Source organism: Hermetia illucens, chromosome 3 (genome assembly GCF_905115235.1).
Source record: "Hermetia illucens chromosome 3, iHerIll2.2.curated.20191125, whole genome shotgun sequence".
Classification (NCBI taxonomy): domain Eukaryota; kingdom Metazoa; phylum Arthropoda; class Insecta; order Diptera; family Stratiomyidae; genus Hermetia; species Hermetia illucens.
Window position 1 is genome coordinate 100,974,013 of NC_051851.1, and position 129,440 is coordinate 101,103,452.

Genomic DNA, 129,440 nt, shown 5'->3' on the forward strand with positions numbered 1-129,440 from the left:
TGCTTGTAAAGTCGCTGTAGAGCGTATACACATTGCTTTCTCTTTTTACAAGTAGATTTTATTTAGCAAATGAGTATTTATTTCGGGAGCTACTTACTATATTCCCTTCTTCAATGTTTAACTACTTGTAACAAGTCGGGAAACCGGAAGCTATTTTTTTTATTTCTTTTATAAAGAGATTTGAGTGTGCATTTGTCACATTAGTATGTAACACGTACTATATGCATATATCCACTTTCAAGTGATATTGACATTCATAATCTTTAATCTGCACAGAAGCGACAACTTTGACCTAGTATAACGATTTTCACCAAATTCGGCCGAACCATGCTATATGCTATAGCCTACATTGCTGCAACCTAGAGTGAACTTAAGGAAGGTTTTCCTGTCAATTACTAAAAATTATAGTAATGTGCTATTATTAACTTTATTTGAAGAGGTACTGGTATGGAGGGTATTTCGGAGCCTAGGCACCATATAATGGCCGCCCCCGGATTTTTTTCAGATTTTTCGGTTGAGTAGTTTCTGAGAATGGGTTCGTTAAAAAAATGATCACTTTCAACCCCCGCACACCCCACCTTTCCAGCAAATATCAAAACCAAGACCGGCTCCGAAAAGTACTAACCAAGACCTTTAATTTGATACCCCAGATGACTATATTTGATGAAAAAAAATTTACAACCCGTTTTTACATGAATGGGGACCCGCCTCCTCCCTTAAATTCGACGTAAACGGATGTAACTCACTGTATGCGTAAGCGTTCACAGTTCCCAACTTTCTACCAAATTTGGTGTCAATCGCTGCAACTGTCTCCGAGAAAAATGCGTGTGACAGACAGACAGATAGACAGACAGGAAACCGATTTTAATAAGGTTTTGTGTTTACATAAAACCTTAAAAAGGAGAAGCAATATGTATAAGTTCAAGGACAGTGCTATTCCGTCGCGACTTTTGTAATGCAAACTACGGTATTTGTCAAATAAAAACCAACACTAGTGACGGAGACTGTGTTACGTTTCAATCCCTTAACAATATGTTTCTTAGAACAATCGTCGTTCTTCATGAACATTTTGCAGCAGATTGTGAAACATAACGCGTCAATCAGACTTGTCGGTTTCTACATGCTCTATGCAGTTCTGTAATGCGCTATGCAGTTCTAGAGCGACTTACTCTTTTGGACACTGGATTTCAGTGCATTCAGCCACATTTCGCCATCCGGTGTCGTAGAAACAATCTTACCCTGTTCGACGCCTTCGATGTTCAGCCCATTAATGCAAATAGGAAAATTTCGATAACAAGTCAGACTGAGAACCTTAGTTTTGTTGGTGTTTGAATGCAACACTGATGGTCTCGATACAGCATGTAACATTTCGCGCCGTCACACATAGAGGTATTTCGCCGATCTATCTTATTTATTTAGTTTACACTTTTTTAATCTTTGACTTGATAATTATTTTCTCCGACTTATAGTTTATATAGGTTTCTCCCAATGGGAACAACATCCATATCACACTTAACCTTTAAGAATTTTCTTGCGAAATTCTGGCCGTAGGGCCAGAAATGATTGTTTCGTGCGTCAGCGGCTTCTTCCTATAGTCCCAATACCCCATGGGCAACAATGCCTTATCTAAGACAGTCGCGTCATGCACTAGAATGGGCCTTGTAAGTGGCATTTGTTGGAAAGGCGGGGAGTGCGAGGGGTCGAAAGTGATTTCTGGACCCATTCTCTCTCCCGCAGTCTACATAACGACGAAATCTATGAGCGATACCACGACCGTCTTGTTGCGGATAAAATCCGGCTCAACGGGCTGCGGTGGGCGGGTCACCTAATCCGTATGGATAGTAGAAGAGAAGACGGGGCAAACCCTACAGAGATGGAGCGATGGTGTTCTGCACTGGTCGTTCTCCACCCGTTCTTTCATGATGAGCTTTTTATAAGCTCGGGTAGCGACCACACCATCCTGAATGGCGCACATGAACCACTCCGTCTCAGCAAAGAGCTCCCCAGCACACAGCCATCTGTTCGACAGATGCAAATCGACAAATGGCTGCCAAAGACAATTCACGTGTTTACCGTGCATTGCCTTCGATTTCCATTCATCGATCGGCTCCTGGTCCGACTTCACCCCACTCAGAAGATTGAAAGATCGATCCTTCAAGTTAAGTGGAGTCAGTCCACAGTCTGCCTTACAGACAGCCGCATGCAAGGGGCTCGCCTGCTCTTTGTAAAAATGCTGCTCTGCTCTGTAAAAATAAGCGCTCTGCTCTGTAAAAATAAGCGCGCAGCGAGTCGACTTGGCGATGATGTTGTGCCGCCACGTCAACCACGCCCCTACCTCCGATGTCACGAGGCAGGTTCATCTGCTCCACGGCAGACTTTGGGTGATGCATTCAGAATTTGGACATAGTTGTTCGTATCCGCCGCTGGAGGTTTTCCAGGTCGGTCTTCGTCCACGGCAATATTCCGAATGCATAGGCCTGTGAAGGGATAGCGAATACATTCAACGCGCTTATTTTATTCTTCCCCGAGAGATGCGATTTCAGCACCAACTTCACACCTCGTAGGAATTCGGACAGCAGAGCTTCCTTCAGATCACCAACTCGAGCATGGGTTCCTTGCAGAATTCCTAGGTATTTGTAGAAGTCTGTCTCGGTCATAGCTTCGATGTGGAGGTCACCAATGCTATGTCCAGCATGCGGCTCGTGATGACCTTTGCGGATGGCTTGGATTCGACATTTGTCTAATCCAAACTCCATCCGAATATCACGGTTGAACATGTCTATTATTCGCAACAGACTTCTAAGATGGTTGTTAGTACCAGCATACAGCTTGATGTCATCTAGGTACATCAAGTGTGTCAGTTCGCACTTAGCACGTAGGCCATATTTTATTGCAAAACCATGCCCTCTAGCATCATTCAGTAGCCATGGTTCAGTGCCATACAAAACCAAAAAGGACTCAATGAATCCCCTTGGAAGATGCCCCTCCGTATACGGATTTGCTCTGAGGTATTAGCACCCTCAGATGTACGCACCGATAAGGTGGTATGCCACCCTTCCATGACTGTCGCCAAAAACTTTATTAGTTTCGGATCCATGCGATACAGATGTAGGATGTCGATTAGCCAGGTATGCGGAACTCTATCAAAACCCTTGGCATAATCGATATAGCAACTGAAGAGATTTCTTTGGCCTCTAGTTGCTTGTCCTACACCTACCGAGTCGATACGATTCTTTATTATTATTATTTTTATTGAGACTGTTCTTTAATTTCATTATTATCACCCTTAATACTGTACAAATGATAAGCTCAGAGCAGCGTATTTTAACTCTTTAATACTACATTTACTGGATAGGTTCCGAGAGCAAGATCGGCTACGCTTGTCCTTCATAATTTTCAAATCGATATCGAAAGTAAACCTTGCCTCAGAAAGTTCTTACTACCTCTCTTGTCGGGTGTAGGGGAATTGATAATACCTTAACAAAAAACACGCTGTACACACTACTCTATTACAAAAGAAAATCATAGTTTCAGCAAAATATAGGCAGGCATATTAGATTATGCTTCCGAGATCAATCAATCAAAACCTCTTCTTCTTCTTTAGACTTCGTCCGTTGGCTAGCGAGATTTTCCGGTTTGTCAAAATCAGTATCGCCTTTTCTCTACATCGAAACCTTTGTCTGAGTAAGATTGAGAGACTCTCAAATCATCATCTAGCGTATCAAGTAATTGCTGTCTCGTTCGGCCTCTACTCATGCAATTGGATGTTCAGATCAATCTTAGTTAGGAAGCTATCATTAACGCGGATTATATGAGCATCCATCGTTACTTCGTTACAATATATGGAGAGTCATGTCGATACTCCATTTTCGTCGTGATCATTGGATATTTAGATCCAACGCAATACCTTCGTCTCTATTGCCACAAAAAAAACGTTCATTGTCTTTGATGGCCCACCAGCACTGGAAACCATAGAGAACGACAGGGTGAACGGCACTGGGGTAGAATTTGGATTTAAGCCCATCGTCAATCGGAGGGAGCGCCAGTTGTCAAGTGAAACTTCATCCAGGTTACGTCAAGCAATTTGATCCAACTTTTGTATTTAATTTTCGGGACCAGGGAAATTCTTTTAGAATTTATAGGGTACGGGATTTGGAGTATGGGGGACCCGGGTTTCAAGTAAAATTATACCAAGCCAGGTAAGCGGTACATCAACCGAGATACTTGGCTTTGGAATGATGATGTTGAAATGAAGGTCCGTGAAACGAAACGCCTCTACCACAAATTTCTCGACGATAAAACGCCTGCTAATTGGCAAATTTATAAGAATGCCAACCGGGAAGCAAAGAAAGCGGTCGCTGTCACCCCAGCGAACCAGTTCAAAAATCTTTACGATAAACTGGACACTCGGGATGGCGAGAGAGATCTGATCGACTTGCTAAAAGCCGTGATGAACGCACACAGGATATCGAACATTTCTATTGTGTTAATGACAAGAACGGTACTTTGCTTACCAACCGTCGAGCCGCAACGGATAGATGGCGAGAATACTTCGAGCAGATTTCAACTGAAGAATTTGCTCATCCTACACTTCCACAATCATTGCCGACATTTACAGCAGTTCCACCAGTCAGCGCAACTGAAGTCGAGGAGGCAATAAAACAAATGAAATCGGGGAAAGCAACAGGACCTGACGACATCGCATCTGAGCTCAGTGAATTCTTTAACCGGGTTATTCAGGAAGGAAGAACACCATCTGACTGGCAAGAAAGTACCACTGTTCCAATATGGAAGAAGAAAGGTAGTCCAGCAGAATGTTCAAATCACCGTCCGATCCGGTTACTTTCCCATACCATGAAGATTTTTGAACGCATTCTTGACAACCGTATTCGCCAAATCGTTGAAATAACCGTGAATCAAGCCGGATTTGTCAAGAACTGCGGAACTACTGACGCAATACACGCTGCGCGGTTACTCATGGAGAAACGCCGTGAGAAGCATCGCCCTCTTTACATTGCCTTTCTGGATCTAGAGAAAGCGTTTGCCCGTGTACCACACGAACTCATCTGGTATGCTTTACGACAACACTTCGTGCCAGAAGAACTCGTGCGCTGGGTTCAATTGCTCTACCACGATCCGAAAAGTAAAGTTCGAAGAATGGCGGGTGTATCAAAACCGCTTCGTGTCTCTGTTGGTGTTCATCAAGGAAGTGCCCTCTCACCACTCCTCTTTGTCCTTGTTATGGACACCGTCACACGGGATATCCAACGTCCAGCGCCCTACACACTGCTTTATGCAGATGATGTTTTCTTAACATCTGATAGCAAAAATGATCTCGAGCAACTGGTTCAAAAATTCCGCCTCATGCAACACGGTCTCAGATTGAATTTAAACAAAACTGAATTTTTGACCACTGATCCCCATGAAACAGGCACAATCACTGTCAGCGGTAGTGATCTGCCCAGAACTGAGCGATTTAAATACCTCGGGTCAACGCTATCAGCCAATGGAGAACTGTGTTATGAAATTGCTTCACGCATTAACGCAACCTGGATGAAGTGGCGTTCCACAACTGGAGTTCTTTGTGATCGACGTATCAACGAACGTCTCAAATCTAAAATTTACCGCAATGTCGTCCATCCAGTCGCTCTCTATGGTTCTGAGTGTTGGCCGACCATAAAAGACAATGAATGGCGGCTTGCGGTAATGGAGACGAAGATGCTACGTTGGACTAGTGGCGTCACACGTTTAGATCAACTCCGAAATGAGGATATCCGCGATCGATATGGGGTTGCACCGATCGTGAAAAAGTTGCGAGAGAGGCGTCTTCGATGGTATGGTCACGAAATTCGTGCAAACGAGAATTCACTTGCCAAGATTGGTCTGAACATCGAAGTCGATGGTAAACGACCAAAAGGCAGACCTAAGCAATGGTGGCTTGATACGTTGGATGGGGATTTGAAAGCCTCGAGATTACACCCAGATCAGGCATTCGATAGAGCCAACTGGCGAAGCTGATCGCGACGAGCCGACCCCGCTTGTGAATGGGACAAAGGCTGAAGAAAAAAAAAATTTATCACCAAAGAGCAAGATTTGACTGATAAAAAATAGGTAGAGTTTCCCTCCTTCATTTTTCCCTTGTTTTATGTTTATGTTTTTGCAAAGATGTAAAACTTTTTACAAAAGAGAAAAGCTACCTGTTTTTTCATCAATTAAAAATATTTCAAGCATCAGAATCCATCTCTAATTTAATATATTACAATACCGAAATTTAAAAGGCAAAAAAAAAACTGGTTTTCGTTATCTTGTTCTATGTTACGAAAGTAAATAACTCTAATCTTTCTTAAAGCTCTCATTTCTAAATGTCTTAAAACTAGAGAATTTTAACTAATAAAGAAAATCAAATACAAAATCCCACTTAGGACCTATATTCCACCAAAACCAAAGACCTCTTTTTCAACTTCACCACTCTTTAAAAGAGATTTTAAAATCAGAGAAAATAACTAAAAAGTTCTCAGTGTTAATGGATAATGACCAACCTTGACACTCCCCATTTTCTTGGAATATGAGAAACTCTTAGGGCACTGAAGTTAGGGGTGGTTAGACAGTGGCGGTATTGAAAACTTGAGTTTATAAGAAGATTGATCATTCGCTTGTTGACAATTGAAGGAAATAGTGATTTATTCGAAAATTAGTCGTATTGTGAGTGTTTCAAATTTAAGGTGATAATAACAAATTTCGAAGTTCGTAAGCAGCTCTAAAGTTTTTCTGAGTTTTAAGTGCATAGTGGGTTTTAAATATCTCTATCAATAACACGTGAAGCAAGTGAGGATCACCCATACAATATTAAAGGACGCCAAATCTGCTAGGCCGCATTAAAGCAATATACGGAAAATGGATTTCTTCAGACTGTTGTTCCTAACATATCAACTGGAGTATCTTTTTATGATGGCTGTTCTAAGTGTAGTCCTTGCTTTTCTCTGCTATATGGCTGTACACGATTAAAATAAATTTGATGTAGAAATTTCCTGGGTATAGGAAAAGTGATATACAATCACAGCATGAAAAGTTGAAAATAAACTAAAATTAAAAATGTAGCTTTGTATTTTTTATTATTTCAATAGCAGTTTCCATCGGCAAAAATATCAAAGCAAATTCGAAAAAAAGAATTGCGAAATTAAGAGTAAAAGTCAAGGCAGCTCCAGCCATACTGTGCACCCCAAACTGGCAACGCTGACATTCCATTTCCGATATGTCCCTATGCAGATAAAGTTCGACCATAATCTGACTATAATGCTGCTGCTGCTACTATTTCCACCGTAACAATAAAATGTGACTATTTCTTTCTATGCTATCGTCCCGTTTACTCAAACTTTCAGACTTTAGCGATTTTTTTCTGTAACAAAATACTGGGAATAATCACCGATTCCCAAAAGGTCTTTTGGAGAAGGAAGACATCAGACATCCCATTTTCTGGGAAATAATTGACGCAATACCAATTTCTAACTTCAAGGAGATAAGAATACTGTGGTGTCCAGCTAAAAGTGAAATTATGTTAAACAAGATGGCGTACTCAGCAGCAGAGACTATGAACCCATTTTATCTTCCTGGTTGAGATCAATGTGGATGAGTAATGCAAAATAGTACATACTGTGTTCATATAAAGCAAATAAAGTAACTCTGCGTGTTATTATCACAAAAACTAATATAAGCTGACATAGTGACAAAACGTTGAGAAATGATTTTAATACCAAACACATCATTGATATTCCGAGCTGGTGTCGGGCGCTATGCTTTACAGTGGAATTTCCAAATTATGAATTTTTCACTAAATCCGTTATAAAAAACAGCAAACATCAATATTTGTAAGAAACTTTCGAACAAAACACAATTAGCAATTGAACGCAATGTCAGTATGAAGTTATGTTCTATTGCTGCTTCCGTTACAAGCCGTTGTTTATTTCATAAGAAATGACCCAATGTATCAATAATCTGCAACTTGCGCGAAGAAAATATACCTTCACGCAAGACTGTCTCAAACCCAATTGAAAGAGGGGAAGGGAAGAGTCACTACAGTCTGACTGGCAGCCCAAGGGTTTGACGTCTGAAGGAGTAGCTAGGTCCGAGCCCACCCGGACTTGTACAATTCATTCAAAGTATTTCCTGCTTGTCTAAATAGTATAAAGATTATTAATCCAGCTTCAGGGAGAATTTCAGCGATGCATTCTGCGGTTAAGGGGGTCATCCCGTGTGTCGGATCTGCGGAATCGATTTTTTGACATCAATTGTATCTAGATATAGTGGAGAATATATGGGCAAAGTGATTTTTTGATATTCGGAGTCGTTCGGAAATTATAGTGTTAAACACGTGATAAATCACATGCCAGATTTATGTCGATCGCCATAATAAAGCGCGTATTTATCAGTCCGAATGATGTTCGCATGACTTCGCTAAAAGGACAAGAATTGAAGCCAAGGCTGTACATGTGTTTTTTGAAGGAACCTAAGGTTTATGAGCTAGGTATAGCAGATTAATGGTCTATTCAGGTTTTATGGCTAAAAATCGCATTCTACTTTTTAAATGCGTTTTCCTCGAAACTGTTAGCAAAATCGGCTGCCACCATAGCCAAAAATCTATCCAACGAAATGCTTTGAAATTTTTACGACTTATTAAGAACATTTTTACGGTCCGCAAACTAAGATAATTGCGATTCGTTCAGTAGTTTTTTTTATTCATTAAAGAAGCCGTAAAAGAACACTAAAATTCACAAAAAAAAGTTTAACAAGGCACCAAAGATTTAGCTTTTAATATTTTTTAATAATCCTAGTTTGCGGACTGTAGTTAAGCCTGTACGTTAAAACGCCGTTTACTTTTTTCTCTAAAATGATTATAGCGCTCTCTAGCGTGGCAGCAGAAAAATACCTTTCTTTGGAGGTGGGTGTATAAATTGCTCTGTATTTCAATAACCAGTTATGCCATCGAGCTGGAAAAACTACTATGCCCGCTCAAGATATTAATAAATCTATAGTGAAAAATTCGTATTTGCATCCATATCCAGTTCTTCACAAAAAATTTCTAAAAAAAGCCAAAAAACGGCCTTTACACGGGATGACCCCCTTAAGAGTGGTAAGGTGGTGGGATTGTGAGGAGCACTTCATTCCCACATCTGCGCTATTGTATTTTGTCAAACCTGTCGGAAGTAAGCGTTAATCCATTGTCGGATTAATACTTACCGCATCTGCTAATCGCGTCCTCACGTCCTGAGAACGTTTTCGCGTAACAAACAGAATTCTAAATGCGGCATTCAAGTTCAAAATGAGAAACATCTCAATAGTGCAGTATTATGCAAAAACGGAAACTTCCAATACAGTGGAGAAGGAAGCTATCTATGAGAAACTCACCGCTGTCCAGAAGAGGCGTCTTAAGAATGAAGTTGCGAGCTTGATGGGTGTTCTGAATGACAGGGTGGGCTAACACAGAGTTGGGCAAAATCATAATCAATGATTGTATGATTACGATTACGAATTTCTTAATTACATGATTGTAATTCCTCGTAATTTGACACTTTTGAAATGGAGTTACTGCGGCTGATGCTTTGTAGATCACTTTTGGTATCTGAAAAGTTTTTAGGATGATCTAATTTGGAACATTTAAGACTAGTGCTCCTTCTGAATGGCATTAAATGCATATTAAAAACCCTATTATGAACTTATGTCTACCTCGACTTCGGATAAATGTCCGTTTCAGATATATCTCTGTGTCAAAGAAACGTCTGTGGGCGTATCAAACAAAAGAACTCGTCTACCTGAAATGGAACGATGGCGTAGGCCAGGACGCCAGGCAGCATTTAGGAATATCGAATTGGTGGATCTCGTCGCAAAACTGGGATGCCAGCAGTTCCTTATTAAGGCAGGCCTAGACTGGATACCAGTTATTGTGCCGTTGATGATAATGAAGGGACTGACATTTGGTACGAAATATAGAGATTACGAATTATCGGGAAGGCCAAATAAAGAACATTAACTCTGGGGATCGGGAAATTTGTACGAATTAGTCAGAAATACGAACATTCTATGTACGTATTATTGGGATTCCACTGTATTACAAAGTAATATCAAAAACGTTGCCTTTCATTATCCTAACCCAACATATGATGTTATATCAACAACGTGAAATATTAAGACTCGGATTCCGGTAGTACCAAATATTACTTATTACTAAAATGATTTGCCCTGCATTTATTACATTCATAGAATAGTGTCTAATAGGTACATTAAGCTGTGCGGCTGTTGATCGGTATCTTGCAAAAGTGTGTAGAAATATACAACGTGCCGACATGGACTTTAATTTAATCCAAACTATTAGGTTGTTGCATATGATATGACCGTTTTGGCAATCAAGTGAAGTTAGTTGCGATTTTGCTGTATTAAACCACCACCAGTTGGATGTGCTCAAGGTATGGGACAGCGAATCAATGCCTGACGATTGGCAACGAGGCATAATCTGTCTCATACATAAAAAGGGAGATATCACACAGTGCAGCAATTATAGAGATATCACGTTGCTGAGTACCATCTATAAGATATTCTCCACTATCTTGCTAGGCCGGATAGCCCCATACGCCCAGAACATCATTGGCCCATACCAAAGAGGCTTCACTCCAGGCAAATCAGCAACAGATCAGATTTTCTCTCTGCGGCAGGCGATGGAAAAACTGTTGGAATATGGACAACAGTTGCACCACCTGTTCATCGACTTTAAAGCCGCCTATGATAGCATAGCCAGGGTAAAACTGTACACGGCCATGAGAGAATTCGGTATCCCGACGAAATTAATAAGACTGACTAGGCTGACCCTGACCAATGTGCGAGGCCAGATAAAAGCAGCAGGATCACTCTCAAGACCATTCGACATCAACAACGGTCTACGACAAGGGGTTGCGCTATCATGCGTCCTCTTTAACCTGGCCCTCGAGAAAGTGATCCGTGATGCTGAGGTGAATGCAAGAGGTACGATCCTCTTCAAGTCCACCCAACTACTGGCCTATGCTGACGATATCGACATCATGGGAAGAACCACCCGAGACGTACAAACTGCCTTCATCCAGATCAAGCAGGCGGCGCAAGATCTTGGGCTGCACATCAATGAAGGCAAGACAAAATATATGGTGGCAACGTCCGCACCGAAGACGAATCAACCAACAACATCAAACCGCACTGGTCAAACACGAACAAGAATAAGGATAGGAGAATACAACTTTGAGACCGTTGACAATTTCTCCTATCTAGGGTCGAAAGTCACAACCGATAACAACTACGATGATGAAATCCGCGCACGGTTGTTGTCAGCCAACAGAGCCTATTTCAGCTTACAAAGACTGTTCCGCTCGAAACGTCTCACCATAAGGTCAAAGCTCTTACTGTACAAGACTATGATCTTGCCAGTCCTCATGTATTCCTCGGAAACTTGGGTTCTTAGCAACAAAAATTGCGAACTCTTGGCCGCGTTCGAGAGAAGAATCCTCCGAAGAATTTTTGGCCCCCTACATGAGGATGGACGATTCCGTAGTCTACACAATGACGAAATCTATGAGCGATACCATGACCGTCCGGTTGTGGATAAAATCCGGCTCAATAGGTTACGGTGGGCGGGTCACTTAATCCGTATGGATGAAGATGATCCCACCCGGAAAGTCTATAAGGGCAATATCTATGGTAGAAAAAGAAGACGAGGCAGACCCTGCCTAAGATGGAGCGATGGCGTGGGCCAGGACGCCAGACAGCTTTTAGGGATATCGAATTGGTGGACCTCGGCGCAAAACCTGGATGTCTGGAGTTCCTTATTAAGGCAGGCCTAGACCGGATACCGGTTGTTGCGCCGTTGATGATGATGAGTTGGATAATGAAGTATAAATACTCCTACATTTAATCAAGGAGTCATTTCAGTTTTGACCATCGTTGGGATAACAGGGAATAGAAAGGAAAAATGGCTAGATGCTGTTGGGCCACCGAAGCATATGCCGAAACCGAGCCTCCATCCGAAGAAAGTATTGGTGACTGTTTGGTGGTCTTCAGTTGGAGTTATCCACTATTCTTTTTTGGCTCCTGGAGAAACGATAAATGCACAGAAATACTGTAGCCAATTCGAGGAAATGCACCAAACATTGAGTATTCAACAGCCGAGATTGGTCAACAGAGAGGGTGTGATACTCCTTCACGGCAATACACTACCTCATGTTTCCAGAACAACGGTTCAAAAGTTGAACGAATGACAGTATGAGACTCTGCCTCATCCACCATATTCACCGGACCTTTCGCCAAACGACTACCACTTTTTTAAGCATTTTTTCAGATTTTTTGTTTTGGTAATTTCTGAGAATGGCCCCCTTAAAGAAATGATTTTCAACGTTCCGCACTCCCCACCTTTCCAACAAATTTCTAAACTAAGACCGGCTTTGAGTACTAACCGAGACCTTTAATTTGATACCCCACATGACTATATTTGATGAAAAAAATTGTACACCCGCCTTTTGCATGCATGGGGACTCCCTCCCTTAAATTCAACGTAACAGGATGTAACTCACTGCATGCGTGAGCGTTCACTATTCCCACATTTCTACCAAATTTGGTGTCAATCACTATAACCGTCTCCGAGAAAAATGCGTGTGTCGGAAATACAGTAAACCGATTTTAATAAGATTTTGTGTTTACACAAAACCTTAAAAAAGGGAGAAAACTGAGTGGATTTTGCCTCCCAGAGATAAAAGGGTACAACCTTTCAACTTTCTGAAGAAATGAAATATCTGGGAGTCAGTCTAGATAAAAAGCTTCTTTGAAGCAAGCAAGTAGAGGTAAAGTTGAAGCGAGCTCTCACAGGTTATGGGCTGTGCAGACGACACCGTCGTTCCTTTGCCTAAACTCAAACCTCATGTGGTAATATAGATATACGTTGGTATCATTAGGCCGATTCTCGCTTATCCATCTGTAGTGTGCTAGGTTAAAGTAAGACAAAAAGTTTTTCACCGTAAACTAGTCGCACTGCAAGGAACTGTGTGTCTGGCTATCATCGGTGCCATGAGCACGACATCCGGCGCAGCTGTACCTTGCACATCTCAATTGGCAGCCCCTGGATATATTTGTTCAAAGCACTGCAATGAGAGCAGCTCCTCGACTAATTCGATTAGATCTATGGGGAAAAATGAACGTGGGGACACAGAGCATTGGGAGTACTGAATTCAGTTCTTACAATGCCTTCTGATTCTCCGACGACCGATGGCTCGAAAAAGAAACAGGGATTTGGAGCCGGAGTCTAACTCTCCAATCAAAACGAGAAATGGGGTTTTCCTTTGGGACAATAGGCAACGATGTTTCAAGCCGAAGTATATGCGATCCTATGGGCAACAAACTGGGTGTTTGACGAGCGGTTAAAGGGCAGACGCATCGCAATCTGTAGTGATAGCCAGGTTGCATTGATGACTTTGAGTAGTTTACTTTGATCACCTCGAAAATCGTTCAGGAATGCAGAAACCGTTTGAACTCCATCTTTAGATTCAATATGGTGGAAATACTCTGGGTAGCTGGCCACTGTGGCGTAGACGGAACTAAAATCTCGGATGCTTTGACAAAGGAGGGTTCAATCTCCCCCATGCCAGGACCGAAACCAGCAATTGAAGTATCCGTAACTTTAGCTAAGGCTGTCTTCAAAATCTAGGAACATGCTCCCAACAATGACAGGTGGCAAAGCCCTAATGCTGCTAGACACACCAAACTTTTCCTGTCAGAACCCAACATGCGTACCGCAAATTTTATCCTGTCGAAAAGCAGGGGGACTTGCAGGAATACTGTAGGCATTCTGACAATTCATAATTCACTAACTGGACATGTGTTCAGAATAGGAATTATTCCTCCTGTAATAAGGAAGCGGAATACACGAATCATTTTCTATGTGAAGCAATATCATCAGCTGATGGTCGCTTGCTTTCGCTTACGGATTGCGTTCGCATCTCACAGCCTCCACCCGCGAGATTTAATAAGGCTCGCTTTCTCCGGCGGAAGTAAAGTGGCTGACTGTCGAGCTGAAGGTGCTTATTTTCGGTGTGAGATACGATTGAGCGCCAGTATACACATAATCTGCACCGTAAAAGGGAATTTGCTGTTCCACTAGTCAGAGAGGTAGAAGCTGCCGCAAACAATAACGGTTTCGTATGATACATCACGAAAGAACTTACAAGCAAGTACAAGTCGTCTCCTTTTCCACGACGACGAGAAGCTTAAGAAGAGGAGGGAACATTTCCCCATGGTTCTCAATCCTATGACATCTGATGAAATTCCACGGATATTATTACTTTTGCAATCAATCCATCAATTCAATCGAGTGGGGAAGGCGTGACGGTCTCCCTACGGAACTATTCATCGCAACGCCTGCTGTCGCTGCAGAAGTACTTCTTCCATTCGTACGTAAATCCTGGTAATCTGAGATTTCAAAGAATGGCACCCGTGTTGAGTGCATCAATTTGAGGGGTGTTTGCGAGAAGACAGTAGTTAAAATTATCCTGAAATACACAATACAAACAATATTCTGAAAACTTAATCGACATAAATCAGGCTGAGCTCCACTTCAGATCCCCCTCCACTTCCTACATTAACACCTTTCGGATCATTCTAAAACCATGTGCGGAGATCAGAACATCGAGTTCGTCCTATCTGAATGGACGGAATCTATAGCCTATATATCCCGAAAACATCATCTCCGCCTATGGCTTTTATCGCTTCAAGCATCAACAGCGCTCGATCCGCCTTCTTTTCTTTGTCCAATATCATGAAATGCATTTATTTCAACAACAACATCAAGCTGAGACTGTTCTGTGCTAACGTTCTCTCTGCGTTGTTATTTAGGAGCAGTGAGTAATTGCCACCACTGTTAGTCGAAAACTTCAAACCTTCAGCAAATAATCTGGCCTGGTTCAACTTCGAACCAAGAACGTCCACGCACAGACCAATTTCCCGTAGATGTGTTGATCAGAAGGCAGAAGTGGCAGTGGAAAAGTAAAGGTTAAGAATGGGTTTCAACTCTTTTTCTGGTTGCGCGACGGATTAGAATCCACCACCCCAAGATGTCCCCAGGAACACATCACATTGAACAGAGGAAGAGCAGTGCAAGAGACTCAGGAAGTCCTAGAAGGGGTGCAAACACGTTTCAACGAACTATGAATGATGGTGCGTAGGCATGGTTGACCGCTACGCTCTGTTCAGAGGTTAGATTGCCACCATATAACGAGTGCAAGAAACCACTACTGCCCAACAGGTAGAGGCTGAGTCTCCCCCACACCCTCTACACATACACACACACAATTGGAGAAAACGATCGCGGAATGGAGACAGAAGAAAAAGACCTTACTTAATGCCAGACCTGGTTTGGGCTATTCCGCTCTTAATGTTTATGATATGGAGTGAACGCTTCCACTATTACGTAATTTCCTAATCCATATTGTGAAAATAGTCGTTTGAAAAGCCCCCACAACTCCTTCAGCTGTTGACTTCGCTTATACGACCATCCGGTATGCATCTTTGACAGTGTTTTGATATCTGCTTAAGGATTCTACAAGCCTCTGTAACATTTTTAGGAAACTACAGGAAGCACCACTCGCTGTACGCTGAGTATGATCAGAAATAGGTGATCCAAGCATTCCGTTGGCGAAATTTAACCACGTTACTCCTGAAGACGTGTATCCATACATACTGTCTTTCGGGTTTTCAAGGAAACAAATTTTCAACGAGCACGAGTCGCTCTCTATGGTACGGAATGTTGGCCGATTATAAAAGACAATGAACGGCGCCTTGCGGTACTGGAGACGAAGATGTCGCGTTGGACTGGTGGCGTGATACGTTTTGATTCACTAGAAAAATTGCGGTATAGCAGTCTTTGGTGGTGTTGTCATGCAATGAGAATTAACTTGCCATGACTGGTTGCACTTCGAAATCGACGGTAAGCGACCAAAAAGCCAGATCAGGCATTTAATAGAAAAAATGGTGAAACCGACCACGACGAGCCGACCCCGCTTGTGGAAGAGACAAAGGCTAAAGAAAATGAAGAAGGAAAACCTCTCATTAGGGACACTACATCAAATTAGAAGAAAAACTTCCAAAAGAAATGATGCAAGTGATTCACACCGTCCTAGGCTTAGTCCACCAAAAATAGCAGCGAAAAACGACTTTTATGTTATGATACCTGGAAACATATTCAAGTCGCATTGGAGAAATGGAGTTGACATTGCGAAGCGATCTGCGCTTCATCCACGGCTGCCTGAAATAATCGACTCGCGCATCTGGGCCCTCTAAGCAACCCTGAAGCGATTGACCTGAAAAGGTGGCAAACGATGCACGCCAGCTCCGCGCTATCTAGGCTGGGTTCTCCTCTTGCAACCTTTTGTTGACAGCGAAGTGATAGCAATCTGCAGGGAAAGTTGAGGTTGGTTATGACACTGATGACACACACCCTCCCCACCTCGGGGTGACACTGAGGCTGGAGCCGAAGGCAATCGGCAGGACCCAAGGGTGTACTTACGTGACCGTCCAATTCACTAGGAAGTCTCGTGTGGAACTTCACGGAGGTTCCCTCGCTGTAATCTCGCTGGACAAATATTTTCGTGCAATTCGACTGAAGGGCAGTGGTGGCTGGCGTTCCTGTCTGCGACATTTTACTCCCTGGTGCTGGGTGTTCACGCCCGTAACTTGTCACTGTGGATTTTGGAAGCAGCCCGGCGGAAGTCTGAGTTACGGAAGGCTTCGCTTGCCACCAGTTGGGAGGACTTTGAGGATGCCAATTTCAAGAAAAGCAACTACGCTAGCGACATTTACACTGACAAAGGTGACAGCTACTGTCAGAGATGTTGACACATACACATATACATGAGGTAAACTTACGTTCAGAAGCTAGATGGCGCACAAATGCACGAACACAGGTGTGGACATTCGCTTTGGGACAAATCGACTGCACGAACCATTTCTAATTATTCTATGTTTAGCATGGACAATTTCATTTCACCGAAACTACTTATTAAGGTCACTGAAGGAGCTGAGCATGATTATTACATTTGTAATGCAATTGGCAAATGGGCACATACATATATAGAGGATTATGTCCGGAGGCAGTTCTGGTCAAATTTCAAGCTACATTGAGATACGGCCCGAACGACTGGACAACAATGATAAGAATTTCCGGTGGAACTGATAAGAAAGGTATCGATAAGCAATCTGGAAGACAAAACGACATTCTTCTGGTCCGTACCCGGAGTTTGAAAATTCAAGTTTGATACTTCGAATTTGAGCCTTTGTCGCCAACCTTTTAGCGGTCATATCTGGCGCGGATATCGATATGTGCCACAGTAGCGCCTTGATTGGTTGTGGCGAGCAGTAAGGAAGCGGTAGCAGTGCAATATGAGGATGCTGCAATGTCAGCGGTAGCAACATCATCCATCAAATCCAACGGAACTCTAACCATTATGGAGAGTGAAAGCACCGATAAATGGAACGACTTGATTATTTTACGCTAAGTGTAACCCTTACTGAATAAATGCGCCGTGGTGCGTGGATTTAGAGATGAGTTTACTAATAATTATTATGTGTAGTTGTGTAGTTTATTATTATAATTACTTTTGTATATTTTAGAATTTAGGCTTAAAGAATGGAACTATGTCCCTTATTTATTTACTTCTCCTATTGCCGCGAAAGAGCTGATCGCGTTGATTTCCATTCTTCAGTTTTCTGACCGTGTCGACATCTATTAATTAGATCTGTTGAATTGGACGCAAGACATTAGGTTTAAGTACAGTAGAATTTTCCTATTGACAACAATTCATATTTTGGAAGCATAGAAGAGTCGTAAATTATTAATATTAAAATAAATCACAAAAACATATATATATATCCGTGTATATACACGGATGTGTTAGAAATCTTAGCAAGTCACATCCATTTCAGCGCTGCCGTGTGAGCGTCAAAGCTGGCATGGAAGTAGTGTGGGATTCGCACCCACTAAAAAAGCACCCCCACCTCTCTCCTGCCCTTGCCCCACGGAACCACCATTCAGGGATTACTTCGCGGGGCAGGCTTGCCTTCCGTAGGCCTTCAAGTTTCCAACTCTGCAGTCTTCCACTTCTTTGCTTCCTTCACCAGGTCCATTCTGTCTTTAGGGTACTGCCTCTCCATTTCTTTGCGCTCTTCTTGCGCGTGCCTCTCTCAGGAGCTGGGTTTGCATCCACACAATTGTGTGGATGTGTGAAGTCCAGTTTGCTTCCGACCTTAGCATTTCCGGGATTAAGTTTTGGGGTCTCACTCCGACTTCCAGGGCCTCGCTCAGCCATTTTCTCTCCTCCCGAAATCTCGGGCACTCAAACGGCACATGCTCCGGGTCTTCTGGTATCCCACGACATCTGTAATAGTCCACACCGATACGATGCAGATAGGTTCGGTAGCAACCACCGTGTCCAATGAGGAACTGCGTGAGATGATAGTTCACCTTCCCCCGGTCAAGCCATTCCCTAATATTAGGAATAAGCTTGTATGTCTATCGACCCTTCGACGACTCGTCCCACCGTCGTTGCCAGAGTCCACGCGACTCCACTCTTGCCGTTCGCCGGTGATCTGCTTCCATTCCTGATGGACCCGCCTGCTTCCGTCTATACAGGCATCAAATCTCTCTCGCTAGCAGGTCAATAGGGACCATCCCTGCGATTACAATCACCGCATCATTCGTACTAATTCGAAATGCGCTGCATACCCTCAGTGCAATGCGACGATAGGCAGAATTTATCTTCCTCCAGTTCTGTAAGTTGTCCAAAGCCACCGCTCACATAGGCGACGCGTACAACAATATGAACCGTACGACACCAGCTATCAGCAGCCTGCTACACTGTTTTGATCCACCTACGTTCGGCATCATCCTGGCAAGGGCCGTGGTGGCCTTTGCAGCTTTTTCACAGGCATAAGATATATGCCCCTTGACATCAAGAGTCACACCAAGGTGTTTGATGGTCGGCTTTGAGACGATCATACGGTTTCTAACCTGCAGACTGATCGTATTTCTTTTCCGGCGATTTATAATGATGATTGAATCCATCTTTTCCTCCGCCAGGCTCAGTCCGGCCCCTCAAGCCAGGACCTTACAGCCATGACGCTGGATGGCGTAAACCTCCACATCCTCCGGGAGTTTTGCAACTATGGCCAGGTCATCTGCAAAATCGACCAACGTGGCCTCTTCTGCTACGAGAAGCAAGGGCACCCCGTTATACACCACGTTCCAGAGCAGAGGGCCCAACCCCCACCCTTGTGGTATCCCCGCTGTAATGATGTATTCATTGGGCCCGTTATCCGTACCGTACCAGAGAGTTCTGTCCGACAGGTAACTCCCAATTAGCTTAGCTAAGTAACCAGGTGCATTAATTTTGGTCAATGACTCCTTAATGCGACCCCAGTTGGCGGAGTTGAATGTATTTTTTATATCCACTTGCCAGAAAGTATTGCCTCTCGTCTGGTCCAAACCCGGAGCCTTGACATCGCCGATCCTTCCGCAGACCTCGCAAAGCTCCTCCTCGGCGAGGTGTTACCTCCACCTCGAATTGAGTCTGCATGCCGATCTTAGCTCCGCGATTTCGCTACTCCACCAATAGTTTGGCTTTTTGCTTGCAAACTCTCGCCTCCGGGGCATATCAGCATCGCGTGCCTCGGTCATCCATCGCATGATTCTCGATGCCATTTCGGTCGCCGTGCCATTTAGGTCGTCATGGCCCGCCAGAGCTTCAGAGAACGTATCTTGCTCGAAAGCTTTCGTCGTCCAGCCCGGCATCCCCACTCGCTTTCCACAAGCATTCAACCTGCCACTTAGCCCACCAGCAACTTTAATAAAGATCGCCTGGTGGTCGCTGTGGGTGTAATGCGCACTGGCATACCAGCTAGTTCCCCTTGCCAATGCGATGCTCACGTACGTGAGGTATAGATAGAGCCCAAGCCTCTCCTTCTGAGCGTAGATGAGTTCCGAACATTGGCAAGTACAACATCCAACTCGGCAAATATCTCGAGGAGGATACGTCCTCTCTCGTTTGTCCTTCGGCTACACCACTCACAGGCCCAGGCATTGAAGTCACCAGCTATGATTTTCGGGGTATGAGTCCTTGCGTCTAGCACCAAATGGTGTAGGATCTCCTTGTACTGCGCACGTGTTGCGCTAGAAGGAACGTAGCAGCTGTAGAGATAAATCCCGCCCATCTTTGCTCTCACGAAACCAGCTTCCGGATGTTGCATAACTTCCTGAATCCGGTCCCTGGTCCAGACACCATCACCGTAGTTGCTTGCGATTCTCTTCTCTCGGATGATCTGCTACTGCTAGTAATACGGCGATTGTCGATGTCCTCCTCTCCTTCGCGCAGCATAAATTTCGGGTCAGCTGTGCCCTCCTTGGCGATATGTCCATCTCCTCCGCACTTTCTGCACCGCTTTGATCTATCGTGGGCGCTGGTGAATGCTGCGGCTATGTGCCCAAAGTCGAGGCACCTGAAGCATCTTTTCATGTCCACACGCTCTCTGAGTTGGCAGTTGACCCAACCTATCTTGACTCTGCCCGCCGCTAGTAATTTGGACGCTGTCTCTGCAGGCAGGCTGATAACTGCAGTCTGCGTCCCCCCATAAGCCTTTCGCATCGATTTGACTGCCGATTCCTGTAGTCCCGGAAGCTCGAACACTTATTCCAGTGCTGCACGGACATCCTCCCTCGTGGTGACCTCATCGATGTCCTTGCACTCGGGAGTTACCTCCTGCCGTCTGGCCCTTACTTCAGCCTACTGGCCAAGGGATTTTTCCACCTGACCGAGGAATTTCTCCGCTGTTTTATCATTCGACTTCCTTAGCTATAGCATGAGGTCTCTCTTCTGCGAGCGTCTAATTTGGTTGACACTATTTCCTACATCCCTAAGCTCCGAATTCGACTTAAATTTCTTAAGAATGTCGGCATAAGTTGCTTCCCCCGCTTTGGAAATGACTATCACTTCTGGCCGTATCCTCCTTCTCTCCTTCCTCTTCTTCAAGATAACCTTGCTCCATGCCTCCGTGCCTCGCATTTCATGCTCTCCCTCATTTGTAGGCATCACTGCTACCGTCTTTCCTTTGGCATCTTTGGTTGTTTTCAATGCCTGCTCCGGTTTCTTTGGAGAAGGGCGTTTCATCATTTTGGGGATCTGTTGGGGTCCACCTATTTCACTCATCTCCTCGCGGCTTCTTTTTCCAGCGTTCTCGCCGACTAACCTTTGTAGAGGTGGTGTCACCTGTGTCGCCTGGGTGACTTCCTTCGCTGGTTTACACTCTCCTTTCTTCTCCTGGACTCTGCCATACGCCATTCTGATACCTCTGATCATAGCCCTAATATTTTGGTGGATGTTCTTCCTATCCTTAATGAACTCACAGACCCCGAATATCTTCTCACCCGGGTGGTCGTTTCCTCGCTGACGTTCTTCACAACCACCATCTGGTATCAGAATTACATCGTTGGGCTTGGCTTCCTTAAATTTTTCCGTCATTGTCTGACAAACTCCTCGCCCTTCTAGCGATCTCACTCTATTAGGTGACGATATAAGCAACAATGAACTCCTTCTGAAAGGATCCGGTATGGAGTTAGGTGTTTCCTCCTGGACACCTGCAACAGAGGCAATACGATCGCCGGTCATCGAGCGTTGGGCTTTTCAAGCCTTCTGTTGTTTGTGCTGCTATTTTGTTGTTCGCATCCATTTACTTTGGACCATAGCCGTGGCAAATGCCAGCATTTTGCTTCCCGCTATCCCCGTGCTCCATAGGAAGCTATCCCTCCAGCCGTCCTTTCCCCTCTTTAAATTGCCTCATCAGCAGGCAGCCACCGAAGGTTCTATAGACCTTCAGGAGTAGGCCAACCTGCGTGTCTTCTGAGTTAACTTAAACTCCGTCTGTCTGTCCGGCCGTCCTTTTAGCCGCACTAGCTCAGGTGACGCGCTACCTCCCTAAACCTCGGTTCATCCGTGTCAGGAATGCAGCAAAGTGGCGTGTTGGATTCCGAATCCCGCAGGAACCGTTCACCTCAACCGACCAGCTACAACCTTACCCGGGTCGCCGTATCGCCCATGCGGAGAGAAACATAGACGTCCCACTGACACGTACGGCTGAGAAGACCGCTTACAAGATGATACAGCTGATTACCGTACCATTTTGCGCTAGTAACCAGTAGCCAATTTTTATCCACGGGTGGGCGTTTACTTCCCAACTACCCGGCCTGCGCGTAAGCATGCGATGACACATTCGCCGAGCATTCCCTTATCCGCACGAAGGGACGCGCATGATGAGAGATTTGGCAATTCCACACATATATTATTATTATTCTGTTAAGGGAAAATCGCACCGCGCCTTTAAAGAACTATTGTGCCCCTTTTACTGATTATAGTGTACCTATTGATCATAGTATCTCAAGCAGGCCTATAACAGTCAGGAACGTTTTCTACTTCCAGATCTTTCAGCTTTGCATCTGGTATTAAGTTGTGGCGTTGCAGGATTCGCGGCATTCGAAATTTATTTTTACCACCTAAAATAAAATTTCAAATAAATTATAAATAATAAATTAAACAAAACAAATGCCACGCGAGACGAGGAGTTGGTAGTTTTCTTTTCTTACGCTTTACATCTCAATTTTTTAAATATGACATCTGTCGTCACCTACTCTGCTCTTCACTCCTGCAGCGAGGTCTAAACTGAGTGGAGAGCGCCGGTGACACGACGGTTTTCGCGACTGGCTAACCTGTCAGTAGAGTTTGGCTGATTGGCAGCCTTGATTACCATGTTGGTGCCAAGGTGATGCAACAATCTTTTCTCATCGTAACAAATTTGAAGAAGGAACTGATAATCAATTTCTAGATAAGAATAATCATGTATAATAGAATGGATATAAATAGAGTAGACGGATAGAAGATAAGATCGTTGCCTTTCAAGCCTATTTTTCTTTGACCAAATAAGGACAATCAAACTCTTAATTCACGACAAAGCTTGCAAACCGTAGACCAGGCAAAAGTACTAAGTGATCCATTAGCACGGAATAAATCCGGAATATGATCTGGAAGAGGCTGTACCACAAACGAATAAGCTTCTGGAAAATGACTGTGGGTGTGTGTATGAGGTGGGGAAGATTTGATTTGGTTTTATTTTTTAATACACGACACTAGCTGATATTTAGCTTAGCACATCAAGAGGTTCACCGAGGGAGCAACGTCATGTAGCCGTACCTGTTCCAAAAAGAGTTTCAGTTCCTCCAATTGGCCATGTGCCTTATTATAACATCAGACACCATGCAATTTAAAGCTGGAAAAAAGACGTAAAAATTGCAAAAAATTAGTAGCTTTTTCGAGAATTAAATGCGTGAAATGTAGCTTTGTCAGTAACACACAAAGAGCTGCTTTCTAAATTATCATGTAAGCAGTAATATTTGTGACGGTATAACTATCGATGTACTCTAATAAAATCACTTCAAAAATGATTCTATAAATATTTTTTTCTCTTGAAATCCCGTTGTAGCCATATCCCTTTCTTCCATAGGACCAAATTGATTTGTGAAAACAAATTGATTTATAATTACAAATTTTTAAGGTTTTGTGTGAAACAAAACTTTATTAAAATCGATTCAATGTCTGTCTGTCATACCGGATTTATTCCTAAATGGCTAAACCGTTTGTCACGAAATTTGATGAAAATGTCTATCCCTTTACATCCAGTGAGTGGCGGCATTCTATGTTGAGCTTGAAGGGGAACACCCAATACATGCGAAAGGGGAGTGTACAATTTTTTTTCACAGAATATGGTTATGTGGTATCAAATAAAAGGGCTCAATTAGTACTTTCCGAAATCTTATTTCTGATATTAAGTGAAGCGTAGGGAAGGGCTCAAAATGTGACCTACGCCATCGCTCCATCTCAGACAGGGTCTGCCTCGTCTTTTTTCTACCATAGATATTGCCCTTATAGACTTTCCGGGCAGGATCATCCTCATCCATACGGATTAAGTGACCCGCCCACCGGAACCTATTCAGCCGGATTTTATCCACGTTATGTAAGCTACGGAATCGCCCATCCTCTTGTAGGGGGTCACAAATTGTTCCGAGGATTCTTCTCTCGAACGCGGCCAAGAGTTCACAATTGTTCTTGCTAAGAACTCAAGTTTCCGAGGAATACATGCGGACTGGCAAGATCATTGTCTTGTACAGTAAGAGCTTTGGCCCTATGGTGAAACGTTTCGAGCTGTTGGCTGACAACAACCGTGCGCGGATTTCCTCATTGTAACTCTTATCGGTTGTGATTTTCGACCCTAGATAGGAGAAATTATCAACCGTCTCAAAGTTGTAGTCTTCTACCTTTATTCTTTTCGTTTGACCAGTGCGGTTTGATGTTGTTGGTTGGTTGGTTTTTGGTGCTGACGTTGCCACCATATACTTTGTCTTGCCTTCATTGATGTGCAGCCAAAGATCTCGTGCCCAACGCCGTCTGCTCGATCTGGATGAAGGCAGTTTGTACGTCTCAGGTCGTTCTTCCCATGATGTCGATATCGTCACCATAGGCCAGTAGTTGGATGGACTTAAAGAGGATCGTACCTCTTGCATTTACCTCAGCATCGCGGATCACTTTCTCGAGGGCCAGGTTAAAGAGGACGGATTATAGAGCATCCCCTTGTCGTAGACCGTTGTTGATGTCGAATGGTCTTGAGAGTGATCCTGTTGCTTTTATCTGGCCTCGCACATTGGTCAGGGTCAGTCTAGTCAGTCTTATCAATTTCGTCGGGATACCGAATTCTCTCATGGTCGTGTACAGTTTTACCCTGGCTATGCTATCATAGGATGCAATTGATGTCCATATTGTAACAGTTTTTCCATCGCTTGTCGCAGAGAGAAAATCGGATGTGTTGCTGATTTGCCTGGAGTGAAGCCCTTTGGTATGGGTCCATGATGTGCTGGATGTATGGGGCTATCCGGCCTAGCAAAATAGCTATAGATGATACTCAGCAACTTGATACCTCTATAATTGCCGCACTGCGTGATATCTTCTTTTTAAGGTTTTGTGTAAAACAAAATCGATTAAAATCGATTCAATGTCTGTCTGTCTGTCACACGCACTTTTCTCCAAAACGGCTAAATTTGGTGGACAAATGGGAGCTATGAAATCTCTCGCATACAGCGAGTGGTATAAATTTAGGTGGAGTTTAAAGGGGGGCTCCCCATACATGCAAAGGGGGGATTCAACAATTTTTTTCACCGTATATAGTTGTGTAGGGTATCAAATGAAAGGTCCCGATTTGTACTTTCCGAAACTGACATTAGTTTTGGCATAAATTGCAAAGTGCGTGAGTAAGGAGTCAAAATGTACGCACTTGAAGTGAGACAGGACTCATTTTCTGAAACTACCCAACCTAAAAATCCATAAAAAAACAGGGTGGTGCGCCTAGATGAAATCTACGCCTCAAAATATGTCCCATTCCGATATCTTCTCAAATAAACTTACTAATAGTATATTAATACTTTTTAGAAATTTACTGAAAACCCCCCTTAAATTCATCCTAGTACTTCCGAATTTTGTACCTGCTAATTGGCAAATTTATAAGACTGGCAACCGGGAAGCAAAGAAAGCGGTCGCTGTCACCCGAGCGAACAATTTCTAAAATCTTTACGATAAACTGGACACTCGGGATGGCGAGAGAGATCTGTATCGACTTGCTAAAAGCCGTGATGAACGCACACAGGATATCGAACACTTCTGTTGTGTTAATGACAAGAACGGTACTTTGCTTACCAACCGTCGAGCCGCAACGGATAGATGGCGAGAATACTTCGAGCAGATTTCAACTGAAGAATTTGCTCATCCTCCACTTCCACAATCATTGCCGACATTTGCAGCAGTTTCACCAGTCAGCGCAACTGAAGTCGAGGAGGCAATAAAACAAATGAAATCGGGGAAAGCAACAGGACCTGACGACATCGCATCTGAGCTCTGGAAAGCGAAGAGCTGGGACCCAACACTGTGGCTCAGTGAATTCTTTAACCGGGTTATTCAGGAAGGAAGAACACCATCTGACTGGCAAGAAAGTACCACAGTTCCAATATCGAAAAAGAAAGGTAGTCCAGCACAATGTTCAAATTACCGGGTGAACCGGTTACTTTCCCATACCATGAAGATTTTTGAACGCATTCTTGACAACCGTATTCGCGAAATCGTTGAAATAACCGTGAATCAAGCCAAATTTGTCAAGAACTGCGGAACTATTGACGCAATACACGCTGCGCGGTTACTCATGGAGAAACACCGTGAGAAGCATCACCCTCTTTACATTGCCTTTCTGGATCTAGAGAACGCGTTTGACCGTGTACCACACGAACTCATCTGGTATGCTTTACGACAACACTTAGTACCAGAGGAACTCGTGCGCTGGGTTCAATTGCTCTACCACGATCCGAAAAGTAAAGTTCGAAGTATGGCGGGTGTATCAAAACCGCTTCGTGTCTCTGTTGGTGTTCATCAAGGAAGTGCCCTCTCACCACTCCTCTTTGTCCTTGTTATGGACACCGTCACACGGGATATCCAACGTCGAGCGCCCTACACACTGCTTTATGCAGATGATGTTTTCTTAGCATCTGATAGCAAAAATGATCTCGAGCAACTGGTTCAAAAATTCCGCCTCATGCAACACGGTCTCAGATTGAATTTAAACAAAACTGAATTTTTGACGACCGATCCCCATGAAACAGGCACAATCACTGTCAGCGGTAGTGATCTGCCCAGAACTGAGCGATTTAAATACCTCGGGTCAACGCTATCAGCCAATGGAGAACTGCGTTATGAAATTTCTTCACGGAATAACGCAACCTGCATGAAGTGGCGTTCCATAACTGGTGTCCTTTGTGATCGACGTATTAACGAACGTCTCAAATCTAAAATTTACCGCAATGTCGTCCGTCCAGTCGCTCTCTATGGTTCTGAGTATTGGCCGACCATAAAAGACAATGAACGGCGTCTTGCGGTAATGGAGACAAAGATGTTACGTTGGACTAGTGGCGTGATACGTTTAGATCACATCCGAAATGAGGATATCCGCGATCGTTATGGGGTTGCACCAATCGTGGAAAAGTTGCGAGAGAGGCGTCTTCTATGGTATGGTCACGCAATTCGTGCCAACGAGAATTCCCTTGCCAAGATTGGTCTAAACATAGAAATCGATGGTAAACAATCAAAAGGTAGACCTAAACAACGGTGGCTTGATACGCTGGATGGGGATTTGAAAGCTTCGAGATTGCACCCAGATCAGGCATATTTAACCAATTCGGCTGTAATTCCTGGCGACTTATGATTTTTAAGCCGATGAATTGCACGGACTGTTTCTTCTATACTTGGTGGTGGCAGTATTTGTCCGTCGTCTTCAGTTGGCGGGACCTCCAAATATTTATGTCTATAATAAGTATGTATATATGTATATTTAGTTTGGCAATATATGACGAAATATGTGATTTCAAAGGGTTCAATACAAAATCAAAGCATTCCATTTCATAACACTTAGCGAACAAGCTGATTACACCAAATTTTCTTGTTTTTTATGTCTATGTGACAGTTGAGGCGGAAAAAATCATTGATTAATGGAAATTTGGGTGCCAAGAACGCTAACGGTTGAATAACTTGGTACGGCCAAAAAAAAGCTTGGCCTTTTGAAACACTTTGAGAAGGATCAAAATTACTTACTTAATTTTAACTTATTCTACTTTTTACAAAAAGCACCTGCATTAATTGTGCTTTAACCTCTATGTACCACTACCAGAAAAGGAATATCGAAAAGAGAGAATATAGATCAGATAGGTCATTATTTGGTAGGGTCTCAGGAATATGTCTATTGAGGATCTTTTACCATACCCGCATAGTCATCTGAACCTCTATTCTTACTTACCAGCAGATAGCATGTCCAGCATAGAGGGTCAAACACAAAAGCGTTCCTCCATTTACCTGTTTACTACGCGCGCATTCATACTTACTAGAAAGTCAGAATTTTGGCAGGAATTATTCCTTTGGAGGCCAATCTATATCAAAATGTACCTCTTAACAATACAAGCATAATTTCGACAAATATAAGTGGTATCATGTGTAGAGGGCAATCGGAACTGATTTGGACAACTGGAGAAGGAGCACTTACATTAGTCGGCAAGACCATACTAATTTTCCATTTTTCTCATTGATGATGATTTCTAGGCCGGACTGGAGTAGCGGGCAAATACTAGCTACTTCGGATGATTTCATTGATTTAAAAGTTCCCACTGCCCATCTTGCTCTAGCTTCCGAGCGCATCTCTTTTGCTAGTTTCCAATTATCCTTTCTGTTCATTGTAGGGGTGTCAGGTAGAATGCTATTGCCTTCCACCATTGAGTAGGACCTCGAGAAACGACTCACAATCCGTTTCCCGTAATATACCTTCTTTTCACTTCTCCTCGTCAGAAAAAAGATATCACCTCGCCTTTAGCTATAGCTTTGCATAGCCTGGATGCCTCTGGGGTCTGTTTTATTCATTCAAAGCATTCTTGCCATCAAAGCATATTTACAAACGAAAAGACGGAAGCATCAATTGCAGTAAAAGAAAGAGCTGCATAGGAGATGGTAGCAACGGTAGAATAATTCCAGAAAGGGCCGCCCATTTGCTAACCTCGGGTATTGAGAGGTTGGTCTAGCGGAAACATGGAGAATTAAATTACCATTTAACGCAGTTTCTTAGAGGAATGGACTAGTTCCCCGACTGCGTCGCTACAACCAAGGACCCCGAACATATTATACTCCATTATTTGAGATCAATAGATAAAAGACTGTGGTTGAACGATGCCTTCAATGTAGTTCTAGGAGAAGCTGAGGAACAGCCCAGCAGTGCGTTAATAACCACCATACAAGAAAAGCCCGAGAAAGGAGATCAAGCTCGGACGGACGCATGATTAAATCATGTTGGTGTTGACCAGAACCCTCTCCGCAAAGTAATTGATCACGGTGGTCGCGCAGTAATATGAGCAGAGAACTGCTGGTGATTCTAGTGATTGAGAATCCCGTACGCTACTGCAATCTGGTGCAGTAGAATACTAAGAACATAGATAACGTATATAGACAGGTAGGTGATATGCAAAGGTATATGCATGTCTCGAATGATTGATGCTGATATACAAATAACTGAAAACCCCGTATATCAAATTGCCATCTAGCGTATGAAGCAAACTGTTGTTCCGGCCGAACTTTTGGTCGCTTACCATCGACTTCGATGTTCAGATTATCTTGGCAAGTGAATTCCCGTTAGCTACATGGCTATCCCATCGAGAGAGGCGTCCTCTCTCAATTTTTCCACGATTGGTGCAACCCCATATCGATCGCGTATAATCTCATTTCGGATGTCATCAAAGCGTATCACACCACTAGTCCAACGCAACATCTATGTTTCTGTTACCGCAAGACGGCTTTCATTGTCTTTTATAGTCGGCAAACACTCAGAACCATAGAGGACGACAGGGTGGACGACATTGCGGTTAATTTTAGGTTTGAGACGTTCGTTGATGCACCACAAATAACACCAGTTGTGGAACCCCGCTTCATCACCTCTTAGTGTGCAATAAATTTACGAGGAGGAGACAACTTTCACCTACTAAACTTTGCCAACGATAGTGGAATTGCCAATAAACTTTCCAGTATTGTGCTTTATATATCGGCCTATATTACTACAATGCTAGTTTTAGAATGAATTTTTCTTTAACGATTGAGATGGTCTTTAGGGATAAAGTTTTCTAGTGTCTGTCTATATCGTATCTGTATCGAAAATACAGTAATTTGCTAATGTTAACGTAATCTTTGCAGTTGTTGGAATGAGGAGTATTTAGAAATTTAAATATCTTATAGGAGCATCAGCGTGATTTTTTCATGATTGTTTTTCGGGAGTTGGTATGATTTAAGTATGCAATTTCTAATTCCCCACTGTCCTCCCTTCATCCCTTAAGCCAAATAAATAAAACTGGAAGATTTTAGAAAATGATTTTATTTAACTTGTGTGTTTCTTTTTAGTTCGTGATCACTTCACAGTTCAAACATGTACTGATAAATAGACACATAACTTTTAGTCTGGAGTAGACCATCACATATTTCTGACATTTATTATCGGTACTTTTTAGTGTTTTCGCCTTTTTGCGTCACATCTACTAAAAGTGATAGAAATTCTCTACAGCTATCATCTTGCCATTCTTACATTTACAAATAGTTATTGTGTTTGATTCAACATTTGATTTTTGTGAGATAGAAGGAGTGGTTACGCTAGAAATAATTGCATTGAGATTGACAAAATTCGCCTATAAATATTTACTCGGTTCAAACATGGTCGCTAAGGATCTGGATTGCATGAATATGAAGAATGTTTCTTATGACAAACGTACAATGACCAAAATGGTAACGTTTCCTTACTTTCGGGTTTTTCATTCAAGGGAGATGTCTGCAGATAAACACAAGGACGGTAGTCCACTCATAAGTATTACTCGCACGTACACCTCAATAGTGAATAAAACTTCCTCAAATTTTACCCTGATCAGAACTGTTTCGCTATTTTTGTTAGACCTGGAAGGAAGGAATCGCCTCTGCACACGTGAATAGAACCCGCGTTGGTTTATAATCATACTCCGTAAACTTGACAACAAAGTTTGCTTACTTGCATGTAAGCCCATATGAGTTATCAGGCATAATACACTCCTAGGATTTATTGTATCAGAAGTTGTCAACTACTATTGGAAGCTAGCATCAAGCTCACTAGCGTGTGTTTATTATTTCACTAACCTTAAGTTGTAAGTAAAGTAACATGTTCTGTTTCTGCATCGAGTGTAACAAATTCAACCTCTGAGGCTGTTCTTTCTAATTTTACTTTAAAAGTTTTCTCTATAAAACATAGTGCTTAAAACTTATCTACATAAAAGAAACGAATGCCCTACTTATTCAAGAGAAACGTAGTCACAGCAACGAACACAGTTTTGACCTCTTTTTTACTTTTTCTAACTTAACATTTACTGAATTTTTCTCCTCACAGCTATCCTTAGATTCGTCGACTGTCGACTGTTGGGATTGTGAAGGTTGGGCCATCTTGGTTGATCTCTTACCGTCTACGCTGTTACTATACATTGACTTCGAAAGTCGCGATCTAACCGTTTTCGAGAGCACACCAGTTCCGGTTTTCTTCAAACTGCTGTAGCGGGGTTTTTGCTCGGGGGTTGAGTGCTCGCCAGATTCACCATGTTGGCAGTTAAGGGTAGTTACCGTAAACTCGATATCCTTAATTTCTTCTGCAAATATATCATTATCGTTCAAATCTTCGATGTAACAACTTCTTCTAGAATAATGTTCTCAAAAACTACGAAATTTCCAGTATTACTCTTAAATTTTGTCTACCAAACTTTTCTGCCAAATGAAATGAATCTCTTACCTGCAAACTCTTCTACTGGTTTGTCGATAGTGTCGTGGTCTATCCACGTGAGGCCCATTTCAACTTTTTCAGCGAGGTCTTGCCAATGCTTCCGGTTCTCCAATGTTCCTTCATATAACGGACTAATCCATGGGAAGGTATCCGATAGTACTCGATAGAGTGGCAGACATATAACGTCTATGAATCCGACTTGCATTTTCGGAAGTTCATCCTTACGCTCTCTGGAAAAACCGAAACAGTAAGTTCAACAATTTAAAGGGAGTTATCTCCTTCGGGACGTAGAACTTAATTTTACCTGTCCATCATAGCAATTGGTTGTGTATTCAATTGCAACTTTTCCAAATCGCCTTGATCGAAAAATTCGTCTGCGACCAGCTTTGCAATTCGGTGTTGGACTTCCCATGGTTTAGCGATTGCACTCACGTCACATGCAGTCATCATCATTCCGCACAATACTGTAAAAAGTGAGATCATTTTAAAATGATTACAAGGTAATCGGAAATGGCACCTACGTTCTTTCTTCTCCTCACTCTGCCAATCAAATTCACCATTTTCAACGAGATCCAAGAAGCTATTCCTCTTTTTGAAGTACATCGCTAGATCGGTGGATAAAATAGCTGTTTCAACTGTTTTCATCACTCGCCGATAATCATCCGGTGAGAGTGCCTAGAGAGTATATGCATAAAAATTGCCGATCAAAGAAGGGGAACTAGTAGCTTTATTAAAATTATTACAATTCTCCCAATTCTCCCATTTTAGCACCCTTAACAATGGCAAGGAGCTGGACGCTTCAGGTATGATAGCTTTTGTATATTTGAGTGCCCGTAAAGGAAATTATTAATTTCCAGCCCCGCACCCCCGCCTTTCCAACAAATACCAAAACTAAGACCGCATTCAGAAGTTACTAATCGATACCTTTCATTTGATACCCCAATTGACTATATTTAGCTTACAAAATTTTACGTCCCCGCATGCTTCGGCGTTCAGAGTTTCCAACCTTCTACCAAATTTCGTGCATATAACAGACAGACAGACGTTGAATCGGTCTTAACAAGGTTTTGTTTTACACAAAATATTAAAAACAATCAGGAAACCAAAAGCTAAAAACTTCTGGTATGAAAGGTTTTGTATATTGCTTATATAGTTAGTTCTGGTATGAAAGGTTTTGTATATTGCTTATATAGTTAGTTAGTTTAGTTAAGTGGGGGGAGCCGCAGCTCCGAGCACTCAGGCCATTGTTAGGCCCATTGTATTATCCCCGTAAGTTGCCTATTCAATGGCTTCTCGCTTACGGTGTTCGCAGGCTTTAGCGAATCTTAGAACATTCTCCAGAGGCAGAGAGTGTGCAGATTCTTCATTGAAGAAAACCTTGCCAAAGTGTCTTCGTCTGAGATCTGAGGATGCCGGGCAGCTGCATAAAAAGTGTAGGGCCGTCTCCTCCTCCTCCTCACATTGGCTGCACATAGCCGAAACCACTACCCTAATCTTTTCCATACGGTAGTTTAAGGGGCAGTGTCCCGTCAAAAGCCCTATTAGGGTTTTCATGTCCCACTTCTTAAAGGACAACAAAAATGCCGCTCAAGTGGCCCTAGGCTCTTTCACAAGGATTTTCGCTTGCCGGCAAGAGTCCAAATTTCCTTATATAAGAATATGGTTGAGCATTTTTCCCATTTGTACCCAGCTCGCAATGTTTATGTATTTAATTTTTCGGACCATCCATTTTAGCATGAAATTGACATTCAAGGTCTTAGAATGCCAGAAATTTGTACAAAAGTAACATCTTTGATTATAACTCTTTTAGTATAGGTACTTGCGAATTCCACCAAAGTTGGTAGATAAGCCAAAATAGACGACTTGCGGTTTCTTCGGGGCACCTCTACCCTGGAAGCAGCATGACTGAAATGGCTACAACCTAGTATTTGATAACTTGCTTTTATTTATTTTGCATTCACAAACACAACGCAAGTATGAATTATATTCAGGACCAAAAGTACCTAGTAAAATTTAGGGGAATCTGGGGAACCTACCACCAGCCACCACCACAAGCGCCCCTTTATCTTTTAAGTACCTAGGATCGTCCGAGCCTGAATGCTTGGCACTTAGTGCCAGTATTCGGTAAAATCCGGCATTCACCGAGATTGCGATAACTCGGGAAATAATAATAATAACAACTTACAAGAGAAACAAATCCTAATAGAGCGTCCACACAGTACAGTTTTCAGTGACGGAGGCGAACGAATATTGGGGTTGGCTTTGGGGGTTACGGAAGGTCGCGGTTCAAATCTCATTGGTGGCAGTGGAATTTGTATCGTGATTTGACATCGGATACCAGTCGACTCAGCTGTGAATGAGTCGAATAAGAGTAATAATCTCGAGCGAGTGCAATGCTGACCACATTGCCTCCTATAGGGTACTATAACCCTGTACTGCACCATTACGATCTTGAATGAAGCGCTCTAACACACTTTCCTGGTCCAATTGGATTATTGGGCCAAAGATTTTTATTATTCGGGGGTTACCCGCCCAGTATGCTGAGCATGCTGTGTGGTTCACCGCTGAAGGCAGCCACCATGCCACTACTCCTGTCATGAATTGGGTGGGGATGAGGAATGCCTCGTGACATCGGAGGCGGGGCGTGATTGACGTGGCGGTACAACATCACCGTCAAGTCGATTCGCTGTGCGCTTTTTTGCAGCAAAGAGCAGGCGAATCCCTTGCAAGCAGCTGTTTGTTAAGCAGACTGTGGGCTGATTCCACTTAGTTTGAAGTATAATATCTTTCAATCCTCTGAGTGGAGTGAAGTCAGACCAAGAGCGGATAGATGAATGGAAGTCGAAGACAATACACGGACAAAGTAAACACGTGAATTGCCTTAGGCAGCCATTTGTCGATTTGCATTTGTCAAACAGATGGCTGTATGCTGGGGAGTTGTTTGCTGAGATAGAGGGATGTATATGTGCAATTCAGGATGGCGTGGTCGCCACCCGAGTGTATAAAAAGTTCAGAATGAAGAAGAACTATGAGCCACTGGCTCGGGAAATCAAAGAAATTAATAATATTGTCAACTACAGGTTGACCTACGAGTAATTAACAATAGCGGGAAACTCGAATTCGAGATATACAGGAAGCCAATGGCAACCCAAAGAACGATACCAGCAACTTCGGCTCATACCGCAACACAAAAAATGGCTGCCTTCAATTCAATGGTGCACCGTCTCTGCACATACCCCCTAAACAAAGATGGCTTCCATAAAGAAAGAATGTCCATACTTGATACAGCTATCAAGAATGGGTACACGGTCGAAACAATCGAAAAGCTGATCAAGAGAAAGAAAGACCAGATATGGAAGAACCAACATTCAACATTGTTCGAGCAAGAAAGCACTCTAGCTGATACAAAATGGGTGAGCATACCATTATCCAAACACTTTTATAGAATAAAATCCCTCCTAGGGAAATACAATATAAAAGTGGTCGATCAAGCAGAGACGCAACCCTTAAAAGACAATTAGGGAGCGAAAAGGACCCATTAACGGAAGAGGAAAAAAGTGGGATTTACAAGATCAGCTGCAATGACTGTGAGATGGTCTACATTGGCCAGACAAAGCGCCTCATCACGACTAGGTTCCAAGAACACCTAAAGGAAGTAGAGAAGGGAGAAAGACGAGGAGTCAACACGGTGCGTTCTTCGGTTGCGATGCACGTCATAGAGGAGGGGCATTCTGTGACGAGGGCAAATCTTGAGCTGGTACGACAAGTGAATAAGCCACACACCTTGGACGCATGGGAGAGCTTGGAAATATTGCGAAAGGATGCGGCAAAATTGATGAACACAGATGGAGGTAATTGTGCATCAAGGCTAATCAAAAAACTCGCTGATAAACACACGGACCGCACCACCCACTAACTATTGATAATTGATGGCCATCAACCCAAAAGTTATTAGATTATCCCTACCTGCATGTGGACCTTTTTATGTTTTTCTCTTTACCTTTTAGTACCCACATACGGATCTTTAGCTTTTAAGCAACTTTTTATAATCTGTCCCTACAGACCTTTAATTTGTTTTATTTAAAAATCAGGAAAAACTTCCCAATGATTTAGTAGCTTAAGTACTGAGGAAGAAAGTAAGTAGCTTTCGAAATACGTATTTACTAACTATTCAAATATATTGTAGTAGGAGCAAGCTACCTAGTTTTATTTTTATTGACAAAACTTTTACCCTCTATAATTTTGTTAACAATAGTTGGATTCCCTTCCTGGAATTATCCCTTACACTATAACTTATAATAATAATAATAATCGTTGGCACAACAATCCATATTGGATCAGGGCCTTGAAGTGTGTTAGAGCACTTCATTCAAGACCGTAACGGTACACTACAGAGCACTGTAGGAGGCAATGTGGTCAGCATTACGCTCGCCCGAGATTATTACCCTGATTTGACTCAGGTACTCATTCACAGCTGAGTCGACTGGTATCCGACGTCAAATCACGATACAAATCCCACTGCCACCAGTGAGATTTGAACCGCGACCTTCCGTACGACAGCCTTGTGCTCTAACCACTCAGCTATCCGGTCACACACTATAACTTATACTGGTGTCAAATTTCGTGCTTGTAGGATGAACCTAAGGGAGGTTGCTGGTTTGTATGCTAATATTAACTTTATTTGAGCAGATATCGGGATGGGATGGTTTTTGAAGTCTAGATTTTGTACATATGTACCATTCTGATTTTTCATCTTTTTCGGATGGAAAAGTTCTGAGAATCAGACCTGTTACACTTGTTGGGGCATACACTTTGAGCCCACACTTCTCTATGTTGCACCCGATATATGACCAATTCTAAAAACTATTACTTTCATTTGTTACCCCACGTGACTATATTCGATGAAAAAAAAAATTACAGTCCCCTATCGCATGTATGGGAAGCCCCCCTTAAACGCAACAGAAAATGGTACCACATTCACAATCCACGTCTTCTCGCTAAATTTGGTGACAATAGGTTCAGCCGTTTCCGAGTAAATCAGGTGTTAGCGACAGCAGACAGACATTGAATCGATTTTAATAAGGTTTTGCTTCACACAAAACCTTGAAAAGGTTGGGTGGGGTCGAGAAACACTGCATTATATTATTAACTTAATTTAAGTTGGTATCGGTATGGAGGGTATTATATTAGCTTCGTTATTTTTTTTCAGTTTTTCTGTAGGGTAGTTTCTGAAAATTGACCCGTGAAATAAATGATCAGTTTGTAGCTCCGTACTCCCCGCTTTTCCAAACAAAATTTACCAAACTAAGTCAGGATTCGGAAATGAATTGCGTATCGAAAACAGAAGGCAAACCCCAGGCTGTTACTGAAAAGAAGAGAATTTTTCGTAAGATGAAATAAAAGGATGCTTTGGATTATGTAGTTGCTTTATGGAGCTAGAATCAACGATTCTACGCAAATTAAAAAAAAAATATGTATAAGTATAATTGCTTTTTCTCTAAATATTTTTTTATCTTATTTTTTATGTCTCTGAAATCTCCGGACCGATTTCGTTTAAACTTGCATACTTGTTTTACATACTAAATACTCGATTTTGAGCTTTGTTTTTTTCCAATTACAAATTATTGTTTTAATTAAAAACAAATCGGAAACGCGGAAGTTCGCGCTTCAGGTATAAAGGTTTGATAGATAGATAGATAGATAGATAGCTTTATTAGTGTAAATCAATTCATGTTCAGATACAATCAATATTTAAGTGATACAGACTAAGTCTTTTCAACTATGGTAAGTTGTGCAGTATAAACAATCTTAATAAGTGCAATCGCTTCAATTCTCAAAATTCCCTAGGAAAATTTAAAAAACTTAGCTTGCAGGTATAAAGGTTTTATGTTTATCTGATGTGAGAAACTTCTACGCACATTTTTCCATTCGTACATAGTTACAAATAACAAATTCCTTCCTCCTTCCTTCCAAACAGACATAGATATTTTCCTCACTCTAAATAAACAAATGTTGCCTATTCTCGAATACTGTTCATATACCCGCACGAACATAAAATGGTCATACCCATATTTCCGATTTACTTCGTGCACAAAAGAATACATATGTGTGTAGAAAGCTCGAAGTCGATTGAACAACTCGAAAAGACGCCAAGGTTCAAACAGAGTAGGTTAACATTAAAAATAAAAAAGGAGTTGATCACGATTGTAACAAAAAATTGGAAATATTGGAGCTATTGCGGCGCCACAATGGCAGGATTCGCGGATATTCGAAATTTATTTCGAATGTTGCGAACACCAGCGGACAGATGGCGCCACTGGCGCTCTCCACTCGTTTAGACCTCGCTACAGGAGTGAAGAGCAGAGTGTCATGTAGGTGACGAAAAATGTCATATTTTTAAAAAAAAGAGAATGACTTGTCTAGCTTCGACTGCGTTAATTTGAAAGCTGTATTAGTTGTCATAAATCAATTAAATTATAATTAAATTTAAATAAATTATAAACCCAGCCGAACGTCATCATCACGGACACCACCAAGACTACCGCTATCGCCGCAGGAGCAGGATACTCTGCCATCAGCCGCCAGACGCCGCCATTTGTTTTGTTTATATTGAAATGTTACTTTAAGTGGTGAAAATAAAATTTAAATCGCCGCAAGAGCGACGGTGTTTGCATCAGTGGATCTCTTTTCGCTTGCTCTCTGCTCTTTTGGCGAGCTTTTCACTTTAGAGTACGTCGTTGGTGTTTCGCTTTCGCTCGTGCAGTCATTTGAAGGTGCGGCCTGCCCTGTCGTTTAGGGATTTGGCTGAAGTCGGTGTTACCGCGGTTTCCTTCCCACAAATTCGCGTCGTAGTTATTAGCCTTTTGGAATGGCGGTTGACGGCAAAGACGTGGCATGTCCATCGGACCCGCAAGTGACCGCCCTCGCTTTGCGCGTCCCTCCGTTTTGGTGGCGGAACCCGGAACTGTGGTTCGTGCACTTGGAAGCACAGTTCCAGATGTCCGGGATCACAGCGGACGCGACCCGTTTCAATCACGCGGTAGTCGGCCTGGACGAGGAGTCCATCGTGCTGGTGTCCGACGTAGTGAAATCGGCTTCGTACTCACTGCTCAACACCGAATTAATCAGGCGCCTGTCAGTAAGTGAATCAGCAAAACTGGATCACTTGCTGGCAGGCATAACGTTGGGAGATCGAACTGCCATCCAATTGCTGCGCGAAATGAGCCAATTGGATGGGAGTAAGATCGACGACGAGTTGATGAAGTCCCTTTGGCTGCATCGTCTCCCGGAAGGCACCCAGGCGGTCCCCGCGTGCGTCTCAGGTTCTTTGGAGGGACTGGCAGCTGCGGCCGACAAAGTGCACGAGGTGCACGTACGCCCGACCATAGCGGCCGTTCAACAGCCATCGGACGAGGTGGGCGACTTAAGGCGCGAAATAGCCGCCTTAATAACCAGTATGGCCGAAATGCGGGTGACACTGGACGCCCAGCGTTCGGGCGCCAGATCATAAGCTCACTCGCGGTCTGCCGCTCGAAAAGGGCGATCAAGTAACAGGTCGTCAGGACAGTCCACGGACCGAGGGATTTGCTGGTACCACCGCAGATTTGGCCTGCCACTAAATGTACAATCCCTTGTAAATTCACGCCGGCTGTAAAAAACTAGGTCCGTCGGGGGTCCTGGCCACCCAGAACGCAGCGCCACGCCGCTTAACAATTTATGACCCTCTCAGCAGGCGCAATTACCTCGTGGATACTGGTGCGGAAGTTTCGGTTCTTTCCGTACCCCAACACCATAAACTATTTTCACAATCCCTGAAACTAGCAGGGGCAAATTCCTCTCGTATCAACACCTACGGGTATAGGCAAGTGGACGTGAGTCTTGACTTGCGTAGGACATTTCCGTGGCGTTTCATCCTGGCGGATGTCAGCTTCCCCATACTAGCCGCAGACTTCCTGTGTCACTATGGATTGCTGGTAGACTTGCAAAACAAGTCTCTTATAGATTCCACGACCAACCTTAATTCGTCGGGACAAAGGATATGTCACCCAGGCAATAATCTTTCCGTTCTTTTAGAAGACATTACCGACTCTCGTGTTCGGGCACTCCTCCAAAAGTTCAGCCAGATTACTACCAAGTGTAGTCTCTCCAAACCAGTGAAGCACAATGTGCAGCACCACATTAACACTACTGGTTCCCCGATTTTCTCGAATGTGCGTCCTCTACCATCCCAGAAACTGGCTATTGCGCGGAAAGAGTTTGAACAACTCGTTCAACAGGGTATCTGTAGGCCCTCTAACAGCTGTTGGTCTTCCCCACTGCATATGGTCCCTAAGCCAAACGGCGAATGGCGCCCATGTGGGGATTACAGAAGGCTAAATGCACAGACTGTTTCTGACCTATATCCAATTCCACTCATCCACGACTTTGCGCATCACCTCGCGAATTACCGCATCTTTTCGACCTCGGACTTAACCAAGGCTTATCATCAAATCCCTGTAGCTCCAGAAGACATTCCAAAGTCGGCAATGTGCACACCCTTTGGACTCTTCGAGTTCACCCGGATAACTTTCGGATTGTGCAATGCGGCGCAAACCTTTCAAAGATTCATCCACTCGGTCCTGCGAAACCTCGACTTCTGTTTTGTATATTTGGATTATGTTTTCGTCGCTTCTTCCTCAGAATCTGAGCACTTAGCTGATCTTGAGTGCATTTTTCAACGTCTCCTTGAGGCCGGGTTACTATAAACGTTGAGAAATGTAAGTTCCTTCAAACACAGGTGACATTCCTCGGCCACTCCATTTCCCCTGAAGGAATACAGCCCGACTCAGACAAGGTGTAAGCGATTACGTCATAAAACTGTAAAGGATTTGCGGAGGTTCTTGGGCATGCTAAACTTCTGTCGCCGTTTCCTGTCCAATGCCGCCCAACACCAATCCGTTTTGAACGCGTACTTGTCTGGCCTCAAAACTAGGGACACACGAGAGATCGTGTGGTCTGAAGAGGTTGTCCGCGCGTTCAATAAATCCCGAAAGCAACTGGCTGAAGCTACACTCTTGGCATTTCCTCTGCAAGATGCACCTCTAGCCGTTTTTGTTGATGCCTCTGACACGGCAGTAGGTGCCGCTCTTCACCAAAAGGTGAATCACATCTGGCAACCGTTGAGCTTCTTCTCTAGGCAGTTGAACCTCGCTCAACGGAACTACAGTACCTACGATCGAGAACTGCTCGCCGCGTACTTGAGCATCAAATACTTCCGTTTCTCCCTTGAAGGCAGGCCATTCACAGTGTTCACGGACCAAAAGCTTCTCACATATGCTTTGAAACAAAAGCCCGACAAAGCGTCCCCTCGTCAGCTTCGACATCTGAGCTTTATAAGCCAGTTTACGTCAGACATCCAGCACGTGTCCGGCAAGGACAACATAGTTGCTGACGCTTTGTCTCGTGTTTCCGAGGTTAATATCCCCGCCTCAATCGACTTCTCGGCTATTGCCAAGGCCTAGGAGGATGATGCAGCACTTCAGAGCCTCAAATCCAACCCCAAATACAAATTTCGGGAGTTGCCCATCTTCGGCTAGAACCCTTCTTTCTGCTGCGAAGACTCGGAAAAGGGACCTCGGCCTTACATTTCGGCCACCTTTCGCAAAGAAGTGTTCCACGCGGTTCACGACTTAGCGCATCTAGGCATCAGGTCAACAAATCGGTTAGTCACCGATAAATACTTCTGGCCCTCCATGAACAAGGATGTCAATTCCTGGGCCAGAGAGTGCATCGCATGCCAAAAGTGTAAAGTCACCAGGCATGTAAGGAAAGAAGTGGGCTCATTCTCCCGCATTACCAAGCGGTTCCACACGATACACCTCGACATAGTAGGGCCTTTGCGAGACTCGCACGGCTATAAGTATTGTCTCACAATCATCGACAGGTTTACGCGGTGGCCTGAGGCAATACCTCTGAAAGACATTACGGCGCAATCTTGTGCCGAAGCTCTCTTCGGGAGTGGATACCTCGCTTTGAGAATGCAATTTGAGTCCACCCTTTTCTCGGAGTTAGGCAAACTCCTAGGGTGTAAATGCCAGCGGACTACTGCATACCACCCTCAATCCAATGGGATGCTAGAACGTTGGCATCGGACGCTGAAAGCTGCCATTATGGCACACGACGATCCGCCCTGGACTCAAGTCTTGCCTCTCGTCCTACTCGACCTACGTACAACACGCCGAGAGGAAGCTGGTATACAAGTGATCCGGTCTTCGACAAGTGATCGGGTCTCACAGAGTTGGGGTTAGTGCGTCTGCTGAGAGACAATCTCCGACGCATCAAGGCCACTCCTCCCACCCAACACTCGTCCGCACCTGTCTATGCGCCCAAGGAACTGGACACGTGTACGCACGTCCTGGTGAGGACGGATGCCGTCCAGAAACCGCTGCAGCTTCCTTATTAAGGCCCGTGCCGCGTTCTCCAGCAGGGAGAACATTTCTTCCAGCTCGAGATCGGTGGAAACAAAACGGTGGTCTCCCTGTTCAGGCTGAAGCCCGTGTGCACCCCTCAACAACGGCGCGTTCGCATCAAGGACTGATGGGGAACACAGTTCCGGATTCGGTCGCTGAAACCTCTCGGTTTCATCTGGGGGCGGAGTGATGTGGCGCGGCAGGATTCGCGGCATTCGAAATTTATTTCGAATGTTGCGAATACCAGCGGACAGATAACGTCACCGGCGCTCTCCACTCAGTTTAGACCTCGCTACCGAGTGAAGAGCAGAGTGCCATGTAGGTGACGAAAAATGTCATATTTAAAAAAAAGAGAATGACTTACAAAAAAAGATGTCTAGCTTCGACTGCGTTCATTTTAAAGCTGTATTAGTTGTCATAAATCAATTAAATTATAATTCCAATAAAGTATTTTAATTAAATTGGTTAAATTTAAAATGTTAATAACACTATAAGGGCAAAACAGGTAACTCAAAGCTCGCAATAAAAAACACTTAGACGTCTACAAATAGCAGAACGTATTATTTCTTCACTGAAAGGTATTTTTGCGAAAAGGCAAATTCGGAAAATGGGGAATTCGAATAAAAGATGCGTTGGTGTAGTAGGGACATTTCTTCTGCCATTTCTCTTTACTCTGCTGGACCACTTCTATACAAGGAAAAAATAGCACTGCCAGCAGGGCCGACACTAAATGGGCTATAGAGATAATACAAAATCTTGGAATCGTGGATACTGTGCTGCAACTACTGTCAAAATCAAAGTACGACATTAAGGAACTACTTTGTCTTTTATCTTTGACGAGATGAAGATCAAAAGTACTTTTGAGTAAGATAAAACCAACGACTGGCACCTAAATTATTTGCTTGCCGGACAATAAAAAAGGAAAAATTGTTATAATTATTTATTAATTTTATGTGTTCATGTTACGTTTGTGCCCTTTATTGAACATATACGGATTGGTTGATTTTATTATCAATGAATTTTGCCAATTTTTCTTTGAATTTCTGAAAGTGGGGTGTTCTGTAGTTCGTTATTGATTGCAACATTCGATTTACTAACAATAAATTTTAGTTTTGACTTCATTTTTGGTCGAAGCATTAACAAATCTCTGATCATCTTAATAAAGGAACGTTCCGAATTGGTTTTTTCAACGGATATCTTAATTCGGCAGTTCAAACTACTATTTCGGTGCAAAAAACGTTTAGTTATTTTCTAACGCGGGGAGTCGATTGGTCAATCTGCTACCCCTAGGCCATACAAAAGTCTTCTCAGCTGTTATACTCCTGCTCTTTGTCTTGACGCGGTACTTTTTTGCGAACTTCCTTCGACGCAGCCGTCGGAGCTTTCGCGGTCATTTCAGCCCATTATGTCTAGAATTTTAAACAGAGTTATCCGACTTTAATTAAACCAGGCCATTGAAATATGTACACCCAATTCGAGGACTTCTTACCGGCAAATGTTTTCTTCTTCTTATTTCTCGTTTCAAAAACAAGTTTAACATACTCCTATTCTTCTAGACTAAGAGCTAGCTTGTGGCTGCGCGGCTTGTTATCTTTTTCCGTCTGCAGCGCGCGCGACATGACTTCTGAAGGTATGTGGAATCGAAAAATGCAAAAAAAATCGATTTTTCGAAAGTTGTTCCCGGTACTAGTTCCTTAATGCTTACTGCAAGACGTGGTCTCATGTCCTGAGCGGAATATTAACTGCGAGCTTCCAGTCCAGGACAAGGAATGTCTCACAGCGCAAAGTTAAGCATCAACGAAAACTTGCAATACTGACGGCGGCGTTTTGCGGTAATGGAGACAAAGATGTTGCGTTGGACTAGTGGTGTGACACGTTTTGATCATATCCGAAATGAAGATATCCGCGACCGTTATGGGGTTGCACCGATCGTGGAAAAATTGCGAGAGAGGCATCTTCGATGGTATGGGTCACACAATTCGCGCCAACGAGAATTCACACTCGAGGTCAATGGTAAACGACCAAAAGGCTGGCCGAAACAACGGAAGCTTCATACGTTGGATGGGGATTTAAAAGCCTCGAGATTGCATCTAGATCAGGCATTTAATAGAGCCAAATGGCGAAACGGATCACGACGAGCCAACCCCGCTTGACAACGGGACAAAGGCCAAAAAAAAAGAAGATTATAAGATGCAGAACGGTATTATTGTATAAGATGCATGCCGTTAGAGGCGGAGCAGTCCATCACACCCCCAGAAAGTTTAAAAAATTAATAAATCCAGGTAGGTTCTACGCTGTTGTAGGAGTGGGAGGTTCAGAAAGCCGAGGTGGTAGGGATAGCCCACACGAGGAAGTTTTGGTTAAAGAAGAGAACGCGTGATATGTTGCACTTTTGCAAGGTCAAGACAATCAAAATTACGGAGCACAACTCGAGGGCACTTCTTACGAGGGAGTTGAAGAGAGTTAGCAAGGTTTGAACGGAGTCAAAATCATGGGTGTCGAAGTGGAGCTTATTGTCGAAGGTAACTCCGAGGTCTGATATGATAAGGTGACGGTTTAAGCGATTAGCACATAGAGTGACACTTCCTTACGTTTAGCGCTAAGCTATTAGCAGAGCGCCAACCAACCAGTGTCTAGGTTTAATTCAAGGGAGACACAATGTTAAGGGGGGATGATAAAGCGGAAAACAGCGTAAGGTCGTCGGCAGAGAGCAGACAGAGGTAGATACGGAGCTGGGGAGGGAGTTCATTGACAATGACAGTAATGAGAGGTTACAGTCCTAGTACCGTGAACATTTTTGGAAGAAGGAAAAATAATTAAGATTATGAAAAAACAGCATTCGTCTTGATGACGAAAATTGAAGGGGTATTCGCCTTTCCCTTGCCGTTGCAAAGATAAAAACTAAAATCATCAAAGAACGTATCAAAGGACACCTCGCAATCTTGATCGACAAAGAGAATGGTGGTTTTCGTTCTGAATTCTCTTGCACTGACCACATTAATACCTTGCAGTTCATTTTGGAATAATGTGCGGAGTTTAGATCTCTGCTTCACCTGCTCTCCATCGATTTTAGAAGGCTTTCGACAGCTCTAACAAGGAGTTTTTTTCGGAATGCATTGCACCGGAGGGGTAATGGAATAATGGATATAATCGTATATAATCGTGTATCGAGGTAAAATCTCTAAGAAAAGAACCTTTTTTCTTCCTCCTACGTACTTTTACCAGGAATTTAATTTATTGGTTTTATATATGAATCCTGTAACAGAAATAGTTCCTGCATATTTGGTTAGGGACTTCGAAATGATTCCCAGTCACAAACTGCCAAACAGCTCACCGATTTCGGTAAGGTAATGTGTCTCTACAAAATTTTAAATTTTAAATCATTGCCAAATGCATTACCTGGAAAATATTATTTCCTTCCGAATTCAAAATCATCACACATTGGTCGAAATGATGATGCTCCATTGTACTCGTCGAGTATAAAATTGCAAGTGGACTTTCAGTTTTAGTTTGAAAGGCATTGTTCGTTCCTCGATGATCCAAATCATGACATAAACATGCAACTAAAAGGCCGAGAATTTCTAAGTCAGTCATGAAGCGTTCTAGTTTTCCAGTCTTAAGCATTGCAAACATGGTTTGCGTCACATTGAATGCATGTCTCCAATTGTGATATTTTACAGGCCGATAATTTTTCCGAACGCTTAGCACCCATCTACATAAAACCTTTGAAAAGAGGGAGAAATAATTAATTAATAGTTCATACAAGCCAGGATCAGTTTGAAAGGAGCTTCAAGTAAATTACTCCATTCTTTACTAAATAACAGACGAACATCTTCAATGAGGAAAACAAGAGAAAATAAATCGTGTGAGTTCAATGGATTTCTTTAAGATAAATCATAGGAAAAATCGAATAAATTTTTACGAATAATGAATGAATAATACAAGAGGCAAGGAAATTTCATACATATCACGGCGGAAGTGTGGAAAGAAAATTAAAAATAAAGTGGAGGCGACAACTTGAGAAGTCGCCTCCTTCCATCGTTTTGTTCTTACGTCATAAGGTATGTGGAACTGCTGAACTAGATTACATTGCAGGAACATCCTCACGGTTGCTCTGCATGTGTCGTCGTCAGCTAAGTCGAAATCTACAAAAGGAAAAAAATAAACCTTAAATGTGACAAATTCTTGCTACACACAACCACAAATTATGCTTACCTATGAACTTAAAACTATAAAGGTTATATGCTTCCGCCGGTTGAATACTATCCTGGACAAGCTTCAAGGTCTGGTCTCGACTAGCAGTGGCATGATATGACAAACACTCCAAGGCGACCTTTTGCTTTGCCATCAATTTGCAGGCATTCTCATACATTTGGGTATTGTGTATACCCAGACCGCAAAAAATCGCAAAAGCTTCAAATATTGAAACATCCGAATCAGTGAATGGCAGGCCAGTTTCCTAGAGAAGACAAAAAACAAATGTTTCTTTAAGAATTTTGCTAGGGTTTGGAGTGAGGTCTGGTTGGAGTGGTTAGAGATAGGAAGAAAGATTTTCGGGTTTGGTGACTACATGGAATTTACGCGGAAATAGTTAGTTTATTTGTTACCATACTTTGTAATAAAAAAAATATTAAACGCTGAATGCAATGAGGGTGTCATTGGCAAGAGCATTTTCAACCGTAAAATTTCAACAAAAAAAATCAATTTCAAAAGTATTCTATATAACCATACCACAACAAAAGCTTATCACCTTCTCCCAGAAGTCGGAGGTCAAAGGTCAGGTTACATCAAATACTAGACTTGTTAATTATAGCAAATGATCATTTTATTTTCACGATATTTGAACTATAAAATACAATAAAGTCCCGGGGTATCTGTTCGTACAATTGTTCGGAATTTCCCCTTCCCAGTGGCCATAAAAGCAAATCAATTCCAAAGCAACTTTTCAATTTTTTTCATGCTCCCTAAAGATTGAAAAAACCCCTAAAATACAACACAAAAGTGGTACTTTCGGTCAACCAGTCTCTCCCACAAAAATCCTCGACGCAGCGTCAGATCGGTTGCATGACAGCAATGCATAAAACCTTCCACGCGTTCTTGAGACATACCTCTATACAAAACGCACTTGTTAGCACACAGGATGGGAATGTTTATAGCCGTGGCATATCATTTATAGGGAAAACAACAACAAAAAATATTAAAGATAATTTTTGATATTTGAGAATTATGTGTTATAATTGAATAATATTTGGAAATAGGTTTTAGGGATTTGAGAAAATTATAATTATAAATTAAGTTTTAAAATGCCTTAATGTTTCGTGTAATATAAAGTTGGAATAAAAATTAGGAATTTGAAAGGAGAATAATCGAAGTTTAAAGGAGATAGGAGGGAAATAAATTTGCATACAAATAAATGGATCGTCTCGTTAGCTCGTTGCAGGATAAAGGACAATCGTGGATACTACAAGGCAGCTGGGTTTCTGAGACTTGCTCGTGGAAAGGTAGCTGAAGTCCGAAATCAACGCGGCTACTACACTATCCGTTCAATCAGTCCCGAGTTAAGAAAGAGTAAAAGAGTAAAAAATAAAAATTTGGAGAATATGAACTCCAACTTACCTTATTTATTAATTGCGCGACACCAACAACATGCTTCTGAGCGTTAACGATAGGCATGCACAGTATTGCCTTAGCCGAATCAATTTCAACATCTGTAGAAATGTTGTGGTGTTTATTAACCCATTCTTTGACATCAGCTATGTTCAGAGTTTGCCCTGACGATGCCACGTACTGCGCTATTTGAGCAAGTGTTGAGCTATTCAAATCGTTAACTGAAGGCCGGGAAATATTTGCGGATTGGTTTTCAGTGCCCAATTCAAAGAGGACGGTGAAGCGAAGTTTCGAACGCTGAAATTATTAAAAAGAAAACGGGTTACTTTCGCTAACTTCCTTTACACCAGATACAATATAATATTCGAGGATTACCTGTTGCTCCAAAATTTCCTCCACGTTTACATTGTGACTTTGCCGCCTAGTTAGAATCGATCCTCGACTTGGCTTTTCAATTATTTTCTCCAAATGGCTCTACAAGAAATACAAAATGAATATTGATTTTATTTCCAGGAAAAGACTACGGAGCGTGCGATAACTTATGTCTAGATTTATATTGAAACTTTGCGCTTTGCATAATAAAATCTCTTTGGTACTATGGTGCCTACGACGAAAACAACTTTAAAACGGAATCCGTTCTGTTTGTTAGAATCTCAAAGAAGGTTTTCTCCTACGCCCTCAAAAAAGTAAATGAGCATTTAGACTAGCTCTATTACCTGCAGGATTTTGTTTTAAAAATATTAGTAGGAAAGTCAAAATTGCGATGCCTCTTACAACTTTCTCAGTAGAAAAGCTTTGACATATTTCAAAATCTTTCCGACATGATTGCCAGTGAACAACAGTGATAAAGTGCAGTTTTCACAAACCAACCAATTCTGTGCGTCATCAACCAATTTTTTCACTAAAAGCCATGGTGCTTCAGAAAATCCTCAAAATTTCTGTTTTACCTTTTTTCTAGTGGAATATTCCCTATACATTATTTCCAACTACACCATTTCGAATAGGTTAAAAGATATAGATTAAATTCGGTTTATTCAGTTAAAATATTCTGGGCTTGTATACTTACAGCTTCACAACAATCCAAATCCACCAAAAATACTGCGCAGCGTTCACACTTGAGCAACTCCCGAGCTTCTGTCATAATTTTTGTGACCAAACACTCCAAGTTATTCTGCTCCTCGAATATACTCCGTGCAAGATTCAGAAGTATCTGATTGCGCCTATATTCCTGAACGGACATTTCAAACAGTTGGGCATTCTGAATCCCAATACCGCAAAATGTTAAATATCGTCGAAAGATTTCCACATCGTGGTCGGTAAAAGCACCAGAGCCTGTGATCATAAAATTAGTATTTACGAAATCTTCGAGAGTAACTCCACGAACCGTTTGTTTTGTTGATAATCTGCGCAACACCGATGACATCTCCTTCGTAGTTACATATCGGCATAGACAAGATTGCATTTGTTTTATAGCCAGTTTTAAGGTCAATTTCGGAATTGAATCGCGCGTCCTTATATGCTTCCTTAATGTTAATTATCTCTTTGGTTTGCGCTACAGTGCCCGCTATCCCGACTCCAAAAGGTATCACAAGCTCCTTTGTTTTCGCCTTTTGTACAGCATCATCTAGGGCTGCAAAAGTTTGAAAAAAATGCAAGTGGCCTCGGGTGCCAATATATTAATTTTTGAGGCTTACCTGTATCTTGTGTAACATCAAAGAGCTTCGCTATCAGGTATCGATTGTTAGGCGGTCCTTTTGCCAAAAACAGGGATCCCCGGTCCGCGTGTGTCAGCAATCCAACATTTACTAATATCTTATGGCATAATATATCTATATCCAGTTCATTAGCTACATCACGGATAAGTTCCATAAACAATTCTCCTTCGTCCAGGTTCAACAAGTGTCGGCGACAACCAATCGAAGACCTTGATGTCGGAGAACGGCATTTCTTAGTGTAAGAAATAAAAGCAAAACATTATTCACAACATACTTTCCAATGATATGCTATAAATTGTGGGATACCACATTTAAAACCGAAATATACATATATAGTTGCAACCTAACAGAGGAATAACACTTGAATGAACTATCCTATCAGTTTTAAGTAGGGGATTTTGGTTCTAGCGCACTAATGAGCATGTACTACATAACCAACTGATAGGGAGAAAGCCACGGAAGTGCTCAGGCAAAGTAACGCATACACTATTATCAGAGAAATATTGAAATATTGAAATATTTTATAGTTTCCAATTGACTAATCTTTGTCCAGTAATTATTATATAATCTCAGTTTTTTTTACAGTTGTGTTTTTCTTGTTTGAGAAAACTTTTATATTCCCCCGGCAAGGAAGTTGTCCCCTTTTTAAAATGTGACCTATCTACTGCCAATTTCGCCTTCTAGTCAACACGTCAACCCATGCCTGGCTCGTACACTGACTGATACTTTGGTCGAAATTTTATCGGGTCAAAATGCATCGATGGCACAAGCTAGCAAAACCTAGGAGCTTTCGAGTAACAGTGCTGGTCACTTTACAGATGTTGCTCCCATATAAAAGTGCAGACAGAATATTGGTGCGAAACCGTCTCAACTTTCTAAGCAAAAAAACCAAGATAGATTTACCGCTGTAACGCGCTGAGCGACATCCAGTTCAATGCCACCATCAGCAGGAATGACGCTAAACACGTAAATAAATTGATCAAGGCTTTCGATGTTCTATCCCATAATGCAGATGGGAAGATTACGATGACCAGTCAGCCGGAGAATCTTGCCTTAAAGAGGAAGAAGAAAGATTACTTCTATTTGGAAGAGTGGTTCACCTCCGCCGACAACTTCACTCTTCACAAGGAAAGAAATGGCGGCCCAATGCTCATCGGACAGCTACTCAAGATGTCTGTTGTCCGGTCAGCGAGGTACTTGTGCTGAGTTTATGGGACTTCGCTTGAAACTGATGTCAACGTCACTCTTATTATGCGTATCCAAAAGACAACCTCTGCCGCTTCCCCATCACAAGTTCAAGCAAAATGTTGCTACCCCACCTTAGCATTCAGATTAGATACCTTTTTGATTGTTCGTTTGTCTACTTTCTGATACTTAGTGCCAGTTTTAACATTTTCGTCGTTTCTTATACTCCACGAAAAATGGATGCTTGGAGAAGATGTTGACATATTACTTTTTTTTGTCCCAGAAGTGTGTTGGTATTCCTCGTTCCAAGCGCCCATTGCAGTACTTACATAATTACATATGTTCGGGGGGTTGAATGTTCTTACATCAATAGGTCTACAAACTTCTGAGAGTTTTTAGCAGTTTTCGTTGATCTGACTCTATTGCGCCCAGGAGTTCAGATAACCTGAACTTTCTCAAGATGAGAGTTGACAACGTGGCGAATGCTCGTGGTAGTTAATGGATGGCAGCTTTCAGAATCCTCTCCAGTGCTGCCTTAAAGGGTTATATATAGTTGCAGTAGCAGATATAACAACATTTCCTTGCCTTTTTTTGGCAGCTTAGTAAATGTTTATTAAAAAATTGTTAGTAGCACCGATTAATATATAGTTATTATGATTCACTTGTAAAAGTTTTTTTTTAAGAAAAAAATTTAAAAATTACGGATCAATAGCTGATTTCCGAGAGTTGTTACGATGAGACTTCAGCGTTGCATCACCTCGGCACCAACACGGTCACCAAGGCTTAATAAGAGAGATAACGCAAAGAAAAGACCTAACGCGCGCGGGATGGATGGGGAAGGATTAGCTCTGAGCTAACTATGGCATCTGCGTGACGAGTGGTCCCGTCTTCCTTTCCTCTTCATGGAGGCCCAGATGACATGGTGGCCCTGTGGCGGCTCACCCTAACCTAAGCGTTCACCCCTTGCCGCTTCAAACATAATGGGGGGACCCGAATTAAACGGGAAGACTGACTAGGGAGGGCTAAATAACTTCAATTCAATTCATAATTACTTTGATCATACATATTCTCCCGGATAGAAATTGAAATCGACATACTAGTTCCCTTCTTCCCAGCAAAGAATATTCAATGCTATCTACTTTTTTTTCGTTTGATTTATCTGCAGTTTAAAAGAGTATGAACCTAATAAAGCCTTTTAAACACATTAATATCAATACATATCCTTTGCTTATTTGGTGATCATTTTTGATTGATATAACTATTTTACTGACCTTGGACGCCTTTTTTCATCGTGTTCTTATTCTAGTAAACTTAGCTTCAGCAGCATACTGAAATCGTAGGTCGTCCCGAAGCCAGAAACAAAACCGAAACATTTTTATTAAACGTTCATCAAAATTTTTGCCTCATATCAAAATTTTGAAGCTGTACAGGGAACTATGATAAAACGACTGGAAAAAACAAAAATGCAATAATCAAATACATGTGCGTAACTCCTCCCAATGGAAACGACGCACTTATTGTGCAAAACGGAAAAACTTTTACAAAATGGAGGCAGTTTATTTTTTCGAGGTGTTAATTCCCGTCCGATTTTTTTTACTTAAAAAAATATTTTTGAAAAGAAATGAAAATCATTGGTTCAACGACTAGCTATTATCATCATAAAAGGCACCTTTGCAAAAACACGACTCTGAGATACTCGCGTTTAAAGTTTCAAGTTTGTGGCTGAGTGGTTAGAGCACAAGGCTGTCGTATGGAATGTCGCAGTTCAAATCTTACTGGTAGCAATGGAATTTGTATCATGATTTGACGTCGGATACCAGTCGATTCCGCTGTGAAAGAGTACGTGAGTCAAATCAGGGTAATAATCTCGTTACTTCTTCTGCAATTTAGATTCGAAATGAGCTTGGGTTGTGCTTGATTTTTGTTTTGGGTCCAGTGAGGATGTGATCCGGTTTTATTTTGTAGAAGACGTTGCCAAAGAATTGGGTGTAACAATTTTCCGCCTTGAATGACTTTGGATTAAACATTTCGCTCATGATGACAAAGATAACAAAGGCTTACGTAACCTGTGCATCATCGCAAGTGGAAGGCTATGAAACTGACCAGTACCATCTACCTCGGACTATTCACGGCGAAAGAAGCCACATTTTTAGACTTAACACTAATCGTATTGCATTTATCTCTGCTTTTGAATTTGGTGATACATCTTCAAAACACATTTTCAGCATGTGCGAGAACATTGGGCTGCAGATGAATTGTCTATAAACGTAGGGCCGAACGGACTGTAGTCACAGTCCCCACAGTTTTTGATAAATCTGATGGTGTTGCATTTGTCAATACATATAAGGAGCCTTTGTGTGCTATACTATTTTCCAAACGCATTGCCATTTTTCTGAAGGGTTCTCTAATGATACCAGGTTCTAAAGAAAATTGAAAATTTGATTGTCGAACCTTCTGGAGATAGTGAACGTAGCAATAAATATCCTAAACAATGAAATCTCGGGACAGCAGTAGCTCATTAACAGCATGTTATACGAGTATATAGTCTTCTGAGGTGATTGTAAGCCGCCACTGTTCAGGAAAACAGATTCAACCGTAAAGAGATGAAATAGTGGGCTAGTGCTTAATTTTCACACCGAAAGAGAGAACAACGTTAACTTGAAGGCAATTTGACTCAGAAATTTAGTTTTGTTAGTATTTATTTTCGGTTCCACTCTGCTTTCCTGCTTCTCCGGTACTACTATATTTAGCAAATATCCATAATTCGGTAAGAAAGCAACCAGATTTCACGAATTTGAGGTGTTTGAGGAAAGATATGGTGGCCCCTTTCATGTGCTATGACTAAGGTATTATGGAATACATCGCGGATACCGAGAAGAAATAACGTCAGTGGCAAAATGCAATCCTGCCGGACTCCGTTTCGGATGTACGATATTTTGCACCAGCATATATCATTCTGATGATAGTTACTATTATAGCTTTTTCAGAATGCCTTCCTGCGTAGATCACTCCAGATACGTACGTCACAGGACCAATGTCAAACGTAGTTGCTTCTGATCACCATGCGATCAATGGGACAATATGTACACAAATGAATAAGTAATAAGGTGGGTTGGTGGGTCAATAATATATGTATTTTGAAAGCAATATTCAATCAAATCACTTCGTCAATCATCACATCATTTGACTACATTTAGTACCTCGAATTTGATACCAGAGGTTCGAACAAACTATTACTGACAAAGTCCTATTTTTACTACCATAATTTAGTTCGGTTCATTTGATGAATAGTAAATAAATGAAAACAGTTTCATGTTAGTCGCAGGGAGAGTTGGAAAGGATAAGCTGCTTCAAAACAAAAAGTATTCGTGTATAAGTAAATAATCTTAATTAAAACCAAATTTAAAATAACAGGTTGGTGCATGGTAATCTGCGCTTTTCTTAGCCTTCGTAAAAATTTTGGTGTTGTCCTTTTTACTTCGTATTTGAATGTCAATGATACCGTGCTTCAATTTCATTATCATCATGTTTAACATAATTTCTGTCTAAGAAAAAATAGTGGAAAACAGAGTTTCTTACTTGCTTCAAATCAAGGGAAACTAGTTTGTGGCACCACCATGATAATACAAGGCTTAATTCTGGAAAGTTTGAAGGAAACTCAACTATTTACTGTTTCTACATGAACATCGATTACTAAGATTAACTCCGCATTGCTATTTACATTACTTGCTAGTCCCCAAGCCCAGGTAAAGGAGGAGGACTTGAAGCAAGGTACTTTGTACTATCCTCAGTAAAATAGAAATATGGAAAGTGCTGAGATCAGGGAAAGAGGTAAGTATATGTAGTTGGAGTTATTCCACTATGCTAAATCCTATCTAATATTAATTGGTAACAGGTCCCGGTGGCCGACCAACCAAATGCATCCAATGTCTTAAAAACAAAATGATCGTATGAAAAATGTAAAAAACTGCTATAAACTTCTATATTTTGGTAGTCCACACACTCAATACGGTGTTGACATTGCCATTAAAAAAGTCGAACGATCTGATGACCACTTATGAAGCTCGTCATTATATCAATTGAGCGCACCTTTCACTTCTACACCACGTACGCACCACAAACAGGTCGATCCGATACAAGGTGCCTTTCGAAAACTTCTCTTCTCTCTCTCTAGCGTACCTGTTCATGATTATATCATCATTGCAGCCGATCTTAATTGTCATGTGAGTGAAAAGGCAGACAGCAACAGATGCTATGTGGGAAAAAGGGTTTGAAGTGTGCAATGGGGGTTGCGAGCATGTAACCGATTTTGTGGACACCCATGACCTTATGATTGTAAATAGATGGTTCATCAAACGATTGTCTTATCTTCCTAAATTTTATAGTGGAAACAGTAAAACGCAAATCGATTATATTCTCATAAGGCGCCGACATTTTACCACCGTCAATAATTGCAAATCCTTTCCTTATGGGACCATCGCGCCTAAACATTAACCGCTGATTGCCGTCTTGCGAATTAAGCCACCGATAAAACAGCGTGAGGAATGCACTGACTCGCCGCATATTAAATGGTGGCGATTTCGTGAGAAGAAAGAAGAAATGGTCTCACTTAACCGATTACCAACCATTACAAATGTGGAAGAATCATGGAACCAAGTTAAGGACACGATCCACAAAGCATCATATACTAAACTCGGGGTTACCAAGCCAGGTAGGCGGTTCAACAACCAAGATGCTTCGGAATCACGAAGTTCAAATGATGGTCCGTGAAAAGAAACGTTTCTATCACAAGTTTGTCGACATTAAAACGCTCGCTAATTGGCAAATTTACAAGAATGCCAACCGGCAAGTAAAGAGAGCGATCGCTGTCACTCGAGCGGTATATTCCAAAGATTCATACGATAGACTGAACATTCAGGATGGCGAAAAAGATCTGTCTCGACTTGCCAAAAGCCGACACGAACGCACACGCCCATACTTCGTTAATGACAAGAACGGTACTTTGCTTACTGACCGACGAACCGGATAGATGGCGAAAATATTTCGAGCAGATTTCAACTGAAGAATTTGTTCATTTTTCACTTCCACAACCATTGGCGACATTTGGAACAATTCCACCTGTCAGCGCAACTGAAGTCGAAGAAGCAATAAACCGAATGAAATTGGGGAAAGCAACAGGGCCTAACGACATCGCTTCTGAGTTCTAGAAAGCGGGGACCCAACACTGAGGCTCAGTATCGTATTCAACCGAGTTATTCAGGAAGGTAGAACAGCATCTGACTGGTAAGAAAGTACCACAGCTCTAATATGGAAAAAGAAAGGTAGTCCAGTAGAATGTTCAAATTACCGTCCGATCCAATTGTTGTCTTCTGCATTCTTGACAACTGTATCCGTGAAATAGTTCGAATAACCGTGAATCAAGCGGAGTTTCTCAAGAACTGCGGGACTTCTGATATCATACCCACTGTGGGGTTACTCATGGATAAACATCGTGAGAAGCATTACATTGAGTTTCTGGACCTGAAGAAATCGTATGACCATGTGCCAAATGAAATCATCTGGAATGCGATACGATAGCATTTAGTGGCAGAAGAACTCGTCCACCCTGTCGCCCTTTGTGGTTGTGGGTGTTGGCCCACTATAAAAGACAATGAACGGCGTCTTGTGGTAACGGAGATAAAAATGTTGCGTTGAACTAGGTGGGTGACGCATCCAAAATGAGGATATCCGCCATCGATATGGGGTTGCACCGGACGTGGAAAAATTGCGAGAGGGACGTCTGCGATGGAATGGTCATGCAGTTCGAACTGGTGATAATTCACTCGCTAAGATTGGTCTGAACATTGAAGCCGATGGTAAACGACTAAAAGGCCGCTCGAAACAATGGTGACTTGATACGCTGGATGGTGATTTGAAGGCCTCGGGATCTCCTGATCAGGTCTAACGCAACTTATCACGACGAGCCAGCCCCGCTGGTGAACGGGACAAAGGCTAAAAAAAGAAGAAGATCAATTACTAATATTCAGGTAAGCATGATAAATTCAGATGCGTTCAAGTATACATCACATGCAGTAATAGGCATTGTGTTTGATTAGGATGAGCATAACATTTACGTCTTTAATATATGCACATATATTATATTGAGATGTTTGAAAATATATGAAGGAGTACTTTGACTTTTTAGCTATGCAGGAATGAAAAAGCGTGCATAGAAAGTTCTTCTCGAAACGTCCAGCTTCCGGTATTTTGACTTGATTGAAAATTTCTATGAAACTTATTCCCAAATAAACCGTCGAATATTCGTCAAGAAGCAATTTAACGTCGATTATAGAGTCTAATTGGTTAGCTTTCATGCTACTGCCGGGAGGATAATGAGCATCCCCATATTAACCACCGAGTAGTCTCCCCCAGAAAACGAATGTGAATTTCTTCTTCATCTGTACATTTACTCACGGAAATATTTAAGCAACTCATCAATGACTTCAAAAGTGGCAGATAATTATGCACCAACCCAGTGTAGTATTACAAAAAGACTTACCCGGATCCTATATCTGTTAGCCGCGAACCGGAACTGAGGTTTACCAAAAAATGACTGAGATTTACCAAAAAATGGAAGAAAATAATAAAGCAAAAATTATCAAACAATAAATGCAAAGGCATGCAAATCGTGCAATTTGGCTCAAATGTTTCAAAAAATTTCGAAAGTTGTTCGGAATATGATTAAAATAACGTCCAAATCTTATTGAATTCCAATTATTTTTTCCCACTAAAAGAAAATACCGAAAATAAACGTGAAAATAAGTCTTCTAATGTGGTTTACCCTTAATCACCAAAGTCAGTTAGTATCGGCATCAGAAGTTAATTTTCAATTATATAATTTATATATGTAATACATGCAAATAGTACCTAAAAAAATAGTTCCACCCTCAACGAAGCTACGAAGGTAATTTTTAAAGTTTTATAGGAGAACTGAAAATGCAAACTTAAATCAAGGCCCCATTTCCGGAAATGAAACTATCCAGCCGAAAATTCTCAAGAAATGTTGGGTAATGCTTCCCCAACCCGACATTTGTTCATACAAAGTTAACAATACTGTAGTAAACATTTAGCAAACTCTAGAATCATAAAAATATATATAAAATATGTCATAATCTGGAACATGATCATGGAAAGTTTGGTGGAAATCCTACTATTCTTAATAAAGTTATGGTAGATCAATATTGGGTCCTTCATTCACTATGTGTAAGTGTTAGTATCACATTCGCACCTGAAGTGTCGAACTTCCGTTTTTCGACTTGTTCAGGCTAACAGAGATATTCATTGTTTTTCACTTTCTTGCCCCAGACTCTTCTCTTTTAAGCACAAACTTATATACATTAAGGGTCTTGCAATTTTTCCTCGGATGAATACATATGACGATATTATTGATTTGGTATTTCTAAACTGAATCTGGAAGCTATAAAATAAGATGTTACTAAGAAATTCATAGTTGAAAAGAAACGGACAAATTGAGAACCCGGAGGCTTGGTACCTCGGGAATCAGAAAGGGCTCCATGGCTATAGCGCTCCGAAATTAATAAGAACGGGTAAGGACTATAAGGGGGAAATGGCCAGGAATATCTGCAAATTTTATACATGTTCTTGGATATTGTCCAGTTTTTGTGCCAAGTAGGTTAAAGCACTTGGGAGAATATGATGTCAAGCTGAAACACGTGGAAGTAGGGAACAACTTAAAATTCCTGTCGGTTACTATTGACATACTTTTGTTAATAATTGATGATCGGCATTACTTTAGTTACTAGCTATGCTATAACCATTAAGGAGGTATAATAATTTTTCTAGAATACGGTGCAACTTCCCTTGTCACCATTATCATTTACGCAATGCTGGGAATCTATGTACAGATAATGTCTTAGGGTGCACTAAATTTAAGCAAAACAGAAAGCTTTGACATGCTATAACTTTGTTAATACCAGTTAATTGACGGAAAACGGATATAATTCCCTATATTGTGATCTAAACAACTTCATTAAAGTAGATATTAGGAAGATCCCTTAATTTAAGTGACTTTTTCAAATCTGTTCACTTGACCACGCTAGAACTGATGTTAAAGCTAAGACCTGCCATATTCGATGAAAAAAACCTTATATTCCACTCTTATATGTATGGGATCCCTCTTAAACTCAATTTAGAATTCATGCGTTTGGGCTTATAGTTAAACCTTGCCCACACAATCGCGACAGCAGGCATGACTATTTTTGAGAAAACTGCGGATGACAGGCAAGTAAATAGATAAACAAACATACGGGCAGATGGACAGACAGACGGAGAGTGAAAAAATTATAATAAGATTTCGCTCTCCATGAAATCTTAAAAATCAAAAGGTCTAAGAACCTTATTCGTAAAACAAGTCGGGATAAGAATACAAAACATTCTGTCATATTTGGCCAAACTCCTAGATACACATATGTACATACATATCAAGGACATAAATGCTGTGTTCATTCTAAATAAATAAACATTGTCTCTTACCGCATTGATAAGTTGATCTAATGCATCCTAATTGGTTACTACCCGCAAGCTTTATTACATATGCATATATGTACACACACATATCTCCCTGGAGTAAATGGCACCGATATGCAAATAATTAAAAAAAACTAAAAAACGAAAACCAAAACGCCCCCATGGACCCCACCGTTCATATATGTAAGTTCACTTTATATGATGATGACGACATACATGTGCAATAAATTTTGCCGGAAATGCGAAATTTGACCTTCTATAACTTTGTTAATAATAGTTGGTCGCGTTTGAAATTATGTCCTATATTATTGCCCATTGGTCATCAAAGGGTAGTATAGGTCCCAGGGCGAAACGTGGATTGGTACCCACGGTGGGGCATAAAACCTGGGAAAAGCCTGCTGAACCAACACCAATAGCTCCACTACATGGTAACCGCTGGGAGCTCTTTCTTAACGAAAGCTGCAGACGGAGAAGGATGAAGGTGAGTCTCCCGCGCTTAAAAACGGGACAAATTGTACCAACTGGTCGTCCAGGTTGGTAGGGCTGACAACCCTACACGGAAATTGTTACACAGCCACAGATACGACAAAGGAATAACGATTTGCGCATTTTCTCGCGGAACGTGCGCTCCCTGCACAGAGATGAAACTGCCAAGCAGCTAGTCGATACCCTGTTCCAATATAGGGCTGATGTAACAGCGTTACAGGAGATGCGTTGGACAGGCACCGGTTTCCTGGAGAAGAGACACTACACCATATATTATAGTGGCCATCCAGTAAACCATGTGTACGGAGTAGGTTTCTTAGTCAGCCAAAAAATTAAGCCTGCTTTTATCAGCTTTGAAAACATAAACGAACGGCTATGCATTCTGCGCTTGCGAGGTAAATTTGGAAATATAAGCCTCATTGACGTTCACGCCCCTACAGAGAAGACTGCAAAGTCGGAGAAGGGTATCTTCTACGAGGCAGTAGAACGAACCCTCGAAACCCGCCCCAGATATGATATCAAAATCATACTTGGGGATTTTAACAGCTAAGTAGGGAAGGAGCCCGTATTAAGGCGATACGTTAGCATTCATAGCTTACACCAAAATACAAATGATAACGGACTGCGGATTATTCAATTAACAGGGTCACACGAAATGGTTGTTGGAAGTACCCGGTTTGCGCGGAAAGTGGTCCACAAACATACACGTGTTGATCGAACGCCGCCACCTCTCAACCTCGAAGAATGACAGAACATATAGCGGGGCCAATATAGACTCGGATCACTATCTCGTTGGCATGGTGCTCCGAGCTCGAATAACAACACCACCCAGAATCCCTTCTGACAATCAGGTGAGAGTTAACACTAAAGCTATCTACAACACAGCCGCAGTCAACAGAGATTTTGGAGATGAAGCATCAACAAACGATCTTCACAATCACCTCAAGAACGTTCTCATAAATACGGAAACAAACATACTTGGCCCCAGCCGCAAAAAGAATCGGAACGGCTGGTTTGACGATGAATGTAAGCTAGCAACGGAACGGAAGAATGTTGCATACCGAGTAATGTTGCACTCTCAAAAAACGCGGACACGTGCAGAGACTTAACACGAACTCCGGTGAGCGGAGAAGCGAGTTCACAGACGGAAAAAGGAAGCCTGGAAGAACCAACCGGTATGTGAACTCAAAAAGTATAGGAAGCAACCGCACCAGGCGCGCAAGTTTTACCAACAAGTCAGCAGGAGTCACCTCGATGTACATCCTGCCGAACCAAAGCAGGAAATCGGATTTCCGACAGAATGGGCATATTGGAGCGATAGATCGCTAGGAGCCGATGAAATTACAGCCGAATTGGTTAAATATGGTTGTAACCAATTACACCAAGTGGTTCATCAACTTGTGCTCAAGGTGTGGGACAGCAAATCAATGTCTGACGACTGGCAAAGAGGTTATCTGTCCCATACATAAAAAGGGGAATATCACGCAGTACAGCAATAGAGGAATCACTTTGCTGAGTATCATCTATAAGATATTCTGCGCTATCTTGCTAGGCCGGATAGCCCCATACGCCCAGAACATCATTGGCGCATACGACGAAATTAATAAGACAGACTAGGCTGAACCTGACCAATGTGCCAGGCCAGATAAAAGCAGCAGGATCACTCTCAAGACCATTCGACATCAACAACGGTTTTGCAAGGGGATTGCGTCCTCTTTAACCTGGCCCTCGAGTAAGTGATCTGTGATGCTGAGGTAAATGCATGAGGTACGATCCTTTTTAAGTCCACCCAACTACTGGACTATGCTGATGATATCGACATCATGGGAAGAACCACCCGAGACTTACAAACTGCCTTCATCCAGATCTTGGGCTGCACATCAATAAAGGCAAGGCAAAGTATATGGTGGCAACGTCAGCACCAAAAACCAACCAACCAACAACATCAAACCGCACTGATCAAACGGGAAGAATAAAGATAGGAGACTACAACTCTAGGGTCGAAAATCACAACCGATAACAGCTACGATGATGAAATCCGTGCACGGTTGTTGGCAGCCTGCAGAGCTTATTTCAGCTTACAAAAACTGTTCCGCTCCAAACGTCTCACCATAGGGTCAAAGCTCTTACTGTACAAGACAATCATCTTGCCAGTCCTCATGTATTCCTCGAAAATTTGGGTTTTTAGCAAGAAGAATTGGGGACTCTTGACCGCGTTCGAGAGAAGAATCCTCCGAAGAATTTTTGGCCCCCTACATGAGGATGGACGATTCCGTAGTCTACATAACGACGAAATCTATGAGCGATACCATGCCCGTCAGATTGTGGATAAAATCCGGCTCAATAGGTTACGGTGGGCGGGTCACTTAATCCGTATGGATGAGGATGATCGAGCCCGGAAAATCTATAAGGGCAATATCTATGGTAGAAAAAAAGACGAGGCAGACCCTGCCTGAGATTGAGGAGAACGCCAGACAGCTTTTAGGGATGTCAAACTGGTGGACTTCGGCGCAAAACCGGGATGTCTGGAGTTCCTTATTAAGGCAAGCCTAGACCAGATACCGGTTGTTACGCCGTTGGTGATGATATTGATTATCACCCATCCTAATAGCAAATTTTGTAGTTCTGGGATGAAATTAAGGGCGGTTTTCCGATAAATTTCTAAAATCTGTTAATATACTATTATTAACTTTAGATAACGGATGCAGATATCGAAACGGGATGTATTCTGAGGCCTAGATTTCATAAAGATGCATCACTCTGATTTTTTTCAGATTTTTCCTTGGGATAGGTTCTGAAAACGAGACCTATTTCAACTGAGTGTAATTGCGTGGTACTTCTGGGGATTAATTATTTGAAATAATAAAAACATGTTTTTCCTCTTCGCAAGTATTAGCATGAGGAGAACAAGTGGTTCCCAAAATGTCGAGATTTGCAAAATATAAACAACACTAGCGAATAGGAAAAACAAGTTTTTATTATTTCACCTATTTCACTTTTGGGGCGCACATTATGAACCCATTTCCCCTATGTACTAATCGCCTTTTCATTAGATACCCCACATGATCATATTCTGTGAAAAAAATTACACCCCCTTTTCGCATGTATGGGAAGCCCCTCTTCAAACTTCAGCTAGCTGCATGTAGAGGGGCACACAGACCACATGTTCTCGCCGAATTTCGTGACTATCAGTGCAGCCGTTTCCGAGTAAATCGGGTGTGACAGACTGACAGACAGACATACACAAAAACCTGAAAAATGATAGTGAAAAGAAAAAAATTAAGTTTGACATACATAGATTTGCAATTTAATGCAACTGCCTGGTAGCATCGAATTGCAGTGAGTATTAGACAGCAGTTCAAATGATTGTGAGTCTGACTAGGCATTCAACTTTTATCAAATCCTTTTCTAAATAACAGAAAAACTATCCAGTAATGTTATTCAAAAGAAAAATAAACACATTTCCTTTTTTGTTTAAAAAAATCGAACATAGTGTCAGGCAGTGCGAAAAACGAGGGCTCAAGAAAAATAGGAGTCGACATTTTGTTTAAAAAAAAAACTTAAACATTAATACCTTCAAGTAAAAGAAAGCATTTTTGGAGAAACTGGGGATGGTTTTAATTTGTCGAATCCCCGCCGTCTCTAACTCCGACGTTCGTGCAGCACAGCTGGAGCGGACTTCCTTTTCAAAATACTATGCGTTCGTGTACGAAGAAATAAAAGAAACTATATATGTATGTGTACATTTATGTATATCCAACTGGTACCGCCGCACAAAAACATAAACAAAGAAAACTAAGATATTCCCAGCGGTGGACACAGCTCATATGAGTTCGTCTTAGGGTACAATAAATTCACATTGAATGCAAAATTTCTATAACTTTGTGAATAACGTATTCTCATTTATTCTAAAAATTTTAAATTGAGATGACATTTTGAGAATACGATAAAATACCATTGTTATCTTTATTTAAGACAGACAGATTGGAATGTATGTTGAGCCCTAGATTTTAAATAAATGCAGCTATTTTCAGATTTTTTGTTTGGATAGGTTCTGGGAACGAGACCTGTTACAAGTAAATTGAATGTGTCAAAAAACAGCCAGACAGACGGGCAGGCAGACACTGAATCGAAACTATTAGGTCTACCGGAAAGTTTGGTGCAAAATGTTGTAAACAAACTTCAAAAAGAAAGTGAAAATTCATTCAAGGCATACTCCCATTTGTCTCTTTCTTTTTACCACTGATATGTCACTTTGTATAAAAATGACCTATCGAATGAATTAAAGAAATTTGTTGAAAGTGTTTAGTGAAGGTAAAGTTTGTGACAGAACACGTAGAAGATAATTCGAAAAATTTGAAGTAGGAGATTTATTAACTTTCAGGCAATCCGGGCTCTAGGTGACCGCCTTTGATTGACAACGATATTTTGAAGACTATGTTAAAGGAAAATCAAACTGTTTGGGACCACATCCGGAAGCTGGGATTGGTGTGGAAATATATAATGTATGAGAGAAACTTTATTTTTTTTATTATAAAAACGGAAAGAACTTTCCGGTAGATCTAAAAAGAATATTTTGTTTTACACGAAACCTTAAAACACTTCATAAGCCTAGGAAAGTGTATTAGCACTAATCTATGCGAAAATTTTCAATGGGTAGAATTTCCTGAAACCCCTCTCAACTAAGTCTTAAATCGGCAGCTATCTAAATATCCATTTCAATATTCGCACAATAATACAATTTTCACAATCTCAACTCTAAGCACAACAAGCGGTTCACGTTGAACAATATCTACAGACAGGGAGGACATAATCATCCAAGTCATGGAAAGAAGGACTCTTTCACAATATAGAACTCCCATTTCTCAAAACACTTGACCAACACAAAGTGTTGCAACAATGATAAATTGTAAAATACTATAAATACGCCTCAAGCACGAAACGTACTTCAAAAGAGATACAAAGTAGATCTTTTGACGGGATTTTAAAAATACTTAAAGGAACTAAATAAAACCGATTGGGTATGGGGAAGGAAAGATAAATGCTCTCATTAGGAGCTACAAAACAATGCAAAATAAAAACACTTTTTAAAAAACAAAAGGAAATCTAAATCGTTGGCGTTTTTTATGATTGATTGTGATTTAAATCTACCTAGGGAAGCATCGCCATCTCTTTCAGGAATTTGCTGTAAACAGGGGAAGTAATCGCCAATCTATTATAATATCATGTCGAGTACTTGCTAATGATTCTACTACGTGCCCATTTTATTTTAAATGGCACTCAACTAAAGTTTCCTAGATACAATGTATTCTGATTCAGAGCCTTGGTGGATGTACAGTCCTTCGTTACGATAGAGATGATTAAGTTAGGATCGGATAAGCTCCCAAGAAGAGGCGTGAAAGTTGCCATTAAGCAACATATTTCTGTTACCTCCTTCACCCTCCATAGTCCTCGCTTTAAGATGATTCTCATATTCAAAGCGTTTTCTTCATAACTGCATTTGCTTACCTCCCTTGTTCTTGACTAGTTTACTTCTACCATGAACTTTCAGATATTCTTTTTGAGATTTCTGGTTTAGTTTAGTTTAGTGCTTTCAAGGGTTTATTTGGCCCATTGCCCTATCCCCGAAAATCAGCTATTCAACGGCACAGGCTTTGGCGAATCTGAAAACATTCTCCAGAGACGGAGGATGCACAGACCACCACTCCAATTTTTTCAGTGTGGTAGTTTTAGGAGCAGTGTGCTGTTAAAAGTCCTACTAGGGTTTTCATACCAAACTTCCTATGGGACAACAAAAATACCGCTCTAGCGACCGCGGGTTGCTTCACAAAGATTTTCGCCCACCGGCAAAAGTTCCAGGCAGCCACAGGAATGTTTCGTTTAATCGGCCAAGTTTCAGCCGGACCTGATAACAATTTCACACTAACTGGCTTGATATGTCGGTACTGTTTAGTGCTGATAATACTGCCCGACTGTTTGAACAGATTCGAATGGTGCAACCCCTCAATTTTTATCGCAAACATTCAGCTGCTTTTGAAATGACATATATCTCCGCCTGAAATATCGTCGTTATTTATCCAAGAGGTCGAGTCAGTTCCATAATCAGATTTCTTGAGAACACCCTTGCGCCCGATCCTTCTTCCATGACTGACCCGTCGGTGAAAATTATTCACTCCGCAATCCGAAAAGACTCGTGGCCATTTATCGACCATTCTTCTCTTTCTCTCTCGCCTATATGCGTCGTTAGCTCCTTTCTGTTTCACCTCCAAATGAATGGGAGTAGATATAGAATTGCTTCGATGGCCACCGAGCCTCCGAATCTGCATCAGCAGTTTCCTGCTGTTAGTAAAATTCAATCTTGACCAAGAGACGATGCCTACATACCTCAAAATGGGTTTTATTATGGATGAATACATCCAATGAATTCGTTTTGGTAAAAGTCCCCAGATCTCTACATCAGTCCTGCAGCACCAGAGCAATCTGCAGTATTTCTGGTATTGTTCCTGGATATGGTTGCTGCCTCACCTGACCATAGTGGCTAGATCGTCCGCAGATACTTGTGGAAGTCCTTTGTGTCCCCCGGGAGCCATAGCAAGGTGTTCATAACTAGAATCCATAACAAAAGAGAGAGAAGACATTCTGCCTCAATAGATTTCTGTCCAACCAATATGTGCATCCTTTCCACTCCAGCAGGTGAAGACTCCAACTGATTAACAATGGATCAATTCCATGCTGTGTTTCTGTCGTTAGCTCATGAAGGGCTATCTCCGTGAATTTGAATTTCTGGTAGGTACGTTACCTACTAGCTATGTTAGCTACCACCTAGGGATGTATATATCCCTTATGACGTTAGGCTGATCGGTTGGACGCTTTTTACGTCTGTGTAGGTGGGTACCCCACCCTGCTTTTGAAACTTCTTCCAATCACATGCCTAAACTCTCCTATCTACATGTTCATTACAATCATGTTATACCCTCGTATTTCTTACGATATTCATAAGTTTCTGCACCACCCCCTGATTCAACGTTCAACATAGTCATAGTAGTCGTATTCTGGTTTTAATTTCCATAAAACGACATAATTTTCTCACTGTCACAACAGCGAATATGTTATCTCTGAGATCGTTACACCTCAACATCAGCTGGTGTCTGGGAACTAAGCCTCTGGTCCACTACGAATTAAATGGTGGTGATTTTGTAAGACTTATCGAACAAAAGCCGGGATCAACGCATCTAGGATATCGGACATTTCTATTGTGTTAATGACACTTTTCCACTTTCGCAGCCCTGGCAGCTTTCGGTGTAATTCCACCTGTCAGTCCCACAGAGCTGCAGACGTAAGCAAATGAATGAAATTAGGGAAGGCAACGGGTCCTGAGAACATCGCAGCTAAGTTCTGGAAAGTGAATATCATCCGATTCCATTATTTATTACCATGGGATAACCATGAGTTTATTAAAAACTGTGGAACTACTGATAAAATATACGCTGCACGGTTACACCTGGAGAAACACCGAAAGAAGCATTGCCCTCTTTGCATTGCTGGGTCTAGAAGAATAGTTTGACCGTATGCCACACAAATGCATTTGGTATATATAGTGACTATAGCTAATGTTAGAGAAACTCGTGTCCTGTTCGGTTCGGAGTGGAGCAGATATGTCCTAATGGTTCCGTGTCCGTGGACATGGCCACGTAAGACATCCAACGTCCAGCATCGGCTATACTGTCCTATCCAGATGATGTTTTTTAAGGTTTTGTGTAAAACAAAACCTTATTAAAATCGATTCAATGTCTGTCTGTCTGTCTGTCTGTCACACGCATTTTTCTCCAACACGGCTAAGCCGGTCCGAACGAAATTTAGTGGACAGATGGGAGCTATGAAATCCCACGCATACAGTGAGTGGCATAAATTTAGGTGGAGTTTAAAGGAGGGCTCCCCATACATGCAAAGGGGGGATTCAAAAAATTTTATCACCAAATATAGTTGTGTAGGGTGTTAAATGAAAGGTCTCGATTGGTACTTTCCGAAACTGATATTAGTTTTGGCATAAATTGCAAAGTGCGTGAGTAAGGAGTCAAAATGTACGCACTTGAAGTGAGACAGGACTCATTTTCGGACACTACCCAACCTAAAAATCCGGAAAAAATCGGAGTGGTGCGCCTAGATGAAATCTAGGCCACAAAATATGTCCCATTCCGTACTAATAGTATATTACTACTTTTTAGAAATTTACTGGAAAACCCCCCTTAAATTCATCCTAGGACCTCTGAATTTTGTACCATCATAGAGCACAATATTACGTATATACGTGCTAAATTTCGCAGAAATCTGGCAATTAACGCCAAAGATATAGCAGTTCAAATTTAGCAATTTCGCATGAATTTACTGCTTCCAAAGCCATGCAAATCAGATGCTGACGTCATAATTACCCGGAATAATTGACATTCGCATGGAATATTAAAGTCGCATCTATAAAGAATCTACTTATCTGCAGCCCTTTTTAAGGTTTTGTGTAAAACACTTATGTGAAATCTAATCTTCGAGAGATGTCCTATTCCGGTATTTGCTCAAATAAATTTACTAATAGTATATTATCAACTTTTAGAAATAGACTAAAAAACTCCCCTCAAGCTCATCCTAGGTATACCAAATTTTGCACCGGCACAGGGGACAGTCTCGTGCATACACATGCCAAGTTTCATGAAAATCCAACTATTAGTGTCAAAGTGATAGAAGTTCAAACTTATCAATTTCGTCCTAATTAATAGCATCCTAAGCCATACAAATAAGATGCTGACGTCATAATTAACGAGAATAATTGAAATTCCAGTGAAATATTAAAATTCCATTCAAGAAGAATCTAATTCTCCCTAGCCCTTTTTTATATTTGATGTTGGTTACATTGTTGGCATTTGCTAGTAATATTAAACTCAGAGTGTGAAGCGTATGAGGTTGACCATTATCAACACAGGGCTTTCCATAAAATGGTTTATTTAAATCGCTTTCTGGAAAATAGAGGGCAATGGAATTTTTGGGTATACTACACGGAGCTGTCGTGCACTCGTCGCTCCTTACATCTTTTTCTTTTTCTTCAGCCTTCAGTTCACAAGTGGGGTCGGTTCGTGGTGTTCGGTTTCGTCATTTTATTTTATCAAGTGCCTGATTAGGATGTAATCTCGAGACCTTTAAATCTCCATCCAGCGTATCAAGCCACCATTGTTTTGGCCGGCTTTTTGGTTGCTTACCATTGCTTTCGATGTTCTGACCAATACTGGTTGTTGAATTCTCGTTAGCGTGAATTATGTGACCACACCATCGAAAACGCCGGTCTTGAAATTTTTCCACGATCGATGCAAACCCATATCGATCGCGGATATTCTCATTTCAAACGTAATCAAAACGTGTCACGCCGCCAGTTCAATGCAACATCTTAGTCCACATTACCGCAAGACGCCGTTCATTGCCCTTCATAGTCGGCCAACACTCAGAACTATATATGCAGTAAATTTGCCACTTCATCCAGGTTGCATTAATGCGTGAAACAATTTCATTACCCAGCTCTCCATTGGCTGATAGCATTGACTCGAGATATTTAAATCGCTGAGTTCTGGCAATGGCAATAACCTACCTTTCGAGATACTTAAATCGCTCAGTTCTGGCAATGGCAGCAACCTGCCCAGAATTGAGCAATTTCAATATCTCGGGTCAATGCTATAAGCCAATGGAGAACTACGTTGTGCTCCTCACATAGGGAAACACAAAACCTTTTATACCTGAAGCGCCCAGCTTCCGGTTTCCCGACTTGTTTAGTGTCTCACAACAAAGTTGATCTCAAGCAACTTTCTAAAAATCGAATGATCGCTTCAAGTGACATAGTCCACGACTTAATCTGAATAAAGCAGAGTTTCTGACAGCCGATCCCTAACGAAATATTACAAGAATATGGTCTTTGACAATATGGTCATGTAATGACGTAATGACGAAAACTCACAAGTTAAGGTCGGCTTAAACATTGAATTCGATGGCAATAGATCCAAAGGCCGACCAAAACAGTGACATTTTGATATATTAGATGCTATTTTGAGAGCCCCTTCCGATTCCATTGGGAGGGCCTATCATTTATGAAATTTGCGAAATATATATAGAACCTACTACTGGACGGGACAAAGGTTTTGTACGTCTGCGATGAGGGTTAAAGCCTCTGAGCACTCAGATCCTAATGGTCCATTGCACTCCATTCCCCCGACCCATGGAATATTGTAGATTTGTGTCTATATCGCTGGATTTCCGCTATTGAAAGTTGTGCTACCTGTTGCCAATGGAGCACATCAGCACCAAAAATTTGACGTCATTCATTGTTTGCGATTTGATGAGCGCGGACGAAATCGTCAAGTGAAGCATGTTTGAGTGCTAGACAAAAAAGATAGTGAGTTACGAGTTTATTAAACAGTCTCATTTCGAATAGGAGCTTTTTAAAGATATATGTGGAATGATTCCCAATTCTAATCTTCTTCCTCTTCTTCAGCCTGTATCCCGTTCAGCAGATAGGTTGGCCGTCTTGGTCGAATGCGCCATTTCCAGATCTAGATCTAGATAAGGTTGGAAGCCCATCATATCACTATCTAACGTATCAAGGAATCATTTAAATGGCCTTTTAATGATTTCCCATTGATTTCGATGTTCGGACTAATCTTAGCAAATGAGTCCTCGTCAGTGGGAATTACACGTCCATCCATCGAAAACTCCTTCTGGCGCCTAACCACAGAAAATACCGACGATCAAGCACCCTAGATCCAGAAATGCTATGTGGAGAGAGCGATGCTTCTCACCACTTGCGTAATTCCCCTTACGGGGTTTGATAAAACGAACCGCTTCATCCTCTTGCTCCCTTAGTGTCAGTTCAGAGTGTTTCTAAATACATATATACTCACCAAATTTCGTGACAATAACTTCGGCTAATTGAATGCAACAAACAGACCGACATTCAATTGACTTTGATAAGGTGATTTTAGAACTTCGAAAAAACCCCAAAAACAGCCCAAATCGAGAGCAGTTTATGTTTCAAAAAAATGTCTGCAGGGATTTTTAGAATCTTAGCTTCTCTATTCTAAAGGAGGCACAAAAGAAATGCAGGTGGAACTTAATTTCTATTTATTACTGACTGGTTTCGTGCCGTTTTTTGGAAGTTTCTACCATTAATTTAAAAAGCTAATTGGAATTTGAAACTTTGCAACAGTTTATGAAATGCTTGCACTCAGAATTCGAAAACGATTTCTAAGTCGAATTAAAAAATTTTTTATTTGGGAAAACGTGATGCCCATTGTTGGACAATCATTTGCATAAAATTTGACCTCAAAATCGTGTTCAGCCCACTAAAATGTTGTTCACAGTAACCTAACTTGGAGTCAACGTGATCATGAGAACGGAAGATATTAGTTTTGTGCTTCTAATTTGACCGGTTTCCTCTCTTACGTCACCCGCATGCAGCAGAGATTCAACCATTTGAGTACTTTAGTTAGCATGTCTAGAAATATGTCTTAATTATTACTAGATTTTACCACTCAACTCGTCTTGACGCATGGCGATCTCCAGTCAAGTGAATGACAATAAACATATTGTCAAAAGAATGGGTAAACAATGATATAACCGATAAGTTTGTGAATTAGAAAGCAAACAACTGAAGAAATACAAACATAAATATGGATGCGGTCCAAATATGTATGTGTTTTCAAATTTGGACGTATTATCACCTTGGTGCCATGGAGAATACTGATGCTTCTCATGTTCAAAATAATGTCACTGTCAATGAGCAAGTCATGTGTACCTGTTGTTTGCTGTTGTGAGAATTACAATCTTTGTCTAAGTATTTTACTTAATTAGGTATTTTTTTTCAGCAGAATTTCTTCTTGGTTCACACTACCATGTAGCCGCCGTTTTCTCCTTGGCGAGATTAGTTTAAAGTTTTAATCTTTGACACAAAAATATCCAGCACAGGATTGACCCTTTCATTTCGATGTAATTGGCTCATTCTGTAATTTGCTAACATTTTGAAGTGAAAAAATATCTCATTGAAAATGTCCTTTCCTTTAGCTATTCTAATTCAATGCAGCTTTAGAGCAGAACTTGCGCTAGATCATTAGCGCTTCTTTGTCACTGAAGTTTAAGAGACGGTTGAAAATTTCCAAATGTTTTGAAGTATTATAATTCGCTGTTGACATTCTTTGACCTACCACGTAAATCCTAAGTCCACTTTGGGATTGTCAGACATTACATGTTCTGCTAATATGAAGCAAACAATTTTTCAATGTATCAGTCCATGCAAAACTAAATGGGCTAAGGACAGAAATTAAAACAAATGTGCTTCCCAATAAAGCTGGGCAGCAAGTTCATAGCCAGCAAGTTCTGGCTATGAATTTATTACAGGAAGAATACGGAAAAGATTGCCAAAAACGGGTCTAATCAAGTTGTTACAAATAATCAATACAGCTTTCAGATCAAAATGCACTCCGCGATAATGGAGAGTGACCGAAGTTATAACGACCCCTAATCCAGGGAAGCAGCCAAGTAAAGCCGAATCGTATGGACCAATCTCGCTACTCCCTATTTGAAAGGCTTCTCCCTAAGAGACTGGAACAAACCATTATGGATCGAAAGCTAATACCAGCTCACCAATTCGGTTTCCTAAAAAGCATTCCATAATCCAACAGGAGCACAGGATCACGATAGAAAATACAATCGAAAAAAGCAGGTGTGCTCGGCCTTTTTTTCGATGTTGCCCGGACGTTTGATACGTTTGAAGAATCCGACGAGATCCTAAAATCATATGTATTCTAAGTGCAATGCAAAGGAACTGACTCTTAATTGAAAAAAAATTCAGCTGGTGTACCGCAGGGCAGTGTCTTGTGCCCAACACCAATGATATGTACCAATGATATACCGTTGCTGTGATGAAGCTAAAAAATAGTGATATTTGCGGGTGACTGCTTTGGATTAAGAAATGTAAAATAAAATTAAACGAAACCAAATCACCGTACATTAACAAACAAACAAGCCGGCAAATCGGAAGCGGGACACTTCAGGAATGAACGGTTTTGTGTATTTCTTATATCAAAACATTCGATTATAAACTCAGCTAGAAAAGACACATCCTAAGAAAGAAAGATTGGTTAAATGTCAAATACAGGCAGATATACAGACTTCTGAGGAGGAATACCGAACTCAGCGTCGATAAAAAGTTGCTAACTTACAACCAGATCCTAAGGTATATATGGACGTATGGCATCCAGCTCTGGAGCTGTGCCAGAGAATCAAACCTGAAGGTTATACAAACGTTCCAAAACAAAGTGCTTGGAAGCATACTAAACGCTCGCTGGTTCATTCGTAAAGCGGATCTGAATAGGGACTTGAAAATACAATTAGTTAATAAAGTCATCGAAGAGCAAGTACTTAAGCAGAGCCAATGATTACGCTCATACGAAAATTGACTGATATCTCTAATATAATGAGACAACTGAAAAAAGTAAGATTAAATGACTTACAAACATAAATGACAACCTGCTTAAAGACATAAGTTACTGAGGGACAGCCAGTACTTCAAATAAAAGCGAAACTCAAATATGCAAAGAAAGCTGCTGGATGAAGAAATCTCAGTCGTGTCTTGGCGAGAGGTGGTTTTAATGGGTAAAAATCCCACACTCTGAGGAAACGTGAACCCTGAGGTTAGTCTTTTGGAGTTTTACACAATCCTTGATAACATATGTTAGGTCAACTGGACAAAGAAATCCGTAGTGGGACCCGTCGAAAGGAGCCTTACTGATACCTGGTCGCCTCAGTAAGTAAGCTTGACCTGACCATGCCCCAATCAAGTAGTGGGGGAAGTTCAATATTGGCCTGCTGCGAAGACCATAACTAATTAACGTCCTTGATTAGAAGGCAAGTACAAGCAGAAATTCGTTTGAGGCTAACATATTACACGTCAGAAAGGAAGCAGGATGCAGCCATTAAATGGTACCTTCGCTATATGAAAGAAAAGGCCCTGAAGATGACTCTGTACAGACTTAAGTATTCAAGAGCGGAACCAAGAAAGAGGGGAGCAGCATAAATCAGCCGATAATAGGGAAACACTCCTATAAACCCAAGAAAGAGGAAATCTCGGGTAGGTTAGGGGCGAAAGTAGGAGCCGAATACCCGACGTTAACTATGTTAGCGCAAAGGGCCTCCAACTGGTTATTTCACTTAAATCATTTTCGGAACAAATGCTTACTTGTAAGGGTGAGGTCAGGGAGATGAATAAGGGATAGAGAGATAAGCTTGTGTTCAGTCTACCTTCCCAAAGTCCCAGAGAACGAGATAGAAGAAGAGCTTCTGAACCTCCTATTCGCCCAAAATGAGGGTCCGCACACATGTCTGTAGAAGGTATTCAGAAGTGAAGCGGAGGGCAAAGACTTCGTGATGTAAATAGCCGATCCCTGGACACAATTAAACGCCATTAGTGTCGGGTCAATTACAGATTCGGTGTCATACCGGTGCATATGCGCGAGGAGAAACCGAAGAAGGATATTTTGGGGGACAGCGTGGGTGGAAAGCCTACAGAGGTCCCCGAAGGAATCATGGAGGCCGAGAAGAGGAAAAATCAGGGGCAGTGAACTTGTCGCTTATTGAACGATTTAGACCTGAATCTCCTAAGGTTTAAGGTGGACAGCCAGTCATAGAAGAGCTCCATGTCAGAGGCAGAAGGCGATAATGGAGAAAAGCTTCAAGCATTAATGGAACTATTGGTGCAACGTTTTTCTTACCACCCCGGGGGCAGGTTTAGACGGTTCGTTCCACTGCCTCATAGAAACTATAATCCTGAAACTCTCTTCTGTAGAGACATGAACGTACGTACATGCATCAAAGCCGATAATAGCAGGCTACGTTAACGAAATGTAAAAATAAAATACGTTAAGACAGCGATGTGCACCGCCTATAGGTAAACTATGTTGAGGGTAGAACAGATCAATCCTCGGCGATCGATATACGCCTAGGCTAGCCTGCTTTTCCCTCCTAGTGCCGAAGCAATAAATTAGAAGAGAAATAATATAATTTATCCTGTAGATAAAAAGATGTCGAAATGGCGGCACACCATGTTTTCTTGACAGTAACAGTTCGCACGCTTTTCAGACTTAGGTTCTAGCGATTTAAAAGTGGTTAATATAAGCCAATGGGAGCGGGGTCTTATAGCCCGCGATTTATCAGCACCGCCAAATTACATTGAAGAAAACCAACCTGATAATAAGCAGAGATGTTAACACAGAGTACTCACTTTGAGATAGGACGGAAATCAACGAATGAGATGAATATGGTTTTGCCTTTTTTGTAAGGGTCAATTTATTTATGCCTAACAGGGGCCTCTTCTTCCCTGGGTCTAGAAATCTGCTACAAACTTAGATACCGACAGTCGTTATATTAAGATTATCGAAGGATGTATAAGACTGGACTTCTCTAAAAATTTAGATAGTTACAGCGACAGTAATCAATGTAAGAATTGAAGGTATCCAAGAGGCTCTAACCATAACAGAGTTCGAGGTATGTTTAACTAGACTACATCCATTCTAGGAACCAGAGTAATTTAATCATAATGTGAATGTGGTGAACGACCATTCTTAGTTAAATTCAGAAGTGTGTTCTGAAAAAGTGTGCCAAATCACCACGCGGAAAAAGATACCTGAATTCCAACTCCCACGGCTAAGCGAACACAGGTTGTTACTACCTTTATTCGTGTGATTTTGGATACGAAGCCAGATTGGAGACTGAAGATAGTACTGAGCATTAAGAAATGCGACGTAAAAAGTATATGCTTCCGACAAGATCTTTGTGAAATGGTTGCTCCGTTCGAGCATTGATGTACACAGTCTGAGTCTTACTTTTGGTTCTATTGTGTGATAGGCTTTATGAAGCAGAGAATATAATAGTATCAAATAAAAAGAATCCAGAAAAAAACATGCATATGTTGCCACTACTGGCTGCTCTGCGAAGTGGAACTTATTCGCACTACCTGGTTAGCTGCTGAATCCAGATGGCGCAAATTCACTATCTAATGCTAAGTACTAATTTGCGAACGATTTGGCTTTGCCACAATAAAGCTCTAAAATATAGGATCAGGTTCACAGCAACCTGCGCGAGACACTGAGCAATAGAGCACCTCGCCGACACTAGAAAAACCCACCCCAAGCAGGTTTGTAACTGCAAGATAAGGAAGTTACTTATGTTGTTTAAAAAATTAGAATGATCAATGTATTGAATAAATTACACAATGAACAATGACAAGTCGGGAAACCGGAAGCTGGGCGCTTCTGGTGTGAAAGGTTTTGTTTGCTTCTTCTGCGAGTATATTTGAGTGAAGAACTATTCCATTTGTACGTAGCCCGTTATGTATATGCATTTAGCATGTCTGACTAACCAGTTTAGTGTGATAATGATATTCAGGGCAGTAAATTTGCACGGTAAAGTCGACTACTGTGACTTTGTTACTAATACTATGATTATGATCAAACTTAAGGATAATATGCTTCATATTATATTTTATACAATTACCAGCTTTTATAACTCTGGGATAAACTTAAACGGGATTCTGTTCAATTTCCCCAAAAATATGGTAATATACTATTATTAACTTAATTTGAGCAGATATCGATATGGAGAGTACTTTGAGGCCTGGGCACCATATAGAGGCAGCTTCATGAATTTTTTCAGATTTTTCGGTTGGGTAGTTTGTGAGAATGGGTCCGTTAAAGAAATCATCACTTTCCACCCCTCCCACTCCCCGTCTTTCTAACAAATCTCAAAACTAAGACCGGTATCGAAAAGTACTAATCGGGACATTTCATTTAATACCCCAAACGACTCTATTCCGTAAAAAAAGTTGTTACACTCCCCTTTTACATGTTTGGGGACCCCCCTACATCTCAACGTAGAAGGATATCAATTACTGCATGTCTGGGGGTTCACAGTTCCCATTTTCTCACCAAATTTCGTGCCAATCGGTATAGCCGTTTCTGAGAAAAATGCTTGTGACAGACAGACAGACGGACAGACAGACATTGAACCGATTTTAATAAGGTTTTGTTTGCAATAAAATAAAATAATAAAAAAGATTACAGAGAACGTTAGCTATTCTAACAGTGGTAGCAATCACCTATTGGAACATTCAGGTTGAACATGGTCAGCCGAAAGAACAAAACTAGCCCAAAATGAATGCAACTTTACAGAAGTGTTGTGCTTACATGCATCTTGACTAATTAAGCGCGAGAAAATGAAAATCTAGACGCGGCCTTAATAGTCTGCACTCCGCCTCATAATCATTTTCTCCATTTTCTGCACATAATAATTAAATATTCGGTCTCAGATTCCGGGAAAGGGGAGTCATTGTCATGTTGAAAATAATAACTGTTGCTTAGACAAAGTTTTCGGCAGTTACCTTTAAATTTTCCTTAAGGATATTACGAAAACCGTCTTGTCAATATTTTTGTCGATAAAAGCAAACTTCCCGATACTAGACGATGCCACATACCCTACACTAACGCTATAGACTAATACTCCACCTCCACCATGTTTTACTGTACTTAAAATATTTTTAAATTCTAGTTCGGTATCAGGCTTTCTCCAAACACATATCGCACTGGAAGATGTTCTATTTGCTCTCGACTGAGAAACTTCTCAGTGCACTTTTACTTCTATTAATTATATTTGCGATTTTACTGAATTGTTTTGCACTTTCATCTAGATTTATTACTATTTGCATTTCTTACGCACTGTTTTTAAGGTTTTGTGTGAAACAAAACCTTATTAGAATCGAGACGGTGTCTGTCTGTCCGTCTGTCCGTCTGTCTGTCTGTCTGTCTGTCTGTCTGTCTGTCACACCCGATTTATTCGGAAACGGCTAGACCGATTGTCACGAAAATTGGTGAGAGTATGTAATCTGGTGATCCCTTTACATGCAGTAAGTGGCGCCATCTTGTTTTAAGTTTAAGGGGGGCTCCCCGTACATGTGAATGTAGGGTGCAAATTTTTTTTCACAGAATGTAGCCATGTAGGGTATCAAATGAAAGGTCTCAATTAGTACTTTTCGTATCTGGTTCAATATTTGAAATTAGATGAAACATAGGGGAGTGAGGGTGCAAAATATGACCCCCAAAAAGTGTAACAGGTCTCGTTCTCAGAACCTATCCAACCGAAAAATCTGAAAAAAATCACAGTGGTGCATCTCTATGAAATCTAGGCCTCAAAATATATCCGGTTCCGATATCTGCACAAATAAAGTTAATAATAGTATATTTCCACATTTTAGAAATTTACCCGGCACCCCCCTTACGTTCATCCCAGAAGTACAAAATTTGGCATGCGTGTAATGAGGAATATAATGCACAGTTTGGTCAAGTTTGAAGAAAATCCAACTATTATTAACAAAGTTGTAGGGGGTGAAACTTTACAATTTTTTGTGAATTTCGTGCACTCTACAACCCGCATGACGTCATCATCACATATCAATTCGTCAATACCACAACCACAGTAGATCTACTATAGGCAGTACCCTTACAAAAATGACCCCACTTGCAAATGTGTTTGCAGAAGCTTATCTGTACACATCAGAGACGCTAAACAAGGAAAAGGCATCATCTTCGTCAAATCGTATCGGTAAGAGAGAGATCGGTGAGCTTTTGTTATTGTGGTACTACGACGTGCTCACCCATATAGCAAAAAGTTGTTTCACGTATTCACTTATACATAAGCAAAAACTTGCCAATCTCACCAATACATTGGCAAGTCCGGGCGGTATGTCAAACACAGTTGATCGGGTTTCCGGTACATCTCGCTCATGCTCAAGGGAAAAACAATTTGAAATCGTGTGTACTCGCACTGATTTCCCCCCTTGAGGGGCAAGGGGGAGTGAGGTAGCGTCTAGTATCTAACTGTGACCACAACGAAATGAATTCTTATGAATTGGGTCCCAGACAATTATTTTGTTTTAGTTTTTTAGTTATTTGTCAACCAGACATGTGTGTATGTAGGTATATAATATATGCGTGCTAATGAACTTTGCGGGTAGTGCCCAATTCAGATAGATATAAGGCGTAAATCGGAAATATGGGTACGATAAATGTAGATACTTGCATATAAGTATGTGTACACTAGGTAATAGGCAGTTTGTTTGTTTAGGGTGAGCGTGATATCTATGGCTCTAATATGTACGTATGTCTCGTAGTTTGGAAAAATATGAAGGATTATGTTGGATTTGTAGCTATATACGGACAGAAAAATGTGCGTCTCTTACATAAGATGAACACAAAACCTTTATACCCGAAGCGCGAGCTTCCGGTATTCCGACTTGTTTTTGTTTTACGGCAAAGTTTCTCAGAATTTTTAATTGACGACATCAGATCCAAGAAGTAGTCTCACAATTTTTCAAAATTTGTTAAATGGGATTCCCCGCAAAATTTATCTTTCGTTTGCTGCCCATCGGGCATTAGTACAAATTCAAAAGAATTATTTGCTGTCTATCTTTAACCGAGAGCGAATACTTCTTTCCACTAATTTATATTTATATGAAACATTTACCTTGTTATCCTATAATGTTATTATCCTGTTTTGTAAATTTAATTATTTATTTTGGCATGGATATACATAAATAGGAGATTGTTTTTGAGTAAAAAGATAAATGAATTCTAACACCCTTGCAATGTTATCCCTTGTTTGCAACTTTAGGATGAAGAACAAATATTATTTTCGGTACTGTATGTAGATTTGAAGAAACAAAAATTGCCCATTACCTCTTGTCTATATATATGTAGGTTTTGCAAGTCTGTTGCAGAATTTTTCAAACTAATTTTAAAACTTTTGAAGCTATCTTCAGATTTTGAAAAATTTACTACAGAATTTTCCTTGTCAAATTCGGACTTTTCCATTTCCAATTCAGAATTTTTTCAATATTTTACTATCAAGCTTTAAATCAACTTATTATCACTGGATTAGGATGGTGTTGGGGTTCTTTAATCATTATCATTAGTTTCTGAATTAGTTTGGAAAAATCTGAATTTGACTTTCAAAATATATATATATTGCCGGTTTCCGCGTACGTTTCTGAATGTTCCCTAGCTAATTATTTGTATGATAGTATCAATATATGTATATGAATATTGATACTATCATACAAATAATCAGCTTCGTTTATTTTCTGATAGTATCTCGAAACGAGAAGCTCGGCGCTTCAGGTATGAAAAGTTTTGTGTATTTCCAATGTAATAATATTTGAGTATACACAGCTCGTAATGCTTATGTATTTAGTATGTCAGACTCTTCACGTTCATTCATGACGTTTTTCATATTTTTCGATTCGAGTTCGTGAAAGAAAATACTACTTTCCGCCCCCGAATTCCGCCTCTTGTAACAATGTCAGCTTTGGAAAGTACTATTCGAGACCTTTAATTTTATATGACCATATTCACCTTTCCACCAAATTTCGTATCAATCGGAGTAACCATTTCTGAGAAAATGGATGTGTCAAACAGACCGACGGACGGACAGACATATAGCAAACAGATGTTAATAAGGATTTGTTCAATCTCATTTTCTATCTTTCGGGTAGGGATGAGGTAGGTAGGTTGCGCGTGTCTACTTCCACCAAGTTTCCTATGTTATAGAGGAATTTTAAAGAATCATTCGCTCAATGATTCCATTAAGATCCATTACAATTAATTCGAAATGAATCTTTAAGGAAGTTCTGCCTTTGTTTCGTGCTGGGATATGGAAAGTCATAAACAGCTGTGCAATGTCTATCTGGCAATCGCGTGGGCGCACATCAATGCACTGCATCTGATACCCGGCACACCAGCCCCTGTGAGCGGAATTTTAGTCGCGCAACTCCCATCGCAGTCGAAGTTATACAATGCTTTTCCGTTACCATAAAATTTCAAAGAATATGCTGCAGGAAGAATTTCTTGCATGTATAGTCTTCTCGGTGTCATTTTACACAAAATTTTAAAAAGGAAACAATAAGATATTCCCACTCGGTCCTCATTTGTACGAGCTTATTTGATTGCCGTACTCATATATTGATATATGATGATATATCTTTGCTAAGTATGTATTTAAGGGACTTTAACTTTATTTGAGCGGAAATAGGATATATTTCGAAGAATAGATCTCATATCAGGCACCAATGTCATTTTCTTCAAATTTTCGGTTGGATAGCTTGGGAACAAACCAGTTTCCCTTTTGAGCGGTGACTCACCTATATATCACTCGATTTCAGAAATAAGATTTCGAAAAGTACTAATTGAATCCCTTTATATGATACCCCATATGAGCATATCCCGACAAAAAAACTTTCCACCCCCCCTTTTTTTAGGGTAGGTGAATGCATTTACGCACACAGTGTTGGACTCCCGATTCGGTACGTCGTCGGACTACCAACTAAACACCTCCCCATCGTCAGAGAGCTAGTCTGCAACCGTTTGTCACATTACTTCGGGCTAGTCCCCGAACTCTCCCGCCTTGCGGAGCCTTCAAATCAGGGAATTCCTTTCACCAATGGGAGATGAGCTACTGAACAACCAGAACATCGGCGAGTTGGAGGTCCCGCCAACTGAAGACGACGGACAAATACTGCCACCACCAAGTTTAGGAGAAATAGTCCGTGCAATTCATCGGCTAAAAAATCATAAGTCGCCAGGAGCCGATGGAATTACAGCCGAATTGGTTAAATATGGAGGCGACCAGTTACACCAAGTGGTTCATCAACTTGTGCTCAAGGTATGAGACAGCGAATCAATGCCTGGCGATTGGCAACGAGGCATAATCTGTCTCATACATAAAAAGGGAGATATCACACAGTGCAGCAATTATAGAGGTATCACGTTGCTGAGTACCATCTATAAGATATTCTCCACTATCTTGCTAGGCCGGACAACCCCATACGCCCAGAACATCATTGGCCCATACCAAAGAGGCTTCACTCCAGGCAAATCAGCAACAGATCAGATCTTCTCTATGCGGCAAGCGATGGAAAAACTGTTGGAATATGGACAACAGTTGCACCATCTGTTCATCGACTTTAAAGCCGCCTATGATAGCATACCCAGGGTAAAACTGTACACGGCCATGAGAGAATTCGGTATCCCGACGAAATTAATAAGACTGACTAGGCTGACCCTGACCAATGTGCGAGGCCAGATAAAAGCAGCAGGGTCCCTCTCAAGACCATTCGACATCAACAACGGTCTACGACAAGGGGATGCGCTATCATGCGTCCTCTTTAACCTGGCCCTCGAGAAAGTGATCCGTGATGCTGAGGTGAATGCAAGAGGTACGATCCTCTTCAAGTCCACCCAACTACTGGCCTATGCTGACGATATCGACATCATGGGAAGAACCACCCGAGACGTACAAACTGCCTTCATCCAGATCGAGCAGGCGGCGCGAGATCTTGGGCTGCACATCAATGAAGGCAAGACAAAATATATGGTGGCAACGTCAGCATCGAAGACGAATCAACCAACAACATCAAACCGCACTGGTCAAACACAAACACGAATAAGAATAAGGATAGGAGAATACAACTTTGAGACCGTTGACAATTTCTCCTATCTAGGGTCGAAAGTCACAACCGATAACAACTACGATGATGAAATCCGCGCACGGTTGTTGTCAGCCAACAGAGCCTATTTCAGCTTACAAAGACTGTTCCGCTCGAAACGTGTCACCATAGGGTGATCTTGCCAGTCCTCATGTATTCCTCGGAAACTTGGGTTCTTAGCAAGAAAAATTGCGAACTCTTGGCCGCGTTCGAGAGAAGAATCCTTCGAAGAATTTTTGGCTCCCTACATGATGATGGACGATTCCGTAGCCTACACAATGACGAAATCTATGAGCGATACGATGACCGTCCGGTTGTGGATAAAATCCGGCTCAATAGGTTACGGTGGGCGGGTCACTTAATCCGTATGGATGAGGATGATCCCACCCGGAAAGTCTATAAGGGCAATATCTATGGTAGGAAAAGAAGACGAGGCAGACCCTGCCTAAGATGGAGCGATGGCGTGGGCCAGGACGCCAGACAGCTTTTAGGGATATCGAATTGGTGGACCTCGGCGCAAAACCGGGATGTCTGGAGTTCCTTATTAAGGCAGGCCTAGACCGGATACCGGTTGTTGCGCCGTTGATGATGATGAATGGGAGAGGAGGAAGGGAACTGTCAGTTCAAGGAACCCCCTGCCATCCGGCTCCTCCACCGGTCGAGTTCTATTTTCTTAGCAACGAGAAGGGCCCGAACGTAATGCTCAACAGGGTTCCACCTGTCAGCAGTCCTCAGCATCTTTTCGACAATGTTGTCTGGAGAGAGATCCCCTGTGTTTAAATAGAGCTGCTGACGAACCCCATCCCACATTCCACAAGAAAAAAAAATGTGGTGGGCGTCGTCCACAACTCCATTGCAAAACACATAATCCGGAGAAAGCGGCTTTACAATCTTGTGCAGGTAAGACTGAAAACTTCCATGCCCACTTAAAAATTGCGTAAGGAAATAGTTAGTCTCACCATGCTTCCGATTCAGCCACGCACCTAAGTTGCCGATGAGCCGCGCAGTCCATCTGCCTCTAGTTTCATTTTGCCAAGAAAGCTGCCACTCGTCTAGAGTGTGTTGTCGTTCTTCGTGAGCAACCACCTCCCTTTGCTCATCTCCCTTGCGCTTGTATATGGTCTGACGCTCCCTAGCAAGAAGGGCAACGGGGATCACTCCCGCCATCACCATCACGGCCGGTTCAGAGACAGTGCGGTACGCAGACGCCACCCGTGAAGCTCCCCGTCTCTGTAATTGCGCCAGGCGTTTACGATATACCTCCTTGTTAAGAGCGCCAGCCCATACCTCTGTGCCGTAGAGCAGGACAGACTGCGTTGAACTCATCAGGAGACGTCGCCTACTAGACGTAGGCCTCCCAATGTTTGCCATTAGCCTACTTAGCGCCGAAACTCCAGCCGCAGCCTTGTTCGCTGCTGCTTTGATTGGCTCAGAAAAGCTCATCTTTGAGTTAAGGGTCAACCCGAGGTACCACCCCCTCTTAACTAAGAAAAATTGTGCCACTCGTTGCATATAAAGGAATTCAAATTTCGTGACGGTAGCTTCTATCGTTTACAAGTAAATCGAGTGTAATAGACGGCTGGACGTGCCAGCAAACACAGAGAATTACAGACAGACATTGAATCGATTTTGATAAGCTTTTATTTTACACAAAACTGTAAAAATCATCAAGTACATAGTCAAAGTGGACCCCAAGCAAGATGGAGAAGGTTATTAACCGTGCGAAATAGTAATATTTGAGTAAAGAATATAGTAGTACAAAGAGGCTGACAGTAGAAACGAACGACATAATAGGAAAATGAACACATTAGTTGCATGATATATTCGCATGGAAAACAAAGAACCAGTCTGGGAATTGCAGTTGACCTCCCAAATCACAGAAAAGAGCTCAAACCCCAACGTGAGACAAGACTTTTTTCTAATCGGGACCCAATTCCCTGAAACATAAAAAATTTAATTAGACTCCGTATTCCCCGGTCTGGACATCAAACGTATATTTTATACAACCTAATACTACGTTAATCATGGTCTCCGCTCCCTCGCTTCTTCTTCGTTAAGTTTCGTAGCTCCTTCATTTTATAACTATGTCCATACGAATGAATGGCGATACTGTCTTCTGTGACATTAAACTCTCTAACATTTAATGACGAACTTCTTCAGAATCCCTCATTTAAGCAAGTTAACCCAGTGCTTTAAGGGAATTGCAGGAAACCCTTAAAAAAGAGTAAAAATGAAAAAGGAAGCCTGAGAGGATTTTAAAGGATATTCAGAAACGTTCAACATCATATCAACATTTTTTAAAGAAGATTTCTCTGAAAAATGCCAGAAGCATAAAACCCATCTTGAAGTTCATATTTGAACGAATGGATTCATTGATATCCGTTGTATTAAAATATAGGCCCCAATATAATGCACATACCCTATTCAGTCCCGTATTCAAATTGTCATTTCTCAGATAAAGAGTAGAGACTTCCACCACTCGGAAAAGGATAAAAAGTTCAGTCTCATTCAAGTCACTTCTAAGCAGTTTGTTAAATCCTTGTTTGCGCTCCTGAAAATTCCATCGCGAACTTCAAATATTTCGCAGAACAATTTTTCTCGGATTATTAATTCTACACTCAATGTGCGCCAGAACAGAAAAATGCTCAAGGAAACTGATGGATTCCAATCGCTCTTCCCCTAAGAAAAGTGTAAATCCTCTTCCTTCTCCGAGGACCGAAGGCGTCTGAATGTAAATTTACCTCCGTCAACTGAGCTTCTGGTTTGTTTACGACATTTTTAATGTCTGGACTCAGCAATAATGGAGTCGATTTGCATTTATACTCTTTAAACTATGCATGCGTGCTGGAAAGTGTTCCTTAAATATTCGCACAACATTAGAGGCCGTACGTGGATTCCATTTACAGCGGGAATAGTGTCATTTAAATTCGAATGACTGTGGACGACGGAGGCATAATGTGCTTTATATCACATCCTGGCGTAGAGTTCATAAGTGAATATTCATCGAGCACTGCCATAAAATTTGGATTTGAACATTTTTATTAGTAATTAACAGTGATGGGTCATTTGGCTATCCAAATATCAAGCACTGTGCCCGCAAGGTAGATGGCTAATCGGCATTTTCCGTTTTGGAGTACCACTGGCAGGGAAAAGTGAATAGAATTCGCATCGTGCGTGCCGGCCGGCAGTACGCCAAACAATTATTGCAGATAAAGTCGCCAATTAACTTCATACCGTTAATGGACGGTGGAAGCAAATTGTCGCAAATTAATTTCGTTTAGTACTTTTACGTGATGTAATTATTGGATTAGAACGATGCTGAATACCATGGCCGACTGCGGCACTAAGCCCCTGGACAGCGTTAAAGCATTTTAGTATAATAGTTCAAACTTTTGTCTGTTGCCCCTCAGAACCCCCCCCCCCCCCCCCCACATGTAATAATAGTTCATCATAACCTTTTTCGAAAGAAAGTCATAAATAATAATGGTAATCAACGCGTGGCTCGTCGCGTGCCTCCGATAAATTAGGAGCAAATATTACAATGAAGAAATTTCTAATTCTGGTAGCAAGTGTGAGTCGCGTCAAGGCTTTCCTGAGAATTGGGGTTTATGCCTGGTGCAAATTCACATCCCCCTCCTGCATTCCAAATTCAACAATGTTTAAAGCCTAGAAGATCTCCTCAAACGCTACATTTTAGCTATGAAGATGGACGCTTCAGACATGAAAGGTTTTGTATATATCTTATTTAAAATTATTTGAGTGGACATTTGTCGCATTCATACCTAGTAGGTAATGTGCATATATTATGTCAGACTATTCAATTTAGCGCGATACTTCATAGTTTTACTTTATAGCAACTTTTCAGAGAACCGACATTTTTTACCTTTTATAACTTTGTTGGAATTTGAGCAGATGTCGGTACGCAGACTATTTCGGAGCAAGGAAACCATATAATGAGAGCTTCATGATTTTCCTCAGATTTTTCGGTTGAGTAGCTTCTTAGATTAGGTCCATGAAACAAATGATCACTTTCCAACCCCCCTCCCTCCTTGCAACAGATGTGAGAACTGAGAATAGCTTTGGAAAAAATGGAAATTGGACAAATGAGTTGCCTGAAAAAAATGTAATCAAAAACTTTCGGATAAACTTAATGTGTTAATCGCTATAGGTATGTGCCAATCTTCGCAATTGGAGAGTTATAAGTAGACTCACTTTTTAACCAAGTGACCGCATTATTTATCTTTCTAACAATTTAATGACTTTTGGGGAGAAGATTACTTTGGATTCGCAACTTTCTTGCTACCGGAAAGTATCTGTAAGTAGACAGCCCCATCGCAATCGGCTGGGTCATATGCAGACTCAAGGTATCTCTATGGAGATGCTTCATGGCTTGATTTCGGCTTTTTTGCAGCACCTTGCATTAGTCAAAAGGTACAGGAGGAGCCGAACAGAGAGCCGCTTTATCAAGGAATGCACCTGAGTTCCACAATGTTTTGTTAAATCGAGAGAGAGGGTGTGCATCACACATCAATCACAACCAAACTTATGACTTATTTATATATATCACAAAAATAAAATGCTGAGAACAGGGAAAGAGATGGAGTATAGTTGGAGTTATTCCACTATGCTAAATCCTACCTGACCTCTCTTGGTGACAGATCCCGCGACTGGCCGACCAATCAAATGCACACAATGTCGTTACAAACATGATGATCGGATTGAGTCACAAGCCTCGCAGAAATGCTACCGCACCTCATTCGACGCGGCAGAAAGGGCCCCGGTCCTGTCGAGGAATGGGAAAGGGTTCTTGACGCATAGACGGCGTCAAGACGTAAGCAAGCTGGTCCGAACAAAACGAACAAAACAAATACGTGTCTGAACGCTAAATGTTGGTACCCTAACTGGAAAGACCGAGGAACTCGCAAGAGCCTTTCGGAAAAGGCGCATTGATATCTGCGCTCTGCAAGAAACCCGATGGTTTCGGGCCAAAGGCTGCGGCATTGATCTGGAACGCGGTAAAAATGGCTATAAACTTCTCTATTTTGGTAACCCACACACTCAATATAATGTTGGCATTGCCAGCTCAAAGGGTTTCCGTAATGCCATTAAAGAAGTCGAACGATTTGATGATCGGCTGATGAAGCTCACCATTATATCAGCTGATCGCACTATTCACTTCTTCACTGCGTATGCACCACAGACAAGTCGACCTGATGCCGAGAAAGATGCCTGCTGGCAACTTCTCGATGAAAAGACTTGTCATGTGCCTGCTGACGACTATGTTATCATTGCCGGCGATCTTAATGGTCATGTGAGTGAAAAGCCAGGCGGTAACAGGTGCCATGGGGGAAAGGGGTTCGGAGCGCGCAATGATGGTGGCGAGCGTATAATCGATTTTGCGGACACCCATAACCTTGTACTTATGAATACATGGTTTATCAAACGATTGACTCATCTTCCTACATTTTATAGTGGAAACAGTAAAACGCAAATCGACTATATCCTCATAAAACGCCAACATTTTACCACTGTCACTGATTGCAAAGTCGTTCATTATGAGACCGTAGCACCTCAACATCGACTGTTGATTACCGTCTTAAGAATTAAGCCACCGATAAAACAGCGTGAGGAACGCACTGGCCCGCGACGCATTAAATGGTGGCGATTTGGTGAGATCCTTATTAAGGCAGGCCTAGACCGGATACCGGTTGTTGCGCCGTTGATGATGATGATGATTTGGTGAGAAGAAAAAGAAACGATCTCACTCATACGATTGCCGATCATTACGAATGTGGAAGAATCATGGAACCAAATGAAATACACGATCCACAAAGCGGCCTCTGCAACCCTCGGAGTCACCAAGCCGAGTAACCCGTACATCAACCGATGATGTTGAAATGAAGGTCCGTGAAAAGAAACGCCTCTACCACAAATTTCTCGACGATAAAACGCCTGCTAATTGGCAAATTTATAAGAATGCCAACCGTGAAGCAAAGAAAGCGGTCGCTGTCACCCGAGCGAACCATTTCAAAAATCTTTGCGATAAACTGGACACTCGGGATGGCGCGACAGATCTGTATCGACTTGCTAAAAACCGTAATGAACGTACACAGGAGATAGAACACTTCTGTTGCGTTAATAACAAGAACGGCAATGTGCTTACCAACCGTCGAGCCGCAACGGACAGATAGCGAGAGTACTTCGAACAGATTTCAACTGAAGAATTTGCTCATCCTCCACTGCGGCAATCATTGCCGACATTTGGAGCAGTTCCACCTGTCAGCGCACCTCGGTGCTCAGAGGTGGCGGTGAGGAAGACGGGGCAGCAACCCTGTCGGCCAAACCAAAACCAAGTGGCCGAGGAGAACCTCCATAGTGGTGGCACCGGGCGACGCTGTACTCACTTTGCTTTGCCGACCGTGATGCAGTAGGCGTTGTATGTGAGTGCAGCTCGGTTATTTGCGGTAAGCCTCCTAGTGGGAGTTTCATGGGGGCTGTGGTTATGCTCAAGCGAGAAGAGACCTTCGGGCCTCGGCGTGGTATTGCGTTTCAACATGGGTGCCGTACTCCTTAGTTCGGTAGAGATTTGGGTATGTCTTGCATCCACCAGTATGAATGCTAAGCCGTGCACTTGGTATAGATTGGTACCGTTGTTGCTTGTCTCCGCAGGGCTCTGATTGTAGTCACAAAATCAATCCGTGTCTTAAGAAGACCGTATGATTAAGTCTCCACGATGGGCACCTACGTTAAACACTCAAGGACCTAACTGTCAGCGCACCTCAAGTCGAGGACGCAATGAAACGAATGAAATCGGGAAAAGCAACAGGACCTGACGACATTGCATTTGAGCTCTGGAAACGAAGAGCTGGGTACCAACACTGTGGCTCAGTGAATTCTTTAATCGGGTTATTCAGGAAAGAAGAACACCATCTGACTGGCAAGAAAGTACCACTGTTCCAATATGGAAAAAGAAAGGTAGTCCAGCAGAATGTTCAAATTACCGGGTGAACCGGTTACTTTCCCATACCATGAAGATTTTTGAACGCATTCTTGACAACCGTATTCCCGAAATCGTTGAAATAACCGTGAATCAAGTCGGATTTGTCAAAAACTGCGGAACTACTGACGCAACACACCCTGCACCGTTACTCATGGAGAAACACCATGAGAAGCATCACCCTCTTTACATTGCATTTCTGGATCTGGAGAAAGCGGTTGACCGTGTGCGGTACGAACTCATCTGGTATGCTTTACGACACGCTTAGTGCCAGAAGAACTCGTGCGCTGGGTTCAATTGCTCTACCACGATCCGAAAAGTAAAGCTGGAAGGGTGGCGGGTGTGTCAAAACCGCTTCGTGTCTCTGTTGGTGTTCATCAAGGAAGCGCCCTCTCAGCACTCCTCTTTGTTCTTGTTATGGACACCGTCACACGAGATATCCAACATCCTGCGCCCTACACACTGCTTTATGCAGATGATGTTTTCCTAGCATCTGATAGCAAAAATGAACTCGAGCAACTTGTTCAAAAATGGAATGATCGCCTCATGCAACACGGTCACAGATTGAACCTAAACAAAACTGAATTTTTGACGACCGATCCCCATGAAACAGGCACAATCACTGTCAGCGGCAGTGATCTGTCCAGAACTCAGCGATTTAAATACCTCGGCACAACGCTATCAGCCAATGGACAACTGCGTTATGAAATTGCTTCACGCGTTAACGCAACCAGGATCAAGTGGCGTTCTTTGTGATCGACATATTAACGAACATCTTAAATCTAAAATTTACAGAAATGTTGTCCGTCCTGTCGTTGTCTATGGTTCTGAGTTTTGGCCGACTATAAAAGACAATGAACTGCGTCTTGCGGTAATGGAAACGAAGAAGATACGCTGGACTAGTGGCGTCACACGTTTTGATCAACTCCGAAATGAGGATATCCGCGATTGTTGCACCGATTGTGGAAAAGTTACGAGAGAGGCGTCTTCAATGGTATTGTTATGTAATTTGTGCTAACGAGAATTCACTTGCCAAGATTGGTCTGAACATCGAAGTCGATGGTAAACGACCAAAAGGCAGGCCGAAACAACGGTGGCTTGATACGCTGGATGGGGATTTAAAAGCCTCTAGGTTGTATCCAGATCAGGCATTCAATAGAGCCAAATGGCGAAACCAATCACGACGAGCCGACCCCGCTTGTGAACGGGGAAAAAGCTGAAGAAAAAGAAGATCACATATATATTGATATTCGAAGTATTTAAATCGTAGTAGATTCTAAACCGAAATTCTTTCTCTAAAAATTCAAACATAAAATAATCAGGCCCAGACAAAAATTCCGTATTTAAAATAAACATAAAAAATGTCGCGTCCGCATCTTTATTATGTAAACAAATACAAAAATTAAGACCAGAAAGTGGTAAAAAAATGAGAAGTGGACAGACGGATCAAATTACCAAATACAAGATCAATATTTTCACTATTTGTTTGAATAATGTAAATACTAAGAACTTAGCATTACTTCAAGTCAACTCAATTCAGTTATCACTCGAGTAATATCAATCGAAGGAGCTAGTTAATTGAAGGTTATATGTAGTTCAGTTAGCAAAATAAATGTCCCTTTTATACGTTAAATCAAAATCTTTTCCTTTTTGGATATATATAATGTAAGTTATCCTTGTTAAGGTTTGGTGTGGGGGTGTGGGGTTAGTACTTTCCGAAGCTTGTCTTAGTTTCGACATTCTTTGGAAAGGTGAGGAGTGCAGGGGGTCGAAATTGGTCATTTCTTTCACGGACTCATTCTCAGAAACTAGCCAACCGAAAAATCTGAAAAAAGTCAAGAAGGCGCCACTATATGGTGCCTAGGCTCCGAAATATCCTCCATACCGATATCTGTTCAAATAAAATCAATGATTGTGTATTACTATATTTTTTTAGTAATTGGCTGCTATATGGGCATAGAGCCTCACCCTATGAAGTTTGGTGGAAATCGCACTATTGCTAACAAAGTTATAATAGGTAAAATTTGCCGCTTCTGTGCAAGCTCAAGACGTTGAATGCCAGTTACGTGCTAGGTATCTATTGAAAAATCGAGTGCTGATGTAGCGATAATTTATGAGAGGTATCGGAATTTGGCTGAGGGATACACCTAGCAAGTGGCGATATTGGTATGTAGAAGAAGCAATAGTCTTCTGGTAAGTCGGCTTTGTTAAGGCAAAAGTCAACTTTACCCACATTAGCAGGCATTTCATTCCTTCTCGAGAAACACTAGCTCATGTCATGGTCAGGGATCTGATTCGGAAGGCAACAAGCTCATCAATCACTCTTAAATACTTTTCAATCTTTCCATATAGTGTACTGTAAAACTGGTTCAGGTCGAGTCCAGCGCTCGACTTCAAATACGCATTCGTTATTATAGCGTTTTAACATACTGCCGATGTTTTAGCCAGTTAGATTTTGATGTTGAATTCACTATCTTTTGTTGACTTCTAACAAATTCTTTCTATTGAGGGTAATCAATCTAGAACTCCAGTGCATATGCTATGAACTGTAGTATCCGATCGCGAGAAATCTACTGCCCAGTGTTTCGAAGAAACTTTGAAACTACTCCAAGGAAATATATTAATAATAATAATAATCGTTGGCGCAACAATCCATATTGGATCAGGGCCTTGAAGTGTGTTAGAGCACTTCATTCAAGACCGTAACGGTACACTACAGAACTCTGTAGGAGGCAATGTGGTCAGCATTGCGCTCGCCCGAGATTATTACCCTGATTTGACTCAGGTACTCATTCACAGCTGAGTCGACTGGCATCCGACGTCAAGTCACGATACAAATCCCACTGCCACCAGCGAGATTTGAACCGCGGCCTTCTGTATGACAACCCAGTGCTCTAACCACTGAGCTATCCGGACAAGGAAATATATTAATAATATAAAATTACTGAGAAGACCATGACTAAAGTCTCATATTCTGTTATAAATAATAATAATTAAACTCCGCCGAAACCGGCGCCAGGTTGTGAAAGGAGGAGGGATGGATAGCTTCCATCTGAATGGCTGTAGGCCACCGCATCGTCTCAGGGGGTAGGTGAGGAAAGTGCAGGAACTTTGCAGTCTTGCAGATTACTCACTAAGGAAGCTATCCCAACACCCGGCAGCTAGGGATAAAATGCACTACCAAAAATAATAAGAAGAAGAAATTTGAGGTCCAATGCGGATAACCGGCGGGAGTCGTCTGATTTGGTGACTGGGTCGGGCTCTCGTAATGGACAGCACGGCATCGAAGCCGCTAGTCGTGAGGCGGTTCGACGTCTAGGCGCCACGACGACCAGGAGCACTGCTCCGTCTGCTGCAGCTGTTTCGCCACAATCTGTCGCGACCACTTCAGCAGGTTCGCGTAGGCAGCGGATGAAATGGATTGAAGAAATGAACCTCTTCACTCCTACTACGAAATAACGGCGGGGCGGGTACAACATCTTACCGCCCCTTGTTGCACCAGAGATTCGTCGAGCGTTTTCCGCAATTCGCGCACGTCACTATGCAGCGAGTCGCAGACCAGTACCGCTTTAGTACTCGCAGCGACACAATCCCATCAGGGAACGTGTTCGACTTGAGGTCATCGGGGAAACCGACCGAGAGTCAACGGGGGCAGAGGCAGCGGCATCAACAATACCACGCCGCACTACAGGCAACAGTTTCAGTATTCGCCGAAACACTCTTCTCCACCGTCCAGCTGAGGCTTCCGCTGAGGTTCGGGACGAATTCCAAAGAGCGTGTATAGAATTCTCGGATACGGATCCTTTGCTTAGACCAGGTATTCCCAGGCTCTATGCGTCTCCAGCAACTCCGGGAATTCTATCTCAAATCAATGATGAGATTGCATCTCGGCTGTGTGCTAATATGTCTCTGCTGCAACTACAAACACTTGTGTATTGTGGTGCAGTTGCGGCTATCACATTGCACAGTCAGAAGATTCGCTTTCGTCTTATTGGTTTGAGTAACCAAAGCATTCCACCATGGAAAATTCGTCTGGAACGTCGGCGGGACTCACTAAGGCAGGACATTGCTAGACTCATTCAGATCAGCACTGGCAATGCCAGCAGACGGGTGAGAAATAAAGTGCAGAGGGTTTACCGGAACTATGCCATCCCCAGTGAGACACCCGTAGTTGAGATTCTGGATACACTAAAACAGAAACTTTGTGTCATATGCAGTCGGTTACGACGGTATGGCGAAATTCATTTCAGACGTGTCCAGAATGCAACATACCCGAGAAACCAGCGGAGCTTTCTCAAATCTCTCAACGAATTCCAACAGAGCGTCCAGACAGTGCAATTTTCGGTGACGGAAGCGAAAAAATATTGGGGTGGACTTTGTGAGTTACCCGCCCACCATGCTGAAGGCACCCGCCATGCCAATACGCCTGGCATGAATTTTGCGGATTTTACCTAAGAGGAAGTCCGACGAGCCATAAACAGCTCGAAGAACTGGAGAGGCCCACGTCTGGATCGGGTGCAGAATTTCTGGTATAAGAAATATACCAGCGTACACAGCCGGTTGGCACGCAGTATAAATGAGGTCATGAGTCGGCCGGAGGAGTTTCCACCTTTCCTCACTGCGGGGATTACCTACCTTATCCCTAAGAAGGACATGGTGCAGGACCCCGCAGACACAAGACCGATTACTTGCTTACCAACCCTGTACAAATTCATCACGTCCATTATTAGTGGAAGGATCAATGCGCACCTCAAGACCAACAACATTCTGTCCGAGGAGCAGAAGAGCTGCCGAGTTGGGTCAAGGGTTGCAAAGAGGAACTCATTATCGACTCGGTAGTTGTAGGACAAGCAACTAGAGGCCAAAGAAACCTCTTTAGCTGCTATATCGATTATGCCAAGGCTTTTGATAGCGTTCCGCATACCTGGCTAATCGATATCCTACATCTGTATCACATTGATCCGAAACTAAGTTTTTGGCGACAGTCATGTAAGGGTGGCATACCACCTTATCAGTGCGTACATCTGAGGGTGCTTATACCAGAGCCCATCCATCCGTATACGGAGGGGCATCTTCCAGGGGGATTCGTTGAGACCCCTTTGGTTTTGTATGGCACTGAACCCCCTTTCATGACTACTGAATGAAGCTAGACGGCGTGGCTTTGCAACACACTTGATGTACTTAGATGACATCAAGCTGTATGCTGGTACTGACAACCATCTTAGAAGTCTGTTACGAATAATAGACAGGTTCAGCCGTGAGTGGGGTGAAGTCGGACCAGGGGTGAAGTCGGACCAAGAGTGGATCGATGAATGGAAGTCGAAGGCCGTTCACGGTAAACACGTGAAAAGATAAATATCGAAAATTCGACCGATTTATAATTACAGGACTCTCCCTCCTCACTTCCTTCTCCGTCATTACATGGCAGAAATTTTTCACAAAATCGAACAAACATTGTCGCATTATCGTTGTTGTTTTCATCCTTTATCTCAGAAAGTGAAGTAATTCATGGAAATATCCCTTCAAGCAATTTAGAATATATTCGTATCGTAAACATGACAGAAATGAAGGATTAGTTAACTTCTATATGAAACTGTGTGTGAAATAGTTCGCGGGTGTAGGCCTTCCGTCTGCAATTCAAAAACGTTTCCAAAAACGAATGTACAACTTGCATTAAATTTTTGGTATTACTCTCACCCCACTCGGAACTCCAAACGTGCGCGTTCTTCTCCACTTTATAGCTTCAATAGTTTCTAGACGTTACGCAATTCCGTCCCAAACGAAGCCTACATTGATTTTTTTCGTTATATTTTTAGGTCGCCTAAACTAATTTATGCATTTTCAGCTGTAACTTCCACATTATAAATGAAATCAATTCCCATTGATGGGAAGGACCCTGTTTTTTAAGGACATTGGAAGGCAAAAAAGCAAAGCGATAAGTATAGAGACTTCACCGGCTACAACGGCTGTAAGCTCCCACGTTGCTGCTCCCGTAGTAGTATTTCAGTGGTGTGTATATTTGACCCAAAATCACACGATTCTTTTCCATGTTTTCTTATGTAAATAGTTTTCTCATGATCGATAAAATTTCTTCTTTGGTTCTAACAGCAAAAAGGAAGGAAGGAAGGACACGAAGCTTTCCATGTTTGGTTTCTTTTTTGGGAATGACGCTGTTGGCTTTTGGTGCGTTTCCTACGATTATGTTTGATGTACAGATAATATAGAAACTTACATCGAAATTTTCATGAAAATGAGGGTTAATTCGTTATTAAATAGTCGAGCAGCCTTATTTAATTCAGCCATGTGGGGGCGAGTTACAAAGTCGGAATCAACCTCATAAATTCCATTTAATTGCTCATGAATTAGATCGCTTTCCATGTGCATGTTGCCTTTGTTTTGAAATATTTGGCGACTTTTCCAGGGGGTTAGTTGTTTGAGAGGAATGAGTCGATTAAATTATGGTTAATTGCATGCTACATTCTGGTTAGAATAAAAGCTGAATATCAATATTTCAGGCTTCAGGACTCTCACGCAAGTCCAATAATTCCAAACCCCTTGCCATGAATGCAAAGAGAATGTTAGCAGCCCTTACCTTTACTGGAGATGAAGCCAGCCATTGCTGAAAAAGATCCGATGTTACGGAGGCTCTCTTGGTGTTGCGCGGCGAACGTTGTCCTTCAATAAGCAAATGGATACGAGCCACAGTATCCGGAGAAGCTCGTTCTTTCAACCACCGTTCAAAAGCGCCAGGTTTTTGTTCGTACAGCCTTGCGACCTCGTCCACATCGAGATCACTACTCCTCGAAGCCGATCGAGGTTTCGATTTCTTTTCAATTTCAGTGCAGCCATAATTTGTATTGATACTCCCAGAAGTCCTAGAATGTGGAAGGAACTCCTTTGTATCGGGACTGCGGATGTTTCCATTTTGTTGAATTTCAGGTTTGATTTCGTTAACACAAGCGATTTGTTTGTCACTTGCGCTTGGCTCTTTTGAGCTTTCAACTTCTTCTTCGGCAGACGTTATTAAAGTTGCCGGGGTGCTCTCTGACATTTTGAAAATAATTCATTATCTGTTCCAATTAGTTCTTTATCACTGTTGTCCCGCGCAGTTAACTGTAGCTCGCTTTGAAAAATCTTTGACCTATAAAAAAAATAGATAAATATAATTAGGTTTCATTCTATTAAAGATAATAATAGACCGATCTTCAATAAATGCTAAATATTTAGAGTATTTTGGCATTTGAAGTATTTCTAGTTTCGACTTGAGGCAAATCAAAAATAAATAAACGAAAATATCGAAACCTTATTTTCTCCAGAAATTGGAATTGTTCGAGCATTTTTCCCTACCTCGAGGCATTTATTTCTTGCTATTCAGAACTGAGACATGTAACGAAAAACCGACAAATATGTATGTTAGACTAGCAAAAGAGAACATACTTAAAAGATTTGGCTACTATGGACAGCTTTGTCTCCGCCAAATACTGTCCCAGCCGCCTTTAAGAAAAGAAAAGAGAAATAATACCATTGGCTGATTGACCGTGCAAAATCTAAGTATCTCAGGGAATGGGTAGTGTTAACTTTCCGTGGGCTTATAATATTCACTAATAATCCAGCGCAGCAAATATCGCAAAATCTCGATCTTAGTCTTTGTTCCACTTGCCAAAAATCGGCTTCTAGGTTCGTTATTTCTCTCGATCATAAGCTTAGAGTCGATAGGTTGTCAAATCCTATTTATCATAAAAAAAAATTGGGATTTATCGGTTAACTTAAGCGAGGCCAGATAAAAGCAGCAGGATTACTCTCGAGACCCTTTCAACATCAACAGCAGTCTAAGAAAAAAGGATGCCCTAACATGCGCCCTCTTCAACTTGGCCCTGGAGAAAGTTATTCGCGATGCAGATGTAAATGCGAAAGGCACTATTCTTTTTAAGTCCAGCCAACTACTGGCCTATTTTTATCCATATCGAGAAGGCGGCGCGAGATCTAGGGCTGCACATTAATGAAAGCAAGTACATGGTGACAACGTCAGCACCAAAAACCAAAGAACGAACAACATCAAACCGCACTGGTCAAATGAAAACAATAAAGATAGAAGACTACAACTTTGAGACCGTTGAAAAATTCTCCTATCTCGGGTCGAAAATCACAACTGATACCATCTATGACGATGAAACCCGCGCACGATTGTTGGCAGCCAACAAAGCCTATTTCAGCTTATAAAAACTGTTTCGCTCGAAACGTCTCACCATAGGGTCAAAACTCTTGCTCGGTTCTTACAAAAAGAAATTGCGGACTTTGGCCGCGTTCGAGAGAAGAATCCTGCGATGAATTTTTGACGCCCTTAATGAGGATGGACGATTCCGTAGCCTATGTAACGACGAAATCTATGAGCCATACCACGACCGTCTGGTTGTGAATAAAATCCGGCTCAACAGATTGCGGTGGGCGGGTTAATCCATATGGATGAGGATGATTCAGCCCGGAAAGTCTATAAGAGCTATATCTATGGTGGAAAAAAAGAGGAGCCAGACCCTACCTGAGACGGAGTGATGGTACAGGTCTGGACGGCAGACAGCTTTTCGGGATATTGAATTGGTGGACCTTCGGCGCAAAAGCGAGGTGCCTGGAGTTCCTTACTACGGCAGGTCTAGACCGGATTCCGGTTGTTGCGCCGTTGATGATGATGATGTCTGCAAATTTGGGGTCTGAGCGAAGTGAGATGCTAAGGATCTGCAGTGCGGCACTAAGTGTTTGTACTCTGGCAGATCCAGTGGTTGCACTGGTGTCGAATTAATGTTGACAGTTTTCGTACCGTACGATTGCATGATCGCATGCCTCTTTTCGACAGGGGCATGAGAATACTAAAAAGTTGTTTTCGAATGATTCAGTTTCGTGAGAGGCAGCAATCACCCTAGAGGCGAACCAATATTGAATATGCTGGGTAAAATTAAATCAAAGAGTCATGAGAATCATCAGAACTTTTAAATGCATTCCGCGAAATGCAGGTTAAAAAAAGTTCTGTAACTTTAGGAAAATTAAAAAAAAATGTATACCGTACTCCAAATGTCACTGCTACCGTAATCACAAATTGTATCAAAGATTCCGAGAAATTTGAGTGGGATGACGACGGCTATTTGGTACTGATTTTTTTCAACGGATGGAAGAAAATAATGAGAATAAAGCAGGAGAAATTTTGCAGTCTATTAGAAATTAAATATAATGTCGATTGTTCTCAGTTATTGGACTATCTCCAAATCGGCGAAGATACCCTGATAGATGATATTCTTGATGAATTTCGATTTCCGGAAGATGTTTGCCAAATTACAAACAAGTTGAGAAACCGAAAGCTGGACGCCTCAAGTAGGAACGGTGTTTCTCTATGTGACCAACTTTCGAGTGCATAGTAGTTGCATAATAATTTAAGTTCAATTGCGCACGATTTTCCAATAAACCTAAACACAAATAATTTGCTCTGCAAAATACTCTATCGATTATAGTTAATTACATACACTTCACACTAGGAATTTAATAGTATTAAGAAATGTGAAAAAGCCCTCAAAGTATGGGACAAAGAATCAATGCCTGACGACTGGCAACGAGGCATTGCAGCACTTATAGAGGTATCATGTTGCTGAGTACCATCTATAAGATATCCTCCACCATCTTGCTACGCCGAATAACCCCATATGCCCACAACATCATTAGCCCACACCAAAGAGGTTTCACTCCAAAAAATCAGTAACAGATCGGATTTTCTCTCTGCTGTTCAGCATCAACAACGGTCTAAGATAAGGGGATGCCCTATCATGCGTCCTTTTTAACCTGGCCCTGGAAAAAGTGATCCGTTAGTTTGAGGTAAATGTACCGTCCTCTTTAAGTCCGCCCAACTACTGGTCTACGCTGACGATATTGACATTATGGGAAAAACAACCCAAGATGTACAGTCTACCTTCAGATCGAGCAGGCGGCGCGAAATCTCGGGCTTCACATGAATGAAGACGAAATACATGGTCGCAACATCAGCGTCAAAGAACAGAGAGCCAACAACATCGAATCGCATCTGATCGCGTTCGAGAGAAGAATCCTCCGATGAGGAGGATGGACCATTCCGTAGCCTACGTAACGACGACATCCATGAACGACACCACCACCGTCTGGTTGTGAATAAAATCCGGGTCAACAGGTTGCGGTGGGCGAGTTAATCCGTATAGATGAGGATGATTTAGCCCGGGAGGTCTATAAGAGCAATATCTATGGTATAAAAAAAAAGGAGGCAGACCCTGCCTGAGATGGAATGATGGCGTAGGTCAGGACGCCAGACAGCTTGTCGGGATATCGAATTGGTGAACCTTCGGCGCAAAAGCGAGGTGCCTGGAATTCCTTACTACGGCAGGTCTAGACCGGATACCGGTTCCCCCCTTAATCCATATAGATGAGGATGATCCAGCCCGGAAAGTCTATAACGGCAATATCTGTGGTAGAAAAATAAGACGAGGCAGACCGCGTAGGTCAGGACGCCAGACAGCTTGAGGCTTTGAGGGATATCGAATTGGTGGACGTCGGCGCAAAACCAATAAATTAACACTAGTGAATAGGAAAAGCAAGTTTTTATTATCTCAAATAATTTTATCGCTAAAAATACCGCGTATTTCACTCAATTTTATATTGTTATTGAGGTGTCTATTTTCCCAGATTTTGGGTAGACTTTTTAATGAAATCAAATCAAGTGCACTTAATGCACCGAGTGAACGTCACTTAACTTTTCTGCAGCCGGGACGCTTGGTCGTTTTTCATTTAGATTTTGGTTATTTTTAGCCAACAGCCACTTTCTTATTGTACTTTTTCAAACGAGCTTAAGATCGTCTGTAACAGAGGACCTTTAACAAGCTAGAGAATTATGGAGAAAGCTGTTGACCAGTTGATCAGCACGAAATGTGAGTATGTGAAAAACCAATTTAGCGTAGCGTAGCGCTTGTTAGAAATAATTTTTAAATGTTGAAAAAGAAAGAATTGATTAAGTTTGAAATTATGCTCGTCCATTAAAGTAGTTTTTCGTTACATTGGTAGCTATCCGGTTTACGATAAATTTGTAAAATTGCACAAATTGTCATGACTTTTTGTTGAGAATAGGTGCAGTAAATAAAGATATTAACTGAAACAAGTCGGGAAACCGGAAGCTGGACGCTTCAGGTACGAAAGGTTTTGTGTATTTCTTAGTACGTAGCACGTAATATATCCATATATCATGTGAGAGTATCCACTTTCGGGTGATATTGACATTCATAGTCTTCAATTTTCAAAGAAGCAACAAATTTGAGGCATTATAACTTTGTCAGTAATAGTGCGATTTCCACCAAACTTGGTACTATCATGCTCTATATTATAGCCTATATCACTGCAAAATTTCATGGTACTAGGATGAACTTAAGGGGGGTTTTCACCAATTACAAAAAATTGTAGTAATATACTATTATTAACTTTATTTAAACAGATATCGGTATGGAAGGTATTTCGGAGCCCAGGCACCATATAGTGGCAGACTCCTTATTTTTTTAAGATTTTTCGGTTTGGTAGTTTCTGAGAATGGCCCCCTTAAAGAAGTGATCACTTTCAACCCCCCGCGCTCCCCACCCTTCCAACAAATGTCAAAACCAAGATCGGCTTTGAAAAGTACTAATCGAGACCTTTAATTTGATACCCCACATGACTATATTTGATGAAAAAAAATTTTACACCCCCCTTTTGCATGTATGGGGACCCCCCCTTAAATTCGACGTAAAAGGATGTAATTCACTGTATGCGTGAGCGTTCACAGTTCCCACCTTTCTACGAAATTTGGTGTCAATCGCTATAACCGTTTCCGAGAAAAATGCGTGTGACGGACAGACAGACAGACAGACAAACAGACGGACAGACAGACAGACAGACGGTAAACCGATTTTAATAAGGTTTTGTTATTACACAAAACCTTAAAAAGTAGGTATAGAGAAGTTGAGCCCGTTGGGAAAGGTGGATTGGATTATTGATCATAAATTAATATAACAAAACCATATGTGACAGTAGGTTCGGTGCAAAACTATAACAAGAGGTGAATAAATCATTTTTTGGTTGGATGCAATGAATTCAGGGCCTTGAAGTGTGTTAGAGCATTTCATTCATTCAAGACCGCAACGTTACGCGTTGCGCTCGCTCGAGATTATGACCCTGATTTGAGTTAGGTGCTCATTAACAGTTTAGTCGAACGGTATCCGGCATCCAGTCACGATAACAAATTCCTCTGCCTCCAGTGAAGTTTGAACCGAGAGCTGTCGCTCAAATCAGAAGGAAATTCAGAAGCCGTCGCCACACACAACGCGATCTGTCGCAGCGATCTGCTCGTACAAATTTACATAAATGGAGAGCAATCTGTTCAGTATTACATTGAAGATACGGAGATACTAGTAGAGAAGAAGGCGATATTTGTCTTATTTGGAGTTTCTACCATACATTGGTGAAATCCAAATCAAATTTTCCCATAATAATAATAATAATCGTTGGCGTAACAATCCATATTGGATCAGGGCCTTGAAATGTGCTAGAGCATTTCGTTCAAGACCGTAATGGTACACTACAGCACACTGTAGGAGGCAATGTAGTCAACATTGCGCTCGCCGAGATTATTACCCCCTAATTTGACTTAGGTACTAATTCACAGCTGAGTCGACTGGTATCCGACGTCAAATCACGATACAAATCCCACTGCCACCAGCGAGATTTGAACCGCGACCTTCCGTACGACAGCCTTGTGCTCTAACCACTCAGGTATCCGGACTATCCGGATTTTTCCATAATTTGCAGTAAACAAGTTATTAATCTTCGCCTCGTTTCTATTGGATTTCTTCAATTCATTGTCCACTTTTCAATGCTCTTCGAACATTTCTCAAGAGAAATGGAAATGCTAGGAAACCCTATCTTCGTGTGATTGCAGCACAACCGAAAATATGGCATTTTCCAAGAACAGGTCTTTCGGGTTTATCTCATGCACCCAACATTCTCTTTCCTCTGCATTGAATAGAAGTGTTAAATCAAGATGGGGTAACTCCTCACCTGAATTACTTATTTTTGGTTTGCGTTAAGAGGTGGTTAGTCAGCTAAAGTTTAAAGAAAATTAAATGGGAAAGAGTGTTTTTTTCTGAACCTGGAGACAGAGGGTATTAACCGTTAATTGAATGTATTCCCTACTTAAGTAGCAGTCTACAAATTTTGAAACTAACCGAATTTTTATAGAATTTCTACATGCACTAGATAAGCAAAGCCTTTCAAACAAGGACCTAATATAGACGTAGAAGAATTTTGGAACGTCTGCAAGTTCACCAATAACTGCATTGAGGGTCTCCAGAATGCTCGCTATCTCCAACTTGAGGGAGTATTTCGGCGATATTAGCTGATCTGATCAGTACAATAATGCAGTCGTTCACACCAACAACAGAACCTGGGGAAAAAAAAGATGTTTGGACAGCAAGGACTTGCGAATTTACTTTAAAAACACTTTATTCAAGAATGACGTAGGCATACACCGTCTCGATGAACTATAACAATAATGATTGTCATTAGATCAGTTGAGTTTCAACTGATCTAATGTGATTAAGTAAATTCGAAATTGCTGGATGCGTGTGACCAAAAATGGCGCTGAATTCGACCACGAAACAAACTTTCATCTGATAGTGGCCTATTTTCATTCGCGTGCGTCCGCGGCTGCTTCTAGGGATGAAGAGAATCGGATCGTGTGTTTTCGTTATTCTATTGGTATTTAAGAGTAAGACTCCTCTCCTGCTGTGGAGATCAAGGGTATTGATAAGCATTAGGCTGCCATTAAAAGATTTTATCTGTGGGAGAAGCCAAGTGAAAACCACGCCGAACAAAGTCCACTGTAAGAACTGGTTGGCGGAATTGAAGTCGAAATTAGAAACGTAGGGAGCTAAGAGCTCTGATAATCGGACCGGGTATACCATGATAAAAAAAGGAGAACCACCACTTCGAAAAACTCACGACACAGTATAAGTTAGCTCCCGCTTTGAATCTGAACCTGCCATCGATATTACATATTACTGATGATATCCTAATAATGCTTTGTCCAAAGGATAAGGCATCTTTCCTTAAACAACAGGGCAGACAATAACTTATTCTTTCAGTCATGGACCTTAGCCCGATAGCTCTCGACTTGAAGAACGAGGTAAAGAGAATCGGATTAAAATTAAGTATCAAATCCAGGCAGGCCAAAGGCAGCGTTGAAACTAGGCACATTAACAACGCTAAAATCGCGATCCCTCTTTCATCGAAAATCTATAAATCAGTATCTGAACGCCGAAATCAAATTAAAGCTTTACGCAGTCTGCGTGAAGCAATACATAATTTGACTTAGCCATATAAATTTGTCAAAAAAAGTGAAAAAATCTCTATCTCTACAAAATTACGAAACCACGCAAGGAGCCTCAGACAACGACGAAGCCAGCTACGAAAACGCGACTAACGATTTGCGTATTTTCCCATGGAACGTGCGCTTCCTGTACCGAAAAGGAGCTGCCAAGCAGCTAGCCGACACTCTGTCCCATTATAGGGCTGATGTAACAGCATTGCAGGAGATCCGATGGACAGGGACCGGCCATTCAGTAAACCAGATTCTCGGAGTAGGTTTCTTAGTCAGCCAAAAAATGAAACCTGCTGTTATCGACTTTGAAAAGATAAGCGAAAAGCTATGCACTCTGCGCTTATTAGCCTCATTAACGTTCACACTCCAACAGAGGAGCCTGAGAATTGAAGAAGGATACCTTCTACGAGGAAGTCGAACGAACCCTCAAAGCCTGTCCCAGGTATGATATCAAAATTTATATTTGGATTTTTCAGGCGATACTTTGGCTCCCATAATTCACATAAAAAGACCAAGGATAACGGACTGCAGATTATTTAATTAGCAGTATCGCACAAAATGGTGGCTCGTGCGGAAAGTAGTCCACATGACTACCAAAGAGGTATTATCTATCCCATACATAAAAAAGTAGGGTAGCATTTGTAGAGGTATCACGTTGCTGAGTACCATCTATAAGATGAATAGCCCCATACGCTCAAAACATCATCGGCCCATAACAAAGAGGCAGGGCAAATTGTATACGGCCATGGGAGAATTCAGTATTCCAACGAAACTGATAAGACTGACCGGGTAAAAGCAGCAGGATCACTCTCGTGACCATTCAACATCAACAACGGTCTAAGACAAGGAGATGACCTGTGATGCGTTCTCTTTAATCTGGCTCTGGAAAAAGTTATACGCGATGCAGATGTTAATGCAAAGAGCACCATCCATTTAAAGTCTAGCCACCTACTGGCCTATGCTGACGATATCAATATTATGAGAAGAACAACTCGAAATGTACAACCAGCCTCCATCCAAATCAGGCAGCCGGCGCGAGATCTTGGGCTGCACAGTAATGAAGGCAAGACGAAATGCATGTTGACGTCAGCGCCAAATAACAAAGAAGCGACAATATCAAATCGCACACGACGACGAAAACTGTTTCGTTCGAAACGTCTCACCATAGAATCAAAGCTGTTACTGTACAAGACAATGATCTTGCCAGACCTCATGTATTCCTCGGAAACCTGGATTTTTAGCAAGAAAAATTGCGTGAAATATATGACTGATACCACAACCGCCCCACACTTATGTGGGTGATCCAGCCCGAAAAGTCTATGGTAGAGAAAGAAGACGTAGCAAATCCTGTGTCAGATGGAGCGATGGCGTAGGCCATTGGTTGACCCCTGTGCAAAGCCGGGATGTCTGGAGTTCCTCACTTAGGCAGGCCTAGACCGGATACCGGTTGTTGCACCGTTGATGATAATGATGATTACAATATAAAAGGCTAATGAAATCAATTCAATTGCAAGAAATACTATTTACTAACGTTAAAACCTTTTTTGCGTTTTCTAGGCGATATAAGCAGTGGCTGTTGAATAAAAAGCGGCACACGCAACAAGCAAGCAAAGTCAAGCGACCATTAGATGATGATCCCTTTCGAGCTCAATCTTAGCGCTTCACTTGGTACACACCTCCAAAAGACAATTCCTAAATCTACTGCAGATTTAAACGTAATCATTCTATCCGCTCGTATGTTGTCGCTCAGCTGAAACCTGGGAGCTGGAAGCCCTCGATACAGTTGTCAAAGAGCGTACGCCCATTCCAAAAACCAACTCGTGCTACCATCGACAAATGTTGTAAGCGGTAAGTCCGACCTTATCCAAATTACAATACTTCGGAGTTTCGAAATATGCAGTTTGCTAGGCCGAAAATTTCGATCCTTTTTAATCGCCTTTTGCAAGAATGAATTCTTAATTAGTACCTCACCGAGGAGTCACTATTAAAATAGGATGAAGAAGCAATAAATTGATGGTGACCACTATTAAGAAGGCCTGACCTACTCATTCAAACACCTGGGGGTTGCACGGCCATTCCTATTATAGTGACTCGTCACTTCTCCTTTGTCAAAAAGGCTTGGGCAGTCTTTGAGGGAGTTACGAAATTAAGTAAATCATTTTTGAGAAAGCATGTTTTTGTCTCAGGTCATTATTGTGAGAAGTGCAATTTTCGAGGTACTACTAGATGATTGTCTTCCCGGATCAGTCACAACATTCCTTAACAATTAGTCACAACCTAACTAACTTTATAGTAGGGCATCTAACTTAAATAATGTACCCTAAAGTAACAAAGGCGTAGGGGTCAAGCAATGCATTGCAGGATAGACTGATGCGGAACATAGCTCCCTGAGGCCAACCTATCTCTCTCTGAGGATGAGCTGTCTCTCCTTTGGGACAGTGCGTGGCTTTTCAGAGGCCAAGCCGCTCGTCTACCAAGACCGTTAGTGAGTGGTAATAGCCACACCCTGTACGAGGTGACCCTACTATTAACAAAACGCTACGGATCTAGACTGGGGAGTCGAAAAACACCTCCCCCAATCCAGAGTGTTATGCGAACCGTGTCCATTGGATAGTTTGCAGTCGGGGGTAACTGACTGTATTCGAACGGAGCCTCACTGATACTTGGTCACCTCAGTGAGTAAGTTACCGTGCTACGGGGGGCTAAGGCACGGCGGTCCTCCTAACCCCCATATTTGTGGGAATCAAATGAGTACAAACAAAAAAGAAAAGGAAACAAAAAACAACAAAGCGGGGCCCCGTACCGCACAAAAGATGGTTAATCAGGCGGAGGTACATCTCCAAATTATTGAGAGCCAGGTTATTACACCCAAGAAGGGAGAAGTTGGGATGTCAAGCAGTGATCCAAGGTTACCATTGGTATACTACGTGGACAACAGCCAACGAACACCACTGCTTAAAGAGCAGGGACCAGCAAAAGCACGTCTGAGATAAATATAACAGACGTCAGGAAGGAGTCAGGTCTCAGTGGCGCCGATGTTAAATGTTACCTACGCTATCTGAAGGAGGGCCTGAAACCAGAAGAGGCCCTTAAGAAGGCTCAGGACAGACCTAAGCCATCTCCACCGGAGCCGAGAAAGCGGGGAGCAGCAAAGATCAGCCCGCATGAAGGGAATGCTCCCAAAAAATCCAAACCTGAACCCAGGAGGGAAGAAAACACGGGCAGGTCAGGAGTGAAGGCAGGACCCAGGAAGTCCGCCGTTAGCTATGCTAGTGCGGTCAAGGGCATTCGACTGGCCATACTGCCAAAAAGGGTTCCCGAGAAAATACTCACTCGTGAGGAGCAGGAAATCATTGAGGACCTTGTCGTCAAGCAGATGATCAAGGGTTGGACTTCGAAACTGGTGTTCACCGGGATACGCTTTCGACCAGGCCTTATACTGGTGGACTGCGCGACGGAAGACACCGCAAAATGGGTTAGAACCATTGTTCCTAGATTGCCAGGAAAGGGGTGGAACTGTCAACATGTGCTGGGGATGATATACCGGCGCCCACATGGTGACAGTTTTTCTGCCAAAAGCCGCGGCAATAGAAACGGAAGATCTTATGAGCCTCCTAATTGCTCAGAATGAAGATCTAGATACCCGACTATGGAGAGTCCTCAGAAGCAAGGTGGAGAGCAAGGGTAAACTCCTCACGATCGGGGTAGATGACCGATCCCTGGAAACAATTAAACGTCGGAGTTGTCATGTCAACTACCGATTTGGCAACATACCCGTGCATGTGCACAGGGAAAAGCCGAGGAAAGATACCTCGGAGGAGGCACCGGGTGGAAAACATACCGAGGTCCCTGAAGAAGTCTCGAAAGCCATAGAGGCGGAAAGGACTGGATCAACCAGGAAAATAGACCTGCTGCCCAGTAAAGAGCAGAAGCTGGACAACCTAGATCTAGGACTCCTAGGGCTCAGGGTGGACAGCGATGCGCGGGAAACGTAACTTAAAATACATATGTCTTTCAGAGTTCTTAACCGGGGACCTTGTTGCTATCCAAGTCTCATTGGAAGTCGGGAGGAGCACTCGAGAAACAGTTGTGGCATCGGGATACTTGCCAGGAGACGAAATCCGGGCTCCACCGGAACAAGTCGCAAAACTGACGAAGTATTGCGAGAAGAGGGCGTTACCACTTCATCTCGGCTGAGATGTCAATGCCCACCACGAAGCGTGGGGAAGCAGCGACGCCAATCATAGAGGTGAGTACCTTCTTGAATTTATTTTTAGCAATAAGTTAGAAATATACAACGTAGGAAACACTCCAACATTTGTGACCAGCACCAGACAGGAGGTTCGACATTGAGGTGCCCCTGGAGGTCCTTCTGGGATTAACCCCTCTCCATCTGCACATACCAATGCAGGCAAGGAAATCAACATTCAGGATATAGTATGATTGAGGCGGGGAGCTGCTTAAATTGAAGGAAGATTGATATTCTTTCTAGGTGGTATCCCGAATTACTGATACCGAGGGATAACATGACAACGAGGTTTCACTTCGATAAGAAGTTTGAAACACGTTGGAGTAACAAGGCAAATTCGGAAAGCGTGGCTGCGACATACGGCCTAAACCAGCAATTGATTACTTGGTACACTGACGGATCCTTTACAGCAGAGGGAGCGGGTGCCGGTGTCATTGGCCCAAAATGTACTTTGAGCCAATTGCCAGGTACACTAGCATATTTCAGGCGGAAATATACGCCATAGACAAATGTGCCTCCTTTAATCTACAAAAGAACTATAGGAGGCAGAACATAGCTATTCTCACCGATAGCCAAGCAGCGATCAAGGTACTTAGGTCCAACCAGGTAAACTCTAAACTGGTATGGTAATGCCTTGAGAGACTGAATACACTCGGCTCGTCCAACAAAGTCTGGATACTTTGGGTTCCAGGCCATGCTGGGTTAGAAGTCAACGAGGAAGCGGACGAACTAGCCAAGAAGGGAACAGGGACGCCTTTACACGGGCCAGAACCCTTCTATGGAATCGGAAATGGTTTCATGACTACGAATCTAAGAAATGAAGAGGAACGGTTGAGGGAACTATACTGGGCGGGCCTACCAGGGATAGAGCAGTCCAGGGTGCTTATTGGGGGATACGAACCCATACGCACAAAAGACTGCTTAAACCTCACCAAAAAGAACCTTCGAATCATAGTGAGAATTCTCACTGGTCATTGTCGGCTGAACTATCACCTAGGGAAGCTAGGGATATCTACGGACACTGCCTGCAGATTTTGTGAGGAGGAGGACGAAACCTCTATACACGTCCTGGGACAGTGTTCGGCACTTGTGCAAAGTAGGTCGAGACATCTGGGAGAACCCTTAATACCAGATGTAAAACTGAAAGACCTGGAAGTAGGAAACATACTAAAGTTCCTAACGGTTATAGGCCTGCTTGAGATACTATGATCAATAGGTACACTATAACCAGTAAAATGGGCACAATAATTCTTCAAGGACGTGGTGCGACTTTCCCTTAACAGAATAACAGTAAATAACAAAGGCGTAATATTTGCTGAGATCTAAAAACATTTCCCCGTTATTGTTACAGGCGTTAAACCCATTCCCATGACCACAATCACAACGGCGCCTTTAGAAAAGTTCTTGCAATCATAATCCTACCGGAAACCGGTAGCTAAGTTTACCATAATACGGGGGGGGGGGAAGATCTCGCATATCAAAAAGCTAGGAGAATTTGATGAGCGTTCCTCTTACTCATGCGCTTTTGAATCCTGCTAAACATTTTGCTGCCGAATCTAGTGTCGTATTGATGCTACCAAATTCCGGAGCAGGTTTCAAATAGCATTCAAGCTGTAAGATCTTGAACAAAGTTGAGGAATATTACTAGCGGAGGCCTCTGATACAGAAGGGAATAAGAAAATGGATAAAGTCCAGATTTGACTTTCGAAAGGTGACGACGTGATCTTGTGGGAGATTGAAATGTCGGGGTGAGATCTAACAAGACCTGCTCGATCATTTGTTAAATAAAGATGGTTTTGGAACCACCATTAGAGCAGTGAACACAGGTCTTATACGGGGCGTTTGAAATTTACAAATGCAGATACTTCAACACCAGTATTTAATTGAGCCAATTCCGAATCAATGTTTGCTTTATGTTGCTGTGTATCGCGTCGAAAATACCTCATACAGTCGAAAGATACAATAATTACATTGCTGGTTTTGGTATGTCGTGGAACTATCTACCCCAGGGAGCCAACTACACACTAAAACTACTTGGCAGAGGACAATCGGGAAACATACGAATACATTGCATTTGTTTGGCCTCAATTCTCGTATCCTGTATCCAAAAATAAGAACAGAAATACTCCGACAAAGCTATAACGAGCCCCTATTGAGGATCTTGAATACCCAAACTAGACAATATTTAAACTGATTAAAACCACTGGATAATCATGACTTATAAATAGTTAATCAGTGAATTCCTTCGAATAACATTGCCCTTTAACAGACAAAACAATACATTTCACAAATGTAAGAGGTTGGTATGTGTAGCAGTGGCAGAACTAGAGCGAATCAGTACCCTCATGTACATCTTCCCTTATTCGTAAAAATCAAGACAAACACACCGGACGTAAGCCGAAGCCTCTTTCAATATACGAAACTCATTCAATTTGAAGTTAATACGGAAATCCGATCAGCTATTGACGTGAACCCTTTCAATCAAATGTGCCGCCCCATTCAAGTCACTTGTAAATCATCGATTATCTGAATCATTGATTAGGTCCTTGTACAGTTTGAATAGCGACTAGTTGACCACAAATTTAGATCCTATACAGACCAATTACCCCTTTCGTGTGTGTGCGAAGCTCAAATAGTAATTCTCCGACAATACGTTCCGCCGGAGGAGAAAACTTTGTATTTTCTTTGCGTGAATCCTTCCTTCGTTTTATAGAGACAAATTTTAATTTCATTCTTCCCACCCGCCTTGAACCGCTAATAACTCAATTGCCAGTTACAGCTTCCACGGCTTCAACATATATTTATCAGCATTAATCAGGTCCTTGAAGCTATTCTCCTTGTTAGGTAGCGATTGCTAATTATCGCATTCCGGCATCCAGCCCCCGCACACCTACTCATGACTGGCGCCCAGTCAGATGTAGCTCACGATGTGGTATTTACGTTGCGCTGCAAAATCCCTCCACAAGCTTTTCCGTGAGCAGCCTCACCAGCCGTGGGTTGGAGGAATCACTTATATTGTTCTGGTGTTTCAGCATAACAAAATTAAATTTGGGATTAACTTCGAGGACAATTCGTGGATTGTACTTTGGCTGCTTGAGGCCGGAGCATTTACACACAATGCTCTCGAACGTCCTTCAACCACTCGACTTCCTCGAAATCGGTACTCATCGCCGGTACCTAAAGGACTGATACATTTTATATGAAGTTCGATTCCCACTCTATTGATTGATAAATAATATGAGTCGTGCTATTGTTGCCGATGAATTTACCAAGGGACAGACACCCCAACCAGTGACGCACTTAAAGGAAGCATTCTCCACGAAAGGATAATTCGTTGTCTGATGTGACCCACTTTGCAACCTTCCAGAAAGCCAGGTAATGTTCCTTAAGACCGTAGAATGCAACCCGAATTGAATTAATTGTTGCTCTTAGCCAAGAGCACTCATGCATGGTGCATGTTAGCTACGGTACCCTCGAAACGATTCACAGTTGTCAAAGGATCACTCACCACACAAGGAAACGTCACTTGATTAACGCCAGCGTAGACTGTTTTGTTTGCTCCCTCCAGGGACACTTGGGAATGCGAAGAAGCAGCGAGTCAGGGCGCTCTTGCACCGTGCACAATCGGGGGTTGAGGTAGCTTCATACCCTTAGTCCTTCCACGTTCCCGGGCTTTTTAAGCTGGATCCTGACAACCGAGCTGCAGCCAGGTCCTTTTTTAAACACGAACAATGCAGGTCGCAACAATAATTCAACGTCCCTGAAACTTTTCTCGGAATTTCACACCACTAACACTGGGTGCTTTGCACTGAAATAAGCGCCGCAAAGGCTTCCAGGTTTAAGCACACTTTTTCACGAACAATTAGGATTCACAGGAGCGAAAGTAGTTCACGGAAAACGAACCCGCCCGGTGACGCTATTGCAAAATACACCTTGCTCGAGCCGTTCTGTCCAAAGACCTGCAAAATTCCAAGAACACTTGAAACAGCTCCACGACGCGTTGTACAAATACGACGGCACCCTCGAAACTGACTCGACGACCCTCGCTTCAGAGCCAGAGCCACTGCACGCAGAACCCAGCGAGGGCGGAAGGTCGGTCGATGGGTGGCAGTAGCAGAATCCGAGCGCCGCTTTCTAGCAGGCCCGCGCAAAAGCTTCTGCTCAGCTGGTCGGACGCGGATTCTCGTGTATAGTGGGAGCGCGCCGGTGGGGTAAAAGCCCGACTATGTGCAAACAAAAATACTTCTGCGATCCAGAGATGCAGCAGGTAATGGTACAGGCAGCGAGGGCTGTAAGCACGTGCTTTACGCTAAGTGCCTCCAAGTGGCGTGTGGAGTTGCATTAGGCAAGGACTTTCGTTTTAATTCCCTCGTAATTAAGCCCAACGAGAAAACAATTAGACGTAATTACCAAGAACTTCATTGACCGTGGAAGCTAGCATTGAACAGAGAACAAAAGTAAACCTGAAACGGCTGCAAGTGCAGTTTGAAATGAAAGTTCATACTCAACGAAACCCCTCTATTAAAAACCAAATAAGAGCATTGTGTCCTGCAAATAGTCCTTTAAGCAGAAGCGAACCTTAATTATGCCATTCGCTAGACACAATACCAGCCCACAAGTGGGAAACTCATGCAAACAGCGCGCCAGGTAAATAGCACTTCAATGCGTGACAGGAGGATGGACGAGCAAGGAGGATTCCCCCAATTCCGGGAAAGACTGATACTTTCTTGTTAATCCGCCCTAGCGCCAGGTCAATGCAGATAAGTAGTGGATTAATAAACACAATTAGTCTGGGAACTGGGAGTTTTAAACTAATTTGCGCAGATAAATTTACTTGATTATTTGCTAATTGGTTTGTTAGGACGATATGAGGGCATTACAGAGATCCTTATTAACCACATTATTAACATATTAAGATAATTTTAAAATCAAATCCAGTTACCTGTTGATTTGATAGGTAGGCGGGAGTAACCCAGATGCAAAAAGGCGCCAGATTGTAGTCTTCACACATCAAATAGATAGAAGCATGCTAACCTTCGCAGGGAGTCCTCGAAAGCATCGGGGGTGAGAGCATTGTAGGTGGAATTGCTGTAATTAATATCAATAGTGATATAACTATCCATTGCTGCGTCATTAGGTCACATAAACCAGGAAAGATTTTTAGTATAGATTGATTACAAGCGTTTAGCCAAGGCACTAAACAAGATAAGGGTTTTGGTTCCGAGAAAATTGTAAATTGAGACTCGGCCGTGTTAGATACACGACAACTAGGAAAAAGGCCACCAATTTTAAGTGTCATCTTTTTCTCTACTACATAGAATTTTTTCTTCCAATATTTTATATCAAAAATTTTAATTTTCTTTCTTTCTCTATTTCATTCTCTACACATTCTTCTACACATTTTGTTGTAGAAGTTTCCTCGACCTTGAATTAAAGACTCCAATTAAGAGGTTATTCTAATGTTAGAAATGTAGATATTAACTTTTGTAGAAATCAGCAATAAAAACTATGTCTCAAAACACGTTCTTTTGGTGCACGGGGTAGCACAGAAAAAAATCTAATGAACGGATTTAAAAAACTTATGGCATAATTAGGGACTGCACCCACCTAAAATTAAACAAATATATTAAATTGGGAGAACTTTTTCCAATGAAAAATACGGTAAAAACTAGATATTTTATATACAAAAAGTTGTCAAATTGCTAAAATTCAAAACTTATGACCATTTAGGTGTGCGCTGTAGATGTTCATCACTTGAAAAATTTGGGTGCTAGTTATGTATGCGTCAGCATCTAGACCGTTAGAATATGACACCGCCCCGCAAATCGAACTAAATTGTTATCTTGCTACCCCGCAGGGTTTGCTCTCTTTACCGTGCTCGCGCTGCAATGTCTGGACCACCAATTTATTTTTTTGTTAGCATGAAAACCGCGTAAAAATGGGACAAAATGTACCAACTGGTTCTCCAGGTTGGGGGTTGGGTAGGGCTGACAACCCTACCCGGAAAACCGATGTTACGGAGCCACGGAAGGAGCCTCGGACAGGATGCATTTTGCAACGACGAATCCAGCAACGACAACGGATTAACGATTTGCGCATTTTCTCATGGAACGTGCGCTCCCTATACAGACCGAATGCTGCTGAGCAGCTTGCCGATACCCTGCCCCAAAATAAGGCTGACGTAACAGCGTTGCAAGAGATGCGATGGACAGGAACCGGTTTCCTGGAGAAGAGCCGCTACACCATATATTATAGTGGCCATCCAGTAAACCTACCCCAAGGTTTCTTAGTCAGTCAAAAAATGAAACCTGCTGCTATCGGATTTGGGAAGATAAGCGAAAAGCTATGCACTCTGCGCTTATTAGCCTCATTAACGTTCACACCCCTACAGAGGAGACTGCATATTCGAAGAAGGATACCTTCTACGAAGCAGTTGAGTGGACCCTCGAAGCCTGTCCCAAGTATGATATCAAAATCATACTTGGAGATTTCAACAGTCAAGTAGGGACGGAGCCCGTATTCAGGCGATAAGTCGGCTCCCATAGCCCATCCCATAGGGATAAAAATGTTAACGGAGTGCGCATTATCCAGTTAGCAGTATCGCACGAAATGGTTGTTGAAAGTACCTGGTTTGCGTGGAAAGCGGTCCACAAAGACACATGGGCCTGTCCAGACGGGACCACTTTCAATCAAGTTGACCACGCGCTGATTGAACGCCACCTCCTCTCAGCCTTGATGAATGTCAGAACATATAGAACACCGCAACACCTATAAGGGGGAAATGGATGCCGCAATAATCGCTGTCAACAGAGATCCTGGAGATAGAGCATCAACAAATGATCTTCACAATCAACTGAAGAACGTTATCATTGATACGGCCTCAAAAACACTTGGCCCCAGCCGCAAGAAAAGTCGGAAGGGCTGGCTTGACGATGAATGTAAGCTACCAACGGAACGGAAGAATGCTGCATACCGAGTAATGTTGTTAATGTCGAGCGGAGAAGCGACTTCACAGACGGAAAAAGGAAGCCTGGGAGAACCAACAAGTCTGTGAACTCGAAAAGTACAGGGAGCAATCGCACCAGGCACGGAAGTTTTACCAACAAGTCACCAGATGAAGCCTTATACACCTCGATGCTCATCATGCCGAGACAAAGAGGAAATCTGATTTCCGACAGAATGTACATATTGGAGCAGTGGTATGAGTACTTTGAAGAGTTACTAAACAACCAGAATATCGGCGAGTTGGAGGTCCCGCCAACTGAAGACGGCGGACAAATACTGCCACCACCAAGTATAGAAGAAACAGTCCGTGCAACTCATCGGCTTAAAAACCATAAGTCGCCAGGAACCGATGGAATTACAACCGAATTGTTTAAATATAGGGGTGACCAATTACACCAAGTGGTTCATCAACTGATGCTCAAAGTATGGAATAGCGAATCAATGCCTGACGACTAGACGAGGCATTATCTGTCCCATACACAAAAGGGGGATATCACGCAGTGCAGCAATTATAGGGGTATCACGTTGCTGAGTACCATCTATAAGACATTCTCCTCTATCTTGTTAGGTCGGATAGCCCCCTACACCCAGAACATCATTGACCCATACCAAGGAGGCTTCACTCTAGGTAAATCAGCAACACATCTGATTTTCTCTGTGCGGCAAGCGATGGAAAAACTGTTGGAATACGGTTATCAGTTGCACCATGTTTTCAACAACTTTAAAGCCGTCTATGACAGCATAGCCAGGGTAAAACTGTACTCGGCCATGAGGGAATTCGGTATCGCGACGAAATTGATAAGACTGACTAGGCTGACTAGGCTGATTCAACATCAACAACTGTCTACGACAAAGGGATACCTTATCACGCGTCTCTTCAACCTGGCCCTGGAGAAAGTGATGCCGATGTAAATGCGAGAGGCACCAGGCACCATCCTCTTCAAGTCCACCCAACTACTGGCCTACGCTGACGATATCGATATCATGGGAAGAACATCCAGAGATGTAGTCTACCTTCATCCACATCGAGCAGGCGGCACGAGATCTTGGGCTGCACATTAATGTCCTCCTCGAAAATCACAACCGATAACAACGATCACGATAAAATCCGCACACGGTTGTTGTCAGCCAACAGAGCCTATTTCAGCTTACAAAAACTGTTCCGCTCAAAACGTCTCACCATAGGGTCAAAGCTCTTACTGTACAGGACTATGATCTTGCCAGTCCTCATGTATTCCTCGGAGACTTGGGCTCATAACAAAAAAAAACTGCAAACTGTTGACCGCATTCGAGAGAAGAATCCTCTGAATAATCTTTGGCCCCCTATATGAGGAGAGACGATTCCGTAGCCTACATAACGACGAAATCTATGAGCGATACCACGACCATCTGGTTCTGGATGAAATTCGGCTCAACAGGTTGCGGAGGGCGGGTCACTTAATCCGTATGGATGGAGGATAATCGAGCCCCGAAAGTCTGTAAGGACAATATCTATGGTAGAAAAAGAAGACGAGGCAGACCCTGCCTAAGATTGAGCGATGGCGTAGGCCAGGACGCCAGACAGCTTTTAGGGGTATTGAATTGGTGGACCTCGGCGCAAAACCAGGATGTCTGGAGTTCCTTATTAAGGCAGCCCTAGACCGGATACCGGTTGTTGCGCCGTTGATGATGATGATGATGAAATTGTAATTTTAAGGGCTCAATAAATAGGCATGTAAAATTTTAGTCCATTTAACATGAATAGGTCCTGGTTTAAAAATTTCATTTTTTTTATAATTTGGTGAACCACCTATTTTTAAAACAAAACCTAGTTAAACCGGTTTACTGTCGGTCTGCCAGATTATCTTTTTGATGAGGAGATGGAAATCTTCAAAAGACAGTGGTCTAGGCACGCCAGCGTGTGAGATTTTTACCCACTAAAAGTAGCCTGACTCCCTCCATGCTCCTTGGAACCACTGTAAACTATTATATCTGGAGGAGAAGTCAGCTTTGCTACTTTTCTTCTGGCCGCGTCCCTAACCGCACCTCTCTTATATCCACTGCCTTTCGTAGTTTGCTCTGGATAAATGACGATCATGGGGTTAATCGCATCCCAATCCTCCAGGCAAGCTACCATTCTCCGCACCAAATTTTCAACTGCCAGCACCTCTCCTGGCGTCTCCTTTAGGCTCTTCCTTTCTTCAGCAACCTGTCGGAAGCAGGAGTTCTGGGTCTTCTAGGACTCCATCGCAGTTTCGACAATCGGGTGGGGTATCCAGTTTAATCTGTACTGACGATATCATCCGTGCGTAAGATTATAATTAATTTCTCAGAAGACATATGGTTCTGTAAGAGGATGGTTCATGATGGTTCACCAGCCTTAGGCATACCAACTTCTACGACTTCCATGCTGCATCCTATTGGGCATGCATACTTTGAACAACTCAGCGAACAGCGAGCTGTTATCCCACGGGGTTACATCTGGATTGGAGCAGATTTCTCAAAACATTTCCTCTTGCTTCCCGAGATGTCCAGTGTGAGGGCTTGATAGTTTTCTCCCCTGTGGCTCACCCCGTTGTCCAAAGAGGATTGCCTGGTGTTTGCTGTGGGTGTAGTCCTCGCTGATTCACCAGGATATGCGATGCGCCAGTGCAAGGCTGACAAAAGTCAAGTCTACAATTTAGGCAGACCCCCCTAAGGATGTTTAGCCTCGTTTGCCAAGACTATATCCAGCTGCCCGAATGCCTCTCATAGATTGCGCTCCCTGGCGCTTCTCTGCTACCCCACTCAAGTGCCTAAGCGTTGAAGGCACAGGCAATCCTCCTATTTTTATCCACACAAAGCCTCTGGCTGCCTGGTTTATTGTATGGCTTGTCGACCGCAAATCGATATCGCCGCTCACACAGGTTCACTTATTCCAATTTCCATCTCAGATTCGTAGGTCTGAAGTTGCTCAGAGATAGTCACCATATGATACTTTGCCCAAAAAGGAGAAGACCCCTTATGGATGAGGACTTGGGCAATACTACATGCCCAAATGAGAGCATTCTTAGAGAAATCGATCGCGAGAAGATCTAGTCGTTGATGCTACGCTGTGAGGGAAACCTGGTTACCCACCGAATGTCGCAGGCACTTCAAATTGTTTGCTATTACATATAAGTAAAGTTAAGCTTATGCCAAAAAACATAAAAATTGGTCAAATCAACTTATAACATTCCAAACCCTTTATGTTGATAGCAAGGCTGATAAAGTTGCAGGACTGTCTTTATATTTTTCTGCTGCAAAAGCCTTGAATTCGATTTAATAAAGGTCCTTTACGCTAAAAAATCAACCAGACCGAAATATGTCCTGATGTCCAAATTGTAAGTGACAACCATGCTGAGATCATTTTGTTCCCAGTACCTAGTTATAATCTTATACAACATTAGATGTCGTAGTTGCCGCTGATTACTCACCCTATGATTCTTTGCGTCCTCCACCGAAGCAAAAACTTCAGGATCTGGTAGCAGAAGTGGTCTGGACCTCTTAATAAGTTATGATGCGAAGGCACAATAATAGGGTGTAGCAAGTGCAATCCTCGAGGAAAGAAACTATTTGATTTCATCACTTTAGTTCTCATGACCGGTAAGATGAGGTGTGCCCCTAACATAAATTCGTGGTCCTAAGAAGAGTTAATGTAATGGAAGACATAGTGATACATAGATGAAATCTTATGAAAGCGGAAAAGTGCCATTCTAAGGCAAGTGTGAAGAGGCTTGTCCTATTACCTGAGGCAAAGGCGATAAAACGATTCCTTGGTGAAATCGAATTCAAGAGACTTCAAGGCTGTTCAGAGTCCTTAAAAGAGACCAGTCGGCCACGTTGGGCTCTCGTTAACAACCGGATAGAACTTTCAAAAACTCCAAAGCTGAATCTGTACAGAGCCACTCTGAAGTACACCATCCGGGAGAGCATGTGATTGAAGTGGGAGGAGAGGATTGGCGGTTTCCGTAGACCTTTCAACACAAAAGTGTTGCGAGGAAAATTTGCGCACTGCGAGAGTGGTTGTTACGAATAAAAAGTGGGAGTCGCTATATTATCCTTTGAGTATTTCAAAGCGTCCAGCAATGCTAAAGGAGGGTATAGAGCACGTAGAGCGATTTCTCAAAAAATATTTTTCCAACATATATTGCTCTGCGCTAAATACCCACCCCTTGGCAGAAGACTAAGGTAGTCTTTACACTGGAGATGAGAATTTCAAACGAATCAAACAATTCGCCGGAAGACGCTATAGTCGCACCCATCAAACGAAAAGCAACATGCTGTTCTTTGCTTCTGAAGATAAAAACGTTTTCACCATAAACTAGCCTCACTGCAGCGCAACTCTATATGCATGACTCTATTTGCAGCCCCCTGGAAATAGGTAAGCATATTTAGAGTGTTTAGCAGTGCCTTGATCACCTCAAAAATGGACCACTACACTTTGAACTTAGTGTTCAAAGGCTGTATCCCCACCTTAAACACACACAGCTTCTAGTCTAGTCAGAAGGATTGTTTAACGCGTCGAAGGATAACACTGCGAACGCTATCGATCCATAATCGCAGAAACTATTAATTAATAAGTCGAAATCAGCAAGACGCCAACTGTTCGCAAAAGGCAACGATTCAAACCACTTCGAGGTTCTTCTCAAATTTTGAGCTTCTGGCTGAGACTTACTATATTCAACACTACTAGAGAAAACTATTTTAATCGATAATCGAAGTCCCATTTGGAAACTAGAACTTGCAAATCAAGAACCAGGAGGTATTGAGTTTATTTTTGAATTCTTGAAACCTTCGAAAAGGTTCTAGAAGAAAGGTTGCGGCGGCATTTCGTAGTCCAACTCAGAAAACTAAACTGGCTTGAATAATTTCGGGCAAGTTCAATCAATAAAAACAACATCCGTAGTATTGATAAGGAAGTTCCATAAACAAACTACACCTGAAAGAAGCCAAAAAGGAATAGAATACGAGACAACATTTCAAAGAAAACTGGGCAGAACATATAAGGAGAAATCATCATTTAATTTTGATAGGTGATAACTTCGGGAAAATTCAAAGAAAACATTGGAATCAAGATATCTTATCTTGTCGGTTGAAGAATGCGCTCAAAGTATAAAGGATAATAATATCTAAGTTAGTAACCTGTGGCTATTAAAAACGGTTTCTGATTGGTTTGTGAGATATACGCACGGTAACGATATCGAAGGCCGATATTTTGCGCTTTCTCCAACTCAAGCTAGAATTCCGGCGAAATATGCTGTATATTCTGGACCTAAATTAAATAAGATAGTGGGACTAGGCAAAGTACACTTCTCCCACTTAAGACACTTATGCCACTGCGCTTTTGTACTCTGGAAAGTCTAGTAGTAACAGACGCAAATCTGCTGGTGGACTGTTGCTGACGGAGTTTTCTCGGGTCTCAGAATACAATTTCTAGTGAAAACTAGAAAGCACTATGATTCGAAGGTTCTTTTTGGTGAGGTTTAAGCAATCCTTTGTGCGTATGGGTTCGTATCCCCCAATAAGCACCCTGGACTGCTCCATCCCTGGCAGGCCCACCCAGTATAGTTCCCTCAACCGTTCCTCTTCATTTCTTAGATTCATAGCCATGAAACCGTTTCCGATTCCATAGAAGGGTTCTGGCCCGTGTAAAGGCGTTCCTGTTCCCTTCTTGGCTAGTTCGTCCGCTTCCTCGTTGCCTTCCAACTCAACATGGCCTGGAACCCAAAGTATCCAGACCTTGTTGGACGAGCCGAGTGTATTCAGTCTCTCAAGGCATTACCATACCAGTTTAGAGTTCACCTGGTTGGACCTAAGTACCTTGATCGCTGCTTAGCTATCGGTGAGAATAGCTATGTTCTGGCCCCTATAGTTCCTTTGCAGATTAAAGGAGGCACATTTGTCTATGGCGTATATTTCCGCCTGAAATATGCTAGTGTACCTGGCAATTGGCTCAAAGTACATTTTGGGCCAATGACACCGGCACCCGCTCCCTCTGCTGTAAGGGATCCGTCAATGTACCAAGTAATCAGTTGCTGGTTTAGGCCGTATGTCGCAGCCACGCTTTCCGAATTTGCCTTGTTACTCCAACGTGTTTCAAACTTCTTATCGAAGTGAAACCTCGTTATCATGTTATCCCTTGGTATCAGTAATTCGGGATACCGCCTAGAAAGAATATCAATCTTCCTTCGATTTAGGCAGCCCCCGCCTCACTCATACTGCCGGCCATCCTGAATATTTATCTCCTTGCCTGCATTGGTATGTGCAGATGGAGAGGGGTTAATCCCAGAAGGACCTCCAGGGATGCCGTTGGGCATGCCCTCATTGCCCCACTGATACACACGCAAGCCAGCCCTTGGAGCTTATGTAATTCCTTGGCTTTTGTGCGGAGTTCGGTTTTTTCTGCCCAGATTACCGCTCCATAGGTAATCATTGGCCTTACTATTGCAATATGTATCCAAAGTAGTATCTTCGGGCTGCAACCCCATTTTTTTCCTGCTATGGATCTGCAAGACATCAGAGCCCTCGTGGCTTTCCGACATGTGTCTTCCAGAGTAATTTTTAATAATAATAATAATAATCGTTGGCGCAACAATCCATACTGGATCAAGGCCTTGAAGTGTGTTAGAGCACTTCATTCAAGACCGTAACGGTACACCACAGTACACTGTGGGAGGCAATGTGGTCAGCATTGCGCTCGCCCGAGATTATTACCCTGATTTGACTCAGGTACTCATTCACAGCTGAGTCGACTAGTGTCCGACATCTAATCACGATAACAAATTCCTCTGCCCCCAGCGAGATTTGAACCGCGACCTTCCGCTACGACAGCCCAGCGCTCTAACCACTAGAGTAATTTTTGGTCTAGTGTAATTCCCAAATATTTGACCTCTGTTTCTCGTTTCACATCCATATCATGTAATGTTATGGCTCTCAGGTGATCAAGCTTACGCCTCCTAGTGAATGGTACTATGGTGGTTTTGGCTGGGTTGATCCGCAGTCCCACCTTCCTGCACCAGGTACTAGTAACCCTTAGTCCAGTTTGGATTCTATCACATAGGGTATCTTCATATTTGCCCCTACAGATTAGAACAATGTCGTCCGCGTAGCCCTGGACTTGTATTCCAGTATTAGTTAACACGTCCAGGAGTTCATCCACTACCATACTCCACATCAGCGGCGATAGTACTCCGCGCTGTGGACAGCCTTGAGTGGTGTCCATGATAATAAAATTTGTACCTGTCGGTACCTCTATTTGCCTACTTTCTAGTATTTTGTCCATCCAGAGTGCCAGGGTGTTTCCCACTCCTTTGCGGCTCAGGGCATCTTGTATCTCCGTGTGCGATGTATCATCGAATGCTCCTTCGATATCCAAAAACGCGCACAGTGCAATTTCTTTTGTTTCTATGGCACCCCGTAGTACCTCTGTCAGCTGATACAGAGCAGTTTCAGTTGACCGTCCTACCCGGTAAGCGTGCTGACAGTAATGTAGGGGATTACGCTTTAGAACGTTAATTCTAATATAGTTGTCTATGACCTTCTCCACCGTTTTGAGTACGAACGATGTTAGGCAAATTGGTCTGAAAGATTTAGGGTGAAAAGGATCCTTTTTACCCGCTTTCGGAATAAAGACCACTTTTGCCCGTCCGCTACGGTCCTTGCATCAAGAAATAAAAAGGTTTCTTCAATATAGTGACTGCAGCCTACACAGTGGACAAGTAACGACCCAGAACTCCTTTCTCAGATTCTGCATGAAGGGGGAGGTGAAACTTCCGAAGATATCTGAAGATGCTCACCTCCAGTTTAGTGTAAGGATAATAACAAAGAGGTAACAGACTTAGAGAGCAGGAATAATTTGCGACGAGTTACATGCAGATTTTCTGATAGTCCGAGAATGATTACATAAAGAGGCGTCATCACTGGAGGCTAGTGTTATCAAAAGTTTAGATAGATAGATAGATAGATTTATTAGTGTAAATCAATTCATGTTCAGATACAATCAATATTTAAGTGATACAGACTAAGTCTTTTCAACTATGGTAAGTGTGCAGTATAAACAATCTTAATAAGTGCAATCGCTTCAATTCTCAAAATTCCCTAGGAAAATTTAAAAAAAAAACCTAGCTTGCAACTTACGACCTAAACTTATACCTATTACTAGCCTAAACTAACTCTAATACTGTATACCTTAGCAATAATTAGAGAAAGATGCAATTAGCGTAGAAGATTCCAGTATACCAATTTTAGTGAAGACATTAACCGTACAGGAATTTTACTGATAAGTCGACAATAACATTAAACTGATCAGCTCTGGAATTACACTGTGCAAGTTTTACAATTAATTCGTTAGTAAGCTCCATTATTTCTTGAGGAGAAAATAAGTCTGTTTGTACATTGATGTTAGCATTATTACGATTTGAGTTCAGATTATTTCTAACTACACTACTATATGAAGGCAAGGGTCTAGAAAATTGATTTGATCGATTATGAGGAGCTACAGCTGTAGATACTAACTGTGGAAAATTAGCTTGCGAGAGATTATAATCAGCACCTGGTTGTCGTTTATTCGGTTGCGAACGGTTAGAAATTCGATTTTTTAACGCAATGTATTCTTCTCGCTTAGGACAGTCATATTCGTCTGCCAAATGTTGTTGCTTACAATTCGCACACTGTACTCGATTCGATTCAGTTTCCTTAACATCGCACTCTGAGACTAAGTGATCGCCACTGCAGATAAGACATTTAGGTGGTAAATGGCAGTGAGATGAACATCAAAAGTTTATCTGAGAATAATAAGTAGAAAATGGAAATGGGGCCTCGTGAGATTTACGGATAATCCAGCTGATTATGCCTCTAGAGGCCACAATTCTGGAAGCTGCTAACCATTAGCTTTGCTAATTCACAATGGATGACGAACAGAAGAGAACTCATGGCAAGTAACAAGACCGAGGATGAATACTGATGATGAAAACGTCTAGACAGCTGAGCTACAAAAATTCCGAACGCTGCTGCGACTGCTTCACATTGCTGAATAATTTGAGATGTAGCTAGTGTTGACTTTTTATTACCAAAGGAACTTTTGAAGTTCGTCAGTACACAAGAACTTTTTCTCATTTTAAAGATTTTCTATAAAACAAAACCTTACTAAAATAGATTCACTGTTTGTCTGTCTGTCTGTCTATCTCTCCGTCTATGTGTCACACGCACTTTTCTCCAAAACGGCTAAACCGATCCGAAATTTGGTGGACGGATGGAAACTATGAAATCCCACGCATACAGCGAGTGACATAAATTTAGATGGAGTTTAAAGGGGGCTCCTCATATATGGAAAGGGGGGATTTAAAAAAAATTTCATCGGATATAGTCGTGTAGAAAGTCTCGATTTATACTTTTCGAAACTGATATTAGTTTTCGCGTGAATTGCAAAGTGCGTGAGTCAGGAGCCAAAATGTACGCACTTATAGTGAGACACGAGGCATTTTCGGAAACTACCCAACCCAAAAATGAGGATGGTGCGCTTAGATAAAATCTAGGCCTCAAAATATATCCCCTTCCGATATCTACTCAAATAAACTTACTAATAGCATATTACCAACTTTTAGAAATTTACCGCACCAGTATAGAGGACCACATTTTACATATACGTGCCAAATTTTATAGAAATCTGGCCATTAAGAGGGTCATCCCGTATGAAGGCCCTGTTTTTTGCCTTTTTTGAAAAATTATTTTGGAAGACTGGATAAAGATAGAAACGTTATGTTTTCACTATATGTTTATTCATATCTCTAGTATATGTGATAAAATTTTCAGTTTGATATCGTAGCTAGTTTTCGGAATACGTGTCAATTTATCCACCCATCTCCAAAAAAAGTTGTTTTTCTGCTGCCACGCTGGAGGGCGCTGTATTCATCTGAGGAAAAAAGACTAAACGGCATTTTAATGTGGACAATATTCCACGGTTCGCAAACTAGGATAATTAGAAAATATTAAAAGGTAAATTTTTGGTGGGCTTTTAAACTTAATTTTTTTGGATTTTGGCGTTTTTTACGGCATTTTTTATGAATAAAAAAAAACTACCCGTCCGATTGCAATTACCGTAGTTTGCGGACCGTAGAAATATGTATTAAAGAAGTCGTGAAAATTTCAAAGAATTTGGTTGGATAGATTTTGAGCTATGGTGGCAGCCGATTTTCAAGATGCAGTTTTGAGAAAAACGCATTTGAAAATTTAAATGTGATTATCAACAGTAAAATTTTAACTCACCATTAATCTGCTATACCTGGTCCATAGAAAGCACCCTCCGTTTCTTCAAAAAAGTCTTGTAAGGCTGATTGCTGCTCTCTGGTGTCAATTGTGGCTCTTTTAGCGAAGTCAGTCGATCGTCGTTCAGATCGCCAAATTCACGCTTCATTACGGCAGTCGGCATAAACCTGATATATGTGACCAACTTGACATCCCATTGTCACAAGGATTTTGAGAATGCCATTGAATCCTTCATTGAGAATAATTACAGCCAGAAAAGTGGCTATTTCTAAGACCTTGTCCCCAAAATGAAAGTGTTTAGGAGCGAAAGTCTAGATCAATGCATTTAACGACTCATTGTTATTCTAGGTCTCTGCTCCTAAACATCTGTTCTAGAGATTATCTCGTGACAAATCTTCGTAGATTGGTTTGATGACTGTTTGAACAGAAAGGTGCCTTCTCGTGGTGGAAACTATCCAGTTCCCCTTTAGCTTCCGCTTTGCGCCATTTGCACCAACTGTCCCCGCCTGCTGGACAATTTTGATGCTGAGGATTTTCGTCTGTAGAACATTTATGGAAGAAAGTTGCCTAAATTTCTTGCTTCATTCCTTCTATCGAATTTGCCTGTCGACGAATAGCTAGACCAAGAAATGTAGTGAGGTCGTTAATAACCTTATCAATAAGTTTTCCAGCCCCTTTTCCACCAATGCCTTTGTGATTTTTCTTTGCATTTCTAAGCCGCGTTCCCATTCTTTTCTCGACATGTCCTACGCATTCCTTTTTTACTACTACGTATATTTTATTATTTGCAGAAATTTGCAGAAATACCGGAGAAAACTCTAGCAAAATCCAATATACAATATACAACATCATGCTTACTAAAAGTTTCTTTGCTGATGTTGATGCGGAGTCCTTTTTCTTCTCTGATAAGTATCGATTCCCATGAAATACTCGTTTTTTAGTGCGAGCATGACGTTGAACGTTAAAGGGATCTCCCTTCGTACGATCCATTTAAAAAAATCACTGAACACACAAACAGCACAATACTTACAACAAAATATAACTGAGTATAGCTTGAAAGCCTTTCAGTGCTCACTCTAGACTGGATTATCCTTTTTATTCCAAACAGCAAATAAGTTTTGACAATTGATTGGTTTTCCATCTTTTTATATTTATACCTGTGTTCAAATTTATAAGGCTCAGGTAAAAAACTACCAGGTAAAAAGAGATTCGATGCTCTTTCTCATCGAGTACTCTAGCCGCGGTTGCAAACTCCTTACCTGTGCAAAAAAAATCCATTTCTCCTACCCGACACACGGGATGACCCCCGTAACTTGAAAGTTATAGCAGTTCAAACTTATCAATTTCGTGCGAATTAACAGCATCCTAAGCCATACAAATAAAGACGCTGACGTTGTAATTAGCGAGAATAATTGGCATTCGAGTGAAATATTAAAATTCCATTCATGAATCTATTTTTCCCCAGCCCTTTTTAAGGTTTTGTGTAAACACAAAACCCTTTTCAAATTGATTTACTGTCTGTCTCTCTGTCTGTCTGTCACACGCAATTTTCTCGGAGACGGTTATAGCGATTGGCACCAAATTTGGTAGAAAAGCGGGAACTGTGAACGCTCACGCACACAGTGAGTTACATCCTTTTACGTCAAATTTAAGGAGGGACCCAAACATGCAAAAGGGATGTGTACATTTTTTTTCATGATATATAGTCATGTGGGGTATCAAATTAAAGGTCTCGATTAGTACTTTTCGAAGCCGGTCTTACTATTGACATTTGTTGGAAAGGTGGGAAGTGCGGGGGTTGAAATTGATCATTTTTTTAAGGTGGACATTCTCAGAAGCTACCAAACCGAAAAATCTGAAAAAAATCAGGAGGCTATCACTATATGGTGCCTAGGCTTCGAAATACCTTCAATACTGACATCTGGTCAAATAAAGTTAATACTAGTCTATTACTATAATTTTTAGTAATTGGCTGCAAAACCTCCCCTAAGTTCATCCTAGCACCACGAAATTTAGCAGTGATGTAGGCTATAGGGCATGATCTTACCAAGTTTGGTGGAAATCGCACTATTACTAACAAACTTACAGTACGTCAAAGTTGTTGCTCCTTTGCAAATTGATGACTATGAATGTCAATATCACCCGAAAGTGGATACTCTAAAATAATATATGCATTATGCATATTACGTGCTACGTACTAAGAAATACCCAAAATCTTTCATACCTGAAGCGTCCAGTTTCCGGTCCCTTACTTGTTTATATCTGATGTTGGTTGAGTACCATCTATAAGATATTCTCCTCTATCTTGCTAGGCCGAATACCCCCTAACGCTCAGAACATCATTGGTCCATACTAAGGAGGCTTCACTCCAGGCAAATTAGCAACAGATCAGATTTTCTCTCTGCGGCAAGCGATGGAAAAACTGTTGGAATATGGACAACAGTTGCACCATCTATTCATTGACTTTAAAGCCGCCCATGATAGCATAGCCAGGGTAAAACTGTACACGGCCATGAGAGAATTCGGTATCCCGACGAAATTAATAAGACTGACTAGGCTGACTCTGACCAATGTGCGAGGCCAGATAAAAGCAGCAGGATCACTCTCAAGACCATTCAACATCAACAACGGTCTATGACAAGGGGATGCCTTATCATGCGTCCTCTTTAACCTGGCCCTCGAGAAAGTGATCCGTGATGCTGATGTAAATGCAAGGGGTAAGATCCTCTTTAAGTCCACCCAACTACTGGCCTATGCTGACTATATCGACAACATGGGAAGAACCGACCGAGACGTACAAACTGACTTCATCCAGACCGAGCAGGCGGCGCGAGGTCTTCGGCTGCACATCAATGAAAGCAAGACAAAATATATCGTGGCAACCAACAACATCAAACCGCACTGGTCTAACAGGAAGAATAAAGACAGGAGAATACAACTTTGAGACCGTTGATACGTTCTAGGGTCGAAAATCACAACCGATAACAACTACGATGATGAAATCCACGCACGGTTGTTGTCAGTCAACAGAGCCTATTTCAGCTTACAAAAACTGATCCGCTCGAAACGTCTCACCATAGGGTCAAAGCTCTTAATGTACAAGACAATGATATTGCCAGTCCCCATGTATTCTTCGGAGTCTTGAGTTCTTAGCAAGAAGAATTGCGAACTCTTGGCCGCGTTCGAGAGACGAATCCTCCGAAGAATTTTTGGCTCCCTACATGAGGATGGACGATTCCGTAACCTACATAACGACGAAATCGATGAGCAATGACATGACCGACCGGTTGTGGATAAAATCCGACTCAATAGGTTACGGTGGGCGGGCCACTTAATCCGTATGGATGAGGATGATCCCACCCGGAAAATCTATAAGGGCAATATCTATGGTAGAAAAAGAAGACGAGGCAGACCCTCCCTAAGATGAAGCGAGGGCGTAGGTCAGGACGCCAGACAGCTTTTAGGGATGTCGAATTGGTGGACCTCGGCGCAAAACCGGGATGTCTGGGGCTCCTTATTAAGGCAGGCCTAGACCGGATGATGTTGGTTAAATTCTTCGCATTTGCTAATAATATTAAACTCAGAGGTTGACTATTATCAATTCAGGGCTTTCCATCAAATGATTTATTTAAATAGCTTTCCAAAAAATAGAGATCAATGTAATTTTTAGCTATGGGACACGGAGCTGTGAAGCGCCCGTCGCTCCTCGTATCTTCTTCTTTTTTTCAGTCTGTGTGTGCCGTTGACAAGCAGGATCGGCTCGTCGTAATCGGTTTCGCCATTTTATTTTATCAAATGCCTGATCTGGATGTAATCGCGAGGCCTTTAAATCCCCATGCAGCGTTGTTTCGACCGACCTTTCGATCGCTTACCATTGACTTCGATGTTCACACCAATATTGATAAGTGAATTCTCGTTAGCGGAAATCACGTAACCACACCATCGAAAACATCTCTTTCGCAGTTTTTCCACGATCGATGCAACGCCATATCGATCGCGGATGTCCTCATTTCGGATGTGATCAAAACTTGTCACGTCACTAGAACATCTCAGCCCCAATACCGCAAAACGCGGTTCATTGTCTTTTATAGTAGACCAACACTCAGGAGTATAAAGAGCAAAAGGCGGACAAAATTGCGGTAAATTTTTGATTTGAGAGATGTCGATCACAAAGAACACCGGTTGTGCAATGCTACTTAATTTAGATTGCGTTAATGCGTGAACCAATTTCATTAAGCAGTCCTCCATTGGCAGATCACCGTCGCTGACAGAACTGAGCGATTTAAATACCTCTAGTCAATGCTATCGGCTAACGGAGAACTGTATTATTCTCCTCACATAAAACCTTTCACGCCTGAAGCGTTGAGCTTCCGGTTTCCCGACTTGTTCATCTTGGGCGGTCGCTTACTCCCCAGAAGGTCAATATATTTCTCCCGC

The 129,440-nt window shown here is 42.0% G+C and overlaps 2 protein-coding genes across 4 annotated transcripts in view; both read right to left on the bottom strand.

The window, feature by feature from the left end:
• The window catches only part of LOC119652266 (golgin subfamily A member 7), a 17,928-nt gene extending 1,054 nt beyond the window's left edge, over nucleotides 1–16,874 (bottom strand). The window contains exon 1 of the mRNA XM_038056251.1: nucleotides 16,565–16,874. Within this exon, the coding sequence (XP_037912179.1) occupies nucleotides 16,565–16,696 (132 nt within the window). The 5' untranslated portion in view covers nucleotides 16,697–16,874. The remainder of the gene's footprint in view (nucleotides 1–16,564) is intronic.
• Nucleotides 16,875–30,073: 13,199 nt separating this feature from the next.
• Nucleotides 30,074–111,790, bottom strand: LOC119652412 (cGMP-specific 3',5'-cyclic phosphodiesterase). Of its 3 annotated transcripts, XM_038056525.1 has the most exons (16): nucleotides 111,244–111,790; nucleotides 95,672–96,220; nucleotides 56,997–57,050; nucleotides 49,253–49,505; nucleotides 48,943–49,188; nucleotides 48,625–48,890; nucleotides 48,506–48,544; nucleotides 47,934–48,032; nucleotides 47,568–47,855; nucleotides 46,167–46,410; nucleotides 46,005–46,096; nucleotides 45,351–45,674; nucleotides 32,025–32,178; nucleotides 31,808–31,967; nucleotides 31,513–31,733; nucleotides 30,074–31,372 (listed from the first exon to the last, which is right to left on the bottom strand). In XM_038056525.1, exons 2-16 carry the CDS (start codon nucleotides 96,128–96,130, stop codon nucleotides 31,044–31,046), a joined length of 3,228 nt encoding a protein of 1,075 aa, XP_037912453.1. In that variant the 5' UTR covers nucleotides 96,131–96,220; nucleotides 111,244–111,790; the 3' UTR covers nucleotides 30,074–31,043. The 3 variants fall into 3 exon arrangements, with proteins under 3 accessions (XP_037912453.1, XP_037912456.1, XP_037912457.1); XM_038056528.1 differs by lacking the exon at nucleotides 48,506–48,544; XM_038056529.1 differs by lacking the exon at nucleotides 56,997–57,050 and having other exon boundaries at nucleotides 111,244–111,789.
• Between the last annotated feature and the right edge of the window lie 17,650 nt (nucleotides 111,791–129,440).

What these genes read in the sequence shown, in the direction of transcription:
- LOC119652412 (XM_038056525.1), bottom strand. Translation starts at nt 96,130, where the DNA reads ATGTCAGAGAGCACCCCGGCAACTTTAATAACGTCTGCCGAAGAAGAA. An exon ending in TGATGTTACACAAGATACAG is followed by an intron (nt 49,189 to 49,252) that starts GTAAGCCTCAAA and finishes AAACTTTTGCAG; the next exon opens with CCCTAGATGATGCTGTACAA. An exon ending in GATTATCAACAAAACAAACG is followed by an intron (nt 48,891 to 48,942) that starts GTTCGTGGAGTT and finishes TTATGATCACAG; the next exon opens with GCTCTGGTGCTTTTACCGAC.